At 52.9% G+C, this 135229-nt stretch overlaps 11 protein-coding genes across 28 annotated transcripts in view; 3 read left to right on the top strand and 8 right to left on the bottom strand.

The window, feature by feature from the left end:
* Positions 1-11956: 11956 nt before the first annotated feature.
* On the bottom strand, positions 11957-16443 carry LOC107324620 (antigen-presenting glycoprotein CD1d-like). Of its 3 annotated transcripts, XM_015884796.2 has the most exons (6): positions 15829-16443; positions 15402-15650; positions 14250-14531; positions 13887-14159; positions 13708-13798; positions 13522-13633 (listed from the first exon to the last, which is right to left on the bottom strand). In XM_015884796.2, exons 1-6 carry the CDS (start codon positions 15890-15892, stop codon positions 13522-13524), a joined length of 1071 nt encoding a protein of 356 aa, XP_015740282.1. In that variant the 5' UTR covers positions 15893-16443. The 3 variants fall into 3 exon arrangements, with proteins under 3 accessions (XP_015740280.1, XP_015740283.1, XP_015740282.1); XM_015884794.2 differs by having other exon boundaries at positions 11957-13633; positions 13708-14159; XM_015884797.2 differs by lacking the exon at positions 15829-16443 and having other exon boundaries at positions 11957-13633; positions 13708-14159; positions 15419-15502.
* Positions 16444-22593: 6150 nt separating this feature from the next.
* LOC107324588 lies at positions 22594-31272 on the bottom strand. The gene is made up of 13 exons (XM_032449341.1): positions 31189-31272; positions 30836-30898; positions 30496-30582; positions 30183-30248; positions 28921-30088; positions 27493-27628; positions 26331-26468; positions 25858-25915; positions 24671-24916; positions 24189-24290; positions 23724-23845; positions 23416-23556; positions 22594-22859 (listed from the first exon to the last, which is right to left on the bottom strand). The coding sequence occupies exons 2-13, from the start codon at positions 30837-30839 to the stop codon at positions 22776-22778; spliced, it is 2352 nt and encodes a 783-aa protein (XP_032305232.1). The 5' UTR covers positions 30840-30898; positions 31189-31272; the 3' UTR covers positions 22594-22775.
* A 4051-nt stretch (positions 31273-35323) lies between these two features.
* LOC107324606 (lymphoid-restricted membrane protein-like) lies at positions 35324-41991 on the top strand. Of its 3 annotated transcripts, XR_004309669.1 has the most exons (16): positions 35324-35710; positions 36644-36792; positions 37455-37501; positions 37822-37898; positions 37992-38088; positions 38329-38404; positions 38542-38569; positions 39056-39196; positions 39305-39436; positions 39634-39781; positions 40229-40281; positions 40483-40553; positions 40767-40817; positions 40895-40971; positions 41066-41185; positions 41436-41549. XR_004309669.1 is itself a non-coding variant. In XM_015884780.2 (15 exons), the coding sequence occupies exons 2-15, from the start codon at positions 36677-36679 to the stop codon at positions 41593-41595; spliced, it is 1323 nt and encodes a 440-aa protein (XP_015740266.1). In that variant the 5' UTR covers positions 35324-35710; positions 36644-36676; the 3' UTR covers positions 41596-41991. The 3 variants fall into 3 exon arrangements, 2 of the variants coding, with proteins under 2 accessions (XP_015740266.1, XP_015740267.1); XM_015884780.2 differs by lacking the exon at positions 40483-40553 and having other exon boundaries at positions 41436-41991; XM_015884781.2 differs by lacking the exon at positions 40483-40553 and having other exon boundaries at positions 38031-38088; positions 41436-41991.
* Positions 41992-42463: 472 nt separating this feature from the next.
* MICAL1 (microtubule associated monooxygenase, calponin and LIM domain containing 1) lies at positions 42464-53702 on the top strand. Its single transcript, XM_015884789.2, has 24 exons — positions 42464-43023; positions 45580-45841; positions 46559-46766; positions 46839-46955; positions 47028-47282; positions 47504-47604; positions 47685-47942; positions 48336-48451; positions 48543-48669; positions 49002-49074; positions 49427-49577; positions 49647-49837; positions 49938-50047; positions 50127-50171; positions 50259-50336; positions 50606-50774; positions 50858-50964; positions 51052-51511; positions 51593-51663; positions 51760-51858; positions 51955-52048; positions 52124-52223; positions 52305-52378; positions 52462-53702. The coding sequence occupies exons 2-24, from the start codon at positions 45581-45583 to the stop codon at positions 52590-52592; spliced, it is 3396 nt and encodes a 1131-aa protein (XP_015740275.1). The 5' UTR covers positions 42464-43023; position 45580; the 3' UTR covers positions 52593-53702.
* On the bottom strand, positions 53701-57094 carry SMPD2 (sphingomyelin phosphodiesterase 2). Of its 4 annotated transcripts, XM_015884766.2 has the most exons (12): positions 56829-57094; positions 56323-56400; positions 55839-55935; positions 55677-55753; positions 55520-55613; positions 55345-55434; positions 55004-55086; positions 54766-54898; positions 54579-54683; positions 54354-54510; positions 54067-54107; positions 53701-53848 (listed from the first exon to the last, which is right to left on the bottom strand). In XM_015884766.2, exons 2-12 carry the CDS (start codon positions 56370-56372, stop codon positions 53729-53731), a joined length of 1047 nt encoding a protein of 348 aa, XP_015740252.1. In that variant the 5' UTR covers positions 56373-56400; positions 56829-57094; the 3' UTR covers positions 53701-53728. The 4 variants fall into 4 exon arrangements, with proteins under 4 accessions (XP_015740252.1, XP_015740250.1, XP_015740254.1 ...); XM_015884764.2 differs by having other exon boundaries at positions 53701-54107; positions 56829-57093; XM_015884768.1 differs by having other exon boundaries at positions 53701-54107; positions 56323-56413; positions 56829-56940.
* Positions 57095-57821: 727 nt separating this feature from the next.
* On the bottom strand, positions 57822-78372 carry TEAD3 (TEA domain transcription factor 3). 6 transcript variants are annotated; one of them, XM_015884769.2, is made up of 15 exons: positions 78158-78372; positions 76159-76407; positions 69347-69600; positions 66376-66440; positions 65011-65073; positions 64822-64884; positions 63016-63027; positions 62530-62667; positions 62316-62359; positions 62173-62234; positions 61644-61777; positions 61358-61531; positions 60866-61006; positions 60510-60662; positions 57822-60027 (listed from the first exon to the last, which is right to left on the bottom strand). In XM_015884769.2, the coding sequence occupies exons 2-15, from the start codon at positions 76203-76205 to the stop codon at positions 59914-59916; spliced, it is 1464 nt and encodes a 487-aa protein (XP_015740255.1). In that variant the 5' UTR covers positions 76206-76407; positions 78158-78372; the 3' UTR covers positions 57822-59913. The 6 variants fall into 6 exon arrangements, with proteins under 6 accessions (XP_015740255.1, XP_015740258.1, XP_015740256.1 ...); XM_015884772.2 differs by lacking the exon at positions 65011-65073 and having other exon boundaries at positions 78158-78371; XM_015884770.2 differs by lacking the exon at positions 64822-64884 and having other exon boundaries at positions 78158-78371.
* A 3564-nt stretch (positions 78373-81936) lies between these two features.
* On the bottom strand, positions 81937-87154 carry TULP1 (TUB like protein 1). The gene is made up of 12 exons (XM_015884763.2): positions 86429-87154; positions 86178-86324; positions 85612-85734; positions 85418-85528; positions 85163-85297; positions 84987-85075; positions 84631-84801; positions 84026-84138; positions 83784-83892; positions 83536-83634; positions 83120-83291; positions 81937-82313 (listed from the first exon to the last, which is right to left on the bottom strand). Exons 1-12 carry the CDS (start codon positions 86589-86591, stop codon positions 82180-82182), a joined length of 1566 nt encoding a protein of 521 aa, XP_015740249.1. The 5' UTR covers positions 86592-87154; the 3' UTR covers positions 81937-82179.
* A 2164-nt stretch (positions 87155-89318) lies between these two features.
* On the bottom strand, positions 89319-105784 carry FKBP5 (FKBP prolyl isomerase 5). 3 transcript variants are annotated; one of them, XM_015884777.2, is made up of 12 exons: positions 105679-105695; positions 103950-104018; positions 99955-100083; positions 99147-99291; positions 98888-99030; positions 98185-98299; positions 94528-94684; positions 93866-93956; positions 92884-92967; positions 92136-92321; positions 91424-91663; positions 89319-90195 (listed from the first exon to the last, which is right to left on the bottom strand). In XM_015884777.2, exons 3-12 carry the CDS (start codon positions 100057-100059, stop codon positions 90112-90114), a joined length of 1350 nt encoding a protein of 449 aa, XP_015740263.1. In that variant the 5' UTR covers positions 100060-100083; positions 103950-104018; positions 105679-105695; the 3' UTR covers positions 89319-90111. The 3 variants fall into 3 exon arrangements, with proteins under 3 accessions (XP_015740263.1, XP_015740262.1, XP_015740264.1); XM_015884776.2 differs by lacking the exon at positions 103950-104018 and having other exon boundaries at positions 105679-105784; XM_015884778.2 differs by lacking the exon at positions 105679-105695 and having other exon boundaries at positions 103841-103952.
* Positions 105785-112134: 6350 nt separating this feature from the next.
* Positions 112135-113684, bottom strand: CLPS (colipase). 2 transcript variants are annotated; one of them, XM_032449307.1, is made up of 3 exons: positions 113594-113684; positions 112389-112511; positions 112135-112305 (listed from the first exon to the last, which is right to left on the bottom strand). In XM_032449307.1, exons 1-3 carry the CDS (start codon positions 113660-113662, stop codon positions 112171-112173), a joined length of 327 nt encoding a protein of 108 aa, XP_032305198.1. In that variant the 5' UTR covers positions 113663-113684; the 3' UTR covers positions 112135-112170. The 2 variants fall into 2 exon arrangements, with proteins under 2 accessions (XP_032305198.1, XP_015740273.1); XM_015884787.2 differs by lacking the exon at positions 113594-113684 and adding an exon at positions 112715-112826.
* Positions 113685-113816: 132 nt separating this feature from the next.
* Positions 113817-116889, top strand: LHFPL5 (LHFPL tetraspan subfamily member 5). 3 transcript variants are annotated; one of them, XR_001559519.2, is made up of 4 exons: positions 113817-114456; positions 116009-116245; positions 116404-116514; positions 116652-116889. XR_001559519.2 is itself a non-coding variant. In XM_015884779.2 (3 exons), exons 1-3 carry the CDS (start codon positions 114045-114047, stop codon positions 116430-116432), a joined length of 678 nt encoding a protein of 225 aa, XP_015740265.1. In that variant the 5' UTR covers positions 113817-114044; the 3' UTR covers positions 116433-116889. The 3 variants fall into 3 exon arrangements, 1 of the variants encoding a protein (XP_015740265.1); XR_001559520.2 differs by having other exon boundaries at positions 116404-116496; XM_015884779.2 differs by having other exon boundaries at positions 116404-116889.
* A 468-nt stretch (positions 116890-117357) lies between these two features.
* The window catches only part of SRPK1 (SRSF protein kinase 1), a 21680-nt gene continuing 3808 nt past the window's right edge, over positions 117358-135229 (bottom strand). Inside the window, exons 3-16 of the mRNA XM_015884790.2 lie at positions 129545-129663; positions 128583-128691; positions 128354-128441; positions 128087-128174; positions 126671-126777; positions 125846-126011; positions 124836-124861; positions 124171-124384; positions 123547-123969; positions 122465-122565; positions 121467-121574; positions 120814-120883; positions 120345-120437; positions 117358-119825 (exon numbers count right to left, since the gene is read on the bottom strand). Coding sequence (XP_015740276.1) covers positions 119641-119825; positions 120345-120437; positions 120814-120883; positions 121467-121574; positions 122465-122565; positions 123547-123969; positions 124171-124384; positions 124836-124861; positions 125846-126011; positions 126671-126777; positions 128087-128174; positions 128354-128441; positions 128583-128691; positions 129545-129663 — 1897 coding nt within the window. The 3' untranslated portion in view covers positions 117358-119640. The remainder of the gene's footprint in view (positions 119826-120344; positions 120438-120813; positions 120884-121466; positions 121575-122464; positions 122566-123546; positions 123970-124170; positions 124385-124835; positions 124862-125845; positions 126012-126670; positions 126778-128086; positions 128175-128353; positions 128442-128582; positions 128692-129544; positions 129664-135229) is intronic.

Below are 135229 nucleotides of genomic sequence, written 5' to 3' on the forward strand. Positions count from 1 at the left end.
GCAGTGGTTAAGCCAGACCGGGCTGAACAGGCTGGCCCGGGACGGTATGCGCGGATGCCCCGTCCTTTGGAGGCTGTTCAAGCCAGGTTGTACAGGGCCCTTGGGCAACCTGATTCTAGTAAAGCGTTATATTTGGTGGCCCCTGCTAGGCAGGGGAGGGTTGGAACTACATGATCCTGAGGGCTCCCTTCTAACCCGGTGTCATTTCTGTATTCTGTGACTGTGAAGGTGAACAAAGGGGCTATATCTGTGGTTATTGTTAAAACTGTTATTTAGGGGTGGAGTTAGGGGGTGCTCGCAATTAAGGCGAATGGATATGATTCATAGTTTATAGTTGTTTCTGTGGGCGGAGTTGGAGAGGGGACCTTTCTAGGAATCATGCGGAGGTGCCATGACCCCCGGGCAATCTCAGACATCTGTGTAGCAGGCGGCACTTGCTACCACTTGTCGCGCCACAGGGGGGATTTCGAACTCCGGGTCCCCAGTGTGCAAGGCGGCGTTTCTTTAACCACTGCGCCACCGGGGGCCCCACACCATCATAATTATTGTTAAATAAGTTTTTCTCGAATTAATTGTATAACCACTCCTGGTTGTGCCATCGATGAATATGCATTGTATTTTCCTCTAGAAATAGGGGTCTTTACACCACGGCACGGATTCCGCAAATCCACTGCCTCTCTTCGTCCGCTCGTTAATGGCCAGATTAGCGCGCTATGTCGTCCGTACGGCGCAAGATTCAGTGCTTAAGTGTGCATCCCACGTTAGTGTTGAAATACCGGATCCATGATATAGGTGTGTATGTGGTGTTACTGAGTGATCTCGTAGAGGATAACTGGATCTGTGAATGTTATCCCTCTGTAAATAAGATAACTCGCAACCTTGCTGTCTGTATTTGTTGTTAGATGCTTAACCTGAATCTGCTGTCAGGATGGGAATTTTACAGTTGAGACACAGCCGCCGACTGCGTCGCTCCGTTCTTAAAGCAAGGAACTATGGAATGTGCAGTCTACTTAGATATACTAGGTCCAAATTACTCGGTAGACTTTTGGTGGATCTGGTCTTATTAATCGGTAGAAGACATTTAAGATTGGGGGGGAACACTGAGAAAGAGAGATAGAGATCACACCACTGGATGTATCTTGGCTGAATTTTGGTAAGTCGATTGGGAGCCTGGGGCACGCGCAAATTCTCGTTAAGTTGTAAACAGCGCTGGTTGTTGTGGGCAAGTGGGAAAGCAGTGAAAAAATGTGCCAGTGTTCAGTGAAGCCACTTGAATTACAGATCATGTTGTTTTTTGCGGATGGAGGACACGTGCGAAGGAAGGCTCCTTAACGCTGCATTGTTCTATTACACTCCGTATATCACCCCATGCAGCAGGCCCCTGTTCGTCCCTGGTGCGTATCAGGGCCCGCCGCGAAGCGACCCGATGGTTTCATTAGCTTTAGAAAAGCAGAAAAGCGGGCTGGAGAAAATCCCTTAAAATGAACTTTCTCTCCTAACTTCAGTTTCTAAGGCCAATTCAAGCGGCTGTGACCCTTCCAGAGAGGACAGCGACCGAGCTGCCTGATCCCATGCAGGGTCCTTAGAGAGAGGACGCACTCCATTATACCAAAAGGAATTGCAGCCGATGTAAACGAGACCTGGAGAATTTTCCTTTCCTCTTAGGGAAGTCAGTCTCCTTAGGTCAAAGGGAAATACGGTATGCTAATGCCCTCCGTTTTTACTAGCAGAAAGGTTAGGATTCTCAACTTAAATGAGGATCCTATAAGAGTAGCAGAATAATTAGGTCCATTTCTAGGGCCTAATTTCTATGTTTATCATGGGTGTGTTGTTTACTGGAGAGAAAGAAGTGTGATTAAGTGAGCAGCTGTGCAAGCGTGGGAAAGCAATACAGAGGGAAGTTTGGACCCTGGAGGGAGGCAGGAAAGGAAGGATCCATAGTGGCATAAATGGTACTGATTATTGTTCATTGCCTTTGTGATTGTTGAACGTTTAGGTGCTGGGAAGTTGACTTAGCCTATATGAGGCTGCCTATCAGGGACAAAGGGTGTTCTTAAAGGATGGACACCCTGGCGTTGTTTTGGCTTACTGGACAAACGTGCTGGTTGAGCCAGGGCGGTATATTACATAAGCAAACCAGTGGACATAACTGTAGGCCAATCCCGCGCGACCGGCTCTTTCTATAATTGAGTATTCCTATTATCATGCTGGCCGTGTTTGGGGAAGGTTGGAATATCGGCAGCCCTCGGTCGAGTAAGAGACTCTCTCTCGGTTTCTTGTAGCCGATCAGAATAGTTCTCCTTTCTTTGTGTTCAGCCACCACATCTTATATACCATTCCACTTCGAAAAGAAGAGGAAACCCCAACCCCCACGTCCTACCCTAACAGTTCCTTCTTAAATCAGTTACATTGACCGCTCCGGTCCTTGCCTCCCAAACCAACTATGTGAACAACAGGAAGAAAAGGTTTCTTAAGAGTAACAGATTAACAACGTCATATCAAAAGAAGACTCCTGTCTACCTCATAGATGCAAAACGGACACTGCGTTGCTCTCTGTCTCACACTCTTGGTCTTCCAGGGTTTCGCAGTGATAGGTCAATCAAAAGAATCTTGATCAGCTCTTTCGGGTGCACTCGCCTCACGTTACACAGAGAAAAACACAGAGAAACAGACAAAGATACGCGCTAATTTTAGCTGATTTTTTGTTACAGGCCCCGGGGCCAACCGCAACAACCCCAAACGCAGCCACAAACCCCCGCAGCCCGACCAGACCAACACCCTCAAAAAACTCCCCAACATCCAACCAAATCGCCCCCCAACGAAAACCACCCCAGCCTCGTATATCAGCCTCAAAAACTCCCGAAATCCCTTCAACGAACTCCAAACACCCCAACCCCCCCACAACAAACCCAATCCCACCCCCAGAATCCCAGCCCCAGACATCTGCCCCCCACCCAAACATCCGCATGTATTCAAAATCTCCAATATATATTCTACCCATCATTGGACCCGTTTCCTTCATCAGAGAAAAGCAGGGTCTTGCCACACTTCCTTCTCACTGTAAGCCCTTCCTCCAGCATGAACCTGCCTTTCAGCTTTCTATGAGCTTCCTTCCAACACTCTTTAGTCTGCTGGGTTCCTTGGTTTGGATTTCAGGTATGAATTGATCCAATCGTTTTCTTAAAAGCTGATATTAGCGGCTTCGAACAAGCTTTCTCTATTCCTCCACGCATATACTTCCATCCCTTCCTTACCAACTTTCCCCTTGTTTTTAGCCAAGCCATATTACCACAACTATAAAAATAGTAGCCTATTCTACTTACCTCCAACATAATCATTAATCCACTCATTATTCAATCCAAGACCTTGATTGATAACGCTAACTGAAACATAAGAGTTACATGTAAAGTTGTACATTAATTTTGAGGCAATACATAACACACTCAGGTACAGGCATTTCTTTCTAGCTACCACCACATTAAGTGGGAAATAAAACTTTCAATAAGCCGAAATGCCATTATTACTGACAAAACTATGAGATGGCAAAACCATCCGAAAGGAGAGAGAAGGAAACACGATGTGCTGTGGATTGTGCGATGGAAGCGAACATGATGGGCTGTGGATTGTGTGGAAGGAAACATGCCGATGGCTGTGGATGTGATGGAAGGAACATGATGGCTGTGGATGTGATGGAAGGAACATGATGGCTGTGGATGTGATAGGCAGTGCCAGCAGGGCATCCCCTGCTCCTACTACTATCATCTATGGGTAGTAATTCTTGATGCAGTACAGAGTGAGATGCATCCCTATCTACTAGAAAACAAACACCTTTACCCTGCTGTGTGCACGCTGCATTCAGTCTACTGGGAGCAAAACTCATCCTGGGCTCTTTCAGGTCCTGCTCCAGTGCAACTGCTGCTGTTCTTCCCAGTTTCTTTCTTTCATTACAATCCCTCCTTCTATATACTTTGCAAGCTCCCTCAATTAATTTGTCCGGCTCCCTCACTTCTGTGTGTATTATGGGGAGAAAATAAAGACATTCTTGCTCGGACTGGCAAAAGACCTTCAGAGGTATAAACAAGTTCAGCAGGCAGGAGGGAGAGGATGGAAAGATTGTAACAATTCCTGCCGGACTGACCCTCTTAGCACGATCACGGAACGTCTAGCTTGTGCACCTGGCATGGGTGTGAGCAGATACTATAAAGACCATTGGCAAGACCCGCCAAAACTGAGGCGGCTTGGAGTGAGTGGCAAGAGACCATGGGTTCATGTATGAGCAAGGAGCAAGTGGCGAACACAGAAGAGCAAATGGCAGATAGCCAAATCGTGGAAGAGGAGCAGACGGTGCAGACGACAGATAGTCAAGTCGTGGATGAGGAGCAGACGGTGAATCCTCAACTCGTGGGAGACCCCATAACCTACACGTGGAACCAGCTCTATGACGTCCCAGCCTGGAACAGACGGGGAAGACGACCTGCGCAGAGGAACCCCAACATCAATCGGCATCTCACGCAGGAATGGTTCCATGGCAGGCTGGGAGCAGGGTGCGGTGGGCGGCACATTGCTGAGCAGCTGCTGACGCAGTACTGCACCGTGATGAGGGCTCCCGATGGCTCCTTCCTTGTTAGGGAGAGCGGGACATTCATTGGGGACTATGTCCTGTCCATCTGGAGCAATGGAGAGGTGCAGCACTGTCGCATCCAATGGTGGCAGGATGCCAGCAGCCACAGGTACTTTCTGACTAATAACCAAGTATTTGACAGCCTTTACGACCTCATCTCCTATTACCGGGAGACACCGCTGAGGTACAACAACACGGAGATGAGACTGACAGAGCCTGTGCCTCGTTCCAATGCTTGTAACAAAGACTGGGTGCCGCGGGACGGCACCAGAGGGGCGAGTGCAGCTCCAGCGCCATCTTCTTCAGGGCAGGATGGAAGATCCAGCACTGCCACGCGTGAAAAGAGAGTCACATTTAATAAGGCACTTGACCAAGTTCATATTATTTAAGTTCATCGTTCACAATAAAAGTTTTTGTTCTGCACTAACCACAGAGTCCGTGTCTAATTACTGCAGGTAAACCTTGATTGTATTCGCCTTTCTCAATCTGTATGAGACATAGAAGGGTTTTACTAGTGTTCCAGGTGACACCACCTTATTATCTCTAGGAAAACCTGGAGCTCCTTAGTTGTTTGTGGTTCTGGAGTCTGGCAGTCTGTTTTCTTTCTCGCTGTTCCCAAAGTTTCAGGATCCAGCAGTGATTCCATAATGCAAACAGGTTACTGGTGGCTGTGCCACGTGGGTTTTCTGTGGAGACACTCGATAGCCATTAAGTCTGAGAAATTTTAGTAAACTAATTGTCCATGTTATGCATTATTTCCTTTGTTTTGGTAGCTATCAGGTAATCAATGTCTTCAAATTCGAGGAGTTTCTGTTTTATCTGAATCAGCTGAGCTCTCTGCGTCACTCTGAATGCAATTGGTGCTGCATTCTTATCCCTACCTCGGGTCTCTACTACCCACACCAAATTATCACTTACTTTGTCTGTAATTCAGGTCCCAGCAGGGGTAGTGATTAACACTAAACTAGGGGCACGTGCACTTCTAATGTTTTGCTTTTGTCCCCATTCAGAAGTAACGATTTGTTTACTTTCACAAGCGGCGGAGGGGGGGGGGGGGTGCGATCTCTTGCTGACACTTAACTGCTCTGGTTAGAGCAGATCACATTCAATATTTTAACTAGCTGTTCTTCTGTAGCCTTTTTGCTGTAGTTGTTATTTTTGGTTTTTCACAATTCCACTATTTGTACCCTCAATTACAGCTGCACATAACCTTAATAATTCCACTTCCATAATAGCATTAATGTTTACACATCCCTATGAATAGTGAAAAAGGACCCCATAGTAGATGAAAAGAGAACACTTTGCTACAGAAAGGGAAAGGGGGCCTCACTAAGGCAAAGGGTAGTTACAGATAGATAGTTTATGTTAAGGGGGAGCAGAGAGAGGGGGAATAGCAGACGCTAAGCTTGAGAAAACAAGGGGATGAAGGCCATGAAGATCAGGGTGGAACAGCCCGAGAACAGCGTGGTGATTAGATGTCCACAGAGCAACTGGAACCAGGTTGGGGGGTGCCCCTCCTGAAGGGTCGAAAGTTTACGGTGAGGAAGATGATGAGCCTTCATCCCACGACCACCCCACAACTCACTACACATGCACAAGGGGGGAGGGACTGCATGCTAATGGGGTCTGAGGAATGTAATGAATATGTATCCAAATTCCTTCCAACTATTGATGATGTATTAGTTCAGCCTATATCTGTTGCACGCTTTCTCCTGACGGTGTGCAAGTGAGGTGGAGCTCTCCCCCTTGCACCAGGGTGTGTGCGCATCACTCATTAAACATACCTGCTTTATAGCTACTTCGTGGTTATGGAGTTTGATTCCGTAAGTCAATTTGGCGATCGAGATGGTAGCTCCTCTGTTCGGTTGCAGGACCAGCTCAGAAGGGGGACGCCTTCGGCGCGCCCCGACATTTCTCAGAAGGACTCCCCTCCCTCATCTGATCACTGCAGGAGCAGACAAGAACCATCTATCGGCGGACCAGGTATGTGGAATGGGGGACCCGTAAGTCGTGAGGAGACGTCCTACGCAGGGCACAGAGGAGTCGGCGTGCTCCCCCCCAGGGATGTGAGCTCACGGGTTAGGTTAGGTTGCCGGCTGGGTTAGGACTCCCTAGGGAGTGCCTACAAAGGGGCCAGTAAGTCGTACGCATGGTAAAAGAGCTGTTGCTCACATTCAGGCGATTGCTAACAGGGCAGAGCTTGTCTGCTCTCTCGTAAAGGGTGATTTGGGTAATCCTGGGATAATTGGTATCGTACAGCGCTGTCTATGTAGGTGACCTAAGTCAGCAACTAGCACTGGTGTTCTTAACATCTTCGATTAAGCTTAACAAATGATATATTGTAATTCTGTTTGAATTGTCGTGTGAGTGTGGTGTGAGTGAGACACAGAACAGCTGCAGGGTGAGTGCCGAGTCCCGATCCATGTTTCCTTCCTCCTGTGAGGGAAATGGCCAGACACGGACAAAGTGAAAGTTGTCCCCCTAATACTTGTTTGTCCTCGTTTTAATATGTGTTTATTCTCGTATTATAAATTACTGGTGATTGTAAAGTACATTGTCGTAAAACACATATGGGGTTAGCTGGGAGTAGGTGTTGCTACTTGTAAAATAGTACGGTGGTTTAGATTAAGTTATGATGGGGGGATCACAGGGAAAGGAGGTTCCCAAGCGTACACCCCTGGGGTGTATACTGACACATTGGTGAGATATTGCTGGGAAACCAGGAGGAACCCTGAGCCGGAAAATTCCTGATTAAATATTGTAATCAGTGGTGGTTGATGTATAAGCTAGAGGATAGGGACAATGAACATATAGCGGGATGGCCGTGTGAAATGAGTATCAACCCATTTATGTGATATTGTGTTCTGCCTGCGAAGAGGTGTAAGGGAGGTGGGTCAGTCAGTGCTGATTCTGTGGTGAGATGTTTATAACTGAACGATACAGATTGCTAAGGGAAAGTTATATGGTATTAAGGGTGTTTATGGAAACTGAAGAACTGTGTTGTTTAATCTGTGGGTTTTGAAAGGAATAGGACAAACTGTTTTGATGGTTGTATGGGAAATCACAGCTTGAACCTCTGATTAATCAGCTGAGGCAAGTGTGGGGTCAGCTGCGGGAGCACAGGTGAGAGTAATGGAGCTGTGCTCCCGGGAGGGGTGGAGCTCGACTCCACCTCCTCTGAGACCTCATTTAAGGGCTGACCCTCACTGAGGCAGCATCTCTTGGAGATGTTGTGCTCAGTGGAGACTGCCCCTGCTATCCGGTCCAGGCATCGACATTGGTGAGTTTTCTTTACCAATAACCTTTGACTATTTATCACCATCCTCTGTTAGCACCTTTACAATGGTATAAGAAAGTGTAATTGTTAATGATATATGGAAGTGTACTTGAGGGAATGTGGAAGTGTATCTGAGCATAGAAATAGAGGAATAATAATATAAAAAAAAAACAACAAAAACCCAACACCTGATTGCAAAACAGAGATGTTCAGGGAATTGAGAATAATAACAGCTATTACTGTTGTGGCGCTAGAGTAGGACCATAGGACCCAGGGATCCTCCACGAGGAAGGGGGGGAGGGAGGCTTGAAGAGCCCAGGGAGGGCTCTGCCCCACTGGAATGAAAGTAGTGTGCAAACTGCAGTGGGACACTGGTAGAGAAATCCGACCAAGCTGAGTGAGAAGGAATTGTCTCTGATTGCAGAACTGAACAATGAGAACTTGGGAAGTTAACCCTAGCAGATACACCGATGAAACTGCAGCTAAGGAAGCAGGATAAAGTAGTTCATTTTCTGATGGATATGGGAGCTTCTTACTACCCATAGATGGTTTTGTAACAGTAGTAGAAGCTACTGCCCAAAAAGAAAAGGCTTACTTTTGGAATTAATTAAATATAACTTAAGAAAACAAGTAGGAATACAGGAATTCTTGTACCTGTCAGGTTACTCTGGCAAGAAATTTAATTAAACTGGAGCTAAGGGTCAAACAATATTGGCTGATTAAGAATTGTAAGTCTGACTTTAACACAAACTGGGAAAAACAATGTTATGCCCCCAGGAGTCACAGCAATCTCAAATAAGACACTTAGGGGTGTGGGCATCAGGGCCAAAAATTAAGCCCTAAATACAAGTTAAAAGCAAGAGCTCACCCAGTCAGGGTAAAGTGGTGCCCTTTGAGGATATGTGACTGTAGAAGGATAAAAGAAATAATAATTTTTTTGACTTTGAATTTCTAATTGAATGGGAATCCAAGTACTAAACTCCAGTGTTGCCAGTTTGCTAAATTTTCAGATAACAAGTGCTTTAGTTTGGTAGAAGACATGAGGACAAGTAATGGAATCGTTGAATGGATACACTCAGTGGTGGCAAATCCATGCACTTTATTAACCAAGTTAAGGAATGAATAGGTGGAGTTTACCTTCTGGATTTGAGGGATGTCTCTTCTGCCTGGTTTGGCTAAAGGAAGCCTAAGGTTATTTGCCTTTGAATAGGAAAGCCCTAATAGAGGGAGAAGAAACTCAGTTAACCTGGACAGTGTTACCCAGGGTTGTGAGAACAGCTTAATGATTTTTGAGAACTGGTCAACTTGTGAGCCTGAGACCTGGGATCCTCCATCTCGGGGTGGAACTTTACTGGAGCACGTGGGTGCCACAGCAACAAAAGGACTGTGTACAATAGACTGAGAGTTTGCTGAGTTTCTTGGTTTACAGAAAGCACAAATAACTCAGCAGCAAGTGAACTGTGTTCAGTTTTTGGTCCCTCACTGCAAGAAAGACATTGAGGCCCTGGAACGCGTTCAGAGGAGGGCTACAAAGCTGGTGAAGGGTCTGGAGCACAAGTCTTATGAGGAGAGGCTGAGGGAGCTGGGATTGTTCAGCCTGGAGAAGAGGAGGCTGAGGGGAGACCTTATAGCTCTCTATAACTTCCTGAAGGGAGATTGTAGTGAGCTGGGGGTTGGCCTCTTCTCTCGTGTAATCGATGATAGAACTAGAGGGAATGGTTTTAAGCTGCGTCAGGGGAGATTCAGGCTGAACATTAGGAAATATTACTTCTCAGAAAGGGTAGTCAGGTATTGGAATGCACTGCCCAGGGAGGTGGTGGCGTCACCGACCATGGGAGTGTTCAAGAGATGTCTGGATGTTGTGTTGATGAATATGATTTAGCTGGGAAGTATTGGGAATGGTTGGACTAGATGATCTTCTAGGTCTTTTCCAACCTTGATAATTCTGTGATTCTGTAATGAGTGATGCACATACACCCTGGTGCATGTACTGGTGCAGAGGCCTCTGCTGGTGGGCACAGCTTCTTCTTGCTCACCCAGCACCTGGCTGAGCTCGAGGCGCCAGCAGGGGTCTGCAGGGAGGGACAATATGGGGGTTATGGGGGCCTGGGGGGTGATGATGGGGCTCTGGGGGGAGGGACAACATGGGGGTCAATGGGGGGTTATGGAATGATGGGGGGTGGTACAACATGGGGGCTTATGGGGCGCCATGGGGTTATGGGGCTCTGTGGGGTACTTGTGGGGCTCTGTGTTGAGGCACAACATGGGGGGGCTCTGTGGGGTGATGATGGGAACCTATGGTCTATGGGGCTCCCTGGGGCAATGATGGGGCTCTATGGGTTATGGGGCTCCATGGGGTGCTGATGGGCACCTATGGTCTATGGGGTGATGATGGGGTACTGACGGGGCTCTATGGTCTCTGGGTCTCTATGTGTTGCTGACGGGCTCTATGGTGCCCCATTTCCCCGCACTCACCCAGTGCTGTCCAGCACCATGTGGGGCAGCAGCGGCCGCGTTCCCATGTGGGGCAGCAGTGACGTTACTGATTGGGGCGCCGTAGTTGCGGTGGAAGAGGCTGGAGAGGCGCTTGTGCTGGCCTGCACCCCCCCCTCAGAGCCCCCAAACGCCCTTTAGAGACCCCAGACCACCTTTAGGTCTCCTGCCCGCCTTTAGAGCTTCCAGACCCCTTTTAGACCCCCCGCCCCCCCCACAACCTCCAATTCCCCCCTTCAGACCCCCAACCGACCGCCCCGACAGCACCCGGCCCCGTCTGGACACCGCGGGGGCGGGGAGAGGAGGGGACGGGAGAGCGGAGCGGAGCCGCGGGATTCCTTCGGCCCGGGCGGGGGGCGGCGCTGCGGGTGGGCCGGGGTGGGGGGGGTGTGGGGATACAAACACCCACCCCCACCCCCCCTCCTCCGGCCCGGGGTCTCATTGCTGCCCCACACAGCCCCCCCAGAAGCCCATAGGTGACCGCCGTTACATTCCAAGCCCCCCCCCCCCAGGGTTGCTCGCACCCCCCCCCATCCCTTTGTCACCCCAAGCGCCCCCACGGCGACCCCCCCAATCCCCACAGCATCCCATCCCCCCACATACACCTATAGGACGTTCCCCTCCAACCTCCCCTCTGCACCAGTTCCAAGTACTTCTAACGACTGAAACAGGTCGAAACAGCTGTGAGGATGGCCGAGAAAGGATGGACTCACTACACACTGGTAAAGGAATCCACTAGCCCTAAGGTGTGGGAAGCGGTTGCCACAGAAGAACCTTTAAAGATAAGAATTAAAAGGAAATCATGAAAAGTTTTTTTGTTTGTTTGTTTTATATGCATATATATTTTTTATTATTTTAACTAACCTTTCACTTCTCCTCGAATAGGTAAATGAATTGTATATGTAAGTGGGAGAGTATTATAACCTATATAGAACCAATACTCACAAAAAGTTTTCCATGCTGTAACAAGAAGTTTTTACTGCTGTAACAGAGTGTATCCCATTTGTTATCCTGATAATTATCTGGAAAATGTGAAATTCGACAATAATGCAGGGGAGGGACCAATTGGTAGTTTTGATATGAATAAGGGACTCTCTTGTAGTGTGTGGAATGATGTATGGTGGACAGCTGCCCATCGAGGCTGGACAGATACACCTGGAATATTGTCACGGTTTAAACGAAAAATCCACCTGCGTCCGTGACAGGGGCCGTGGGCCCCACAGGGGCCCTAGGCCAAAAGGAAAAAAAAGTTAATTAGGAAAAGAAAACAGCGGCAACGATCTAAGGAGGCACACTTAATATTAAATATTATATCGAAATACAGGATAACACAATATAATACAATATAATTGAAAACTGAGCTAACGAATCAAGCAAAATGGGAGAGAGAATGAGTCCCGTAACCGAGAGGCCTACTGTGAATCTAGGCGAAACGCTGAAGGCTCCCACACACTCCCCTGAACGCCAGAACTCGAAAGACGTCAGTCTAGTCTGCGACTGAGTTAATATAGAGTCCAGGTCCCGTGACACATCTCTAACCGTGTTGTTCTCTGGGAGATGTAGTCTTCTTCTGGAAGTTGCAGATTCAGTAAAATTATTCATGCTTTATATGATGTTATGATGTGGAATACTGAAAGTAAATTTACAAAATTATTAAACCATGACAAATATCTGATACTTCTTGAGCACATAAGGGAGTTGTCCAGCCAGACTGCAAACCGCTGCAGTGTAACCCAGTAAAAATAACAATGAACAAGACTGATAGCATTGTTAATACCACTTTTGGTCTGGGGGAAGATATGTATGGAAAGGATTCAACAGCGAGACTTCAGGTAGCTGTGTGGGATACACTCTGTGAAAACACCCAGAATGTCCAGAATAGGGAAGAGCTTAAAAAGGGGTTAGAAAATCTTCCTAAAAACCCTGCAATGGTGACAGCTAAGAAGATAAAAGATCTTAGACAAACATTTGAAATCAAAACAGGACATGGGGATGTTAATGCCTGGGTAGAATGGATTAAGTACACTGTCCAGAGTCTCAACTGTAGCAATTGCTGTGCTTGTGCATCGGGACGGCCCATATGCTGGGATGGACCAAGGACCCCAAGGGAATGTGATGCATGATTGCCCTGTACCAAGAGAAAACTGCCTGCGGAAATAGAGACTGCAGATCTCTCCCTCTTGTAATAGTAATAGTCTTGTGCGGGTTGGAAGGGACCTTAGAGATCATCAAGTCCAACCCCCAGGATTCGAGCCTCGGTGTTGCAGAGCGACACTTGCGCCACAGGGGGGATTCGAACCCTGGGTCCCGGTACTGAAAGGCGGCAATTCCTACCACTGCGCCACCGGGCAGTCTCTTGTCTCCTCTAAAGCCTGATAGAGATGTCACGATCCCTCCTGCAGTCTCTACAGCGGTAGGTAACCATACATCTTGCCTCTCATGGCAGGGCGTGAAGGCTGCCAGGCCTATGGGAAACTTTTCGTTATGCAGTGAGGTCTTGAATGTTACAGAGAATTCAGCAGGAAATTATTCAAGACTGGGAATCTCCAGGGCAGAATTCTGGTGGAATTGTGGGGGAAAGATTTTATGGTCCACTTGAGTCCAGATAAGTCCAGAGGCGCTGTCGGGATCCTCTACTTGAAGAGCTGGAATCGTTCAATGGGTTCCTCCCCCGGCTGTAATCGGGGTGCTGCCTCCATCTCCTGGGAGCACCTCGCCCCCACAGCACGGTTATGCCTACAGAGAAAGTGGGATTTCCTCACAAACCGGGTAACCCGTGGGTCAAATTATCCGTTTATTCCGTGCTCCGTTCGCCTCAAACCTGCTTGGTTTGAAACCTACTTCAAACCCCGATCAGCCCCGCACCTCCGTGTAATGTTTGAGCGCCGCCTTCCTTTGGGAGCTCAGTGCAGCTCAGCGCATCCAGCGCCGTCGGTGGGCGTCGCTGGAGGGAGGGTTTGTACAAATATTTGTACAAATATCTCCGGAAGGGGGTTAATAAAGGCGGTGGTTGGGCGATAAAACGCAGAAGGTGCCGACGGGAGGTCGCGGTTCGTTACTCGTGGGCAGGTGGGTTCCTTTATCGGGGCTGGGGGAGCCGCCACGAGCACTGGGGGGTTCTGAGAAGCACTCAGACGTGCCCCCTCCCCTCCCCGGCTGTTCCGCGGCCGCATCCCCCGTATCGCCCCGCCGTGGTCTCCGCCAGTGGGACGCTGCGCCCCTCGTCCATCCGCTGCCGCTTCCTGCAACGAGAGTGGGCGCTGCGGGGAGGGAAGGGGGGCTCCGAGAGGAGCGGCGGGGCAGGACGTGGTCTCACCTGTATCTCCGTACCAACAGTGCGGCCATGGCGGCCGCGGCCAGCAGCAAGACGGCCCCGATCCCCGCACTCAGTCCCCTCTTGGAGCGCTCTGACAACAAACAGCCCGTCAGCTCTCCTGCTCCTCGTGCCGAGGAAACGGGGCTCGGGAGCCGCATCCCCCGAGGGGGACAACCTACCCCAGGGGACGAGGAGGCTGCGGTCACCCAGGCTGCGGTGCTGTACGCGGCAGGCGTAGCTGTGCCCGTCCCGGGGGGACACCAGCAGGGTGCTGCGGAGCTGGTAGGTGAGGTCGGCGTTGGGTAACACTGTGCTGGTGCTCGGGGGCAGCTCCCGGCCGTCCCGCAGCCAGGTGACGGTGATGGGCCGCGGGTAGAAGCTGGTGACACGGCAAACCAGCAGGAGCTGTGCTGGGCCGGCAGTGCGGGCAAAGACCACGGCGATGGGGGGCACTGAGGGATGGATATGAGGGGACTGCAGTGCGGCACCGCTCAGCCCCCCCCACATCGGGAGCTGATGTGGCAATGCCGGGGTCAGCTCACCTTGTCTCTCCAGATCTGCTTTCCCAGCCCGGATGAAAAGCCTCAGAACATCCACACAGGTGTAGTTGAGGAGCACTTGGATCACCTCATTGAGAGTGCTGGCATTGGCCATCAGCTGCTCGGCTGTGGCTGACAACTGGTTATGTTGCATCTGCTCCCAAGTGCCTGTATCCAGGCAGAAGCGGATGAAATTCTGGCCCTCGTAAGCGATGTTGAAGAAGGTCCTGACGGTCCTGTTGGACTGGAGCTCACAGCCCACGGAGGTCTGGAAGACAAAAGGGTCTGGGGGCAAGGGGTAGAGCGGGAGAGTTGATATGCATCACCTTTATGATATATATCATATGAACGGGCACTCAGCTTCGTGGCCGCTTAAGGTCTGACTGAGTGTTGTCCCAATGCAAAAAAAAACAAAACCTCTGGCTCTTGTATCCAGTGTCAAAACAAGGGTCCTGGTGGTCCAAAATGAATGTTTGTGTCCTCCCTCCATGCATGTTGTCCCAGCACTGTCATCCCCTCAGTGCCATGGGGGAAATCTATGAGTCCTCAAGGTGCTGCTGGGCTCTGGAGAATGGATCCAGTGCTGCTCCAATGTCTCACTGCCCCCCATCCCCCCTCCAAGCCCAACCTGTTCCTTCTGGGATGTCCCCTGCCACGGTGGTGACACAGGGACAGCCCATGCAGGGCTGCTGGGGCTGAGCCCTGGCACCCAGTGACACTGAGTCAGCCCCAGGGGAATGAGCACAGAGCATCACTTCCCTTCTCTGGAAGTACTCCACAGAGAAGTGGTGATGCCAAAGTGTCCCTGAAAGCCCAAATCTGGCACCTGTGATCTGATTTCCTGCAAGGCCCATCCAGGAGGTGTCTAGCCCTGGAACTGTCCCTCTGTCCCTCCCATCAGGGTCACTAATATCTGGAAGGACAGTAGAGTGCAGCCAGTGGGCTGGCAAGGGGTGGCCTTAGAATGGCTGCTGAGGGTGCCCAAAGTTGCCTCAGGTGACCATAGGTCCCAAGTCTGCCCAGCAGACACTCACCATTTATCACAACCAACCACAATGTGACCATTTGTTCTTATTACATCAAAGCTTGATCCCCAGAGTCCCCTCATGCCCCAGAGGGGACCTTGGAAATGGGGTGGGGAAGGGACACATGTACAGGGCATCATGGCATACATCTGCACCAGCCTGTTGAAATCCCTCACGTATGACTTGATGGAGCTTTCAATGACGTCCCAGTCTTCTTTTGGCAAGGCTGGGTGCAGCCAGGCTTGGTAGTAGTGGATATTCCCAGTGCTGATGTCCAGAGATCCCAGTTCCATGTCCCCCAAGAGCCCCACTCCTCCCACAAGCATGGAGGTGCTGTTTTGGAAGGTGGCAAAATGGAGAAGCTTGAGCATGTAGGAGCCTGCAGGAGATAGGAAGAGAGCTGGGAGATTTGTCACCCCTGATGGCTCCTTTTGACCCCCCCCCCCACAGCTTGCCACCACCTCAGCTCCATCTCCTGTCCTTGAGCTTGACCCAAAGTCCCCCCATAAGGGTGAGGTGAGAAGAAAGGGTTAGGGTTAGCCATGGTTCCCACTTACCCTCTGGCTCTGCCCAGTTCCCAGGGAAGAAGAAGAGGAGGAGGAGGATGGCATGGGGCTGCATGGCGTCTGTATGGTGCAGCTCCACACGGATGCAGTGGGATGATGGAGGGGTTGCTCACTTCTCAAGGCAGCTCTTGCCTCGCTGGTGGCACCGGTTGGCCCCAGCAGCCAATAGGGTCGGTGCTGAGGTTTTAGGGAGGTCCCTGAGATGCCCTCTGCAAGGAGTTGAGCTGAGGCATCCAGGCTATGGGTCTAGAAGGATTCTTTCTGGCCTCTGGTTGAACTTGGTGGGGTTTCCACATAGGGATGGCACAAGGGGGTGTCACCTCCTCTTATAAGCCTGTCCCAGGAGCCATCCTGCCCGAGGTGACTTTGAGGTCAGCCCCCAAGGAGTCACTTGGCTCCCCCCAAACCCATCCTTGTTTTAACTTTGCCGACCCCGCTGGAGAAGCCTTTTCCGCGGTCTCTACTGCCACCTCATGCCCAAAGACCCCATAGAGCTCCTTAGGGATCCCCAAATGACCCATAAGGACCCCACAGAGCCCCACAGGGACCCCTGGTGAGAACAGAGCCCCTTAGGGACCCATGAAGACCCCTTGTGACCCCAAAGAGCCCCTTAGGGACCCATGAAGACCTCTTGTGACCCCATAGAGCCCCTAAGGAATCCCAAAGTGACCCATAAAGACACTGCAGAGACCCGAATCGCTGCACAGGGAACCCTTGTGACCACATGGATCCCACATAGAGACCCATAGGGACCACGCAGAGCACCTTAGGGACCCCATAGTGCCCCAGAGAGACCTCATATCACCCTGTATCGCCCTGTATCACCCCTTAGGTACCCCAAAGAGCCCCTTATTGACCTCGTATCACCCCATATTGCCTGTTAGGTACCACACAGAGCCCCTTAGGGACTCCACAGAGCCCCATATCACCCCACAGGGACTCCAAAGAGTTCCAAAGGAATCCCAAAGAGCCACAATGGGACTTTGCAGACCCCCATAGGGAGCCAACAATCCCCAAAGAGCCCCTCAGAAACCCCAAAGAGCCCCATAGGGACCTCATATCACCCCATATCATCCCATAGAGCCCCAAGCAGACTCCAAAGAGACCCACAGGGACTCCAGAGAGCCCCTCAGGGACCCCAGTGAGCTCCGTAGAGCACTATATTACCCCATAGAGCCCCATAGAGCCCCGATTGACCCCACAGGGACCCCATATTGCCCCTTAGTAACCCCATAATGACCCATAGGGTTCCCATATCACCCCATAGAGACCCTTAGGGATCCCAAAGAGACCCTTAGAGAACCCATATCAACCCAAAGAGGCCCATAGGGACCCCATATCACCACACAGAGCCACGCTAGGGACCTGATAGAGACCGATAAGGACCCCATAGAGACGCATAGGGATCCCAGAGATCCCCTGTGACCACACAGAACCCCGCCTCCATCGCCCCGGCGCCATCATGGCAGCCCTGCGCTCGCAGCCGCTATTGGCGGAGAACCCGCGCTCGGCCCCGCCTCCTCTGCGCCCTCATTGGTCGGTCCCGAATGGGCCGCGCGCCCCCTGCCGGGCTCTCTCCGTTTCTTTGTCGTCGCTCCGGGTGCCCGAGGCGCCGTTCCGCGCCGTGCGCATGCTCCGCTTCCAGGCCCCGGGGCGGCCGGGCCCGGTTGGGGCCGCAGGACAAGGAGGGCGGGGCCGTGGTGGAGCTCCGCGAGGCCGAGCCGGCGCTGCCCCGTTCCACGCCGGCCTTCCTGGAGAGCTGGAGCTGCCGGCTGCGCTGCTGGCTCTATCCGCGGCTTCTTGGCCACCTGGGCGCGCTGCCGGCTCGTGTTCAGCCGAGATCGACCCGCATCTCCCGGATCTTTTCTTCCACTCAGCCTTCAGCTGCTCTGCCCGAAGCCCGCAGTTGGGGGGGACCTTGCCAGGCCTGAAGCTGGTCATGCGGTTAGGGGGGCCCTGCCAGGCTAAAAGCCAGCTGTCTGCTCTGGGGGGCACTGCCAGCTCCAATGCCTGCAGGCCGGGGAAGCCCTTCCAGGCCAAAAGCCTGCAGGCCGGGGTCCCTGCCAGGCATGGATTTAGGCCCCGGGGCTGGTGATGGCCTCTCAGGCTGTGGCTTGATGCCTTGGGGCTGGTGCCGGCCTGCCTGGCTGTGCTGGGAATGCAACCTTGGTTCTGCATCACAGTTTGAACAGGGCAGTTAGGAGCATGTTTTAGAAATACACAAGGTTCCACCCATGCAGTGGTTATTCCTGTGCCTGTGTTCCAAAGCCCAGGCTCCATGAAGGTCAGCACTGTTTTGGTGTTGACCTTGATTGGAACAGAGTTGGATCGTAGGAGGCAGTGTGATCCCACAGAGATGGCACTGAGCAGGAGGAGGAAGAAACCTGTTTGTGAATGGCCAGGTTGAGCCAAACACAGCATGTCGTGTTGTGTTGCAGAAGCACGGAATGGTTGATGTTGGAATGGAGATCTGGGCCCATCTGGTCCAGGCCCTGCTGCAACAGGGCCAGCAGAATTGGTGCCCAGGAACACATCCGATGGGTTTGGAGATCTCCCAGAGGAAACCCCACAGCCTCTCTGGGTCTCTGTGCCAGTGCTGCAGCACTTACACAGTGCAGGAGTGCTCCTGATGTTTGGTGGCAACCTCTGGTCCTGGCACTTGGCTCCACTGGATGCAGCCTGGCTACATTCTCTCTGTTCCTCCCTGCAGGGATTGATGGCCATGGGTGGAATCCTCTTGAGCTCCCCTTGTCCAGGCTGAGCAGTCACTTCTCTCAGGCTGTTGTCATAGAAGAGGTGTTCCGTCCCTTCACCATCATGGTAGCCCTCCATTGGACTCTTTTTAGTGTGTCCAGCTGTCTCTTGTACTGGGAGCCCAGACCCGGACACTGTTCTCCAGGTGCAGCCTCACCAGTGCCGAGTAGAGCAAAAGGAATGGTGCTGAGTAATGGTCCTTACCTGCTCCAAGAGAAGGAGCTAGGGCTGTGATGGGAGCACACTGCTTTATGGCTGACACGGAGATCTGCTAGGAAGAAGGCCTGGTGGGACTGAACACAGATGCAAGGTGGTCCAGCTTTTGTTTCACTGCAGACTCTGTGGGCAGCTGCATGGAGTTATGTACTCGATATAGTTGTGCCCCTGTGGCTTCTTTCTGATGTGCCTGGGAAGTCCCCTTAGAATAGACTGCTGCCTGAGACAGAAGTCTGATACAACATCACTTGTGTGGGTGGAGTTTTACTATCTCCGTGTTCACGTCTATTATGTGCTTTGTTTTGTTTCAATTCAACTCTCTGTGTGCATGGGCGCAAGTCTGCCTTTGCTAAATCCTTTTCTTGTGGCCTTAGGCAACAATCAAGGGGATCTCGAGCTTCAGCGCTGAGCAAGAAGCACAGCACTCAGGAAGGCCATGAAGGGCTCTGCTAAGTTGATCTCCCTCCACAGGTCAACTTTATTTCTTGTTTTTTTCCCCAGCACTGGGAATGGCTGCTCTGGTGGTTCGTTCCAGGGAAGCGCAGCTGCTTGCATTGCTCTGCTGCACAGCTGCCCTAAAAATAGTTGGGAAGTGGAAAGACAACTGCCTTTCCTATGTCCTGAAATACAGCTCCTCTGGTGGAGTGTGTCCTGGCAGCTTTGTGTGCATGGATGTAGTCCTGGGGCTGTTGAGAACTGGCTGTGCAGGGGACTGGAGGCGGCACAAGACCAGAGGGCACTTCTGATTCTTGTGCAAGCAGCCTGACTGGCTTCCATTTGTTTCTTGCAGGCACGGATGAAGAGATCATCATTGACATCTTGACCAAACTAAATGCTTCCCAACGTCAGCAAGTTCCGATCACCTAAAAGGTCTACAGAGATGTGTGAAGGCGGTTGTGTCACTGGGGTGAAAAGTGAAAAAGGACCCAATCTCCGTGAGAGAAAGGTCGGCGGAGAATTTCCTTGACCAAGGTTGTTTTGTTCTTGTTCAGTTCAGAGCAGTTGTTGATGCAAGGAGGGCTAGAGCCTAAAGAGAAGTGGGGAACAGCTCAGTTCTGTCTGTCCTGGAAGGCTGCACCTTCTGCCACCTCCTTCCTCCTCTCTTGGCTTTCTAGGATTTGATTGGTGACTTGACGTTGCTGAGTGGGAATTTTGAGAGGGTGATGGTGGGGATGATGACTCCCACCGCCATGTCTGATGTGCACAAAGTGAGGAGGGCTGTGAAGGTTTGCAAATCTTCCTTTTGTAATTGCTGAAGTTCTGGCCAAGTGAGCCAAGGCGAGGGGAGAAGGGGTTGAATCTTCTTGTGGGTGCAGCTCTGTGCTCAGCGGTGAGGAGCTCCAGGCTGGCTTTTTCTCACCCGATGTGTCTCATGGCCTGCTCCTCAAACCCATCTTGTGCAGGGAGGGGATTCTGACTCTGGGTGTGCATGAATGCCATGGGCTCTTTTCTCAATCACACAGAATCACAGAATGACCCGGGTTGGAAGGGACCTCAAGAATCATGTAGTTCCAACCCCCCTGCCTAGCAGGGCTACCAAACATACACCTTTACTAGATCAGGCTGCCCAGAGCCCTGTCCAACCTGGTCTTGAACACCTCCAAGGACGGGGCATCATGTCCCAGTAAAGTGGGTTGCTGCTCGTTTCAGAAGGAAGCCCAAAGCACATTTGAGATGCGTCACTGTGTTTGTGAGCTAGTATTCCCTTTGAAGGACTCCAATAGCCATCTCCAGCAGCTGTTTCTGAGTGGGGAATTCTCAAGGGTTGCTTCCAGTAGATGCTGTGCTGAGCTGTGTCTTCTGTCCTTGAACCTTTGCAGGGTAACAGAGATGAGGGAATGTATGTGGATGATGCCCTTGCTCAGCAGGATGCTGTGGTGTGTAGGAACGTGCTTCCTTGCAAGAGCAATGTGTTCTTGTGCATGTGATGTGTGGTGAAGAGAAGCCAACCTGTGAAATGGGAATAAATGGGTTCTGCTCTTGTTTGCGAGTCTCTAATGAGACGTCTCTAGGCAGGCAAGTTACTTGGCAGGGGCAATGACATTTCAGCTGTGAGTTGCCATGCCTGGATGGTGCTTGTTGGAAAATATCCATGATCTGGACACGTACAGGCCAGCAGTTCTCTACCACCAATGAATTAAAGACCTTGTGTATACCCAGGCTTCTCCACGAGCCTTACTTTGCCATCCATAATGTCTATAAGTGCCTGTACGAAGCGGGGGAGAGGAAGTGGGGAATAGATGAGGTACAATTTATGTCCGTCCTCTGTACATGGAACAGGCATCACCTGCTCAGAGGTAGGACCCCTCCACAGCGTCCTGGGTTTTTCTTCCCTTCCTTATTTGTGTGTGATGCTTTTATGGGTCAGCAGGTGTCTTAGCGAGAGCCCCATTGCATCCATTCCCTTCGGTCTGTTTCATTCCCTTCTGAGACTGGAAGGGACTTCAGAAACCTAAGTACAATTTGCTGCTGCTCTAGCGTGGAAAGCAGAGATTGAGGAGTGTGCCCACCATTGGGGCAGGGGGGAGAGGAGCTGAGAAATTCATCTGCCAGCATGAAGTAGAAGGTCTTGAAAATGGTAACAGCTGTGGTAGGCCAATTAGCAGGACTGTTAGCAATGGAAATGAATTATTTTAGTGGGACGGTCCTGATATATCTGGCAGTGCTGCAGGAACGATAGAATGTTCTTGCAGCATGTGAGGAGCTTGTTCTTGCCAAATGGCCCTTTGGATCTCTCTGACTCTCTACCGTGGACTCTTCCTCCTAGTTTTGGATGTGTACAGAGGCATTTCTATCAAGGACATAACAGACAGCATTAAATCTGGGAGGTCTGGAGACCTGGAAGATGCTTTGCTGGTTACGGGTCAGTGCTCTGCTGTTAAACCTTGTCTGCAGAGTAATGAAATGATGAGAGGTGCTGTGTGTCCCCTTGAGTGGCTGTTACAGGTTTCAGGGGGCAGACATGGTTTGTCTTTATGTGCACAAAGCCGGGCTGGGTGGGACTTGGAGCACCCTGGTGTAGAGGGAGGTGTCCCTGCCTACTGCAGGGGGGTTGGAACCGTGTGATCTTCCAGATCTCTTCCAACCCAAACAATTCTCTGCTCCCAGCTTCACACCTACTGCCTGCCCTTGTCTATTCCCTGCTCATGCCCTCCAGGCTTTTCCTCCCCTTGCTGAGCAAGGCCATGCCTGGTAGCTACCTTGGATCCTCCTCCGCCCTTTGCCTTCCTCCACACAGATGCTTGTTTCTGGCCAACACTTCAGCCCGCTGCCTTGCCCATGTACCTGATCTCTTGGGGAGACAGCAAGGTGGCCTGGAGCTGCCCACAGCTCCTCCTGGGCATGGCTTCTCAGCTTTGCTTCAAGCCCAGAACCCAAAGGAGTTCCTCTTACATTCTGGCCCAGATTCTTTTCCTCCCAGTGCAGCTCCTGTGGCAAGCAGGGGCACAGTTCTTCCCACATTCCTCCATTCCTGCAAGTTTGTTTTTTTCCATTCTGTGCCTTGCTTTGCTTTGCTTTGCTGTGCTATGGTTAGCTTTCCTACTTGCTTTCTCTATCTTTGTTGCCATCCTTTGCTTTTTATTCTCTTTTTGCCTCCGTGTTTCATTATTTTCCCTTCAACCTTTGTTCCAGGAATGTCTTTATGGCCAAGCCAGGAGCTGTCACGGGTACAGGAAATGCTGCCGGCCATCCTGTAAGCTGGCAGATGATCACCAGCAGGTCTTTAAGTCGCTCAGCCCCAGGCAACTCACTTACATCTACCTGATGGTAACAAGAAGGCCTACATAAGGTTTTTAATTAATTTATTAATGACTTACTCCTAACACTAACATCTAATAGTATAACGGGCAAAAGCCCAACTGGATGAAGGGAAATGGAATCAGAAGGAAACTGGATGTTGGCTACTCTCCCTTCTCCCTCCCCTCCCATTCCAGGAAAGCAACCACAGCCTTCCAGACTGTGCTGTCTTATTCCACAATGAGGGGGGTTGTGTAGAGGGAATGCCGGATCCCAAAAGTGGAGGCAGGCGCCTGGGGCTTGATCAGCGTCACCTGGAAGGGCAGAAAGGAAAGGCAGATCAGCAAGGGCCCTTCTTTGCTGCCCTTGCTCCCTTCTGTCCTGCACCCCTCCCAGTCCCAGACAGTCCTTGGTGCCACTCTGGGAAGGACTGAGCACCAGTGCAGAGTTGGTGCGGCTCCCTGCTGTAGCAGAGCTGGCTCAGGGAGGTGTGCTGGTCTTACATGTGCTCTTACGGGCCCCTCCTGTCTCAAAGAGGGCTGGCTGTGCACCTGGGAACTCGCAGCTAACTCTCCTATGCTGGGGGTGTGCTGCTTGGAGCCCTTCTGAGCTGCATCCTCCAGAAGAGCTTGTGAAGGACCAGCACATCCCATTGAAGGGAACAGAAGCAGAGGAAGGAAAAGCTGTGTGCTGTGCTGTTCCTCCCTTCCTCTGCTTGGAGGTGGCAAGAGGGCAGGGTGCAGGTCTGTTGTCCTGCACTTGGTCCCTGCAGCCAGAAGCTGTTTGGCTGGATGAATCTTCAGGGGAGGGGGGAGAGGCGTGAAGGCTGTGCTTGTGAAGCAGAGGGGAAGAGCTGAGCAGCTGCCTTACCTGGCCTACGTTGTAGTCTGCCGGCCCGGGCTTCACTGCTTTGCCCTCTCCATGTTTTGGTCGGGCTGCCATGGTGTATGCGGGCGCCCTTTTCTTGTACACATCCACGGCCACTCTGGGGAGCGCCGCAGGACCTGGAGTCTGCAAGAGAGTCATGGCCACACGGGGCTGGGGTCACATTCAAGGCTCTCTCTTTCCCTGGAAGGCTGCATTAAGCAAAGCTGCAGCAGGGCTGGAAGCCCCTGTGGCACAGGGAGAGGAGCCTGGTTTTGGACGCTAACATGGAAGAGAGGAGCAGCAGAGCTCACCTTGGCAAGGTCCTCGTCAAAGCGACCGCGCTGGCTCCTTCCCCTGATGGAGTAGCAGGGGCTGGCCGATGTGTAGGCTGTGTTGGGCCCCATCAGCCTGGGCAGTGTGTAAGTGCCAGGACCTGCAGGAGGAGCAGCAGAGAGTGTGTGCGTGAGGGGATGGAGGAGGAGATGGAAGCAGCAGCGAGGGGCAGCCTGCACAGCCCGCTGGTGGGAGCAGGAGGGACGTGTTGCCCCTCTGCCAGTTCCTCCCTCTCCTCTGACACAGGGCCAGTGCCAGCAGCTCCGAGCCTGAGCAGCTGGAGCCTCTGCGGGCAGAGAGGTGTCGGTCATGCAAGGAAGCTTGTGGCCCAGTGCCACATATGCCGCGCAGGCCATGCAGTAGGCCCTCTGCTGGTGCCGAGCAGCAGCCCGTCCCTGGAGGATGCTCAGGCTGAAGGGTCTGCCTTTGCCAGGGTCACGTACCTGGAGGGCGGTCTGTGCGGAGGGGCTCCCGCCGGAAGGCCATGGACTGCACCGGTGGGCACTTGAAGACGTGCCTGTTGGCTGCTTCGGTGCGGTAGTCACCTGGGGCGGAGGAGAAGAGGAAGAAAGCTGTGAAGGGCTGGTCTCCTTCTGCAGCCAGAAAGAGTCCTCTGAAGAGCTGCACAATTGCTGGGGGACACAGGCAGCACGCGGGGACACTTCTCTGTGCCCCGCCACTATGTCCTGCCTTGCTGTCCCTCCTGTCAGCCCCCTGCTCCTTGTACTATTCAGACATGGGGGCCTTGTGCCCTGAGCCCATGGTCCTGGGCTGCTGTCCTTCTCTGAGGGTGTTTATCACTGATCAGAGCAGCTCATGCTCTCTCAAAAAAGACCTCCAGCTCCATCGAGGTGTGAGCTGACCCTGGGCAAACGCGCTGCGTGCTCATGTTGTCTGGGAGAAGTGCTGCAGCAGTGGTACTCACTCGGTCCGGGGGTGACGGTGGTCTTGGTGGTGGGTCGTCCTTGGAGGTGGGCGCCTGGAACCACGTACTTGCCATTCCTGGTGATGGCCGGCTCCACAAAGTAGCAGGGACCTGGCCCGCAGCTCCCTGCCGCAGGCCGTTTGGTCCCTCTAAAGGTGTAAGCGGGGGCACGGTTTTTGGTGGGGCTGTGGCGTTTCCAGAACCACGCCTTCTCGGCCTTGCACCCCAAGCAGGAAGAAGTCGTAGCTCACGCTGCCGACACCTGCAGATGGACTGAGCTCTTAGTTTGAGCCACGTGCCGCCCGGGGCTCCTGGGGCTTCATCAGCATCACCTGCAAGGGAGAGAATCCCAATGGGGAAATGGACTGAAAGTCCCGTCCAACCCTGGAAAAGTGTGGAAACTGTGCTTTGGAAACCCCATGGCCCCATGCTGGATGTAGGGATGTCCCTGGTGGCTGGCTTCTGTCACAGCGGGCACTTCCCGACAGTGACCCCTCAGATCCAGGGGTAGATCACACAGCAGAGCTTAGCCAGGTCCTGCTGGCTGTTCAGATTGGTACTTTCTCTCTTGTTTTGTTTCTTACTGATGGAGTTGTGTGTGTGAATGGGAAGTGCTGTGCAGTCAGGACCGGTCAGTTATGGAAATGACACATGCCCAGAAATGTTATGAAAACAATTGTCCAGGCAGTGAGAGGTTCTGGTGGGACAGAAGGTGAAGCAGAGATGAGAATTTCCTTTAATGATGTTGGAAAGGAGGAAAAGAGGAAAGAATACAGCAAGAATGGGGGATAGATTTATCTCCTAGAAAATTCAGTAATCTGTGCATAACCTGTCATGTGTGATGTCTGCATATTCCCCTAGAACATGCAACACTTTGTTTCTTCATGTTATTTGAAGCTCTGCTGTGGTTTGATCAAGTTGCTCCTGATGCCAGCCACAGGTGCAACTTAAACCATTCTCAGCAGAATGGTCATAGAGGATGCTCAAAGGGAGAGAGGAAATAAAGAGTGAAACTGAAGCCAGCACTTATTTGCAAAGAGCTCTGCTTGCATTCCCTGTCAGCACACAGAGATGAGCCGTACAGCCCGTGCTCTCAGCACACACACCTCTTCTCTTACCAGATGCTTGCATTCCTGCGCAGTGCTGCTCAAAAGCCCTCCTCCAGCTCTCCCTTCACAACACAATACGCAGCCTCTCCCCAGCCACGAGCTCTAGGCTGTTTGATGCCTGGACCATCATCAGGACCTGCAGAACAAACCTTGGGCTTCAGAGCTTGGAGGAGACAAGCGCTCTGTCTAGGAACATTCACCATCTGAAGCACTTCAATAAATGACCTCTTGAAAGCCCTGGATCTTTGTGACACATCAGGAGATGCTGAACTCAACCCACAGCCCTCTCCACAATGGAAGAGCTCTTCCCAACTGGCTGGAGGGGGAGCAAAGATGCACAGAGGTCTGACAGCTTTGAACCAAAGCAGGGCAGCTGGTGCTGCTGCAGGCAGTGCTTCCTATGCCTGCCCAGCCTAAAGCCAGCACACAATGTTAGCGGCCACCTGCTGCTCAGATACAAGCACAAGTGCTGCTGGAGAATCAGTGCAAAGCACAGCCTGAATCGCTGCTACCTTGCACTGAGGAAAGGCTGAGATGCACCACGGCCTCACCTGCTGCCTTCTTGGAAGGGGAGGTTCAGCAGCAGCTCCACTCGTCAGGAAGTCCTCCAGAAACCTCCTTCTTTCTTCCTGAGCAGGAGACTGGATGCTGAAACCTTCTCCAAAGTCATTATTAAACAGCACCTGGACCTGAAGCCCCAGGAGAAAACACAGTTCAGATCCAAGACCACAAAACAGTCATATTCTAGTCCAATACAATTCAAGTTCTGATTTAAATTTCAGGACTAGCATTTCACCCACCCTGCTATGGAAGGGGAACAGGGAGGGGAAAGGAAAGGGGAAGCAAGGGAGAGCCTTCTAGCCCCACATGCCCCTATAACCCATTCTATAGCCCCATATCACCCTATAGCCCCACACAGATCCCTATAGAACCATATCCCCCATACACCCCCAATACCTCCATATCTCCCCATATCCACCAGTAACCTCCCACAGCCACCCTATATCCCCGCACAGCTCCCTTCACAACCTCTTAGAGCACAACATCCCTCTCTAGGGCCCCCTTGTCCCCTACCACCCTAAAACATCCCACAGCCCACCACAACCCCCTAAAGTTCCATATTCCCCCATAACACTCCTACAACCCCTTACAGCCTCCCCATAGAACTGTACAGCTCCCCCAATGGCCCCCTACAGCCTCATATCCCCCTATAGACACCCACAGCCCCACATCAGCCCTACACTCCTCCACAGCCCCCCACAGTCCCCTATATCATCCCCACAGCCTCCTCTTGTCCCATATACCCTGTATATGGTCCCCCAGTTTCCTATAGCCCCATATCTCCCCGACAGCCACAATAAAGCCCCTATAGCCCCCTATATCCTATATCCCCTATATCCACTCCTGTAGCTCCACATCCTTTTATAGCCCCTACACAGCCTAATATCCCTCTATAGCCCCCCAAATGCTCCCTATAGCCCCACATCTCTCCCGATAGCCCCTCCACACCTCCACATCCCTCTACATTCCCACAACAGCTACCTACATCCCCATATCCCCCCTACAGCCACCGGCAGACCCCACATTCCCCTCACAGCTACTTTTTTTTTTCATATCCCCTCATATTCCCCATGAGCCCAAATTAGCCCCATATTCCCAATATCTGCCCTTATATACCCCCACAGCCCCACATAGCCCCACATTAACTTATACTTCGGACAGTCCCGGCTGCAGCGGCGCTGCCGTGAAGGGCGGCCCGGGCTGCGGCAGCGGCTTCAGCCCAATGACGACTGTCAACGGCCGCTCGCACGTGCGGAGGCTCAGCCAATCGGAGCCGGCGGCGCTGCCGCTGACCAATGAGAGACGGGGGCGGGGCAGAGCGGCGGTGTGGGAGGGGCTCCGGGTGCGTTCTGTCGTTACAGGGGATGGGATGTGGGATTGGGATGGGGGATTGGGATTGACGGGTGGGAGATGGGTTTGGGATGAGGGGTTGGGAGCGAGATTTGGAATAGGGATTGGGATGTGGGATTGAAATGCGGGATTGGGGCGTTGGATGTGGGATGTGAGATTTGGGATTGGGATGTGGGGATATGGATATGTGATGGATATGGGATGGGATATCGGGAACTGGGATATATATGGGGTGGGCTGTGCATATGGGATGGACTTGGGATGCATATGGGATCACGGAATCCTAGAATGGCTCAGGTTGGAAAAGAGCTTCAAGGTCCTGATATCCAACTGCAGCCCAACCGTAGAATCAATGCAGTCTCTGCAGCGCCTTTCTCCCCTCCAGCAGATCAGCACTCCCTCCCAGCTCGGTGCTGTCTGTGAACTTACGGAGGGCGCACTCAATGCCCTGGATGAGATCCCTGATCAAGGTGTTCAATAGGAGCGTCCCCAGTGCTGAGCCCTGGGGGACACCACTCGTGGCTGGCCACCAGCCAGCAAATGCTGCTCTGGGTGTCCAGGCTTGGCTGAGTGAGGACAAAACTGCCTGGCCTCAAACGAGGCAGAGGAGCCACGATGCCATGTGAGGTATCTTTATGGCTGTCTGTACATCGCACAGCAGGCCCGGCTGCCCCTGCTTCTCCCCTCCATGGGAGCTGCCCCTACTGCTGCTCCTGGAGTCTCTTCTGGCTGCAGCGACCCAATGCGATTCCCCTCAGCCGCCCGTGCCCTGCCTAGTGCCCATCCCCACAGCAATTCACGGTACTGGCACGGGCAGCGCAGGTGAGCTGTGCTAAACGCCCTCTGCATCCTGCTGCACAAAGGACTGCAGGGAGAGAGGAGGGTTGGGGCTGGTGGTAGCAGCTGAGGAACACGGCCAGCTCAGAAGTGGGCATGGGGAGCTGGGGGGCTGTGACACGGCACAAATGAATGCAGGCAGAGGGATACGTCAAAGGAAACACAAAGCATTTAATGACAAATCATAGAAAACAATGAGTAACAGAAACAACAATATTCCTAAAATTGCCATCCCACAACAACTGAGTGTCCAGACAGTGTCCCATCCCACTGCAATGATGACTTTGGAGGATGGCTCTGTTCTGCAGGGGAGGGATGGGGCTGCTGCTGGTGCCCCTGGAATGCTGCCGCTGCTGCCTGGTGCTGCAGGGCCGGCGAGGAGCTCAGGGTTACAGGTAGCCGTACATGTCAGCTATGGCCATTTCTATCTCCCGCTGCACCAGGAACTGCACGGGGCCGATCTTCATCTGCTGGGCCGCCCGCTGCCGCTCCTCCTGGGCCAGCCTCTTCATGCGCTCCCGCTCGAGCCGCTGCTCGGCTGTGATGGGCAGCGATTCCTCCAGCACTCTGGGTAGCGCACGGCCACCTGCCCGGGGCCCCACGCAGGGCACAAAGTCCATGGGGCGCTGTGGCCGAGGCTGCTGCTGGTGCAGCTGTGGCAGTGGGTCCCTGCACAGCACGGAGCTCCTCCATGGTGATGGGCGCAGGCAGCTCTGCACTGTCTTCTTGGCAGCGTTCTCCTTCCGCGCCGTGCTGCCTGGAGGTGCCGGCACTGCCTTGGCTGAGCCTCTGCCTTGGGGCTGGAGGGCAGCAGGGCTGGCGCTGGGTGTGGGTTGGGGCTGCACAGAGAGTGGCTGGCGCACCGGCCCCACCGCAGTCACTCTCTGCCCCAGCGGGTGCACGGCCTGGATGGATTCACACAGGTGCACGTGCAGCTCGCTGGCAGTGCCCTTTTGCCCGCTGCTGCTGGCTCCTGTGTTGGCCCCAGGCTGCTTCACTTGATGTGGGCGTTTGCAGCCTTTTCTTTCTTTTCCTTCCTTGCTTGGCAGCAGCTTCCTTTTCTTGGCTGGAGCGCTGCTGGTGGGCTGCTCCTGCTGGGAACTCTCCCCTTTCTGGGCCATGTCAGCAGGCGCAGGGCGCTTGGCCCGCTTGGTGCTGCCCCTCTTTTTCTTATCTGCCACCCGGCAGATAGTAGAGCCCAGTGACGGTGGAAAGGGAGCATGAAGAACCTGGGGCTGCTTTGGCTGCACCTCCTCAATGAGCTGTGCGGGTTGGGCTGAGGGAGGTGTGGTGACAGCCAGCGTGGTTGGCAGCGGACTGAGCCGGGCACTCGCTGGTGGCACGACAGGGCACAGCCGTGTCATCTCACACTGCAGCTCAGACAGGAACCCAGGGGATGGTGGAAGCCCCCAGAAGGGGTCGCTGTGGGTCCCGCTGGCAGCCTGTGCCTCCGTGCTGAGCTCTGTGCTTTCCCAGGGGTTGTCAGGGAGCTCAGCGATGAAGCATCCTGGGGCAGGGCTTCTCGGCTTCTTGTGAGGCACCTCAGCAGCTCTTGACACATCTGAAAATGCAAGAACATCCCCCAAAATGGAGCTGATACGCCTTCCCACTCCCACTGTGTGCACACCTGTGGGCTGTGCAGCCCCCAAACTCACCACTGATCCAAGAGAGCAAACCCTGAATGCCCGTGATGTCCTCCGGCACATCCGAGCTGGTCGCCACTGCTGGGAAAAGCAAGAAAATGCCCAAGGTTCAATGCCAGCTCTCCCATACCATGTTCATCCTGTACCAAGGGATCTCTGGTGGACGTTGTGTTCCCATTACAGATCAGGACGGCAAAGTTAAGTGTCAAGCCCAGGGATTAAGACCCCAGGAACAGACAATGAGAACAGTTCCAGGAAAGAATGGACAGAAAGCCAAAGTAGAAAGACAGTGCACCAAAGCCAGACGTCCACTGTGTGTCTGTACCTCTCTTGGGTGCTGGGCCACACTCTGTGCTCCTCCCCTGGCTTTCGGCAAGGCTGCGCTTTGATAGAATGCTGCTTGCATCAGCTTCTGACACGAAGGAGACAAGAAAGACATGAAGAGCATCTCAATGGAGGAAGATTTGAGCACAGCCAACAACAAGCTTCTGGTCTTCAACAGCAGTTTCTTCAGTTTGCCTTTCTGCTGCCACAACATTGTGCCCTTTCTGCAGTCAGCAGAGATCTGCAGAGTCCTTTCTTCTCTCTTCCATCACACACACTGCCCTTCATGCAGCCCTATTTAGAGGCAGGTACCCACACCACAGCTCACAAGAGCTTCTTACCCATGGAGGCTTTCCGTTTCCCCTCTTGTTCCGCACCGTTCCATGGATTTGCGGTCTCCGTCCCTACAACAACAGATCAGGTGTTGATTTCACAGATACCAGCGAGAAGCTGAAATACTGTCCAGTAAGCCCATGTCTGCCCCTCCACACCTTCCCCCCCCCCCCCAAAAAAAAAAACCCAACAACACAGAAGGATGCTACTTTGACAGCCCAAACACAATCTGTTTGATCACTTCTCGCTGCGCCTTCCTGCAAATCTTAAGGTTTCTTGACATTCCCTGCAGCACTGCCCCCGCCCAGAAGTAACAGTCAAATATCTCCACACTTCATGACAGAGGGCTGAGGACACTCACTTTTGCCTGGCAGTAAGGACAGGCCATCCCCATCGAGTCCCTCTGTGAGCTGAAAGGCGACGCTGGATCCTTGGCAGCCTGCTGGCTGCTGCTCACAAACACAGGGAACCACGCTGTGCTGCTTCTGAAGAGAGAAAGGAAGAAACATGGGAGGGAACGTGCAGCCACGGTTTGCAGAGAGGTTCCAGATGGTGCCAGAGATGGGATATCAGAGTGCTGAGACACTATTTATCACTAAGGGAAACAGCCTGAGCCACATTCCTGCCATTAGCCCAGGCTGTCAGCAGTGAGCACAGAACCCGACCACTTATTGAGGGCACAAAGGACCAGTAGGGCTCCTCCCGCTCCGTCCCTTCCCTTAAAAATGAGACAAAGGAAGAAGAACCAAGCAAAGAAACCCAGCCATACCTTTCCACTCACAGAGCAGAAATAGGAATAGCAGTCATCTCCTGGCTGAGACATGGCTGGTGAAGTCTCAGAGGAAGCTGAAGCTCCCAGGGCTCTCTCCACAGGAACGTGCCCCGCTCTTGGAAAGAGCTGGCTTCACTCTTCCTAAGACTGCCTCGAACCCCAAAATCTCCTTTTGGACAGGAACCTTGCAGAAAGTTGCAACAAGTGAAAAACTGTCAGGAAGAAGCATTTTCCCAGCTTTCTTATGCCAGGCAGTTTAGTCTCTTAGGACACCTCCTGGCAACCACCCAGCACCAAACCCAGCTCACCTGCTGGGCCTGCTCAGCCCAAGCTGTGCCCAGATCACGCACACGCCGCAGCGCTGCTTCAGATGGGCTCTCACAGGGTGATCAGCTCCAAGGAGGGCCCAGAGCTCAGTCTGCGTGCAGACACTCACCAGAGCACCAGCTCTGCTCACCAGCTGTGGTACAAATGCTCCCACCCGGCAACGGTTGTGACCTCAGCGAGTGTCTGCATCACTGCTGTGCTTTCATCATAGGCGAAGGGAATGGACTCCTTCTAGATCCAAATGGTAGGAAACCAATGCCAGGGTCATCCAGTGGGGTGTTTTTAAGTAAAATAACAGAGAAGTGAAGCTGAGTCTAGTGCAGCCCAATAAAAACCAGTAAAGGCCAATATGGCCTCATAGTGGTCAATGGAGTTCCAGAGGAACCTGTAGGAAACAAAACCCAAGGCCAGTGCAGCCATCTCTGGTTGGGGTTTTAAGCCCCAAAATACTGGTTTTCATACACAAAGAAAGACTTTATCCCTACAGAATGATGCTTTGGAGCCTAATAGAATACAGTGATTCAAGAATTCCCAAATTCCTCTACAAAATAAGGACATTCCCACCAGAAATATCAAGTTGTGTCATAATGTAGAAAACTTTCACACTAATATCCTTGCTTATCCCAGAAATAAGTTCTCTCTTGAGTATCACTTCTTATCCTTGCAAAAATACATTTTTCTTAACAAATACAATGCTTTTCAGCCCTAAAAATATCATTTTCTCCCCAAAATACTGGGTTTTGTCCTTTTCATCCACAAAACAAGAAATTTTCATCACAAAATTCTTCTTTTTAGCATAATATGGCACTTTCACCCCAAAATATGCATTTTTGTCTCCAAAATATGACAATTTCTCCTCTTAACATCAATTTATGTCAACATTTAGACATTTTTCCCTCGAATATCACTTTTTATCCCAGAAATAACAAATTTGCTCTGACAAATCTCACTCTTGACCTCACCAAAGACTCCTTTTCACCTCAAAATACCACTTCTCATCCCCAAAAGTAGACAATTTCTACACAAATTTCCTCTTTTCAGCACAATATGATGATTTCTAGCCAAAATAAGATTTTTGTCTCAAAAATGCGATAGTTTCACCATTTAATATCAATTTAGCTCAACATTTAGGCTTGTTCCCCCAGAATACCACTATTTATCCCAGAAATAATATGATCTCACTAAAATATCAAACTTTCGTGTAATCAGTGATAGAACTAGAGGGAACGGTTTCAAGCTGCGCCAGGGGAGATTCAGGCTGAACATTAGGAAATATTACTTCTCAGAAAGGGTAGTTAGGCATTGGAATGCACTGCCCAGGGAGGTGGAGTCACCGACCATGGGAGTGTTCAAGAAACGTCTGGATGTTGTGTTGATGAATATGATTTAGCCAGGAAGTATTGGTAATGGTTGGACTGGATGATCTTCAAGGTCTTTTCCAACCTTGATAATTCTGTGATTTTGTGATTCTGTGAAAAGCAGTGTTTCGGGGAGAAAAATTCTTTTTGGTGGGATCAACTGTGATTTTAAGCAGAATATGTTTTATTTCTGGGATAAAAAGTGATATTCGGGGAAAAAATGTCTAAATTTGGACATAAATTGGTATTAAGGGGAGAAATTGTCATATATTGGAGACAGAAGAGGGTACTTTCTGGAGAAAGCATCATATTACGCAGAAAAGATGAAATTTGTGTAGAAATAGTCTTCATTTGGAGATGAAAAGTAGTGTTCTGGGGAGAGAAAGTCTTTTTCCTGGGATAAAGTGTGATACTTCAGTGAGATCATTTTATTTCTGGGATAAGTAGTGATATTCAAGGGAAAACTGTCTAAATTTTGAGATGAATTGATATCAAAAGCTGAAATTGTTGCATTTTCAAGAGAAAAATACAATTTTCAGGAGAAACTGTAATGTTTTGTTAAAAAGAGAAATTTTTTGTGTATAAAATGTCTTCCTTTGTTGATGAAAAGCAGTGTTTTGGGGAGAAAATATCTTTAGGGTAGGATCAAGTGTGATATTTTACAGAGAACATGTTTTATTTCTGGGATAAATTGTGATATTTGTGTCTAAATTTTGACTTAAATTGATATTTAGGTGTGAAATCGTCATATATAAGTGACAAAGAAGTGTATTTTGGGGAGAAATCATCATATTATGCTAAAAAGATGAAATTTATGTAGTAATTGTCTTCATTTGGGGATGAAAAGCAGTGTTCTGGGGAGAGAAAGTCTTTTTCCTGGGATAAAGTGTGATACTGTAGTGGGATCATTTTATTTCTGGGATAAATAGTGATATTCAGGGGAAAAACATCTAAATTTTGTCTTAAATTGATATTAAGTGTAGAAATTGTCGTTTTTTTAGACAAAAATGTCATTTTGGGCAGAAATCATCATATTGTGCTAAAAAGAGGATTTTTTTTTGTAGAAAATGTCTTTTTTTGGGTATGAAATGCAGTATTTTGAGAAGAAAATGTCTCTTTGGTGAGGTCAAGTGTGATATTTGTCAGAGAAAATTTGTTATTTCTGGGATAAGAATTTATATTTGGGGGAAAAAATTGAAATTTTGACATTAATAGAGGTTAAGGGGAGAAATTGTCGTTTTGGAGACAAAAAAGTGTATTTCATGGTGACGGTGTCATATTGTGCTAAAAAGCAGAATTTTGTGTAGAAAATGTCTTTTTTTGGGAGGAAAAGCAGTATTTTGGGGGAAAAAATGTCTTTTTGGTGCTATCAAGTGTGATATTTAACAGAGAGTGTTATTTTTCTGGGATAAATAGTGATATTTGGGGGAAAATGTCTGAATTTTGACATAAATTGATGTTAAGAGAAGTCATCATATATTGGAGACAAAAAAAGGGTATTTTGGGGAGAAACAGTCATACTACACAAAAAAGATGAAATTTGTGTGGGAAATGTCTTCATTTGCAGATGAATGGCAATGTTTTGGGGAGAAAAAGTCTTTTTCCTGGGATAAAATGTAATATTTTATTGAGAGCTTCAGAGCTACCAATGGCCTCTCCCAACGCTCTTTGTCTGCTCTGTAGCCCTTGGGCTGAATCTTGAGCTCTCAGGAGCTGGTACAGAGCTGGGCCAGCCCTGCTGCAGGTGATGAGATGCTATATGCTGGCTGCCCTCTGAGGGCTTTAAAGAGTGGCAGACCCCAAAGACCTGCAGCGGGGACATGGGATGAGGGAGACAACAGTGCCTACTTGCCTGCAGGCTGGTTCTCTGTAGCACTGAGTAGCAAGTGTGACTCATGTAAGTTCCTTAGGGAAGAAAGCTGCTTCTGGGGATGTGATGGATTTGGTCAAAGACATCGATCAGAGAAGGGGTGTCACGGGTTACTTAGACAAGGGGTCATCGAGGTTAATGGCTGAGATGAAGAAAGGTGGCAGGAGGGATGGGGCTTCCCCATATCACCACATACAAGCCATCCTGGTGTACCCTCATGCCGCATCCCATGTCATGGTGTGTGGATTTTCACCTGGTGCTGAGGCTCAGCTTTTCCCCTCCAGCCCTCATCACTTCCCACACCCTGTACAGGGGCTGCAGGGCCACCTGTGTAGTTCCCAGCCTGGCTCTGCATGGAGAGCTCTGACTGCTTTGTGCATGTCCTTTAAAGGCCTTCTCCCTTCAAGCTGCTCCCTTGGCAGCTCCTTCTGCCACAAATGCAATTGCTGTGCTGCTGGCAGCGTGCACTGCTTGGTGCCCTGGCTCCCATCCCTGGGGTCCCAACTGCGCAGAGGGCTGGGGCTGAGCTGGGGCCTTTTGGGACGGATTCAGGCAGGTAATGACCTGGGGAGCATTTGGTGAAGTCAGTGAGCCAAGGGAGAGGGGCTGGCTGCCTGGGGGTTATTTATGCTCTGCCGTTTCTCCTCTGTGTTTCCAGCTATGGAGCAAAGATATGGTGTGGGTGGTGAAATGGGGTAAAGCAGCAGGCTGCAGGGTCTGCCACAGCTGTCCCAGATCTGATGCTTTGCAGCAGGGACTGCCCCTCTGGATGAGGCTAATGCTCATGGGATGAATTGGGTTTGTTTTCTGGGGGGTTCCCAATGCACAGATATGAAAGTTGTCAGATTTTCCCAGATCAAGACTGATCTCTGGGAGAACGGGGATGGCTGAGCTCAGCTGAGGCTTTGCACAGAGTCAGCCCCTTAAATCTGTGCTGCATTTCATACCCTGACCAAAAAAAAAAAAAAAAAAAAAGGAAATAAATTTCTTTCTGCCCCATAGCTGCATTTCTGCAACCTCAGCTCCTGGGACTGACAGGGACTCTCTGGGCTTACTGCCATCTTTCTTTTGGTTGTTTAAACATCGGAAAATAACCCAGATGAGACACCTGAGCTTGTTTATGGAAGGATCTGGGAATCCCATTGCACAGGAGCCTGCCTAGCAGGATGCTTGGTGTGACCCCAGCCCAGGCTGCTCCCTCTCTGCACCGGGTAGGGAGTGCCCATGGAGGGGTGAGGGTCAACCTGCTGAAGTTGGAAATCATGGGTGGGAAGTGGGAAACGGGGATGGCAGAGGGGGAAGCCCATCCTCAGTGCTGCACGGAGGTGGCTTAATGCAAATCCCTCACTTGCCTCTCCCCATGGCCACCCTGGCAGCATCCTCCTACAAATGCCTCCGAGCTGCAGCTGGGTGAGAAACGATTTTAAAACTACAGTGTTTAGAGGTGTTCTCCCAGCTGCGCACGGCCAATACGCGTCTCTCATGATAGGTGTATGAGTCCTGGAGCCTCTGTGCTGTGCGGATGAAGCCAAGGGTGGACACTGTGCTGGGAGTGGGGAAGGAGGTGCATGGAAGAGCCCAGGGGCGTGCAGCACGGCGACAGCGCAGGGGCTGCCGGAAGACCCCCCCACAGAGCAGGTGTGTGCACCAGTTTGGTAGGGATAGGGATGGCAGTGCTAGATGTAGTGCTCAGCCTTGTTTTGGTGCAGCAATGCTTTCTATCCTGGGTACTGATCCTGGGGAGCAAATTGCAGGAAGGAGGTGGAAACGTGCTGCTGAGCTCTGCCTGGAGCCAGGAACGAGGTTTGGGAGTGCAAACTCTTCCCTAGTTGGGTGAGGGGCTCTGGCACAGCTGCTGTTTGCATAGCAGCCCTCATGTCTCCATGCACTGCAATGCTACAGCATCCCTGTCTCCACAGAGCTGCTAGAACCCTGTGAACACAGGGCAGGATTTTGGGGGGATGTCTGCACGCTAAAGCCTGCTGTCCCCATGGGGTGACACAAGCCAGCTTTGCTGCTGTGCCTGCAAGGAGGCCAGCTGGCGGTGAGGTTCGCTTGGCAGTCAGGGCAAAATAAATGTGCTAAGAAGCACTGCTGCAGGCCAGTGACTCATCTCTGGCTCCTCTGCAATGGATGGGCTGTTAGGCACAGGGAGAGCTGCTGTGCCCATGCCAGGGACAATGGGGATGGAATGGGCTGCGGAGGATGCCCAGAAAGGACCCAGGTCCTGGGCACTGCGGGTGGGATGCTGCCTTTCATGCCAGAGTTGCTTTCGGGTTTACTCCATTTCCTCTCTGTAGGGAGCAGCAGGCAGAGCCAGACAGGCTCCTCACAGCTCCGGATGAAGGTAAAGATATTTGGGGAGGGGGGGAGGAGAGGGAAGGGAGAAGGGGGTGGCTTTGTGCCTCCTCTCTCCCTGAGCAGCATCGCATGCATCCAGGGGGGGTCCCTCTTCCCAGCAGCAACTCCCTGCACCCTCATCTCTGCTCCAGTCCCGCAACCCTTACCTGCTTCCCAACAGCTCCTCCTGGACCCCTCCTTAACCCTGTGAGGGGTACTTTGGGGGATACCTGCCAGCCCATGCTCCCCAGCATCCTGGAGAATCTGGGGGTCTCAAGGCTGTCATAGGAATGCTGCCACACTGCTGCCACCCCTCTCTGTCCCCAGGAAGGATGAGCAGTCCCCAGGAGCACCTGGATAGAGTTTTGGCTGGGAGCAAGGAGAGCATGGAGAGTGTCAGTGAGGTGAGGAGGACAGGAGGGCAACACGTCTGGGACTGCAGAGCCACTCAGTGATGCTTTTTTTTTTATGGGGGGGGGGGGGGGGATGCCTTTCAGCACCAGGAAGGGGTTTGGCCTGAAAGTGCCCCTTCGCAGGAGCCGGACACAGAGGAGATGGCTTTTTGCACTGGAGATGGCGATGGGATTGAGGAAGGTGGGTGAATCACCATGCCAGGTCCCAGGCTGAGTGCCCTTATGGTGGAGTGTGAAGTGACTGGGGACAAGCATGGGAGCCATGTGGCCTGACAGGGTTCAGCTCCCTTGATGGGAACATGGGAACCTTCCCTGCTGGCAGAAGCTCTGGGGTGTTCCCACCCTACTGGCACCTGTATGGGATGATGAGATGGGGGAGGGAGGATCAAGCAAAATACCTCACATATGGTCCTCCCCAAAGGTGAAGAAACCACAGAGGAGCTGCTGCTCAGTTTCCCCAGTGAGGTCTCAGTGCTGGAGAGATTGGGACTGCACAGGTAATGGGGCGAGTGGCTGCATCGCTGCTGGGGGCTGCAGAACAGAGGTCCTGAGGCACCCCAGGAGCAGACCAAGGGCATTTTGGCATGCATTTCACACTGTGCCTCTGGCTCTGACAGCTGTTCTCTTTCTGCAGCACTAATTTGACGGAGCAGGACGTGGAGGTGAGGGCTTTTGGGCAGGCTGGGGAAGGTGAAAGGGTATCAGTGTTCTACTGAATCCCAGCCAGGGGACTGTGCCCTGCTCCCAGGCTCTGCAGTCCATTGGCAGTGGTGCAGTTGGCACGATGAACACCCAGCAAATTGCTCCTCGAGCTACCCTGAGGTAGCGGAAGCCTCCCTCATAAAATTAACTGTCCTGTGAGTGCCAGGGCTTAGACAGGCTCTGCTGCCCTGTGTGCCAACCACAACCTACAACAAGAGCTGGTGTCTGCCATCCGCATCCTAGCACCAGTGGGCCTTGGGATTCCAGTGCATTATTAGCTGCCAGGGGGTGTCCCTGCCTTGTTGCATTTCACAGTCTGTCCCCGGTGCTTATGGAGCACTGCTTGATGGCACATGAAAGGGAGTCTGGCTGTGTCATGGCAGCAGCCATGCGTGGCCCCAGTGGCCTCCCCTTCATGCCGCAGTCCTTTGCACTTCCACCCACAGACAGCCTTTGCCCACCTCGCCCTGGCATTTCGCTGCGACACGTTCACCCTGCAGCAACGGGTGCAGGTAGAGAAGCGAGCACAAGATGCAGCAGAGGAAAACATCCGGGAGGAGCTGGGGCAGTGCCAGACTTTCCTAGAGGTAGGTGGGCACTGGAGGGGGATAACATCTGCTGGGGATCTCCAGCTTTAGAAAGGTTTGGACGACTCCAAGTCCCAGCTCCAGCAGCTCCGTGCTCTCTTCCTGCAGAGGCTGAGCACATCCTGCATGGATGTAAGCTACAAGGAGGTGCTGGAGCAGCTGCAATGCAGCCTGGATGTGCTGGAGGCTGCCATCAAACGTGCCACCAGTGCTGCGGAGAAGCTGGGGGCTGTACACCAGGTGGGTGAGGGACAGAGGTGCTGGTGACACATTGCTGGGGGCTGTGCCTCCTCCCGCCAGCGCTCTTGTGGGCTTTGTTGACACACACTGGAGTACCCTAGGTGTGGGAAGGGGACGAGTTTGCACCCAGAGAGGACTAGCGGGGGGCATCATCAATGGGGATGATGGGAACCAATGGCTGGTCCTCCCGAACACAGGAGGCACGGATGAGCCGAGCGGCAGAGGTGATGGTCCAACATGTGGAGAACCTGAAGCGTCACCACCTGCGTGAGCATGCTGAGCTGGAGGAGATGAAGTGCCTGATCCAGCAGAACTCCCGCAACCAGCAGTTGGCAGAGACCCAGGGTGAGGTGGACTCACCCCTGAGGGGGTCAACATCGCAGGATTCAGTTGCAACCCCCCACCAAAGTCAGCATGACCCCGTGCTGCAGAGCCATCAGCTGGGGACCGGGGGTGGATGGCAGCTGGGGCTGCAGCTGCCAGACCTGATGACAAATGTGAGGGGTCCATGTAACAGCAGCCACAGAGTGGAAGCAGGTGCTGGAGGCTGTCCTGCAGCCCAGTGGGGAATTTGGAGTGGGGGGCACACAAAGGACACCCTGTCCCTGCAAACCCCATGCACAGTGTGTGTGCATAAGCAGTTCCCCCTGGCTCGGCACACCTGTGGCACGTGTCAAGCAGAGAGCATGTGGTTTCGTATACCTCCAGCGTAAGGGACATTCCCAGTTGCCTGCATGTCAGCCCCATTTTTCTTTCCAGAGGCAACATGAGGTTTCTTCCCTTTTCTTCCAGATGGTGCAGAGCAATGGCTGAGGCCTCACCCCTTGATGCGAGGTTTCCAGCAGGTAATGGCAGAGCAGCACATCTCCCAACTCCCAGCACTGCCTACAAACATCCCACTCCCTGCTGTACCCACACACTGCTACCACAGTGCAGCATCCCTCTTCCCAGCCACTGCTGTGGGCAAGGTCTTCTAGAAGCCCTGGGGCAAAATGTAGGGGAGAGCTGCTAGCCTGGAGACCTCAGGCAGTCCCTCTGCATTGCAGGGCTTGACGGGGAGGAGGCTGCTCTCTAGCTTCAGCTCGAATTCGTCTCTGCTTCCCCTACAGCTCATGAGGTAGGGGAGTGCTCAGGAGGGGTTAGATGGCACAGCTTGGTGCAGCAGGGACAGGCACAATGCTCTTGGCTTTGACGCCCCTTTTCCTCATCACATACAGATGGGAGGCTGGCAGCATCCCTTCTCCTCCTTGGTGTCCCTTGCTCACACTGGGGATGGGGAATGTGGGGAGAGATCAGCACTGCACTCACCCATCCCCTCCATTCCCCACAGGGGTCTGTGCGCCGCAGAGTCAGCATCGCTGTCATCCCAAAGCAGCTCTTGGTAAGAACATGCTCAGTGGGGATGGGCAGACTCTGCCACCAGGTCTGGGTGCTCACATTCCTTCCTTTGGTGCCCAGCCAACTTCTGGCGTGGATGGCCGAGCAACTCTGGCTGGTGGGCCTGAGGGCACCCAACACCAGCCCAGCACCCAGAGGTAATGGTGCTGGGTGAGCGGAAGGGTGGGGGGACCACATGGCTCTGTCTGCCACCATCCCATGGGGCACAGTGTCCCATTTCTCCCTCCCCAGGAGCAAACTGGAGCTGCCAAGCCAGGGCAGTATGGTGAGCGAGGGACTGGCGGTGGAAGCTGGTGGCAAGGAGTTGGAATCAAGCACAGGGGGCGAGGAGCTGGGGCAGCTCAGGATGATGTGAGCCCTGCATACCTGGGGCTCTGCAATCCCAATGCTGCCAGCATGTGGGGATGGAGTTGGGGGGTTGGGGGTGGAGGTTTGTGACTGTCCCACTGAACCTTCCCTGCCTCAGTTTCCCCATGCATTGTGAGTTACCTGTGCCCTCCTCACTCCTGTTTCATCCAGGTTTGGGATAAAACTTGTCCCTGCTAGGGACAAGTGTTGTGCCCTTTGGGTGAAGGATGTCCTTTTGTTGCCATGTCCTCAGGTCCAAGGAGTCCCCTGTGGAGCTGTGGCAGCCGTGGCTCTTCATCTCACAGCCCTACTGGGTTGTGTTTTGTGTGCTTCTCCTGAGCATCGTCTTCCTCCTCCTCCTCCACCTCCTGGAGCTGAAGCAGCTGCAGCCCACAGCAACACCCAAAGTTTAGCTTCACCCACTCCCCATCACTGCTCCTGACCCACCCTATAAACCACAGAGGCCGTAGAATAATAAAATTGGAGGAAAAAATGGGGAGTTTTGATGCGGGAGCAAAGGGTGACGACCTGTGCTTGGAGCTTGTAGGCACAAAGCTGTAGCAGCCCGCAGCCCTGCGATGAATTTCCTGGTTCTCATTAGAACCAGTGCCATTGCACTGTGAGGGATACAAGGATGTCCCTTGTGTGTCCCCTTTCCCTTGGGGACAGTGCCCATGACCAACGTAGTTTTGCTTTAGGGCTGTGTCCCAGGAATGCTCTCTTTGGCCCTGCACTGTAGGGAACACCACCACCTTAGCCTGTGTCCTCAACCCTGGCATGGGCATGCAGGGAGAGGAAAGGTCTGTAGCTCTGGTTCCTGTTTTGCTTTAATTAAGATTAATGCTAATTTTCTGCATCTGTCGCCCCCCCCCCCCCGAGGGAAAAACCTACATCTGGAAGGAGCTGATTTCCACTTCGCCCTCTTTGCAGCAGCACAAAGTACTCACAAACAGAGGGAGCTGTCGGAAACAGCTTCATGGCTGGGGGCAATCCCAGTTCTGCACAAATACCTCATTTTCACATCCTTACCTCCAAAACATGGGTGGGCTCTGGGGGTTTTGCATGGGGATGGGGGGCTCCAGCCAGCCCAATCAAGCTGTGGAGTGAGGGTCCTGTTGTGGGACTCTTGGGAAGGACTCAAGGAGGGATGGAGGCTCTGGGACAGCCATCCCCTCTTGCTGCACATGACTCACACAGTCCCTATGTGCTTCCTCACCCCATGTCCCTGAGTCACCACAGCCGCGTGGCAGGTTGTCACCGTGTGTCACCGCTCCACCAGCCCCATACCTAGGGTACAGGGTGAGCAGGCAGCAGCACCCCGAGGAGCTCATTGCTGGGAAATCCTAAAATCCACCCAGCCGGGATCACTCTTTAGGGAGTGGGCAGCTCCATCCCCCCACGGACCTTCAGTTAAGGTGGAAGTGCTGCCCCAAAATTTTCCACGAGTGCGGCACTGCTTGGGGACACTGTTGGCTCATTTAGAGACCGAGGCTGAGCGAATCTCTGCTGCCCGGGGCAGGACCTGTCTGCTGGGCTCTATTTCTGGGGGCGGGGAGGAAGCACAGCACAAGAAGCAAAGCACTTTGTTTCATCACCGCTCTCCAAAACCACGATTGCAGCACAATTTGTGGCAGGGCAAAACGGGGCAGACCCGGAGACAGCCCTGCCCCCTCTGCTGGGATCCCAGCACCGCCTTCCAGCAGGAAAAGAGTCGAGAAGAGAGGAAAGGAACAGAATCAGAAGGAGAGGAGCCGGGAGGAATTGAACCGGGCGGCCGAAGCCCCTTTCAGCCCTCATCCAGCCCCATCCCTGCGCCGTTCCCCAACCGCGCGGACCTGAAGGTGAGCGGGAGGGGATGGGCAGAGCATACCAGGTGGGGGGGGATGTAGGGGTCACCCCCCTGTCCTCCCGCCCCCCCAGCTCCGTGTCCTGCTCCAAGGAGAATGTGGGTGAAAGGGGGACGGCATTGTGCGAGTGCCACCGGAAATATAGCTCCAGTTTTTTGCAGTGCAAGCTGCTGAGCCCCGGGGGTTTCTTTGAGATGCTAAGCTGCATGGGTCTCCCGTTGGTCTTCACTTTGCTAACCCCTACATTCTGCTCCCACCAAGACTAAGGGAAAAGGGAGTAGTTCCCTCATCCTGCACTCTTTTGCCAGTCCCACCAGTGCTCCCAGTACCAGGTGGAACAGAGCAGGAAGAGCTTTGCAAAGGGAGAGGCTTATCCCTATCCTGGCACCTTGCTCGGTGTGGGGGGAAGATGCTCAGTTGGTGTGCAGGAGCCCCCGGGTTTTTTTCCAATTGAACTTGGGGTTTGCAAGTCTGTGGTCCCTCCAGGGCACATCTGCTGCAAAGCAGCACTGCTGGGCATCCTACCCCAGCCAACACCCCCTCAGGCAGTGGGAGCTCAGAGGAGAGGATACTTGGTTATTTTTGCCTGCAGCCATCTCATCCCCAGCCCAAGCAAGAGCAGCTTCTTGGTTGCACTACCAGTGCAAAACAGCATCAGACAAGGGACAGAGCTGTCCCCATTCCATTAGCTGTAGTGACCTCTGTGCAGCCTGAGGGGCTGGAGCTGAGTAGGGGACATGGCTGAGCCCCATGAGCTCAGATGCCCCTGAGTGTTGACTTCATCATAAGTTCTCGGCGATGTGGTCAGGATGTGGTTTATGTATCCCTTGTGCAGAACAAACCCACAACGCACCAGAGAAGTGCTCACTTCCACTGCGAGTGGCTGAGACCCTCCCACGGTCTGCACAAGGTTGCTGCATCCCAAGGGGGTCTGATATCCACTTTCACAGACCCTTGGCAGAGAACACCCTGCTTGGATGGTGATCCCATGCAGACTGGCCCATGGGCTCTCTGGGCTGATCCCAGTCTGTGCTGGGAGCATGCACAGCAAGAGGGAGAGGCCCAGCTGCCAAGCTGTGCTGCTGGAAACCCTCCCAGCCTGTATTTGTTCTGTGTCTTTCCCCACCCTATTTCCATGTGCCGGAGGATGTGAACTTGCCAGCAGTGCTGCAGCCCCTGGGGCTGCTTCCTCTCTGCATCCCCATGGATCAGGACAAGGGGAAACCCCATCAGCACAACTGGGCATCCCCACTCCAGGGTTGCTCTGCATGCATTCCCCTACATGCTTCGTTTCTGCAGCTGCTCCAACCAGAGTTGTCCTGGGCTGAGTCAGGGCTGGCTACAAACCCACATCCTCCCTCCACCTGTAAGAGAAGAAATGCGCAAAGCATTTGTGCTTATGTCTGGGGAGTGCAGAGGCAGGGGCTAAGTGCCTCGCCCCCCTTTCCTAGCAGCAAATCTGCAGGAGCTGAGCAGCCAGAGTGGTTCTGACTACTGTTAAAAGCTGTTGTTGTGGGGGGGTTCAAGCACACCAAAGGGGACACAGAGTACCAGCATAAGCATCGTTTCTGTAAGAAACTCAAAGTAACACAGCTTCTTGCTCTGACTCCTCCCTGCTGAGCCAAAGTACTGCGGTGGAATGTTGCGCTGGCATGGAGCACAGGCCTGGCCCCACACCACTGGCTGTGGGCAGGATGCCTCAGTTTCCCCAAGCTCTTCAAATTCATTGTTTCCCACTGGTAAGGCTGGAGAGCTTTGGGGAGCTGGGGTGCAGCTCAAAGGCAAAGCTCAGTGTTCAAAGAGGGGAGCACAGCAGCTGAGGAGCAGTGCAACAGTACGAGATTTCTTGCATCTCCTGCAAGGGTGGAAGCATCCCCCAGCCCCATGGTTCAGAGGTGGATGGAAAGGGCAAAGCTTGGTGCTATGCGTGGCATGAGACAGCAGCGTGGTGCCTCCAGGTCTGGGGAGAGGTGTGTGGAGATGCGTGAGTGAGCATTGGACAGGTGCTGAGCAAGGGCAGGGTCTGGGGGAGTGCTACACCCCAGCTCTGATGGAAACCTCCCCATGTGCTGCCAGAGCTGTCTGTGTGTCATCTGATTATGTTTTGTTTCCCTTTTACCTTGCTGGGCTGTTGCAGTGCAAATCCTGCTCTCAAACCAGGGCAGCAGGGTCCTGCCCCTTCCTGTCCTGCACTGGTTGCACAGCAGTAGTTTCACCGTTCTTGGGGCACTGTGGTTTGTCCCTGCAGCTGGGGCCCCAAAAACAAGAGGAAGGAAGTGGTAGCTTTGCTCCAAAACAGTGCTCTCACTCGCTGCAGGTACACACAGCACAAAGGAAGCTGCAGCCTTCCCTTTCCCTGACGTCACCCTGCACAGTGACACTGGGTGCAGCCGGAAAGGGCCCTGATTCTAGTATCACCGTCACTGAGATTGCTGCACCCTGTGCCACAAAATACCTCATGCTCAGACCCCAGGTCCTGCAGCATCTCTATGGGGATGGACTGGATGATGGCACTTGGGGGTCCTCCTCTTATCCCTGTTGTCCCTGCAGGATGAGTGCACCCGATGAGGAGCCGACTGACCCAGCCCATGCACTGTTTGAGCGCTTCATACGTGCCAAGCAGTGCCAGGAGGTACTGAGCTGCTTTAAGGAGCTGTGTCATCAGCTGGGGCTGAAGGGCAACGGGCTGCAGCTCTACCACAGCTTCAAGGCTGCCCTCAACTTTTGGAGTGCCAAGGCTCTGTGGAGCAAGCTGGATAAGAAAGCAGGACACAAGGACTATGATCAGGGCACTGCCTGCGCTGGCACCAAGGTACAGATGGCTGTAGGATGTGAGGTTGTGTCCCCAGACTGTGTCCATGGAGTGGGAGCATCCATTGGGATGTCCTTGGTGGAGGATGTGGGATGTGCCCATTGGGATGGCAATGTGGTTTAATGTCTGGAAGTGGTTTGATGTGATATTTAGCTCCCAGTACCCTCCCATGGCATGAAGCCACCTCAGTGCTGCTCGGTTGGCAGTGTCCATTCTATCCCCACTGTGGGAACTGCAAAAGGGTGGAGGGACATAGTGACCCAATGCCATGTGTCCCCCTGGGGCTGGGGACCTCAATTCTGTCCTTCATCTCCCCACTGTCGCCTCTCCCTGCCACTGTCACTTCCTGCCCAGCAGCGGTTCAAAGTTCAGTCTAATTACTGAATCTGCTACCAGCGAAACTTCCCCATCTGCAGCAGAGAGGAAGCGTGCGCACCTTATCTCGCCTGGCGCTTAGCTGCTGCCATTGCCATGATGCCATTCAGCCTGTGGGGAGGTGGAGGTCGCCCCACAGGGCACCCTGTTTGCATCATGGGGAGGGAGGAGGGGAGTGGGAAAGGATGGAGCAAAGGTTTAGGGCAGATCAGGGGTGAGATTAGCCTTGAGCCTGATGTAGCACCATGGGAATGACACATGGCAGGGATGTCACATCATGGGGACATCACATTGTGGGGATGTCGCATTACGCGGACATCATGTCATCTGTCCCCTCTGCAGTGTCTGGTGGTGGGTGCTGGTCCCTGCGGATTGCGCACTGCCATCGAGCTGGCGCTGCTTGGTGCCCGTGTGGTGCTGCTGGAGAAGCGTGACTCCTTCTCCCGTAACAATGTGCTGCACCTCTGGCCCTTCACCATCCATGATCTGCGGGCACTGGGTGCCAAGAAGTTCTACGGGCGCTTCTGCACTGGCACACTGGACCACATCAGTGAGTGATTTGGGTGCACCCCAGAGCTGGGCAGAAAGTGCAGCTCTCCTTGCTCCCCGTGTCCCCTTGCAGGTATCCGGCAGCTGCAGCTCATCCTGTTGAAGGTGGCTCTACTGCTGGGTGTGGAGGTGCATACCAAGGTTCAGTTTAAAGGCCTCCATCCCCCCACAGGCAAAGCAGATGGACAGGGTAAGGCATGGCTGTAGGGTTGGTGACATCTTAGGGGCACAAGCAGACCCCAGTGACTCCCCTGTCCCACAGGCGGCTGGCGGGCTGTGCTGCAGCCCAGCTCCTCTCCCCTCAGCCACTATGAGTTTGATGTCCTCATCTCGGCTGGGGGAGGCAAGTTTGTCCCTGAAGGCTTCAGGCGGAAGGAGATGCGGGGCAAGCTGGCTATTGGCATCACTGCCAATTTCATCAACCGCCACAGTCGGGAGGAGGTGGAGGTGGCCGAGATCAGCGGTGTGGCCCGGATCTACAACCAGAAGTTTTTCCAAAATCTCTACAACAAAACAGGTCAGTGGTCCTGGGTCAGTGGGGGGGGGGCTAAGTTGTGCACCCTATCGTGGGTGCACGTCACCACATGTCTCCCCACAGTGGTGGGGACATGTGGTGGCCCCATAAAGCTCATGGGTTCTGCTCCAGATATACACCCTGTGGTGGGTGCATATCCCCACACAGTGATCCTATTGGTGGGGACCATTGGTAGCTCAGCTCAGCTCCTTCCTTGTCACCAGGGATTGATCTGGAGAACATCGTCTACTACAAGGATGATACACACTACTTTGTCATGACTGCCAAAAAACAGAGCTTGCTGGATAAAGGTGTAATACGGCATGTGAGGCAAGTGGGCTTGTCCCACCACTGGGATGGGGACAAATGCCACCCCCAGCCTGTTTGAACCACCTATCCCTGTAGGACAAAGCGGACATTGAGAGCCTCCTGTCCCCAGACAACGTGAACAGGGATGCACTGCTCAGCTATGCCAAGGAGGCTGCCAACTTCTCCACCAACTACTGCCTGCCTGAGCTGGAGTTTGCCCTCAACCATCGCAACCAGCCAGATGTCGACATGTTTGACTTCACCTGTATGACACGCTCTGAGAATGCAGCACTGGTGCGGGAGCACAACGGAGCATGCCTATTGCTGGGGCTGGTGGGCGATTGCCTGGTGGAGGTGAGCACTGTGCCTCAGTTTCCTGACCCCTGTGCATTTGTTGCTCCAACTGCTCCAGATAGCTGTCCTATCCCCAGGAACACATACCCAAATTGCTGGTAGCAGGATGCTTTGATGGGGGTGGGTTATCCCTTCTCCATACCCACTGAAGGTGGTTGGGATGCAGCCCAGTTCCTCCTGGCATGCAGCAGCCTCTGTGCAGCCATGGAGCTGGAGTGGAGATGTCTGTCTTTCCCTCTGCCCACGCTTCGCCACCTCTGCCTGCTTTCATCTCCATCCAAGCCTGGCTGCTCCCTACCTCCTCCCAGCCATCCCAACTGGCCACACAGATCCATCCCTATCCCCATACCTACCCCTATCCTTTTCTCCAACCCTTTACCTTCCTCTCCACAGCCCTTCTGGCCTCTGGGCACTGGTGTGGCTCGGGGCTTCCTGGCCGCCTTTGATGCAGCGTGGATGGTGCGACGGTGGGCGGCCAGGACCCCTCCTCTGGAGGTGTTGGCAGAGAGGTGAGAGTCCACCCTGGAACAGTCATATGCTCAGTGTGGTGGCAAGGTGTGAGGGTGGATGTGACACCCAGCACCATCCCCTTGTGCCCAGGGAGAGCATCTACCAGCGCCTGTCGCAGACCTCTCCAGACAACACCAACAAGAACATCACACAGTACAGCATCGACCCCACCACACGCTACCCCAACCTCAACCTGCAAGCTATCACACCCAGCCAGGTACTGGCCTAGAGTACAGGTGCAGAGCATCAGCTCTCCACTTCACAGCCCAAGGGTGTAGAGTGCTTGGGTGGTAGAGACAGCAGTCATCCAGCTTGGTGCCCATCAATGAGGTGACACCAGTTGTGTGCCACCAGTTGACATGGTTCTCTGCCTAACTGGCATGGTCCTCTGTTCCCCAGGGGTGTGAAATCACAGCTGTAGGTCCCCGAGGTGTGTGATGCATTCCCTATGGTATCTGGGGAGGGGGTGTCTGGGTGTCTCCTTTGCCAGCTTCAGCTCTGATGGCACTGGTTGGATGCAGTTGGTGACCTGAATGTCCCCCCTGACAGGTCCAAGACTTCTACCTTGTGGGCAATGTGGAGGTGGACCACAAGAAGAAGATAGACAACAGGCTCAGCACTGGTAGGAGCGGCCCCATGGTCCCTGCAGGCCACAGCAGGGCGGCAGCTGTCCTGATTTCCCACCCTAGCCCCTCATTCTGAAACCCCAGCATACAGGCGCTGCAATCCTCCCAGCAATGTCTGCAACCCCATCCCATTCCCTATGACACAGCCCCCATGGGGATCTCCCATCCCACTGCTTTCTTTTGGGGGTGTTTGTTTCCCTCCTCCTGATGCTTCCTCATCCCATTAATTGAGCTCTGGGGGACACTGCATGATGAAGTCCCTACCTAAAGCATGATGCAATGGGAGGCAGATCTCTATGGGGTTGTCCTTGGTTTGGGATGGGGATACGTGTGTTGCTGCCTTCCCAGCTGTCTGTGGAGACACCTACAAGGAGCTGCTGCGCTGGTGCCGGGATAGCACAGATGGGTATCACGGGGTGGAGGTGACTGACTTCACATCCTCCTGGACCAGTGGTTTGGCTCTCTGTGCCCTCATCCATCGATTCCGCCCCCATTTGGTGTAAGTGCCCAGCCCCCAACACCCCCACCCTACAGCACCCACCCTGACAAAATCCCACCCTTTCGGCAGGGATTTTGATGCCATGGACCCACAGGACCCCATACGCACCCACCAGCTGATGCTGGACGTGGCAGAGCAGGAGCTGGGCATCCAGCCTATCCTCTCCAGTGCTGAGATGGCCTCCATGGCCGAGCACAACCGCCTGGGGCTCATTACCTACCTCAGCCAGTTCTATGAAGCATTCAAGCCTCCTCCTCCAGGTGTGAATTGTGGGGTGGGTTATCCCACCCTGAGAACCCCTTGGGCCAGCTGGGTGCTCCCCGTTTACATCTCCAACGTGTTCCTATCCCCCCTGTGCAGCATCAGTGGAGCTCAGCAAGAAGCCGCTGTCCCCCTGTGGCACCAAAGGGGCCATCCTCTTTCTCAGCAAGCTGCAGAAGAGCCGCATCCTGGCTCACAAGTGCACTCAGGTGAGGACCCCCCTCATCACCCCACGCTGCTCCCCACAGCCATACCTCATAACTCTGAGTCCCATATTTTCACTGGCAGCAGAAGGATGCTGAGGACAAGAAGAGCAACAGGCACAGCACAGAGGTGGGTGCCTGCTGAATACCAAAAGGACACTCTTTGAGGTGCAGCCTGGGGGGGGGTGCTGAATCCTACTTGTTGCTGTGCCCTTAGATTGATGCAGTGCCATCTGAAGATACTGTGGATAATGACCACGATGCACAACCTGCTGCCACCATGGACCCTGTGCAGGTTGGTCCTCACCTTGTGCCTGAAGGGAATCCTCTTGCACAAGGGGCCAAGCCAAGGACTGGCACACTGGCTACGTCAGCGGAAGCCTGCAGGCTCCCGGCTCCTCCCACAGCATTTCCTGACCCAACTGGTTTTCCTGAGTCAGGCTGTGCAGTTCCCTCCCTCCCTGTGTCAACACCGAGCTCCTCTACAACAGGAGCCCCCAGCACCACCCAACCTCAAAGGTTGGGTCACCCCACATCACCCCAACCTGTGCTGTCCTCCCACAGACATCGGTTCGCCCAGAGAGCAGCGATGCCTGCTACTTCTGTGGACACCGCGTCTACATCCTGGAACGGGCCAGCGCCGAGGGACTCTTCTTCCACCGCAGCTGCTTCCAGTGCAGGCACTGTGGGGCCACGCTGCGCCTAGGAGACTACGCCTTCAACGAGGAAGACGGTGAGTGTGTTTGGAGGCCGGAACCAGGGGGGTGGGCAACTCTCTTTGCTTGCTCATCGTGTGTGTTTGCACCGTCCTCCCAGGTCACTTCTATTGCTCACTTCACTTCCCCAACACCCTTAGCATGGAGCTGCCCTCAGGTGAGCCCCCAGCGCTGCTCTCAAACAAACCTTCCATGCTGTCTGATGGGGTAAGTGGCCATGAATGGGGTCTAATAGTGGGAGGGAATGCTTAAGTGTGACACTCATCAGTCCTCTGCTACCCCTCCGGGCCTAAGGATGCTGTCACTGACCATGTGCTCTTGGATGCTGGGAGCCCCTGTGCATCCCCTGAGCAGGAGGAGCCTGGACCCCCACCCGCTTCCCCACAGCCACCCAGCGAGCCCAAGGTAGAGGAGGGTGTGGGCATTGGTGAAGTGCAGGATGCTACAGGCGCTGGTGAGGTGGTGGAGCAGGAGCTGCTTGCTTTGGGGCCGGAGGATACACTGGAGGAGGATGAGAAGAGCGAAGGTCCCATCACAGAGCCTCCAAAGGCAGTGAAGGATGCTGAAGAGAGAGGCGGCAGGAGGAAGATCATCCTCTCAGACCTGGAGAAGCTCCATCTTTCCTCACTGAGCCTCATGGGTGACACAGAGGCTGAGCCTCCCCCCAAGCCAGCACGGGTGCGGCTGCAGGCACCACAGGCCATGGTGGCCTGGGAGGAGGAGGAGGAGGAAGAAGAAGTAGCCACGGAGGAAGGTGGGTGGCTGCTGAGCTGGGCTGAGGGTCCCCGTTGGGCCCCATTGTGCCTCAGCTGTTCTGTGCTTTGGGGGGACACAGATCTGGAGGAGAGTGACAGTGAGGAAGAGGAGGAAGAGGAAGGCTTGGACCTGGGCATCACGGGAGGGACGGTACGTTCAGGCAGCAGCAAACCCATTGGTCCCACACTGTCCCAAATCAAGGCATCGGATATGGCTCTGCCTCACCCTCCCCGTGTCCCTGCACAGAACCTGATACTGGGGGTCACAGAGAAGTACCCCACCTGGAAACACACACTGGACCGCCATGCGCGGGAGGCACAGATGAAACGGTTCTGCACAGCCCAGGTAAGGAGCCCTGCTGTAGAGGCCAGGTTCCCATCCCCGTCCTTAACTCATGCACTGGGATGCACTGGCCAACCATTACCCCTCCTCACCCCGCAGGCCATCCAGCGGCGGCTGGAGGAGATTGACGTGACATTCCGAGACCTGGAGCAGCAGGGCATCAAGCTGGAGAAGTACCTTCGGGAGGACAGCGGTGAGGACTTGGTATCTGGGGACCCTCCGTGCCCAAGGAGGGGGTTCATACCACTCACTCTGCACTGCCCTGCAGACAGCCCAGCTGAGCAGAAGACGCAGTGGATGAACCAGTTGCTGTACCTGGTGCAGAAGAAGAACAGCCTCATGTTGGAAGAGTCGGACCTCATGATCACGTAGGGCTGGGGGTTATGCTGCATGGGCACCCCCCCAGGCCCCTGGCCCTATGCTCACTTCCCCCCATTTCTGCCCTGCAGGGTGCAGGAGCTGAAGCTGGAGGAGCAGCAGTGCCAGCTCAACCAGGAGCTGCGTTGGTACATAGAGACAGAAGGTAAGCATCTGTGTGTACTGGGGGTGGGGGCTGTGTTTGGTGGGCAACCCCCAGCCATGTTGCAGCCTCCCCTACTCCCACAGAAGCCCTGAAGACCCCTGAGGACCGTGCAGCTGAGCAGCAGATCCTAGCAGAGCTGCTGAAGGTGGTAGACAAGCGCGACGCACTCATCCACATGCAGGAGGAGAAGCGGCTCAGTGAGCTGCATCCCTGAAGGATCCTCTGAGGGGAGATGGGGGGCTCTAGCAGTGCCCCCCTCCAGGCTGAGCATCACCCCAAGCTGCTTTGCAGGCAGCTGCCATAGTGAAGCTGAGACCCCACTTGCTATGGAGGGGGTGACAGCAAGGAGCACCCCTGTTCTGCAGCACAGAGAAGTGCCCCCCATGCCCAGCTGAATTTTGCCTTGGCCTTGTGCTTGCTTGAAAATGAAATTTGCAGGGCACATGAAATACATGGGTTGCATGGTTCTGCCCAGGATTTGCCAGAGGAGGAAAAAGGCCTGTAGGGGAACTGGAGTCTTTCTCGCTGCAAGATCCCACAGATGTGACCCCTTCAAAGCGGTTGCTGCCACAAGGCAGAACTGGCAGCAATGAAAGCTTTTGGTCCTGCAAAACCCCTCGTGCTCAAGCTGCTCCACTGCCTTCCTCAGGACAGTGCCTCAGTCCCAGTGTGTAACAGCTCTCTGCCCACCATACCCCAAGGGCTTTGCTCCTGGCAATGAGATATGGCCTTGGCCACCATGGGCAGGTGGCAGCTTGGTGCCAGATGTGGTGGGGCAGCAGCAGGAGCAGTGCTTGGAAGCCACTCTGAGACATCCATCCCAACCAAGAGCATCCATCCCAGCTGGGAACACCCACCCTAATCAAGGACAGGACATCCATCCCAGACAGGAGCATCCACTCCAGCCCCTGACATCTGGCTTTATAAATGGAGCCACCAATGGCCAGACCAGACTGAGCCAGAAGCTCTGCATCTCCACTTTTGGATGCCACCTCCACACTGTCCCCATCCACCGCAGGATACAAGGGTCAATGTGCTGTGGGATGAGGATGTTTCTCTCCTAGTGGATTTTGCCCAGAGCTGGCACTATCTGTGACACTGAGGACAAACGGTGCAGGTGGGCATGTCCTCTTTGGCCCTTTGGGGCTTCTGCAATTCCAGTGCCTTTGTGTAGACCTTTAAAAGAGTTCCCAGTTGCTGCACAGCTCTTCTCCACAGTGATATGGAGCTTACAGTATGGGAGTCCTGGGTGTGGGATGTTCTGCACTTCCCACCCTGCTGCAACCCCCTGCCCTGAAATAAAACCTCCTTGACGCAGCACAAAGGGTTACAACACCTCTTTTATTTTATTCAACTAAAAAAGGGGTCAGGATGGGTCTGGGTTAGTGGCGGTGGAGGGGCTGTTCCTGCAGCCCCCTCATAGCCATCTCCATCTGCTCCTTGGTGCCCTGCAGCATCTTCACCTCGATGCTGTGGAAGAGGTGGAGGCCAGCAGAAAGGAGAAGGATGGCAAGGGCAAGGAAGGCCAGCAGGGAGAAAGAGAGAGCAGGGAAGGTCTTCCCAGCTGCCAGCCCTCCCAGCACACCCAGCACTCCTGCTGCCTGCAGCAGCAGCAGCAGCATGGCCAGCACCGCCATCCTGCCTGAGGAATAACGCTGCCGCCGTGCTGCCAGCAGCCCCACACACACCTCTGTCCGTGCCTCACTCAGCACCTCCATCAGCGCCGGCACTGTTGGAACAGGGGCTTGGGGGTGACACCCATCCACACCCATTTGGTCCCCATCCAGCATATTTCCATCAGCTCCCTTCCAAGGGGTGCCCCAAAATATCCTCCCCTTCTCAAACCCAGAGGTCAGCAATATCCCCGTGCAGGACCCCACCAGTGTCCTCAAACCCATGCCAAGGGGATCCCACTAGTGTCCCCAAACCTTACTGATCATGCCAAGAGGACCCCAGTGGTGTCCCCAAACCTTACTGGCTGTGCCAATGGTGACACCCGCTGTCTGTCCCAGCCTCTGGATGCACAGCATTGCCATCACAGCCTCGTGGTCTGAGTAAGGGATGTCCATTCCTGGGACTGTTCCTGTGGTGGTCCTCAGCTCTTCACACCTCACTGTGAAGCTGGAGACAGCCTGGGCAAGGGGCAGTGGGGTCACTGGCTGTCCTCTGCCCCACGTGCAGCACAGAGGAACTCTGTCACCTTGTAGAGGATGTAGTCGATGCGGATGCCCAGCGGGAAGGGCTGCAGCTCCGACTTGACAGTGAAGCAGTTATTTGGAACGAGGGTGCAGCCGTCCTCGCAGCCCTGGGAATAAGAGCCCTGTGCTGTACCCTGGGCAAGGATGGGTACACAGGGCCAGGAGGGTCCTTGCTGAGCTGCCACTCACCTCAAAGTGCTTGGCCTCAGTGAAGGCATCCCGCAGTCCCGTCCAGCCACGCAGAAGCCGGATGCCCACATCTCCAGGGTGCATGTTGAGGTCCCCCCCCAGCAGCACCACATCGGCTGCCTTCGCCGTGTGGCTGCAGGGACAGGACTGACTCAGCCCTCTGTTTCAGCCCTGGGGGATGGGGCATCCCACTGATGCACCCCTCCCATAGTCCTGGCTGCAAACTGTGAGTGCTCACCGGATGAACTGTGCCAGTTCCCAGGCTTGCACTACGCGGTGGGGCAGGTAGGCATCCTTCTCCCGGCTGTACTCAGCATGCAGCTGGAAAACCAGGGGACAAAGCAGCCATGATCCCCTCCCTGCAGCACCTATCCTGCTCCACGGCTCCCTGCAATGCTTTTGTCCCATGGCTCTGTCTTATTTCAATTGACAACCTGGGACCTTCATTCCATTGCACTGCCCAGCTGGGGTCACCGTCCCCCCACCCTATGCAATATTAAATCATCACATTTTAGCAGAGTCCACAGAGAGGGGTCAGCAAAGGAGGGGTGCAGCCACCCATCCCCTTCAGGTGCTCACATGGGTGACATAGATGTTGAAGGTGATCTCAGCAATCCTGACAATGACGAGACCCACAGACTTGCCACAGAACCAGTCCCCATGCTGCAACTGCCAAAGGGGAAGGGAGGAGTCAGGGACTGGCACAGTTCAGTAGCGCCCTGTAGGTGCCACGTGCCCTTCCCACCCCGCTCACCATATAGGGGTAACCATTGAGCGAGTACTGGTAGAGCAGCGTGTCCACGATGGGGAACTTGGAGAAGACGCAGAGGCCGCTGCCGATGACACCGCTGCAGGAGGGCACAGTGAACAACCACCTCCCTCCCTCCAGGGAGTGTCCCAGCCCTTCTCACCTTCGGAAATAATGGGAGAAGGGGCAGCAACCACCCAGCTTTGCCTTCAGGGCACTGTAGTCACTCTCACTCCATATCTGCAGAACAGAGAGATGGGCTGAGACCAGGTGCACCCAGCACATGGGCTGAGACCTGGCACAATCAGCTCATGAGTGAGCTCACCTCCTGCAGCAGGACCAGGTCGAAGCCCTCCCGGCACAGCTGGTCCCCAATGAGGCAGATGCGCTCCTGACGCCTCTTGCTCAGGTAACGGATGGCCCTAAGCCATGGAGAGGGGCTGGGGATAAGGGCTCATGGGGACCCAAAATGGGGGGAGAGGGTATGGGGCAGGATGCAACTCAGGTTGGAGGAGGGGGGGGAGGGATGGTAGGGTAATGGGAACAACAGAGATGTGCAGGGAGCCTCTTTCTCAAAGATGCCTTTCCCCACCTGCAAGGTGAAGCAGCGCATCCCCACTTGGGGAGCACGTGGGGGACTCTTTCCACATGGGAGAATGAGGAGCACAGGGGTAAGTCAAAGCCCAGCTGAATGCCCTGCCCCGTTTGGGCTGTGAAAACAGTGTGATCCCACAACGAAGCAGGCATGAAGGTGGCCCTCCTAGGGCAGATGTCTCCATACCCACAGCCCCGCCGGGCTCAGCACCCACCAGCAGTTGAGGTCAAAGACACGGAGCCGCAGTGCAGGGTCCTTCTCCATTGCCCAGCAGTAGCGCACAGGGAGGGTCCTGCAGCGAGCAGCTTTGGGGTGACAGAGCCACACAGGACGGCACAATGCTCAGCCTGCCCCCAAGTCTCCCTCCCTCTCCCCCTGAACCTCTAATTGCCCCAAAATAGGAAGTCAACCATTCAAACCTACTCCGCGCTGATGGGGACGCTGAAAGGGGTGGGGGCGAGGATGGGGCACCTCCCTATACTGAGCAGTGCTCACTGGATAGACGTGAGCCGCAGAGTTACACAGCACCGCCCCGAGCACGAGAACAGTTACGGAGAGTTCTGGGGAACCTTGACCCGACCCCAACTGCACCGTCCCACCGCGCGTCACACAAAGGAATGTAAAACTTGGAAAGAGGGAAAAAAAAAAAAGGAGCCACGTGCGCGTCCCCCGCCGCCGCGCTGCGCGCCCGACCCGGCCCGCTCCCACTCCAACTCTCACCGAACTCTCAACCCGGGCCGATGCCACTCGGTGGGCGGCGGAATCGGGACGCGGAGCAACAGGTGGGAGCGGAGCAGAGCGCGGAGCCGGAGCGCGGCGCAAAATCGGGAGCTCCCCTGGAGTGTGTGCGCCGGTCCGGCTGCGGTCCGGCTGCGGTCCGGCTGCGGTGCCGCGCCGCTCGAGGTCCGTGGGCGGTGGGGGGCAGCTGGACTACGAGTCCCGGCAGTCAGCAGTGCGGAACGGGAAGAGGAAGGCAGCCGGGAGCGGCCCCGGGAGGGCGGCGCGCAGCGATGGGGGGAGGAGGCACTGCGCGGGCGCATGGGAGTCGCTGAGCAGCGCCGTGCGGCGCCGTCGGGCGCTGCTTCTCCGCGCAGCCCAGACCTCTGGCTGGGACCAGCCTGCGAGCTGAGCTGGGTGAAGCAGAAATAAGTATGTCAGGTGTCTTCATGCCACGCCGGACGGTTTGGCTTCCTCGACTGCAGGAAATACGGCCAGCGTTAGAACACGGCCTCTGGGTCACCTTGCAATAGGAGAGGATCGGGTGTTAAGCAGCCACGGGAGTGAAAGCAAAGCTGTAAGGAGCGATTGTTATTGACAGCATACGCTTAGCCCTCCAGTGCCTGATGCTGGCACAGGGCAGGCTGCAGTCCCCTCAAATATGGGTCAGTGAACCCAGAGATGCTGCAGGGCTTTTCCCTCCAGCCTGGGGGACAGGGCAGGGAGAGAGGTGGGAACAGGGAGAGGCCAGCCCAGCAGGCAGCCATACAACCCTGCAGATCTACCACCAATCCATGCAGCACTACAAACCCACGATCAACCCTGCAAACCCATCCAGTTCAACAAACCTATCACCACTCACTCAACCCTACAAACCACAGCAACCCACTGCAGGATGCATCCCACAGCTGGGTTAATTGCAGAAGTGTTACCCAACTGTAACAGGCCTCACAGACCCCGCTGTCACAGCAAACCCCAAAGGAACCGCAGCAGTGCTTGAGCCAACACATGAACAAATAATTTTAATAGTTTTTCAGCAGACCGTAGTTTTCTCGGAGCTCCACAGTCTCCTCTATTTGAAGTCGGACAGATACAGTAAACACAACAAATACATGATACAACCCATCACAGCTGGATTAAAAAAAAATACACAAAAAATATAATACATAAAAAAAAATTATTATTATTTTTAACATTGTGGACTGACACAGCTCTAAAACTGGTGATTGTAACCCTGGCAAAGCTTTACAAAGTCTTTAAAAAAATAAAACAGTACTTCATGTGAAATTCATAAATACATCGGAGAACAGAGGGGCGACTGGGAGGGCAAGGAGGGATCTCTGGGGCTGTGTCTGAGTCTTAGCTGGGGCAGGAGGGAGGGATGGAGGGATGGATGGAGAGGTAGATGGAGGGATGGATGGAGCACAAAGCAGTCCAGTTAACAAAGAGCTCCATGTGATGGTGGAAGGTTTGAACTTGGATTCCCAGAGTTTAAACCAGTGAGTGATAGGAAAAAAGAAAAAAAAAAAAAAAAAAAAAAAAAAAAAGAAAAAAACCAGCACAACTATGAACAACACGAACAACAAATGGACATGCTACATAGGAGAGCCTGGGGCAGGCGAGCTGAGGCTGTCCCTGTGATTTTCCCCTTTTTCCCTCTGAGCCAGCACTGGGTTCTCTCTGCTGGGATGGAGCCCCAGCACATGGCATCAGCTCATTTCCTGAGCTCCACGCTGTCCCTGCACACCCAGCATCCCATCGCCAACCCCAGTTCCATCATCCCACAACACTGCACTGCACCTCCCGCTGCCTTCACTCCTCCAGGGGGACAAAGTGTTTCTCCTGCCCCCTGCTCCATGCCACCCTGCACAACCCCTCCTGGGGATGCTCCCCCCTTGCAACCTGCAGGACTGGGCGCAGTGCATTGGGTCATGGGCTGTAGCCCCAGATTCCCCCTGAGCAGACCCAGTCTTGCATCCCACATATCCTCCATTCCCTCTTCCCCTCTCTGTTCCCTCCTCTTCCCATTCACAGCTCAGCTCCGTGCTCCTCCTGGCTCGACTGCTTCCCACTGAGAAAAAGCCAACATCAGAACTGTCAAAACAGAAAAACAGACCCAAAAAAAAGATGGAAAATGTACATATGCAAAATAAATCAGGCAAACCCCTTGCACCATGACAAGCACCAGGGGGTGCTTAGGGCTGGAGAAGAGACTGAATGCAATCCCTGGAAGTATGCGCAAACACCACAGCAAGTTGGTGACCACCAACCCCATAATGCTGCCCCATGGTACACTCCAGCCACAGTTGACAGGCACCAGAGATGACAGCAGGGGGTCCTGGGCACTGTGGAGTGGCACAGGATGGACAAAGCTCAATTCTGAGCACAGTACTAAAGAGCTCTTCTTAATTAAAAACAAAACACAACAAAAAAAAAAAACACTGCATTGTTGATGCTCTCCCGCTCCCAATACTGCCAGGACAGGATGAGGAGCACCCATCCTCATCAAGGCACAATGTGACTTTCTCCTGTCCATTTCTCCTGCTTAGGGCCACCACCCCTGCCCTGCTCCTACCCGATTCCACCTCCATTCTGGGGTCACAGGGATGTCTCCATGTCCTCACCACCACTCCCAGTGCTGGCTTACACCGCTGTCTCAGGGATGCCACCATGGACCCAGTGACACCACATGGGGTCCTGGACCAGTAGGCAAAAGCAGCACCACCCACCGCTCCAACATCCTGCATGGTCCTGGTTCATTGGCACCACTGCATTTCCCATCCAGTGCCAGACACAGGCTCCTCTCTCTCCTTCCTCCCTTCCATTCTCATTCTTCTTCTTTTTTTTTTTCCTTCTTTTTTTTTTTTTTTTTTTTTTAATATATATATTTATTTAAAAACTTTTCCTAAAGTAGAAAACATCTGTGATCGCAAGTCAGTCTTTTTTGGCTATTGCTTCTCTTCTTCTTCCTCCTCCTCCTCTCTTCAAGTGACTCCTGGTGGGACTGGGAGTGCACAACAGGTGGCACTTCTGCACAACCCTCCCCACATCCCTGTGTCCCTCAAGCCCCCGCATGTCCCGAGGGCCCCTAGTCCTTCACCAACTTGTAGACATGATGCTGGGCACCGTGCTCACTGGTGGACACCTCAAACACAAAGGCGATGCAGAGCAGGGTTTCCTGGGTATCCCTGTTGGTAACAACCTGTGGGGAAGCAGAGGGGCATCAGAAAGGGGCACAGGAGTTGGATGCTGTTATTGGGGGTGTTGTGTGGGTTCAGGCACGGCAGCTTGATTTGCACTGATTTTGCTATCTGCTCTTCAGCGGGCTGTGCAGAATCAGAAACAGCTGCTTCAATTTGCAGCACCAGAACTTTGCCCCCTCAGTGTTTAGGGAGTGAGTACACAGGCTTGGGCACAGCTACTCCATTCACACCATCAGAAGGTGCTCCCTGCAGCAGGGGTGGGTTGGGGATGGATGCACTGCTGCTTTCAGTGTACCACCCCACGTCTGCTAACCACCACCTGGGAGGCTGCACACACTCAGGCACAGCTGCTTTATTTGTGGCACCTCCAGTTGGTAGCCAAAACTGGCACAGTTTGCAAGGTCCCATGCTGCATTTGCACAGCCAGTATGACGTGCCCCACCATTGGATCCATGCACAAAGCTCTGGGAAGGGCGAGTACCTGCAGGATGGTGAAATTCTCCAGGACGCTGTTCATCATGTACTTCTCCGGGAGATGCTTGAGTTTGTGGATGAAGTTGATCATGTATTCGCACATGGGGGAGCGGTGGATGCGGTAGACAAAGCGGCTGTTCTCCAACCGCGCGTACTCTGTCTGCAATGACAGTCAGGCATCAGCAGGAGGGTGACACAACAATGGGGAATGTGTGTGGCAGCCAGCAGGGATGCCGTGGGATAACCACAGCCTGTGCCCACACGCCCTACGTTCACTGCTGTGGTTTTATCCATCCCGCACTGTCCCAGGACTCAAAGCATGGACACCACTCCCAAATACTGCCAACACCACACAGCACTCACCTCCACCTTCTCCACAACCTGCTTCCCAAAGGAGCACACCTTGGTGGACACTGTGATGGTCATGTTCTCCGCGCTGCTGTACTGACTGCTGACACCATAGAAAGTCCCTGGCCCATCCTGGATTGTGCTGTTCAGATCCGCCTGAAGAGAAAAGAGAGGGATGCTGCCATGAGCCATTGTGTTCTTGGGAACAAGGACACTAAGATGGCTTGTGCAGAAAAGCTGTGGCTGCGCCATCCTTGGAGGTGCCCAAGGCTACACATGAGGCCTTTGGCAGCCTGACCTGCTGTGGGGCACCCAACCCATGGCAGGAGTGGGGCTGGGGGAGCTTAGATCCCTTCCAACCCAGACACTCCATGGTCCTATGATCTTCAAGGTCCCTTCCAATCCAACCAGCCCATGGTTCTAGGATCTTTAAGGACCCTTCCAACACAACCATTCCATAGTTCTATGATCTTTAAGGGCTGGAGGTCGATCTTCTCAGTCTCATACCCAAAACTTGACAAGGAAGAAGGAGTTCTGGGGTCCACGCTCATAGAGCTCCTTGAGGCCACCCTTCTTCTCAGGGAACTTGTCGTAGATCTGGCGGATGTCCACAGCCTCCAGCAGTGGGTCACTGTATGAGGGGTTTGTCTGCCCGATGTGCACAAAGAGGTGCTTGCTATACTGTAAGGGAAAGCGAGGTCAAAACAAGGTGGGGGAGGGTCAGCTGAAAAAGCTGGGTGATTCTGAGGATGGGGGTGGCCAAGGATCTAGGGGATGTGGAAGGTGGTGCTACCGTTTCAGTGTCCCGCGGCACTTCCATGAAGGCAGAGTACTCAAGGAGCCGCAGCTTGGCAGAGGCGATGGTGCGGTCCTGCCAGACCGGCACGGCTGAGGCAGCTGGTGGCAGTGGGGCCAAGGGCTCATAACCTGGGGGAAGACACAAGGCAGTGTCAGCTGATGTGAGCCCTTCTTGTACCATCAGGATGCTTCTCGCTTCACTGTGCCCCTTCTTGTCCCTCCCCAACCTTCCAGGATGGGCATTTTGCTGTGGGGAGGAAAATTCACACCCCATCCCAAAAGAGGACAGCAGAGTCCAGCTCATTGTGGGATCTGGAGTCCCAAGTTTTCATCTCAGGAGGTTGGGATGGGGACTTTGGATGGGTGACATTGCTAGTTGGGCACAAGTATAGGGACAAAATGCTGTGAGCACGGCCCCAGAGTGGGTGGCAACATTGGGTGGCATCATGGAGGGGACAAAAAGCTGTGTCCCCAGCACAGTTGTGAGTTTCCAAGTGATGACCCCCAGGAAGGATGGCACTTACTGGCTAGTGATGGAGGCATGGGTGGCTGGATGGGGTAAGCTGGTTGTGCAAATGGTTTAATGCTGAAAAACAAAAAGGGCCTTGTTAGGTTAACATGGTTGGGTGCCATGGGGGGTTTGCTTGGCATGGGGGCTTGTACTTACTCCTGAGAAGGTCCAGGCTGTCCTGGGATCGGCCCACTCCAAAACTGGAGAAGAGCAGAGAGAACATAGTCAGCACACCTTGACCCCTCCACATCCATTTGCAGCCCCCCAAGTGCCACAATGCATCCAAGAGGCTGTGACTCCCCCTGGGCCATGGATGGGTTCTTCCCCCCTGCCTCAAGCATGGGGACCATGGGCACAGAGCTGTCCTTACCCTGGGGGCAGCAGAGAAGACGGCCTGAGGAAGAGGAGGGGGGGGGCTGAGCTTGTTCTGTAGGACACTGGCTGACACAATCTGAGCAGAGGACATGGACGCCATACTCTGCAGAGCCTTGTCTTTGGAGACTTGGTCCTTGAGGGGGAAAGAGAGGAGATGGGCATTAAGCAGGGCTTCAGGTAGGCTGCCCCCACATCCCCTGAAATTTTGCAAAGCATGGAGGTGATGTGCAACCGAGGGAAAGGAGGGGGGGAAGGCGGCACGGTTAATGCAGCCAATAGCAAAAATACGCAAGGCAATAAACACTATCACCATGCAAACGTGTCCCACCCACCATCCCCCCATCTCTCCACCACGATCATGCTGTACCACCCCTCCAGGTGGGAGCTGCCAGGTCTAGGAGGCATTCCCACTGCCTCCCTGGGAGCAGAGAGGGTTTAGCAAAAGGCAATGGGGAAATCATGGCATCAGAGCTCAACTTACCAAGTTCATGGCCTGTCCACAAAAGAAAGGAAAAGACATGGTTAGAGCCAAGGGGATCTTGGGTGCATCCCCTACACCTCCCGACTTTTCCACCATGGTCTCGTTTTGGGACCAACTCCCCAGCCCTCGTGCCATCCTGGTGGTGGGGACCCCGCCTTCCCTGCTTGGTAAAACCATTCAAACCCTGCTCACCCCAGTGAGAAGGTGAGAATCAGACTCCTTCAATAAATCCATTTTCCCCATTTTTTCTCTCATTTTGAGGGCAGGAGCTGATGGCAGCAGGCACTCCCCATCTGCAGGGGGAAGTGTACAAGCCAGTTCTTCACTCCCCTCCTCACCCCGCTCAGGGCTCTGTGGCCCCATTTATTCCCACCTGGGGCACAACAGATGTGAGATAAATAGGGTTTGAGGGAATGCTGAGCTCTGCATGCAGGAACACACTGGCAGCATGAACCCAAAGAATACAACTACACCTTAAAGAAGGCACCACTTGCTGACGGATGGGAGTTCTGATTCAGCGGGATAAGAGTTTGTCTTAAGGTCCCAGATTTGCCTCCAGGAATGGATGTGAAAGGATGCTCTACATTCACACTGCACTGTTGCAGAGTGTTGCTCTTGGTCAGCCCTGAAGCGTGGCTGAGGCTGCAGCCTGTAGCCCCCCAACTCATCCTTTGAAAATCACTTTTTGCAAATCTTTCTGATGCCATTCATTCTACTCCACCAGCTGTTCCCTCCCCTGGGCTTGGGGTCTTCTGTACAATCCAAATCATTTGGGGTCCCCTCCCAGCAAACAGCTGGGGATGATGGTGAGTGGTCCTCGTGGCACTGGGATCTGCCAAACCTGCTCGGTGCTTTTGGAGGGCACTGTGTGCTGATCCTGGAACGAGGCCCCACTGCCAGCACCAGTGCAGGAACACTCAGACCCAAACGATGGTGATGTTTTGGGAACTGAGTAAACCTCACCCAGAAGTTCTGGAGACAAAATGCTGTGTTCTTGGGGCCAGAAGCTTTCAGGACCCCCAAATAAGCCTGAATCTGGATCAGGGGATTGAACCAGGAGCAGCCAAGGCTGTGCAAATGGGATGCCCTCAAAGGGCAACAAGTGGAGACCACTGGGTAGGGACACCTGGGTGGGTATGATCCAAGGAGGATCTCAGTCCTTTAGGCACGTCAGTGCCTGCTGCGTCCCTCCATTCCTACCCTCCCAACAAATAACACCAGGAACAGTGGAAATGGTTAAAGACAGGTTAGTTGGGCTGCAGTTAGGAGGAAGGAAGGAAAGGAAAGCCAACCAGAGCAGTGGGCGATCCAGTTTTTCCTAGCTCGGCTCCATTGGCCCCTGGAACTATGGGCTGTCCTTGGACCACCACTGCGTCCCCACTGGGAACACTGTCTCCACAACATGGTGTGAGCCATCCTTGGGGACACTGTTTGGAGACATCACTGTTTCAGACAAAAGCAGGGGGGGACAGTCCTTGTGTCCATCCCAACTCTGGGGGAACCCTTTGCGTTTTGCTTTGTTGCCAGTTGCATTGGGATGGGTCTTCTCCCCACTGGGAGATGCCCAAAGGAGCAAAGTGCATCACAAGGGGAGGATGTAAACTCAATTCCAGGTGGTCCAGGTCGAGGGGCGGAAAGAACACCACGGACACATCCACATTTTTGGGAGAGGGACTGCAACCACTCCAATCCATCAGTTCCAGGAGCAAAGGGAGGAGGGAAGCAAAAAAAAGCCATCAAAAGGAGAGGAAGCGGCACACTGGAGAGTGTTAGTGGTCAGCAGGAAGGAGGGAAGCGGGCGCATACCTTCAGCTTGGACTGAATCTCCCGAGATTTCCGTCGGGCAAGAACCTGCAAGTGGCTAGAGACCTGCAGAGAGAGAGCAGGAGAGGGGAACAGCAGAGCCGTCAACCAGAGGAAAAGAGAGGAAGGAGAGGGGCTGCCCATGCTCAGAGAGACACCGCCGAGGACACCTGGGCACGGGCGCCAACGTACCTTGATGCCAACCTGGTACTCCCGCACCTTCTTCCGAGCTAGAACCTGGATGTGGCTGGACACCTAGTGCCCACCACGCCGTTAGAAAGGAAAACACAGAGCGTGAAGACATGTCCCTGCATTGCCCCAGAGGAAAGTGTATGGGAAAAATGGGGTGTGTAGATCCAGGGTGCTCCAAGAGATGTTCGTGGTCCTGCAGCACAGTGGTTACCATGAGCTGGAGGAAGTAAAGTTGTGGGGAAGGGGTGCATGGGGAGAAGGCAGTGGCTCCACGTTTACCATCTGTTGGGGCTTTCTGAAAAGGCAGCCCCACACCCATGAGCGCACGCAGCCCTGTCATGTTTTCAGTAGGGCTGCAATGGGACTGCTGGTCCCAAAGGGGATGCAGTGCTCCTAGGGCTCCTGCTGATACTGCAGGTGGGAAATTCAAGAAGAGGTTTTCTTTTGTGCAGAGTGCTCCAGGCGCAGGATGGGGCTGATCTGCAGGCCCCAACTGAATGTCTCTGCTCCCAGCAGGGCTTACTTTGGGGAGAGTGACTTCAGCACCAGCACTCGACTCTCCCAGACACAAAGGCATGGAGGGAACAACACCACGTACACTGATACCCCCAGAGCACTGCTTTCATCCAAGTGAGATGCTTAGAGCCAGAGATACCCAGCGTGAAGGTGAAACACAAGGCTCAAAACCAGAGATGAAGAACGCAGTGGTTGTGGCTGGACCACAGTCCTCCAACATCAGTCTCAGAGGAGTTTCCCCACAGCACATGGGTACCAGGATCCATCCGATGCAGGGACAGTGGCACGGGGGCACCCCAGTATGAGTCACCTCAACCCCTCTGTCCAACCCCCTCTGTCCTCTCCCCGTCCCCTCGGGGAGGGCCACCAGCTCCACGAGGATGCACAGTGGGCAGGGATGAGCCATGTTTAAGTTCTAAGTGGGCACAGTGCATAGGGGGCTGCAAGCACCGGGCAGAAAAAGAAGAAAGCCCTGTTTCCCTGCCCTGCTACCACCCCCAGTGATGCCACTGCCAGGCTCTGTGGTACTCCAGGGACCACTGCTGCACCGCTGGTTGCAGTGGGCACAGCCAGGACTCATCTCTCAGAATGCCTTCAGTGGACTGTATGCCACATAAGGCACACAAACCTACAAGGAGGTTTTGGGACACAGGGACAATCTCTGGCTCCAGGTGGACAAAAAGGGCAATGCTCGGCGATGCACAAGAGCTGCAGTTCGGGTGCCGTTACAGAGACATGGACCCAGTGAGGAGAAAGTACAGATGCATGGCATAGCCAGACCCCTCCACGCACCCCATCCCCAGTGTCCAGAGTAAATCACCCCCAATAAAAGCAGAGTGCCAGCCTCACCTGCTTCCTCGTCCGTGTCTTCCCTGTCCGCAGCTTGATGTAGCGCGCAATCAGTTCATTACGACCTGTGGGGATGTGCAGTGTCAGCCCCGGCACAGCGGGGAGAAAGGGACAGCATGGGACGAGGGGACGCTGGTCTGTAACAAGGGAGGAGTCTCTGCCAGGAGATGGCGCTGCCAGGACAGCTGTGTGGCCAGTGGGGACATCGGAGTGGCCAACCCGCAGCCAACACGTGGGGACATCCGTTGTGTCCCCCACCCCCAGCAACATGGAGCAGGGACTGGGGGTCGGTATCCACTGGTACCCCCCACTACAGCAGCGTCCCCAACATAGGAGACGACAGATCCCCTGAAATCATCCCAATGGGACACCGCTTTGAGCACAACCCCTTTCCATATGTGGGTCCTGGGTGCCCCCCGAGCAGTGAGCTTCCTCCAACACGTCAAGCTGCCCTTTCCACCAGTATTTCCTAATGTCCTGAGCTTAATTCAAAGCAGAAGTGCTTTTGCACCACATTTTACGGGGCCAGCTGTGGCCAATCTGTGCTCCAACGTCAGAGCAGCTGGGAGCGTTCTTCAACCCAGCCCTGTTCCCCCCCAACGCCTCACCCCCCGCACACGGGGGCGGCAAGGAACGCCAGATTTATTTTAATGGACCAGATGGTGGTGGTTGGAACTTGTTGAAATGCCCTTGGAGAGGGCTTTAAAAATAAATAAATAAATAAAAATAAAATAAAATAAAACAATCCCCACCACCCTTCCCTGGGCAGCTCCAGAGCAACTGGGAGGGGGGGTGGTGAGAGGGGACATACGAGGACTGACAGTGCCAGGTGCTGTGGGGTGGCTGCGGTAGGCAGGGGGTGGTGGCCATGTGGGGTCACCACGGGTCCATTGGAAATGTGGGCATGGAGAAGGGTCCCTGTGTTCTGTCCTGTCCTCTGTACAGCAGCCATGGGTGCTCCAGTGCCACCCCATGGCAGCCCCAAAATGCTAGTGCAGGCATCACTCCTTCTTCTGCCTTTTAATTAATGAGCGACTCCTAATGACCAGTGCTCACTTGCTCTTGATTGCCAAAACACTGTCTTGGAAGGAGCCATGGCACCACACACCCATCCCTGCCTCATCTTGCCCACCACTCAAGGGTGCCCCATGCATGCATCCCTCATCCTGTCCAGCACCCATGGGTGCCCCAGTGATGTGATGCCACAGGGTGCAGCAATGCCTGTGACCAGTTTAGGGGTGTTAAGTTTCGGCACTTTGGCTGTGTGCAGCCCGTTCCCATGTCCCATCCCCATGTTCAGTACTGTGGAAGCAAATAGGAGAAATGAAACCTGGCTGCAGTGATGCACCCAACATGGTGCCCAGCACTGGATGTCTCTCCACGCCTCAGCCTCATCCCACATCCTGGCAGCACCACCTGCACCCATCCGGGTGCCCATGGCTGCGTCCTTGTGATTCACTTGGGGCCATGCCATTCCCCTGGTGAGGGCACATCCTCCTCCAAATTACCACATTCCCCAAATTCCTCTCCCCTGACACCACCACATCAACCAGTTGGACAGCTCTGTTAAAAATAACCCAGTAGGACACGCCGGCGGCCAAAGAGCGACACAAGTGTGCCCAACCCACCCCATGGCTCCTACCTGCTCCTGGGGCATGCGCAAATCCCACAGTCTATGTCCATGGGACGCTGACACCGACCCTGAGTCAGCACAGCACTAAGCAAAGCCACTCATTCTCCCATTTGGGTGCTCCAAGGGGGGTCCCCAAATCAGTGCCACCTGGATTGATGTATAGCCTCAGTGTGACCCAATTGCTCTCCCTACGGGTATGTTTCAGACCCTGCCTTCCCCCTTTGTGATGCCCAAAGCCACTCATCCTTTGGGTGCTCCAAGGGGGTCCCAAATTATTGCTGCCATGTGGGGATGCATGGTGCCAGCATAACCCCACTGCTCTCCAATGGGTTTGTTCTGAACCCCCACTTTCCAAAGGCACCTCTGAGAGCATAGTCCTCTGAAATGCCACCCCCAGCCCCTATATGCAGAGCCCTCTGGGTGTACGATGGGAGGTGGGGGCCGCTGCCTCTTTAAACAGCTGCCAGATGGCTCTGAAAGGCTGGAAAAACCGGTCTGCGCCCGGGTGTGCTGCGCAGGGCCCGGCTCCCAGCGGCACTTCAGCTATTCCAGGAGAAATCCAAAAAATGCGCCGGCTCAGGAAGCCCTGTGCTGCCTTTCAGCCACCAGCCCTGACCAGGGTGCCCCAGGGTAGCAATGGAGAGGGGACAGGGACCACGTATGTCAGGTAGCCAGTGTCCTCTGTGCCATGGGTGGATGACCCATTGGATGGTGACAGTGTTGTCACCAGTGGGTCTGGAGGTCACCACGTCACATAAGAAAGAGATCTGAAGACACCTGTCTGAGAGGTGACATCATGGGAGGGAGAGAGGAGTGGACAGCCCCACTGTGGCACAGATGGGGATGGACACCTTTGTCCTCTCCTTGGTGGCACTGCGCACCCCTGCCTTCATCACCAATCCTCATCCTTCCTGCTGCAAAGGAAACAAGGCTGAGTCCATGCAAAACGCATTTCACAAATGGGGCAATGTCACCTGATGCAGGGCAGGTGGCTCGAGGTGGGCCAGGGGCCACAGCCACCATCCTCTTGGAGTGCTCTCTGGTTTAGGACACTACAGGGAGTGGTGTGAGACAGAGCCATGCCCACTCCCTGCCCCACGGCTCCACCAAACCTGTTGGTCCAGCACATCCAGTGCAGGAGGGAGGAGATAGCTGTGACAACACGATGGGGACACGGGTCACTGCCCTCTGGTACCCAAAGCCACACAGCTTGGGAAAGTGCTTCTGAAGTTGGGGTGCTCTGGGTCAAACCCCGGATGAGTTCAGGGCTCGGAACCAGCCCCATCCCAGTGCACAATGACACACACAGTGCCCAACCCATCCTATGAGTGCACTCACCATACATCTTGCCTTCATCTGAGAGGATGATCTTCCGCCGGCCGCAAGGGGGGTAGATTGCCAGAGCCTCCTGGAAGCTCTGCTCGATGTCCGGGCTCCACACTCCCTCGGCGTCATTGTCCAGGCTCTTGTCCATCCCGTCCTGGCCATCTTCCCGCCCCTCCCCGGGGCTGCTGCTGGCGTTCCAGCTGTTGGACGCTATGGTGCTGGCTGCTCTGGGCTCTGAGCCCGAGCCCCCACGGACACGCGGCAACCTGTGAGAACAAAGAGAAAACCCTGAGACTTGGCCACAGCTGTCATGGCCATGTTGGAGTTGCAGGTGACAGCACAGTCCCAGTACATCCCCAATGCTGGCCCTGCACGAGGAGAGCACTCTGGTGCCACTGGTGATGCACGCAGCTCTGTCTTGGGACATGGCCACGTATGCCATTGACACCCCAAATCCTGATGAGCAAAGCCACGACATGCCCACCCCAAACACCACCTGAGTACACCCCATGTGCTGCACTACACACAAAGCACTTGGGCACATGGTACCCATACAGGACGTTTAGGCACACCTTGACACCTGGGGACCTGTGAGCCCCAACCCTGCACCCCCCAGTCCAGCAGAACAAAGCCACCAGGTGCCCACCCCAAACATCACTTGGGAACAGCCCATGTGCTGCACTACACACAAAGCACACAGACACACAGTGCACGCGCAGAGCGCACATGATTGTCCAAAGGGCACACGGTGGCACTTGGTGACCTGAACTCCCAAAAGCCCCCGGTGAAGGTGGGGAGGGGATCTGACGAACCCGGTGCCCCAAGGATGCTCCCTTGCCCTCCTACACAGTTGTGCAGAGCGGCACCGGATTCTGCTTAGAGGTGTCTCTCCGTGCAGCACTGCGCTTCCCGTTTGGGGTGGGAGCGTGCAAAGGTCTCAGCGCACAGACATCTCCTTTTAAAGGAACTGCAGCAACTCGCTGGCTCGGGCGCACGCCCAGACTGCTTTGTGTTGTGTTGTGCTTTGTTGTGTGTGCTTGTTTTTTGGTTTTTTTTAATGTATTTAATAAAAAAAGAAAATTTTTCTCCCCCCCCTCCCTCTTTGCCACCACCCTATCTGTGATGTCAGTCCTTCTGCTTCTCCCCTTGCCTGCTCCCCCCTGTTCCAACGCCCCCCCCCCACTCTCCCCAGCGCTCCCCCTCTTGCCGAGCACTGTGGCCAAATAAGGAGAACTGGATTGCAGGATGGAGCCGGCAGCCAGGGGAGGGATGGCGGCAGCAGGCTGCACCGCTCTGCACCCCACGCTGAGCACAGCCCTGGGGGGCTGCATGGGCTGGGGGGAGGGGCTTTGCAGTGTGAGCAATGGGGATGGGAGAGAGACGGATGATGTAGGGGTGCTGGCACATAGGGCTGAGCCCCCCAGTGCCCACCCCATGCAGCTCCATGGGATTTTGTCCACATGCAAAGCCCACAGTGGGTGCTGGGATGAGAGATGGACCGCTGGAATGCAGGGGGCCTGCTGATGGATTGGCACACAGGACTGGGCCCCCCCATGCAGCCTAATGGAAGCTTGTTCCCATGTAAACCCCATAACGGTGCTGAGAAGACACCTCTCAGTCCCCACAGCACCCAGACCCCACAGCCCTGAAAGCGCCTGGAGACTCCCTGAGTAATGTTAGATCCCCCTCCTCTGCAGTGGGATCCCCCTCATGGGGTTGGGGTGCCAGGAGGGTACAGCCCTGAGAATTGGGTTGCAGGGGTTTTACAGGGTGCCACAGCCCCCCCACCATGCAACACGCCATAGGGCTAGTGGTACCACTGCCCACAAGGTGACAAGTGGCACAGGTCACCGTCCCCTTCCCCAAGGGCTCCCAGCTCCCTGCAGTCCCCCCCAGCTCCCTTCAACATCACTGCCTCCCTCCCCAGCAGGGAAATCCCAGCGCAGCCCTTTCGGGGAAGCAGGGGAAAAACAGAGGGAGGAGGAGGAGGGTGAAGCGGGGTCCTGGCCAAGGTGCGAGGAAACAGCTCCTCCTCCACTGAACCTGCTTTTGGCCAGGCCAAGGGATTTTATTTCCTGGAGGGAGGGTGCAGGCAGGCAGCAAGTCACAGCTTTGACGTAAGGGGCCGAGCACAGCGCTCCACCCAACCTTACAAAACAGCAACCCAAGGAGCAATTAGGAAACCAGCACGGCTGGACCTGGGTACCAGCCTGCCGGACCTGATCAAGGCTGGGAGGGACTGGAGCTGCAGGAATAATAACATCTCATTGTGTCCCTCCTCCTAGCTTCTGCCTGGGACAGAGACTGAGTCTCCATCCCACAGGGACTCTCTCAGCAGAGGCATTCACAGCCACACGGCAAAGGGATGCTCACTGCACCGTGGAAACCACGGGGTACCCAGGAGCATACAGGATGGGTGCTCACAGAGGGCACGGAGGGGACCACCAGGGCATGGCCAAGGTGAAGCCAGGAGATGGAGACAGACATAGCATTCCCATGGGCTGTGTGCTCACCCCAAGCTCGGACCCAGTGCAGCTCAAGGGCTCACCAACACGAGGATCCTCACTCCTAAAACACTTTGAGAAATCCCTGTCAAACCCTGTGGCATCAAAAGCTTTGCCCAAGGGGTTGCAAAGAGGGGATGCATGTACTGGGAGATGGGAATATTTAAGACACAGTGGCAGTGCCCAAGTACCCAGGTCAGGAGCAGAGTGCTGGCAGGGCACAGCAGGGACAGGTGCAGCAGAACCTGATGGGGTAAGGATTGTGGGGTTGAGGATGTAGGGTAGTGGCATGAGGGCAACTGTGGGGCTGGGAGCATGGGGATGAAACGGGGAGCACAGAATGGCACCTCATCTCCAGCGGAGCCACAGAGCTTGGAGGCAAGGTACACACTCTTCTCCCCAGCATGCTCAGCCCCAAAAGCACTCCCCCACACCGTATATCACTCCAGCTCCATGTCCTGACTGTGTGGGGCAGAAAGTCAGGATTTGCCCAAAGTAAGAGAGGATGGATGGAGGTAGAAGCCACCCTATGATGGCTATCATCACGACACAGGGACCAGTGCCCTCATCTTGCTCCTCACTTGCCACCGCCATCCCTGCCTGGTGGCATCAAAGTCACCCTGCTGTGGGTGACAGCTTCCCCAACTCTATGGGGAGCAGCACCAGGACTCCACATTGGGGGCACACATGGTTGAGCACAAGCAGATGCAGCACAGAGGGCTACAGCCACCACCTCACTCTCTCCCTGTGCAGGGGCCTGGGGCAAGCCAGCCCTCCCTGCCTGGACCCCATAGCAAAAGGATAAAAGTTCAGCAGCAAGTTGGGGCAGGCATCGGAGCTGGGCGCAGCCTCACCTGCACAGCAACTGCTGCGGTGCCGACACTTGGTGGGGAGGGGTGGGGGGAAACATGGGGTCATCACCATTGGTGGCACAGAGGGAACTGCTCCATCGGGCAGTGCTGCTCAGACACTGGGGCAGGATGGGTGTGATTTGCCTCGAGGAGGACACCCAGGGTGCCAAGAGGGGCTGCCCCCTTTGGCCTTGTAGGACCCCAAGCCTTCAAACCCCAAAGCACATATTCATGGTGCCCCAGTGCATTAGGTGCAATGCAAGAGCCCACTCAGACACCAGAAGACACAGTCTGTGGGCACCGTCCATGTGCTCCTCGGTTTTGGGAAGAGCACAGGGTCACCCACCCCATGAAAACGTCCCATGGGGCTGGGAGTGGGCCAGGGGAGCACCACCTGCAGCTAGAATGTGACCAATGCTCTGACAACCCAGGGTCTCCTAGGAGGACCTCAGCAATGCGAAGATGTTCCCCTGTTCACCAGTAACCCACACTGCACACCAAACCATGATGCTCACTGGGCGGTGACTCTTTGTGGGCACCGGGGCTGGAGGTGGCACAGCTTTGCTCACTGCACTCTCCTCCTCCCAGCAGCTCCAGGGCTGTGGAGCGGGATTCCCCTGCTCCCTTCCACCCAGGGCTGTGCTGTGGGGCCACCAACAACCCCATGGGACATCAAGGCCCTGGGGCGCCCCTGCATGGGCTGGGGGCATGGAAGCAGCCAAGCCCCCGGTACTCCCCACGGAGCAGCCTGACTAATTTCCTTTCCTCTATTGCTTCCTGTCCCTTCCGGCTTGGCAGACAGCTCAGGAAGCAATCAGAGCAGGGAAACTGCAGGAGGCCACGTGGCAGCATCCCACCAGGGTCTGTGGTGCCACCAGGGCCATCCAGTCATGAGATGCTCATCTACAGGGTGCCCAACCAGAAGGTGCCCATCTATGGGGTACCCACTGTGACCCTACCCTGCAGACCTCAGCACAGTTCCCCAAAAAACTGACATCACTGCACTGGTCAAGGATGCTCCATTCCAAATCACAAGGGCAAACAATGGGAAAATCTCATTGATGTGTAGCTGGAAAATTAGCGCACAGTCAAGGGATAGGATCTGGGTGAAGCTCATGGTGCATCAGGTAAGATGCTCCTTGCCAGCATGCAGAAGAGTCCTCCATCTCCTCCTCTTCCTCCATCCCCAACCACACTGTTTTTTGGCTGCTGGAAGACCTACGCTGGTTTCACTCAAGGCTATGGGGCCAGGACATGGGGACAGATGGACACTGTACCCCATCCTCTGTCCCTCCTTGCCCCAATTACCCTGCCCAGCCAGGGCGTTGCACTTGTCAGCTCATAAATAGAAAGCTTTGACGGCATTAATTACTCTCTGTGTTATGAAATGAGCTCAATGGAAACAACAGGGTTGGGGTTGAAGACGGGCCACCACCATGGCCACTCTGTGACATCCACAGCACTGGGTGACCCAGAACACAGAAGGGACAACATGTGCAGGAATTTGCTTTGCTCCCACCCCAAAATGTGCCCATCCTGGGATGCATGAGGACATTTACCTCAGGGTGGCCACTGCATCCAGGACCCCAAGACCCATTGCTGCCACGGGCAAGGGAGAGCTGTGGGTACCAGGGCTCTCTGCATACACATGAGGCATGTCCCCATGCTGGGTGGGAGAGGTCCCAGAGACCCATTCAGGACACACTCCTTCCATGGAAGAGGTTTGAGTACTGCTGACCACACTGCAGGGAAAACATCTTCTTAGGGATGGAGACTGCTGGGTAAGGAGGAGGAGGAGGAGGAAGGGCAGGAGGAGAAGGAGCAGGAAGGCTGCAATGCATTTCACTCTTGCCCCCTTCCCAGTCACCTCCACCCCCAAGAAACCAGCTCTACCCTGGAGCAGCTGCACTGCTGCCTGCACTAACATGGTGGGGGTGAGCACAGCACTGCACAGAGCAGGAAACCAATGGGGTGTGCAGCAAAGGGGGCAACAGCCAACCCCCCAGATTCATAGGAAAAGGCTTGCAGGGTCAAAGGAAGGCTTGCAGAATGCAGTCTTTTCTGCCTGATTTCCCAAGGTAGGGACAGTTGGGTCACTGCTATGAGGTCCCCAATGTCACCAACCCACTTGGGATAGCCTACAAGCCAAGGCCATGCAGAAACAGTGCAGCACTGATTTGTTGTATCAAACAGTGATGAGTGCTGTACCAATTTATTCCCAGAAAGGGATAGATAGGCTCAGCATCACCTCACTGCATGCTGCTACCTCAAACAAGCACAGTGGATGACCATAGCACCCTGGTGTGTGTCCATGGCAGAGCATCACTCTCTGCCTCGGCACTGCCCAACTCATCCATCGTCCCCATTGGGAGTGATGGGGGAAACCCACTCCCATCAGGCAGAGAGGTACAGGGTCCTGCCCAGTGCCTTTGTCTTGAGAGGGACAAAGCCAGTATCAACATCAGCATCATCCTCTAACCCAATGTTCGTGTTGGTTGCACACACAGCAGGAGATGGCAGCTGGGGAAGGGCAGCGGGGAGATGGCACAGGCCCGCAGCCCATCCTCCATGCACAGCGCAGCTGTAAACTTTGAACATCTTCCGGAGAGAAGTTAGTGGCTATTGTGAACAGCTGGATTTAATTTGATGAGGAGCGAGGAGGAGACAGTCATGGGGAAATAATATGGCTTGGCGCTCCTGGGCGAGGAGCCCAGAGCCCCAGCAGCACTCCACTTCCCAACCAAGGTGGGGAAACCGAGGCATAGAGGTGCTGGGACACAAGTGAGATCACCATCCCTGGAGGTGTTCAGAACCACAGAGATGTGGCAGAGAGGGACATGGTCAGTGGGAAGGGTAGGATGGGTTGAGGTTGGACAGGATGACCGTAAAGCCACTGCGCCCATTTCCCAAATGGGTAAAACCACCGCCCCAGCAACCTGTCCCAACCCGCACCGTATCGTCGTGTGCCTGCTGCAGACTGGCACGGGGCACAGCCCCGACGGCTCACCCCATCATTACCTCCCTCCCTCCATCCAAAAAAACATTTCATAACACGACACGTGACGGTGGCAATAATGAACGCCCACACACCTCAGGTGCTGTCCCCAACCACAACACAGGTGGTTGGGCTTGGCCACCCCGGCACGCTCCCAGTGCCTGACCTGGGCACCAACCCCCACAAAAGGATATTTCCCAGCAGCACCCGAAGTTGGGCCAACGCATAGAAACCATGAGAGTCCCTTCCAGCCTTGGACCGCCTCGGTGGTTTAAGTACAAGAGGAGCTCCTTGGGATCACAATACTACAGATAGAGTCTGTCCCACCTCTGTGAGCACAAACTCACAAGCCTTGGGAATGGTTTCACAGACCATTTTCTGCTATCCCTATTCCCACGGATGGAAGAAAAGGCAGAAAGCCCATTTCCCTGCAGAAAGCCCAACGTTGTCCATTTTTCCCCATCCCCATCTCACCTTTGTTGCACTTGGTACACTGGATGGGAATGGCACAGCACCATCATGTTTCACATATTAATTATAGCCAGCAACCACAGCAACTCTCATGTCTCCATAGCACACCAAGATGCTCCCAGCCCCGCTCTCACAGCAAACAAGGGGTTAAATGGCGATTAAAGACGGTGCTGTTTCCGGTATCATGATAAATAGTGACCGTATGTCATGGGAAACGCCAGCGAGTTCTTCTGCTGTGGACTGTGGATGGATCTGGAGGACGGAAGGGATTTTGCAAGGCATGAGGGGGAAATGGCATAAGAAGGCTGGTCCCTGTGCAGAACCTCTTTTGTCCCCTGTAGCACCACAGTAAACCATTCCCGTGCTCTGCGCTGTCAGCCCAGCCGGGCTGAGCGTCCCCACAGTGCCGTTATGCAATGTGGCCGCTCCCAAAGGGTTATTTTTGTTAGAAAAGCTGCTGCTGTGCCAGCCCTGGGGGCAAGCCCGGCCCCAAGCTGTGCCTGAGGTTCTGCAGGGATGGGAAGGGCCCCTCGTTCTCCCATCCCTACTCAGAGTCCTGTTCCCACTGAGGAGGGCAGATCCCTGCATAGACTCAAGCATGCCCAAACCCAAAACTCTGTACCCCAATGGGACACTTCTGCCCCCTACATCAGGGAACAGCTGCCACCTGCCCACCAACCAGGCCATCCTTGTTGACCTCAGCAAGAACCTTCACGCCCCATTAGCGGAGCCGCTCGGGGGAAAAGCCACCCCAAAATCCAACAGCTGGGATGAGCTTTGGGGCCAATAGAGCTCCAGATGTGACGGCACAAAGTGGGGCTCACCCACCCCCCGCAACCCCCAACAAACACACTGTGCCCCCAGGCAGCGCAAAGCCCTGACTCACAGTGCGCACGTCGGAAAACGATAGGAGGGGGCAGAGGACGCTGGAGCCCAAAATACCCCAGTGCGCCTGACACGGAGATTAGCGCTTTGCTGCGACGCTGTCGCCTGGCCCAGCTCACTGTGGCCCCCAAAAAAAGCCCAGACCCTCCACCCCAGTGTAGACTGGCAACACACACTGTGCGTGCGTCACCATTCCCAGCAGTTTTCTCCCTAAAAACGACTTCTTGCTGGGTGCTTTTGGGCTGGGTGTTATTTTTCTTCCGAAGGAGAGAAGTGAAAAAAACAACAACAACAACAAAAAAAACTAAACAAGACAAAACCAAATGAGAGTGCAAAAATAAAATAATAACAATAATAATAATAATAAAAATGACACACTGCCGAAAATTATACACCTAATTGCTGACTCGTTAGCAATGTGCCCCTATGACGAGGCACAAAGTGTTTAGCATACACTCAGCGCATGGTCATGTGTGTGACACACATGTAACGTGACATGTCCCCGTGCCCCACAACCCCACAGCCTTTGGGGTGGGCACGGTGGGGTGGGCATCGTGCCAGGGCTGTTTATGTAACGCCCGCTTCAACGTATGGGCCCTACTGTACACAAGGCCCCTTTGTAACCCCATATGTAACCCGGGGATGTGCAGCGTGAAGGGGAAAAAAACATGGATTCACCCCGACGCAAACCCTTTGGGATGAGAAATGATGAGTGGGGTTGGGGAGGGATGGGCCGTCCCGCAGAGCTGAAAATGGGAAATGGCTGGAGCGAGGGGGGAAGGCAAGTGGGGAGGGGAGTGGGGGGAGCAGCGTGATGGGGGGGTCCCGGCGCTGAGTGGGGTGGGCGCACTGCAGAGCCGTCCGGGGAGAGCACGGAGAGGCCCTGGAGGAGCGCACGGAGCTCCCCACGCCGAGCCCCCCGCCCCGGCTGCTAGTGGGTCGGGGGGCAGCGAGGCCCCTCTGTTCACCACCCCTCCCCCCCCCGTTCCCCACCGCCATCCTATGGGGCCGAGGCCGCCCCTCCCGGGCTCGGTGCAGGCGGAGGAGGGCTGCGGGCCGAGAGGAAGGAGCACAGGAGGAGGAGGAGGAGGAAGGATCTCTTCCCGACGGCGCTTACCTGTTCCGTGCTCCGGAGGGCTGGGCCGGCCACGCGAGCCGGGAGCGGACCGGGACCGAACCGGGACCGGGGCCGGTGCCGGGGATGGGCCGGGGGAGGGCGTCAGGAATGCGAGAGCGCTGCGAGCTCCGGAGTCCGCGCAGGGAATCAGGCTCAGGGACGGGAAAGTTTATGCAAGGGAGGAGCAGAAAGTTGGGAGTCAATCAGGAGGCGGAGGGGCAGGGCCGACCCTCCTCCCCCGGCCTTCCTCCCTCCCTCCTCTCCCGGTGCTCTTCCCTCCCTCCTCCCGGGTACTCCCGCCCAGTCGGGTCCCGATCTCCGGTCCCGTCGCGGTCTGGGGACACGGAGGGGTTCGCCCCCCCCCCCGAGCACAGCACTACGGGAAAAGAAGGGGCAGCGCAGCTTCGGCTCCGGGAGGGACTTCTCGGAGCCTTCATCCTCCTCCTCCCGCAGTTCGGAGTGCTCCTTCCCTGTGCCAGCCTTCACTGGCACTGTGCATATCCTCATCTTCCTGTGCCAGCTTCCTGCACACCCCCGTTCCTTCCATCACATCTTCATCCCATAAACACCTTCACCCCCAGTATACATCTTCACCCCCTGCACACACCTTCACCCCTTTCCCTACACTTCTATCACTTTCCACATACCCCTATGCCACACACCTTCATTGTCCTCCTCCCCCTCATCATCCTCACACCCTCATCTTTCTCCAAACACCTTCATCCCCACCTTCATCTCATTCTCACACCTTCATCCTCCTCCAGACACCTTCATCTTATTCCTTGCTCTCATATCCTTATCCCCATCCTAGACCCTCATCTCTCTCCAAATGCCTTCATCCCCATTCTCATAATCGTTATCCTCACATCCTCATCTTCCCCCAAACACTTTCATTCACTTCCAAACACCTTCATCCTTTTCCTCATCTCCCTCCTCCCCCTCCCCTCCTACATCCTCACCCCCTCATCTCCCTCCAAACACCTTCATCCCTTCCAAAATACTTCCATCCTTATCCTCATACCCCACTGGACCCTCATTCCTGTCCAAACACCTCCACCCCCCTCCTCACCCCCACCTTCACACCTTCATCCCTTGCTGCACTCCCCCACACACCCACAATCCCCCACTTCCCTGACACCCATCCTTCCCCATAGCACTGGGATGTGGATTTCAGCCCAAGCGGCTGTGATTCCCAGCGGACCCTCAGGGAACCTGGCCAGCAGCAGGGCCGAGGGGTGGTAACACACTGATTGCATGCAAGTCCCTGGCCATGGCCCAGCCCCAGTGTTGGGATCTGTGGTCCCAATGGCAGAAAGCCCCGTGCTGCTGAGCACGAATTCAGCACACAGCCAGGACGTGGGCAGGTTGGGCTCCACATGGCACAGTGCATGCAGACATAGATTGGGGAGTGGGATCCTCCCAGTGCTTCACTCGGGATAAGGATGCTCCCTGCATCCCATCCCCTTCTGAAACATCTTTTTCTAATTTTCACGCAGAACTCAGTTGTATTGAAGCAATTCGGGACAAGACAGCCAATGGCACAGCTCTCCACACGCCCATCCAGCACATTCAGCAATCTGGGTGATTAATATGGCCATATCGCATTCTTCCACTCTTGGCCTGGTCTGACTGCAAGAATCTGGACCAAGAACTGCAACAAAATGGCTGCAATTCTCCAAGGGCTGTTAGGAGCACTCGTTACTCATCCCTTACTTGGGCAAAAATGACATTGACTGCTCCTGGAGATGACAGACTTAATTGAGTTCAATAGGAGTTTAGTCTGAGTAAGGCATGAGCAAACAGGCATGCGTTAGCCCATGAAGAAAAGCCTGATCTGCAAATGTTTAGGAACACATGGTGTTCTGTGCAGGGGAGCAGCAGAGGGGTTACTGCTGTGCTGAGCTGGATGCGCGCACCGAATGGCTGCAACGTGGTCTCATCCTCTTCCAGTTCTGCCCTCGGTGCCTTGCTGCAGTGCTGCTGATTGAGGCTGTTTCCTAAATTTGGTTTCTGCTATTCTTTGTCCATTGGTGGGAACAGCAACTTCCTTTCCCAAATTATAATATAAAAGAGCTGTGAGCAGCAATGCCATAAATAATATTTTCTTATGTCCGGAACATCCAAGTCCAGGCAACACACCAAGAACAGCTACAACACTGTAAAGCTCTGACACTTCTCCAGAATGGATTCACTAATTAAAAAAACGATTCCTTTCTTAAAGCAGTTGAAAAGTACCAGCTTTCCCAGTGCTGCCTGTTGGTTATCATGCCAAGAGCAGCATGTCCTGCACACCCATACCACTGGGATGTGACCCAGAGCAGCACCATTCTGCTTACCGGAGAGGGATGGGGTGGGGTACTCAGCTTCAAGGGAGGATATGTAGCATCAAGGTGGGATGCATTCTTTTCTCTTCTCCTTACATCTTTGCAAAAAACACAACGCATTTCCCTGGAGGATCCTGGGATGAGCTTATGTGCTCCATGGGGCTGAACCCATCCCTGCTCCACCAGCCCAACCCCAACCTGTAAACTCAACCATAAGAAGCCTCAAAGCCTTTGCCTTAGGGTAAATCTCATCCTCTGGATTGAGAAAAGCATTTCTGTGACAAGGCACACTTTGGCCTCAGAAGTTGATAAGCTCCCTCCTCTTCTTCTCTACTTTTATTTTTTTTCTCTCTACTTTCAGCAAGCATTCCTTCCACACCCACACACACATCCTCATCCTCACCCATTGGTCTGCCCGAGCATCTGTCACACTTTCCATCGGCCAAAGTAGATACACATTGCAATTGCCTCAATTCTTCATCTCTGCTGGTGTTAACAGCCAGCGCAAACAAAGGGCCCGAACATCCAGCACCCTATTAAATTGCTTTCATTTGCTTCTTATGCTGCAGTTGGTTTGGGTTAGGAAGATTTGTGTAAGTGATTTGGGGGAGGCGGCTGATGCTGTAATTGCTGTGGGCTGTGAGCACAGCGCTTGCACTTTAGGCTCACTGCTGATGGCAATGGGTTTGGCATGGGATGGCATTGCATCTCCAACACAACGGAGATGGGTTTGGGATGGGATGGCAATGCGTGTCCAGCACAGCACTGCTTTTTGCTTTTTTGGCTGCACCCCAGGCTGGGAATTTGGGGGAACTGCAAAGTAATATTTGAAAATCTATTTGGGGTTGCTGGAGGGAGGAACTCCCAGCTAACAGTGATGCTCTGAGTGGGTGCACTCCGGGGAGCCCAGTACCAAAGCCCACTTTCTCTCTGTGCTTTGGCTTCCTGGCTCCCACCAATGCACAGGAAACTGGGACAAGTGCAGATGGAGACAGCCCTTGACCATCAGCTGCTCCTTTCCCAGTCTCAAACAAATGTGTGGCTGGCAGCTGGATTTGAGCAGCTCACTCTGGCTTTCCCACTCATTTTCTGGCCATACCTAGCCAGCTGCTGGCCCTAAACCACAGAAATTGTTTCTCCTTCCAGCTCTCCCACGTGAGTAAGGGATGGGGCCATCCATGCACCCATGTAGGGCTCCATCTGCCCCCGATGCAGTGATGACTCATGAAGCCCAAAGCCATGCAGCTTTTGGGAAAAGGAGGAGCATCACTAGGCTGGCATTTTGGGACAACCCAATGCATCTTGGTGTTTTCCACCACTGGGCTGGTTTGAGGGCTCCCTGGTCTCCAAGAACAGCACTGTGCCTGCTCACAGTTCTTGAATGAAATCAGGTATTGGGTGCTGCTGGCGTCTGGGGGTGACCTTGGGCATGGGTATGAAGAACTGCAGACCAAAGAAGATCGCACACCCTCTTCTTATTTAAAGACTGTGCTACAAAATACAAAACGGAAGCTAAAAAAGAGATACACTCCAGGTTTAACTCTGCCTTCTGCCTGAGACCAGTGACCAGTGCCCAGGGAAGGCGCCCACAGCCAGGCAAGCAGCGCCCAACAGAACAGTGCCTGACAGAGCGGTGCCCAATGGGACAGTGTCAGACACAGGAACCAGGAGAGAGGATGGGGACAAGGTGGCACGGAGCTACTCGCAGGCCAGCTTCCCATCGAAGCTGGAGAGAGCGATGGCAAAGGCCTGCACAGCACACATCGGGTAGTTGTAGTCCATGGTGAAGGCATCGTCTGCCACACGTCCAAACTGCATCACAATGTAATCAGCTGCAGGACAGAATGGAGAGCATGTTGGTGTGGGTCGGACGGCTCCCACACCCACACCCACACCCCCCTTCCAAGTGGCATTGCATAGAAGCCACCCGTGCCCAGCTCATACACCAGCTGCTGCTGCCCTGTAACGCAGCTCAATTAACCAAAATCCAGCATTCTCCCACCGTGTCTCAGAGGAGACGTTGCACTCTGGGTTCCCCCAGGACCTTGTCCCTGGGAACCGGAGCCCACTGCCCCCCATGGGACACTCGCTGTTACCAGAGCATGGGTGGCAGGAAATCTGTAAAAATAACCAGGGGCCCCCGACAGGTTTTTTTCTGTCCTGTAACTCAACACCCGCGGGTGCCGATGGCTTCTGACTGCGCGGGACAGGTGACGAGGAGCCGAGCACTGCCCCATGCCGGGATGCTTGCCATGGGGCTGTGCCTGCTTTGCCGTGGGGCAGGCTGTGCCGCTGGCAAACGGGGTACAAACGCACCCCTGAGCCACATCCAGAGCCTGTGTCCATCACCCCAAAAGGGTCACCCTAAGGGACCATTCCCAAGGCACGACGCACACCAAAGATGAGCGTATGGGGAGCGCACATGGGGTGTGTGCTGGCGGCAATGCTGCAGCGCTGTGGGGCTCAGCACCCTGCAGGATCGAGTCATGCCCTATTTTGCATGACCATGCGTGACCCACGTGCTCCCTCTGCCGGAGCAGAACGCAGGAAAGCCGCAGAGCAGCTGGGCAAGAAATGAAGAGCAAAATGGGTGCTGGGAGTCAGCCAAGCCCCCCTCGCACACTATCCCTCCGCTTACGGTCGCTGCTGTGCACAATCTGGAAGTTCTTGACGGAGGCGTGGGTGACACGGCCGTGGAAGTTGAGAACGTAGGACTGGGTCTCATCATTCCACACCGGCGCCTTGTTGTGCAGCTCGATAATGTTGTCCATGTTCTTGTTCTGCCACCTCATGAGCAGCCCATCGTTGTCCTGGGGAGAGCAAAAGGGATGAGACTTGGTGCACAGCGAGATGCTGTCCCTGGGTGCTCTGGAACACACAACTCTGAAGCAGGACATGGCTGGGAAGAGACCAACACCACACCTCCACCTCCCACACAAGTGCCTTGAGACTGAGGGATGCCCCAACCAGGTGAACCTCAAGTGAACCCCACCAAACCCAGCCCAGAGGGCTTGTGGGCTCCATCCTCATTTGATCCTTGGCCGTCTGACTCACATTTCGGGGCCGGATGGGCACCCGCTCGTTGTCTGAATTCATCCCAGGGATGATGACTGTCATCTTCCGGGGCCCTTTGAACCCTAGCACATTGGTCTCCTGCAAGAGATGCCCCATTTCATAAAACAAGCAACTGTTGTGGGCTGCAGCCTCGTTATATCGCTCCATGGCTCTTCAGCCCCCAGTGATGCCCCAACAAAGGGGTGCAGGTTGAGGTTCCCTCAGTGCCTGCTGGGGGGAACTCTTACGTAAACCACAGCCGACAGCTCCTGCCGCACATTGGACCAATCAGCGCTGGCCCGATCGGGGTTAGCGCCATTGTCGAACACGGTGAACTTGGTCCCCATCAGGTTGGACCTGCAGCATCAGGACATGATTTGGTGCCACCAGCAGCACCATCACGCATCAAATTCCACCATCCAGAGCCTCCCCTTCTGCACTGATCCCACTCCCATCCCACATCTGATGTGCAAAAGTTGGTGGCACTCACCTCAGCTTCCCGATGAAGTTCTCCCCACCCCTCGACAAGTCCGTGGGGTCGATGGAGATGAGGTAGTTGGAGGTTTTACTCTTTTTACGCTTTCTCCCAGCAAGCAGGAAGACCTAGGTTCATGACAGGGTCAGAAGGGTGCTGCCACCTCGTCATACCCTCCACACATTGCATTGTGCAATGGGGACGTGGCCATGATGTTATGCAAGTTATAAAGTAATCAAGCCATTAAGGTTGGAAACGACCTCTAAGATCATCCAGATCAACCCATCCCCACTATGGACACGAAGCCACATCCCTAAACAGAATCACAGAATAATAAAGGCTGGAAGAGACCACTGAGACCAGCAAATACAACCACTGACCTATCTCTAGCACCACTGTGGCACAGCTGAGCCACAAAACACTGCCAGTGTCCCCATACATGGCATGAGCATTGCCTCTCTGGCATCATACCATGCACCAACACTGGCATTTCTAAAGAGAAATGGGACAGAAGTAACCTCTGTAGGGCCATAGTGGGGTGCACATGGGCATCTCCTAAGACCTGCATAGGTGCACTTCTTGGGTGTTTCCATGGATCTTCAGCCCCCTGCCCTGCTTACCTTCTTGTCATTATCCAGGTGCAGGTAGTAGGTGGGGTACAGGCCCCGGTCCATACCCCTCTTGTCCCGTGTCACCCGGCACTTGATGGTCACCCCCTGTGGCGCTGGGGACAGCACAAACTTCTCCAGGTTGTCCACCTCAATGACAGGTGATGGTGGCCTCTCTTCCTTCTGCAGGGCCACACCACAGCTTTTTGGAGGATCCCAAGCCCTGTGCCATTTACTCTCATCTCCCAGCTCCTTACACCCCACGTGCCCCCAGGATTTGGGTCTGGGGACAGTATGGCCATGCAGACCTACCCCAGGGGATGCTCCTGACCCACCCTATGGGTGTCTCTAGTATTTTCACCCATTACCTTTTTAGATTTCTTCCCTTTGCCTTTCTTGTTGGAGTTCTTCTGCTGTGTCTCCAAGGTCTCCTCTTCACTTTCTGCTGCTTTAGGAGCTGTAGACAGGAGGGAATGCCAACACATTAGTAATAATGCCCAATAGCCAGGTCCCCAGTGCCCCTGGAGTCCCCCAGCCCTCTCACCTTTCTTCCTGGTTTTCCTCTCCCTGGGAGGGTCCCCACCAGTCTGGAAGAGGGATGCTGGATTCTTCTTCTTACCCGATCGGATGGGTTTGGTACTGGCATCAGAGTCATCCTCCTCATCGCTGCCAGTGGCAGCTGGGGGGCACAGGAACATGGGAACATTGGGACACAGGGATATGGGAAAACAGTGCATGGGGACACCATCACACACAGTGGGTGCTGCTGATGAGGATGCCAGTGCCCCTCACCTCATACCTTTCTTTTTGCTCTTCTTCTCCTTCTCCCCATTCACATGGAACACAGATGTCGGCTCCTTCTTGGTGCTTTTGGAGGATTTGGCTTTGCTGTCAGCATCGGTTTTGTCACCTGGAGGGCCAGACCAGGGACAGGCAGTGAGAATAGTCACATGATGACAGTGGACTGAGACAGTGCCACCCCTGTGTATTCACCCTTTCCTTTCAGCTTCTTCTCCCCTGAGGGTGGCTCTCTGGTCAGTTTCTTCTTCAGCTTCTTGGGAGGATCTTTACTCTCCATCTCATCTTCCTCCTCCTCCTCCTCATCCTCAGATGCATCTGCCCAGTGGGACACAGCAGAGTGATGGTGGTGGCACACAAGGGACAGAGGGACCCACATGGATCTGGGGGTTCCCCATCTTTGATGCACCAGGCCAATTTGGGGACAAAGACACCATAGGGGTGTGCAGGGTTCCTGTAGATATTGGTAGCATGGACATAGGGATGTGGTGAGTGGGGATGTGGGGCTGGAGTATGTCCATCCTTCTTGGATATGTTTGGCTGGTTTGGGGGCAAAAAGCACCCTGAGGGGATGCAGAGTTGCTGTGGATACAAGTGGGGTAGACAGTGGGGACAAAACGCTTGGCAACGTGATGCATGGGGATACGGTTCGTGGGAGCACATGGTGCATGGGGACACATGGTACGTGAGGAAATGTGGCTGTACCAGGATGTAAACTGGTGCCCATGGAGGGATGGCTGCTGCCCACCATGTCCCCTCACCTTGCTGCTTCTTTGGGCCTTCAGCTACATGGGATCGAGGTGCCGAGCTCTCCTTCTTCTTCCGAGGCTCCCGGGAGGGTTTGGAGCTGGGCTCTTTACCACCTTCCTCCTCTCCTTTCTCCTTCTTCTTCCCCACTTTCTTCACCCCTGCAGATTTCAAGATCCTTTGTGACAAGGATCACCATAGGTGCAGGGGGAATAAGATAAGGGGGCGAACAGGAGCTGACAGAGGGCCCCCCCAGGCTGCTCACCCTGCACTGGGCCATGGGGCTCCTCAGTACCCCTGGGTTCACTCGGCTTCTTCACCCGCAGCCGTCGTGGTTTGTCTTCAGGCTCTGCTGCTGGCTCCTGCCGCTTCTTCTTCAGCTTCTGCCCCACAGATGATGCTGCAGAGACCGTGCCATGGTTCAGCATCTGCTCTTACAGTAGCTGGAGCACACTGGTGCATTTTGGAAAGGGATGCTGTAAGAGCACGGCAGCTCTTGCGTCATTTTTGCAAAAGCTCTTGCAAGGGACGTGCTGCACTGTTACGTGTGAGCAACTTACCGTGGGGTCAGCCACAGGGGGATGGCAGGAGGGAAACAGAATGGGCTGTTAGCAGAGAGGTTGGAGGGCACCAGTACTGCACTGTGCCAGTCTAGGGGATGGGAGACATGATGCTGTACTGCCATACAAGAGCCACAAGGGATACGCAGGGGATGTGGGGATGCAAAGCTCCCCGGCTCCTCTCACCCACATGTGTTTCCTATGGAAACCCAATTGTGGGGTGGAGATTGAAGGCCATGTGCCGAGACAGGCCGGAGACTGCAGAGCTGCAGGGATCGAGGTCAGCAGAAGCAGGGCAGGAGGAAGTGGGGGATTAGAGGCAGCACACCTAATCCTCTTTACCCTGAGCTATAAATAATGCTGATTTACCAAATGCAGAGCATGTGGTTCAGCACCAGGCAGGGAACATCAGAGGAGAGGGCACCTGGTCGGGGTCCCCCAGGAGTGACGCAGCACTGATCGCATCACCATTGATCACATCAGGGTGCAAAGCATTGCCCCTTTTCCAGGGATTTGCTCGGGGGAAGGAGGGGGGGGGGGGGGGTTCTTCCCAGGCAGAGCCCCCAGCACCTCAGCACCACAGAAGGATGGATCTGTCCCGCAGCACTAACCCACTGCCATCTCCCAGTGCATATCCCTCAGGGTCTTGTGGTGGGGCTGCAAATCCCAAATTATTTCACACCATCAGCTGGCTACAAAAAAGCTCCTTCTCTCCTTTAATCCCTTAAGCAGCACAGAGTCAGGATGGCTCTTCGCTTCATTATTTAACAAAGTCTGCTAATCACAGCAGAGTACTCAGATTGCTGCAGAGACCCCTCAGTCAGGGGCTGTCCCAGAGGGCTGCCTCAAAATGCAGCCTCCCCTGGAAGGGGTCACAGCCTGGAAAGTGACTCTGCTGACAGCTGAAAGGCTTAATTAAAGCACTAATTAGGAGCTGAGGACCCATCTGATGAGATGGAGATGGGCTTGGGAAGGATGCACAAGTCAGAAGCAGAGCGGGGTGCCACAAATGCCTGCACTCACCCAGGGCTGAGTACCAAACCCACTCCACTCCCACCACAGTGTGGGCCAGGGGCTGCCCCCATCCTCAGCCCACTGGAGGATTTCTCCTCACCTGCTTTGGCCGCTGCTGCTGAGGGCTGCTCGGCTCCTCGCTGGGGCTGTGGGGCAGAGGAAGCAGATGAGTGAGGGCTGGCCCCATCAGAATGGCTTGAAAAGGTTTGTTTCTTTGTGACCATGAGCCAGAAGGGACAGCAGTTTCCCAAAGCAGCTTCCCTATATCCCAACAGGGCCAAGCACAGACTGGGCTCTGCTTTGGTCAGGGCTGATAGCAGTGAGGTTAACCAGGGGGAATGTGCCCTAATGAATGCTTTTCCCATTGCAAGCCACCAAGAACCATGGCACTGACCATTCAAACAAACGAACAAAAAACACCAAGACAAACAAAACAAAACAAAAACAGAATAATGCTAAGACAAACCATTAAACTGCATTGAAAAGGGAGAAAAAAGGACCTCACCTGTCAGCAGCCCACACCTCACGCAGGATCTCTGTCTGCAGTGGCATTGCTGCAGCCCTATAGGATCAGAGCTGGTTCCATGGGTGCAGGCTCAGCCCCGGAGCCAGCAGCGCAGGAGGAGCGCGCAGAGGAGACGATTAAGTTTTTATTTCTCTTGAAACTCAGTAATAGGATTTCAGGGCTGGCCGGCCCTGCAGGGAGAGTGACAGCTGTTCCAGTAATCCCAGTAAAAGGGAACCTGGGGGATTTGTTTGTGGATTCCTCCTTTTTCCCCACCCAATGTTGGGGATAAAAACACAGGATTTGGGTTGGTTTGCACAGGAAACCCAAGGATCCCTGCTGGACTTATTGCTTACCCAACTCAACATCACTGCAGCACCAAACCTATTCCTTACCCAACCCAACCCCACTGTAGCATCAAACCCATTCCTTACTCAACACACCACTGCAGCACCAACCCATTGAAGCCTTGCTCCCTGTAGCACCCAGTGCCACTAGGTGGCATTTGGACACTGCACACTCCATGCAGAGCAGAGCGCCCTTAGCCATGGTGTGCTCAGCACTGCCACCCTCTCACCGTGTTGCCAGGGTTGCATGTTTTTTTGGAGCAAGCCAGAGTCGTCTCCTAAGGAAAACATGACTTTAGCTGACCCAAAGTGACTTTTTTTTTGCCACGTTTGCATAAACAAAACTTTTTTTTTTGCAGAGCCATTACTTCCATTCAGCTTTTCACCCCAGCACCAGACCTGGGGCAAGCAACGACCCCGAAGCACCAGCTCAAATCTCCCCAGCACGGATGCTGAACAAATAAGGGCACCAGGATAAAGCCCCCAGGCTGGGAAGGCTGCACTGCTGAGACCCGAAAGTGGCACCTCAAAGCAGGATCCCAAAGCAGCATGTCAAAGACAGACCCAAAGGACGACCCCAAGCAGCAACCAAAGGGGCACCTCAAAGTAGGACCCCAAAGCAAGACCTCAAAGCAGCATACAAAGGTGCACTCCAAAACAACAGCCCAAAGAAAGACCCCAAAGCAGGACGAGGTCTAGAGTACCGCGGTGACTCCATAACACTCCAACTGCTGCATCCCCACTGGGATGGAGTGGAGAAGCACTTTTTTATTGTTTTAAGCACTTTTTCTTTTTCAGTTCTTTATTTCACAGCTTCCAAAGGGGTGTTACAAAGACCAGACAGTAAAAATAGAAAACTGAAAGCTGTTCTCTGCAGGCTGTACCCGCATCCCTCCCACGGGGCCGGAGGACCGTACTGTGCAGCACTGCCTCCACGAGGACTCCTCTTTGCTCCCCTATCACTGCTCCTTCTCCTTTCTTTTTTTTCTTAATTTTTTTTTTCCCCAATGGGCCACGACCATGCAATAAAACCTCTGTTGAAAAATTGAGGCCACAGCTCTGCTGTGGTCAAAGGGAACAGGGAATACAACCAGTGAGCACAGCAGTATCTAGACACCCTGCAACAGCCCCCCTCCCCAGCCCCACGGTGAGGAGGAGAAGGAGGAGGAAGGCAGCACAGGAGGAAGGCTTGGTTGTATCCTGCTGCAGTGCTCCCACATCCCAGCTCCTCCCCGAGGACATAGAGCAAGGTGAGCCTCCTGAAGCTGGGAGTTCCAGCTTTGATTTCTTTGTTCCCCACCCCTGCGAAGGTGGTTGTTCCACTGGTGGTGGTCCCACGCCATCCAACTGCTCGCAGCCAGCAGCAGCACCGGACTGGTCTGATCTCTGCGAGGCACTTTTGCTTCCACAATCACACAAACTGGAACAAACTTTACAAGGAAACACCAGCAGGTCCTGAGTCCTGGCAAAGTTCTTGGCACAGGCTGAGGGCAGGAGGCTCGTCCTTCTGCCACCCCCTCCATCATACGTGCCCCTCTGCCTCTTTGCCTTCATCACATGCTGCTGTTGCTGCCTCTTTTTCTACCCTGGTCTTGTTGGCTGCTTCCTGAAAGAGAGCATATGGAGCACAGAGTGAGAAACAGGAACGCTGGGCTATGGAGCTGCAGCCCACGTGCTGGGCAACACCTGTGGTTCATACATGGAGATACAGGTGCAGCCCATACACACAGAACAGATGCAGCCCATACACAACCTAGAGTTGTATGCCATACATACTTAGAGCTACAGCCCATACACAAGTATAGCTGCAGCCCATACGGACCTATAGCTGCACTCCATATACAAACACAGCAGCAACTCATATACAACCATTAGCTGTAGCCCATAGGTAGACCTATAGCTGCAGCTCATGCAGACCTATTACCACACCCTACACAGACCTAAATAGGTACACTGGTTCAGAAGATATTATACCAGAATGACCCACACAGACTATTAAGTTGTCCTCTCCTGTTACAGTACACAGTACGACATTGGTTTTTGTTTCAAGAAATTTTGGATAAGAGCCTATTATGAGAAAGCGATCTTTCATGGGTTACATAATTCAGGAAATACACACTATCATGTCTCAAACTCCCCCAGCCCTGCCAGCGAGTGGCTGACATTTCGCTTTACCCAATTCATCAACTGCCGCGGGACGGGACAGAACCTGGAGCACAAACACCAAATCTGTCATCAGCTGTTGTGAGTCCACATCCTAAACACTGTGATCGACAACCAAGCACCTGACAGCAGCTTCTGCATGCGACAGACCAAGAACCAAGGGGCTCCATCCCATGCTGCTCTGTCAGCCCACACACAGCCTAAAGCTGCAGTCTATCCATCCCTACAGCTGCCGCCCATAAATGAACTACAGCAACAGCCCATGTAGACCTATAGCTGCAGCCCATATAAGACCCTCATGGCCTAAAGTTGTGCCAGGCGAGATTCAGGTTGGATGTTAGGAAACACCTCTCCAACAAAGTGGTCAGGTGCTGAAAACAGCTGCCCAGTGAGGTGGTGGAGTCACTGACCCTGGAAGTGTTCAAGAAACATTTAGATGTTGTACTGAGGGACATGGTTTAGTGGGAAATATTGGTGGAAGGAAGATGGTTGGACTGGATGATCTTGTAGGTCTTATCCAACCTTGGCGATAGTAAAATTCTATGAACCTATGCATGACCTATAGCTGCCACCCACACCTCCATCCTTGTCCCAGCCTCCACTTGCTGTTTTTCAGCCCCATCACCCTGCTGAGCATCCCAAACCTGACCCCCCAGGCATGCACAACAAACCTTTGCATCCCTCTCAGCAAACTTGGCAAACATGTTGGCGTAGATCCTCCTGTCCCGTTCATTGTGCTCCTTTGTCTTCTTCTGGCAAATGGAGATCTGCGACCTGGCTGCTTTGTTCTGTGGATTCACTTCCAGCACCTTTTGAAAGTCACATTTTGCCAGCTCAAACTCGTTCATCAGCAGCCGGGCTTCGCCCCGCCGGTACAAGCCCTTCTCGTTGTCCTGGTCCAGCCCCAGTGCCTGCAAGCACAGAGTTCTCCATAGCTCAGCAACCCTCAGAAGCTTATTTGCTATGGATACAGTGGGCTTTTGTCCCAGCTTCATGTTATTTCCTTACAGTGAAAGCCTCCTGAGAGCCCCAGATTCATCTCATTCATAACATCAGTTTGGGTTAAGGCAGCAAGCCTCACGCAACAAAGAACCAGAGGCAAGGTTCTTAAACTTCGGTGGACGCCTCACTCTGAAGACACCCAAAGTCAGGCTGGACAGGGCTCTGAGCACCTGATGGAGCTGTGGGTGTCACTGTGCACTGCAGGGAGTAGGACCAGATGGCCTTCAAAGGTCCCTTTCCACCCAAACAATTCTAGATTTGAGCCTTTTATAAAATAAGTGTCCTTAATGCGACCAACACAGTGCCCTTAGGAAACCGCTGCTTGTGCAAAGACAAACTGAACAGGGAAGGAAGACTGAAACAAAAGTCATGCTTCCATACCTTATCACAGCACTCAACAGCTTTGGTGTACTCGCGCAGCTTCAAGTAGCACATGGCCAGGTTGAGGAAGGCAGCCAGCAGGAAGGAATCGGAGGCTTTCGATTCCTTCTCCGACAAGCCATACTCCATCTCCAGCCAGGACACGATCTTCCCATACTGAATCACCGCCTGCAGGTATTTGCCTTCCTGAGAAGGAGCAAAGACAGGACACAGGGAAGGGCTTAAAACTAAAGGAGGGGAGGTTTACACTCAGTGTTAGGGCAGAGTTCTTTATCCAGGGGGCAGAGAGGCTCTGGCACATCTGCCCAGATCTGTGGGTACCCCATCCCTGGTGGTGCCTCATGCCATGGATGGAGCCATGGGCAGTCTGAGCTGGCAGGGTGGAAGGGCTTGGGGGGCTGTGAGGGCCCTTCTGACTGAACCATTTTAAAGTTTTATGATCTTTAAGGTATCTTCCAACCCAATTATTCCATGGTTCTATGATTATACTTCAGACTCAGAAAGACAGTGGATCTGCTGAGGACAGTGAGCAGCTGGGCTGGCAGAAGTGGATGAGGCTGCATGGCCCCAGTAAAGCTGCACTTCCTATGGAGTATATTTGTTACATAGGGAGAGGAACTGGCAAAGGACTGGCACTTTTTGGGAAGGGAAATTTCTGACATTTTGACCCCTTGAAGACCCAGTGAGGTGAACTTGCTCCAAGTGCCCAGCAGCGCAGCTACCTGCTCCTGCCTCAGGTGTCACAAACCTTGAAGTACATTGTCCCCTTCTCCTTGACGATGGCAGCCTGCTCCAGCTTCTCTTTGGTGTCCATCTCCCAAGACTCTTTGGCCTGCAAAGAAATACTCAGAGCCACCATCCCATGGCGTAGCAACGGTTGCACAGTGGGAGCAGTGCTGACTCAACACATCCTGCAACTCCAAACACCAGTCCCACCTTCATGCACACACACTTAGGAAGTGGTAAGAAGAGCAAAATTAATGGGATGCCGCAATCCAGGCAGCCCCAGGAGGCTTTGGAGGATTTCTCTTTAATAGTGGGGCTCAGCAGGGTGGTCTTATGCAGGACAGAGGGCTGAATTTGAGGGACTGGAGAAAATAGGGAATAGGAAACATTCATGGAGCAATGCAAAGCGCACGCCTGTGGTACAGAGAAACCACTGCAGGGATGAAACGTACTCTGAGCCCAGCAATACAGCACGGCTTGTCCACTGCCATACACCCACTGCAACCCCACAGAATGAAAAATTCCAGCATAAAACAAACCCCCAAAAGGTTTTTTCTTTAACTGAAAAAACAAAATTACAAAGATGGGAAGATCTCTCCTAAGTATAGGGCAGGCAGAGGTTTTTGGCACCATCCCTGCTCCAGCCAAGGTTAGGGACCCAGCAGCACCTGTGCTGTCCCCACTCTCTGTTCTCATCCCCAGCCCCTCCAGCACTAACCCCAACCCTCCCTCATCAGGACACAAAACTTAATTATTATTTTTTTCTGTGCAGTCCAAGGAGATAGAAAACAAAACAAAACAAAAAGTACAAAAGGAACAAGGTTAGGAACAAATAAAAAAAACAGCCTTGGAGCTGGGCCAGAAAAATGAAACAAACCAACACACAAGAACAAATTAAGAACACGGCGATACTTGCTGACGTCTCCACTTCAGCAGGGCCCGCAGAGCAGCAACACCAGGGACAAAGGGTGATTGTGGGGGGGTCCTGCCCTTCCTGCCCTCACCTTCTCAAAGCTTTTCAGTGTGACTTCGTACACCAGCTCAGCGTTTGCCTGAATGCCATACTTGGGTTTCCCTGCCTCGCCGAAGCCGTATCTGCAGGGAGGAAGAGAGCAGCTCAGGTGGGGGTCAGAGGCACCCACAGCCTCCTCCAAACCCCATCCTTCCTCTGCTAACTCTACCATTCTCCTCCTAAATAACCCCCTTCATCAACCAGCATCTTTAAAAAGCAGGAAAAGCTAAATCCCCTATATATCTTCATTTTAGCAAGCACTCACCCAAGTTGCTCACTGTTCTCACAACTGGCTCCATGCTAATACTGCTGGGTTGGAGCACTGTTATTCTCCAGAAGCAAAGACATGTCGCAGCATACAATGCAGTACAACACGTGCATCTCCAGATGCACACAGGTGCACCAGACCTGGCTTTACACTGCTTTCAACATGTGCCAGGACAAGGAATGGTGATTTCCTGAGCCCCGACAGCTGGATAAAGATCCTTTCAAGTCCCTGCCTCCCACTCACTCCTCTGGCAGTCCCTGCTGGTGACACTAACATATCCAACAGAAGTTCTGTTGGCACATCTGCATTTTCACAAATGCTCTAATGGCCTCCAATGTTGGAAGTTTCAACCCTGCTCCAAGCAGTATGAGCACAGGATCCCTTACCGTGGCCCCAGGTAGAGGATGCAGTGCTCTCCCCTCTGCATCTTCTCCAGTGCTTTGTCAATGCCAATAGGGATGTCGTGGTCCTCCCCTTCGCCCACCACAAACTTCACATCCTTGCAGTCAAAGCGGGTTCCACCACAGAACCCCTCCAGGTGAACTGTGGGACAGAGTGAAGACCACGGGCAGTCAGCACCGTGTGGCTCCCATAAATCATTTTCCAAAGGATTCTGCACATAGGTGACACTTAAGGAAGTGGAAGCAGAGCTGGGGCAATTCCATTCAGCGACCACATCCACCACAAGACCCCCAAATCCCCCCCACGTCCCCCCAGCTGAGCCAGAGCCCTGGAAGCACCAGAGGAGACAGTGAGCAGAGAGGGGTGGGAGGGCTTGGACAGCATTGCTAAAAAGCAGTGCAGCCGTATCTCATCCCAGCAAGGACCAGACAACAGATAAACATTATGACTAATATGTTCCCCTTGTGCTGCACTGCACAAGTCAGCCTTACTGGAACTGGATACTGCCCCTGGCACACTGCCATGCAGAGTTCACCGTGGTGATTACAGATCTCCTATACAGCACTATACACTCGCCTTACACCTCAAAAACAAGGCCATGTTCTCCTGCCTCTGCTAAACTGAAAGTACAAGACAAAGGTTCAGTCTTTCCATCTTCAAGCAATATGCTGTTCCAGCCCATGGAGCTGGCAGGGGCTCGGCAGGGTGGACAGCAGACATGGCAAATTTGCCACCTGGTGCTTCTAGGATGATTTCCACCCTGAGTTCTTTCCTTATTTATTCAGTCCTGAGGATGGTGTGCATTCAGGGGACAGTGGGTGTTCCCTGCACTCAAAGCAAGCCAAGTAAAAGTGATCCCACAAGATGCTCCTACCTACTGCAGGAAAACTCCCCCAGAGCCTTCAAATGGTAGGAAAAAAAAATCATGGTTAGGCATTAATGCTGCCAAAAGTGTTTAAGGATGCTGCAGCAGAACCCAACAGCATGGATGGATGGATATGAGTTTCTTGAGTGCATGCTGCTGAGAAGCCAGAAGGGTTTTTATTGCCAATATAAATGCTGCTAAAGCAGGGAGAGACGAGAGAAAAAAATTAACCCCTTTTCTAAGCAGGGATGGTTTGGCCACTCATTGATGCGCTGCCAAGGACAGTACTCTGCTTTGTGCAGCTGGTCTGCATGATGGAAAACCCACCTGCTGTTCCAGGGCTAAACCCTGCTGAGCACCTTGGGAAAACGGAACATTCAGCCTAAAGCACAAGCAGCCCACCAACCTCATGGCTCCTTGCTGTCTCTGTGCTTTCTGCGCCCACCATCCCTGGCCCTGCGGATCCCTGGGTCACCTGTCAGCAGCAGGACAAGCTGATCCCACAAGCCCTCCTCAACAACAGGATGCCCAGAAGAACACGAGCTCCCAGCCCTCGCTTCAAGAGAAGCAGAAGAGTTTTCCTTCCATTCTAATTGCACACTAGAGATGGGGAAATCTCTGCTCCGGTTTCCAGGAGCATTTCAGCGCTATCTGAAGCAGGTCAGCTGGCTGCGGTTGCTCTTGGATTACAGAAAGCAAAGCCCCTGCCGGGCTCTGCACATCCCTTCGGCTGCAGTGGCTGACTTATTGTTCTCCCGGTGCCTGCAGCGATTTTGTTTTTGAAGAGCTCAGAACACAGTGTACCGAGTGCGGCTGGCACATGAACTTGATGTGCTGACAGCAATTTGTACTCAGATTAAAATGGAGAGGAGGGGGAGGGGGTGGGGAAAGGTTGTAACAAAAGCTGGAATGTGGGATTTTGACTGCAGCCCGTGTTTTAGGAACCGGAACTGCAAATTACGGCCTGTAAAACTCAAAGCTATAGAACTGCTTATGAAACTCCAGACTGGAGGTGCTCACCCTGGCTAGTGCACATGTTTCCCCAGCAGGCTTCTAACAGAGGTTTTGGGCACCTGGGAGCTATCCCTGATGCAGGGTTTGTTGGGGAGTGGAGTGAAAGACACAGAGGTGCCTGTGCACCCCCATAAACTAAGGCCGCTCCATGGGGTCCCATCTCTGCTGCTGGGCTCCCCTGCAAACAAGCCCCAAGCAAAGCACTCCAAGGTAAACAGCAGTGCATTTGGAAAATAAAAAGCCTCTCTGCACCCAAAACCTGCAAGGCTGCCAGGCTGGCTCACTGCTGCTTTGCATCTTTTCTCATTGGGATGTATTTATGGTCTCTGGCCCCAGGCTGCAGGTTGGTGCGAAGAACCTGCAGCCACCTTGGCGCAGTGCTCCTGCTCTGAGCAGCGCTGTTATGCAGCGCTGCCTCCAAGGGCATTCATCTCTATTACCCTGACTGTTTGTCTGCTCCTGTTCTCCGTGTTTGCTTGGAACCGAGCATCTACTTGAAACAGGAACAAGTCAGCTTCAAGGTGCAGAGCACCCAGAAACACAGCTCCACAGAGAGCTCCGGTTGCTGTGTCCTTTCAGAGCAGCAGATGCTCACAGTATTTTCCCCAGCCTATCTCCATCCTGCTCTGAGCAACCACGCTGTCACTGCATCTGAGCAAAGGGGAAAGCATGGCTCTGCCCTGCTCCCCAGGCACATGGGCTCACCCCTCAACCCCATTTTGAATGAAATAAAAAACAGCGTTAAAGAGGCAGGAGGGAATGGGATTGGTTGTCATTCTGTTCAGCTTGTTTCTCAGGTTAACCTCAGAGACAGGGAAGGCAGCCTGAAATCCTACCCCCAGCAGTGTCTAGCCATGTGACAGGCAGATAGATCAGCAGGAGACAACATCTCCTTAAAAAAGTCTGTGAGAGGAACAGACAGTGAGTTTTATGAGTTCAGATCTAATTTCACCTTCGCTAATGGAAGTTAATTGGACTCTCTTGAACGAACAGGAGCTCTGGAATGGGGATAAGAAACTAGATGCCTTATGCAGATGGCATGTTAGCTCTACTTCTATGGCTGAGTTGTTCTCAGGAGGAGAAAAAAAAGCTTGGCTGTCCCCGCCTTGGTAAGACATTTGCTCCATAAACATGACCAGAATCACTCTGTCCCACTCACAGACAGGGAGCGAGGAGCTGGATAGGATGAGCTGCCATGCACTTAAGATCACACTGACTCCACAGACCCCTTTTGAGTTAATTCATCCCCCAACAGCTGCAACCAGAAGTTTGAAGCTTTCCTCCGGTCATGTGGGAAGGAAAAGGGCCCGTGCTGCAGCAGATGCAATGGAAACCACCAAAACAGCAATAAGCACCACAACAAGGAGACCAGAGGGGCTGCTGCCTCCTCGTCTGGACAAAAAGATGCGTCCCAAGCACCCAGCAAGCTGCACACCAAGTGAAAACCTCAGCAAATCCAGCGCTACAGGCTGAAATCCAAATCACAGCAAATCCAACTTTCAGCATCCACCACACCAGTCCTGGATATAACAACATCCTGGAGCCACTCAGAGACAAGGGAGGGGCAAACAGAGAGGAAAGGGCTGACCCCAAGACCCCACAGGGACTGCAGAAACGGAGTGCAGGCTGTCCTTGAGCAGTCGCTCCATCCCCAGCTGGCTGCTCCTACAGCTCAAGGTTTTCCAGTAAAACCCTCCGAGCCAGCAGTTCTGGAACAGCCATCACACACTGTGCCAAGGGCAGCTCCCAACCCAGTACTCACTTTCCACTGTAGCACCTTCGTTGGGGTTGGAATAGCCTTCTCCTTTCCTCTTGATTCTCCGGATGATCCCTCCATCTTCAAACAGGTCCTCGCCTTTGAAATCAAGCAGCTCAATCTAATGGATTAAAGGGAAGGTTGGCAGAACTGTGGGTGGAGAGGAAGGAGAAGAGAAAAACAACAGAAAATCCACAAAGCAACAGTTCATCCCCAAGCCAGAGAGCCAAGCAAACTAATTCTGTGCTCAGCTGACAAGCAGAAGTCGCCCATAAAAGCCAGCTCCAAGCCACAGCATAATACACCCAATTTATTAGAAATTGGGCCACATCCAGTACCTGAAGTGCAGCACAAAGTAAGAGTAAAACCAAGTTTATTAATCCTGCAGGGCAGAGCGCAACTGTGGCTGAGAGGCGCACGGGGAGCACAGGAGCAGATTTTTAACCCCTGGAAGTGTTCCTGAGCTGCTTCCCCACTCGCGTGCCTTCGCACAGCCAGGCTCTCCCCACAGGGCTGCTCCCCACCGCAGACTCTCGGCTCAGACACACATTGCTGAAAAAACACTGGCATTGGTTCCTGGAGCAGAGGGACACGTTTCAGGAATGTAAGCTGAATATTTTTTTGTTTGGTTGGTTTGTTTCTTTTTTCCTCTTTCTCAGAGCTGACTGGCAAGGCGGAAAGCACTGAGATCTCCCATCCCTGTACTTACCTCAAAGAAGAGGGTGGCATTGGAGGGGATTTTAGGGGCACTGCCAGCAGCCCCGTAGGCATACTCTGGTTTGCACAGCAAGTAGCAGACCTCACCCTTCTTCATGGTAGCAACCCCAACATCCCACGCCTTAATCACTTGGCCTGAGAGAGAGGCAGGCATCAAGAAAAAACTCAAAACAGAAAAACTGCATAAGAGGGGGACCCCAAAAAGCTGTTCATTAGTGCCATGAGGACACGGGAGTCCCCTGTCCCCTTACCCTTGCCCAGGCTGAAGACAAAGGGCTCATTGCGGTCACGGCTGGAGTCAAACTTCTTGCCATTGGCCAGCTTGCCCTTGTAGTGCACATAAACCTTGTCTCCAATCATAGGGGACTCATCCTCATTCCCAGGTCTCTTGATGATCTACAGAGAGAAGCCACCCACAGGAGAGAGGCCGTGGAGATCTTAGGATGTACATATATCCATAATAAAAACAACAGGCGTGTGTATGCATATAAAGCCCCTCCTGCAATGTTGTCCTAACACAGGGGAAGACTGTAGGCAAGCCATCTGATTCCCATTCCTAAAACCCAGCCCCACACCAGCACAGTTCCCCCTGCATGGGGCTTTACTCGTGGGGGGATGTTGTTTCACTCCTCACTTCTTGTCAATGCCTTTTCTTTTTTCTTTTATATTGCTACAGCCTGGAACATGCAGCTCCCAACAGGGGAGGATGCTATTATTTGAGGGAAGGTCCCATTCAGCCGGAGAAGAGCAAGTGCTGGTAAGCAGAACTATCCAGAAATGGCCCCGAATGAGAATCAGAAGCTGCAAAGCAGATTGCATGACCTAAGTAACGCGCTCTTTCTAACGTCTGTGAGTCACACACAAAAATGCTTTGCGGATTTGAGGCTAATAATCTGATTAGGAACACAATAGCAGTGAAATTCATTCAGCAGGCTGAACCCGTGTGCAGAGTGTTCGCTCCATCCTTCAGTGATCCAAAGTGCCCCAAGGGTCACATCAGGAACACAGGAACACAACAGGGCCGCAGGGCAAAGGGCCACAACCACAGTTTCCACTCACCTTCAGCACGCCGCCATCACGGGTAGGTGTGATGTCCTCCCCACGCTCCGCCAGCACGGCTGCCTGCACCTCACCTTCAGGCTTGGTGGCCTCATCAGTTGTCATCGTCCCTGGGCAGGAGCAGCACAGCTAGAGAGAGGACAGAGGGGCACGAGGAAGGGGAAAGGGTTAAGAACTACAGAGCCCCAGTGCTGCTAGCCGTGCAGGAAGTTTAGAGAACATCTCAAGCATGCAGAGCGGAAAATCCCTTCCCAGGGGCCACCCAAGCTCAGCGCTGCTGAACCACAAGCACACGCAGCTCCGGCAGCAGGCACCGAGCTGCCCAGGCAGCCGGATCCACACTGCAGCACCACGATGGAGACAGTCATGCCCTGCTAGCTCTCACCCCTGGGTCCTCCCACATTGCTACAGAGAGTTCCCCAGAAAGGGTTTTACCAATAAACACGCTGACAGGTCAATGCGTGCCAGCGAAGGGGCTCCCAGTGCACAGCACAATGCGGGAGCTCAGCGTTGTTGGCTGCACCCAACTCTCTGGGGCCTTCTGTGGGGACACTCCACCAGCAGGACTGCAGCCCAAGGAGCACAAAAAGCCACCAGAGAGACTGCAGGCACCTTCATCACCAGACACCGCGGGCAGTGGTGAAGCTGAGAGGCTGAGATGCTCAGAGCTCTCAGAGCTCTTCCTTCCCTGTGGCATAGCTGGACAAACACTGTCTAGTGAGAACATAACTGCTTCGGGTTGAGGAAAAAAAACATTTCCTGATGATTTCCTTCAGATGGGATGACTTGTCTTGGTAGCCACACTACTGTGCAGCGCGTAATCAAGGAACCATATGACATAGAAATAGAAAGCAATGGGTTCTGAAACATAAAACAGACCTATAAAAGTCAGTGTAATTGCGAAACTTTCCCACAGCCTTTGGTGTGGAAGCTGACGCCAACCAGCAGGAAAAATCATCCATCTAAGGCTTCATAAACAGCAAAGAAATGATGTTTTCAGCTCCCGAGGCAGATCAGTCACACCACGGGAACAACTGTGCCTGGTGTGCCTGGGCTGAGCAGGACAAACCCAACTCCAGCCTCCCCAGCACAGGAAACCAGCCAGACACAAAAGGGTTCCATGTGGAAGGAGTGAACAGAGAGAGAAGGGAACTGCCACTGCAGTGCCCTGTTATAACAGTCATTGGAGCAATGTCTGATGAGCTGCTGCATTTGCTCCACTTCCCCTGCTCTGCAGAGATTTTGGAAGGTGAAAGCACTAATTGCACTGGTGTAAGCAGGGCAGTTGGGAAGCTCAGGGGTATTTCTACATCACTTTCAGCTGAATGGCCCATCCTGCAGCTGCCTGTCGGCTTCCCACCTCCTCCTCTAAGGTGTCCTGCATCCAGCCCACATGCTCCTGGCTGCAGCCACCAGCACACTGTACAGCAGAAATACAGCAAGTCCCCACGGAGCTCAGGTCATCCCCATCCACGTGCACAAAGAACAGCGAGTCTTCCAACTCCTGCTGGGGTAGAACCTCCCTGGGTGCATCGAGCATCACCACGGGGGCACAGAGGACGGCTCAGGAGATGCCAACTCTGTATCATCAGTCACCAAATCCCACCAAGCGACATCTAAAAATACACCACATGCATCCTCCTCGTTATTTTTCTACGTAAGCAATTAGTTCAGCTATCCAGGGCAGCTGGCCAAGGCACAGGGAGGAATGGGGGGGTGATGCCCTGCGTCAGCAGCAGTGGGAGGGATGGATGCAGCCCACAGGACCACTGTGTATTGGGATGGAGCCCAGGAACCTTTGTCTACCAAAACAGGGAGAGAAGGTGGTTCTGCTTCTGCTCATCTCCAGCCTTCTGGAGGCACAAGCCCAGCAAGGGAAGGCTGGCAGGGATCCAGAGCAATTAACAGGAAGCAATCCATTGGAGGAAGGCTGCTGCTCCCTGAGCTCTGCTCTGCGCCAGGGCTGCTGCTGTCTGAGGCCAGAACGACCGACAGCTCCAGCATCACCTTCATCCTCCAAAGCTGTGCCCAGCAGCAGCAACTCCCCGCTGGGAACCACATACCAGAGGCTGCAGGGCCAGGAGGGATCCGTGTGCATGTGGGCACAATGGGAAAGCAGTTACAGAGCTTCTGACTGCACCACGTGTCCACAATGGGGCAGCTTCACACCATTCCAATGTACATCTCTAATTTAAGAGCTATAATAAACATGTTTTAAAACCAAGACAAACCCAAAGACTTCAGCACCCAGACACATACCCTCCAAGAGCCCAGGATCACAATGGGTGGTGGAACCAGCACCAAAACCCAGCCCATAAAAATCAGCTGTTCATTCCCAACAGTGAAAGGGGAGACCAAAGTCTGAGCTGGGGCTGAGGACAGGACCCCGTTCTGCCGCCATCCTAGGCTGCATTTCCTAGAAATCACAATACTGGGAACTTTCCAGCTGCAAGTGGAAACTTTGCAGCGTGCCTCTCCTGGAGATTGGCAGGAGCTGGGGGGGAAAAGGAAAGGTCCCAGCCTGGCATGCAGACAATACCAAGTGGGAGCCCACTGTCCCCAGATGCCGCCCTGTATGGTGACGAGGGACAAATTGTGTCTTCTCCCTACACTGCAGTTTCATTTCTCTCTGACAGAGCAAATGGAGTTCTCTAATAAATACTGTGCGAAGTGTTGCAACGCAGGAGGGAGGAAAGAACACCCCCAAACAGCGCCCAGTGACACATCAGGTGCTGCTCCAGGGCAGCTTTCACCAAAGCAAATGCCAACTCCTGCGCTTGCAAGGAATACCCAGCGCTACATGCAGCCACCACAGCTTTGCAGGTCACTGAAGCTCAGCTTTGTGCCCTGGGGGCTGCAAAGCCAGGACAAAGCACGGTGGCAACAAGGCACAGGGGGACCATACATCCTTCTGTGCAACTGTATGTATCATAGATGACAGAATGTGTGTAAAACCTACAGAAGGTGACGCAAAAATGGATAAGAAATGGTATGTACATCAGTGGGTATCTGTAAATCTCCGCTTTGTGGGCAGCAGAGCTGCCACGAGCTCATCGCTGCTCACACAACAGAGGGGAACGTGGTCTCATTTCCTTCCAGGCTGAAAAAAACAACACATTTGCTCCTGTTTGCACACCAAAACACAGCCTGCAGGCCACGGAACAAACTTAACTGGGCTCTGCTGCTGCATCCCTGCTGCACCACATCCCCATGCATGAGGAGCACATGTCACTATAGCATGGGGTAAGCAAGGGATTTCCCGTACGCCAGGTCTCTTCCAAGTTAGAGTTTTCTTCTGGATAAATTCAGGAAAGAACATTAGATTTTGATAAAGACATCTCAGTGCTTGTAACAGAGGGCTTTCTGCAGTGCACCGGTTCCTTTCAGCCAGGTGAGCCTCAACTGCAGCAGCTCTCCAGTAATAGGGGGCTCTATTTCATCACTTACATCCTCAGCAGCATTTTGAGAGCACAGAGTGAAATCCCAGAACATCAATCCATGCACACCTGTATGGGGCACAGACCTCCACCTCTGCCTGCACAAAGCAGTGCTCAGGTGAAGGTGCAGTCAGATGCAAGGAAGCTTCTGCAAGAGCAGGTTCTGAGGACCTCTGCTGAGCTACACACGCATGCAAATGTGCACAACTACACGTGCATGCACAATGTGCACAGCCACTTATGCATACAAATGCATACCCCACGTGTGCACAACCACGTGTGCAACCACACACCAGTATGCACAAACCAGTGATGCACACACCAACAGTGCACACTGCGCTGACAGCCAGAAACACTGTTATTGGCAACCAAGACAACACTGCCAAGGGCTAGTTTGATTTAATTAAGCAACTAACGTAAATTTTAAAAACTCCTTGAAGTGGGAATACCTTTAATTAGGGCAATTCTCCACAAGCAGCACTACTGTTTGCGAGCAGCTCCTTCACAGAGCTCCGGAGATTCCCCACTTTGCAGAACACACCACTAGCAGCACCTTACCCCCAATTTCTGCAGCTCCTAAGCAGGTCTGCTCCTATCTGGGCAGTGTTTCCCGGTGTTCTCCCTGTGCTGGGGGTTAAAGATTGACACAAGGCGCTATGCAGGTGCCCAGGGATGCTTTTGGAATGCATCTCCCCACCTCCTTGCAGCACACAGACTCCCGTGGTAACTAGCATAGAAAGTGACTAGCCGAGAAGCAGTGGCACAGCTCAGAGCTCAGCAAAGCCTTTATCAGCACCGAACAATGGGGTGGAAGCATTGGCCAAACTTGAGACCGCCTCTCCCTGGGCTCATCTAGCAGCTAATTATCCTTGAGGAACTAACAAAGGTGGGCAGGCCCGGGTGTCCAGGTGGAGCACCTCCAAGCTTCCTAGTGAGCCTTCTCCTTTGCTTGGCTGCAATTAAAACCCACCTAATTGCACAGGGGCGTTCTCAGCAGGGTGGTTTGGGGTCTGCTGTCTAGAAATCTCGGGTGCTGCTCTCCCCCTGCTCACAGGGAACTGACCCCAGTCCCTCCTCGTCCCAAGGGGAGGGGACCTCACGGGAACATGCAGCCCGTGTCCTGCGGGTTCCCCAGCACCGGGTCCCATGTGTGGCCACCTCCAGGGCCCTGTTATGGCTGCCCCATGGCCACCTCTGGAGCCAAACCACAGCCATCACAGAGGCTTCTTCCAGCACCACCTCCAGGCTCACCCCATGGCTGCATCCAGAGCCACTCCCTACTATCTCACCATCGGGTGCACTTTTCCCTCCCAGGGTTCCAGCAGCTATCACTATCTCCAGCACCTCCACAGAAACCTACATTCCTCCTCCTGCCCCATATTTCCTCCTCCCACCCCATATCTTCTACTCCCACTCTATTTTCTCCCTGCTTTCTCCCACATCCTGGCCCACCAAGGCAGTGTAATGTCACACGATGGGGTCCAGGACTCACACGGCATCCCCTGCCACAGCACCACGGGGACACTGACTTGGCTCAACCCTGGGTTACCCCTTACAGTTTGTAACTCCCATAGGTCAGAACAGCCAGGGGACAGCTGGGGTGACAGCAGCACATCCTGCCAGGTGTGGGTTGGGTGAAAAAACAAACACAAAATCCAGATGATTTGGGAGACCCACACCACTACAGGCAGAGGAAACAGTGGGATCTGAACCAGACGCCCCATTTACTTTGTCCACGCTGCTGCACCTGCCCTGAATAAAACTGCACGTTGCTGCCTGCACTCGGGGGTATTTTTGGTCAATGCCATTAGGAAACTCATTAAATCCTCACCGCGCAGCAGCCTCATTTTCTGACTGAGAATAAATCCCCTCTTTGGACACTGCAGTACCGACGGGCCTCGGTCCTCATCCCAACTGTAATCCTGGTCCCAATCTTAATACCGATCCTAATCCCAATCCTGATTCCAGCCCCAATCGCAATCCTAATCCCGGTCCCAGTCGCCAGACGAACCCCAATCCCGATCCTAATCTCAAACTCGATCTCAGTCCGACTCCGGTTCTGCCGCGAGGGATGCGCTGCTCCGTGGGCACGAGCGGAGCGCACCCAAAGGCGCAGCGCTACGGACCTCAGTCCCTCCCTCGCCCCCTCCGTGGGCGTAACGCTCCGTTCCCCCCTCTCCACACTCCACAACCGACACGGCTCGGCCCCACGCGTGATGCTGCTCCCATCACCCCCATCCCGGCCCCACGCGTGATGCTGCTCCCATCACCCCCATCCCAGCCCCACCTGCTGCCGCCCGCGCTCCGCCACCGCTCGGCTCCGAAGTGGCATCGCGCGCCCGCGCCGGCCGGGTTTCCCCGTCGCTTCGCCCCGCCCCTCTCCCCATCTCCCATTGGTAGCTTCGTCCGCCCGTCTGCTCCACACCGCCCGCAACGCTTTCTCATTGGCCGGAGTGGAGGCGGTATGCAAATCAGAGCTTTTCCCCGCCCCGCGGTGTGACCCGCTGATCCCGGCTCCTGCTCCGAGACGTTTCCAATCACTGCGTTTCTCTCCACCAGGTAGTGAGTGTGAGTGTGAGTGTGAGTGTGAGTGTGAGTGTGAGTGTGAGTGTGAGTGTGAGTGTGAGTGTGTGGGGCATCACTGACACAGCTGCACCTCGTGCAGGATCCCGCGCTGAAGCCAACATCCTACAAAGCTGCAGCTGTGGGGGCTGCGTTGGGCTGCGCGTGACTGCGGCGCTCCATTTGTTCACGTGCAGAGAAAACTAAACGTGTACGAGACTTTGCATTGGAGCAGGGCACCGGGGTGTCTGTACCAGAGCCCTTCCAGCGGCTGTAGCAGCAGCGCGGCGTGGGGGGGCTCAGTCCTCCCCCAGCCCAACTTTGCAATTGGTGTTTGTAAGGAAATTCGATGTTAGAAGAGCACGAGCTGACGTCAACTTCCCCATGCCAGGAAATGCACGGTGCAGCCCTGTCCTCGCCTCACCCGCCCGCAGTGCCTGGGTGTTGTAGCACAGCGTTACGCAAGATCCCGCTGCGCTGGGCTGGGAGCGGAGCTGCAGCCCCCAGCAGTGACATGGGGCGCAGGGAGGTGATGGCAGGATTGGGGCCCACAGGAGACAGCCGTGGGCATAGGAAGAGTGGGGACGTGCTGCAGCGTGGCACTGCAACAGGGGGAAGTCTTGCATGGTTTGGGTGCAAAGCCCTGGTGCTGGGTGTGTTGCTCCCTCCCACTCCCCCCCAGTGCCTGCCCCATCCCAGGAGGAAATCTGCTCCTCTGGAGCAAAATTCCAGGAATAATCTCTGAAGGCTCCGCACAGCTGCCAGGGCACTGCTTGTCCCTCGTCAGTCATCCTTCTGGCATATGGCTGTCCCTGGTGGGGACAGGGATCAGGGTGAAGCCTTGAGCTTGGGCACCCCAAGTGATAGCTGGGCATGCTGACACCTGGGTACCCTTGGGGTGACAACCTGGGGATGTGCTCCCACACCATGTACAGTGTGAGGGCAAAGCCTTCTGCCCAAAGGTAGGAAAAAGGAAAAAGGGGAAGGGGAAGGAAAAAGGAGAGGAGAGGGAGAGGGAGAGGGAGAGGAGCTCATCCCCTGCTCCCTCCCTCCTGCAAACCGCAACACCTCTGAGCCCAGCACACCGTTGCTCCCTGAGTCCTTCCTGCAGCAATGGAGACACCAAACTGAGCCCCTTGCCCCTTTTAGGTATGCAAAGCAGTTTGTTGGGTGGTGCCCCCCTTGCACCCCTCCCCTTCTTCCCTGTGAGCTCCCCACTTTGTGTCCCAGCCCAGGCTGGGGGCTGAGCTGTGCCATGGTGTGAGCTCAGCCCTGTGCTGCAGCAGCCGGGTGTTTATGGAGGCGAAGGGCTGGGGTTGCACAACCGCAGTGTGAGTACGCCGTGTCCCCGCTGATGGCCGAGGTGCAGCTGCAATGGGGCCACAGGGGCAGGGGGGGCCCAGAAGGGTGGGGCCTGGCTCCGGGGTGCATGGCTGCGTGCTGCATGTGATCCCACAATTCTTCCCAGCAGAGAAGTGATGGTGGGATGTTGCATGCAGCCGTCTACATGCTTTGCTTTCAAGTGTGGGAAGAGTGCTGGGGACAGCCAACCCCAGCAACCACACATGGGGACCCAGTGCCCCATTGCTGCCCCATCACAGCCCTGACCCTGCCACCGTGCACCCAGCGTGCACTTCAAAGTGTGCTGGGATCCACTGCTGTCCCCTCACAACAGCTCCCTGTGTCCCACTGGGGTGGCATTGGACACCCGTGGGGAACGCGCAGCAATGCAACAGGGATATGCAATGCAGTGGGGGTGTGCAATGCAGTGGGGTATGCAATGCAGTGGGAGTGAGCAATGCAATGGAGGAGTGTGTTGCAATGGGGGCATGCAGTACAGTGGATTGCTCCTCATGGACCCGAAGGGTGAATGATACCCCTGGATTATCTCCTCCCTGAGGGAAAGGTTTAAAAAAAACCACCAAGAATATGTATTCATATTTACATAATATGCATAATTATACATTTATATATATATACTTTTTAAATATATATATTAAAAGTGGTGATGCTGCTCTGTAAATGAATGGCAGGAGGGCAGAGTCCAAGGCTCCCACCCGGCACTGGGGGGGGCCCAGTGTAGCCCCAGAGCAGATAACGCTGTGAGTGCCGGGCGCAGGATGCAGAGGGCTGAGTGGGAGTATAAATAACAGCCGCTGCGCGTTCTGGCTGGGGGCCACTTCTAACACAAAGTACATTCCGGTCTGGACGTAACGAACTGTACCAGCCTCTGCCGGGGCGGGCACAGGGGTGGCGGTGCTCCATGCCAGCCACCCCCCACCCCCGACTCGGCCGTGTGCTGTGGGCACTGATGGGGCGGGGATGGGAAGGGCGGGGCGGGAGCAGGACCCCTGGGGTGTGCAGTGCAATGGAGGTGTGCAATGTGCTGCGGGGGTGCGGTGCAGTGCTGCGGGGGGTGCAATGAATGGCGGTGCAGTGCTGTGGGAAGGAGGGCTGGGGGCTGCGCTGAGGCGTGATGTCACGGGGGCGATCGGGGGATTGTGTTGCTGAGGGTGAACTGAGGAGGATTCTGGGGGTGTGTGGTTGGGGGTGATGGTGCAGGTCAAGCTGGGGGCCATATTGGGATGTGATGCAGGGGTTGCCGGCACGGGGGCGACGCTGTGCTGATGCTGGGGGCTGTGATGTGGGGGAGGAGACGTGGACGACGCTGGAGTGCAATGGGGTGGAGCTGGACATTTTGAGGGCAGCGGGAGCCGAGCGGTTTCCACCCCGAAGGTGCAACCCCTGCACCGGGATGGGGGTTTCCTGCCCACCCCCCCCCTCCCCCCTCTGATCTCCCTTTGACCCAGCGCTGCCCGCAATCCCGCGCGGCGGTTTCCCTCACCCCTCTCTGTCCCCCCTCCCCCCTCCGCTACTGCTGAGTCAGGGCTGTTCCCTCCGCCCGGTACATCGCGTCCCCACGCCGGGACTTGGCACCCCGCCCGCCCACACCCGCGGTGCTGCTGCGAGGTCACGAGAGGCCCCGGGCAGCCCCCCCTCCGGGCAGCCCCCCCTCGGGGCAGCCCCCCGCCGGAACCCCTCACGAACCCCCCCGGGAGGCGCTGGGTTACAGTTGGGAACGGCGTTTTTTTAGGAAGAATGCGATGCAGCGCGGTGTGCGCGGGGTGACGTGGCCCTGCTGGGTGTCCTCGTCAGCGCGCTGCACATACGCGCTGCATTGCACTTCACTGCATACACTCTGCATTGCTGTTCATCCTCGCGGGGTGCATCCCCTTTGCATTGCACTCCCTCCTGCATTGAACACCCTCATTGCACTGCACACCCCCAGAGCGCTGCACACCCTCATTGCATCGCACACTCACAGAGCATTGCACACCTTTGCACTGCACACCCCCATTGCATCACCTATGTCAGCAACCCTCAGTATCACACCCTGGCTCAGCTCCCAGCATCACCCCCAGACCCCCCAGTCACAGCTCAGCACCACTTTGGGGAATTCTACCCTACACTGATCCTGGGGAATCCCACTGCAGAGAATCCCCCTCAGCCCAGACCCTTCCCTGTGCTAACGCAATCCCAACCCCCTCCTTCAACATATCCCTCTAATTAATTCCTCCAGTAGCACAAAGCATTCAGTCAGCAGACTGGGGGAATTTGCTGCTTTGGTCCTTCTGGAAATCATCAGTGGCTGCTGCTGGGCTCCTGGGGGGTCTCGGGGCCAACAGCATGGTTTGAGGGGTCCCCAACCACAGCACCCCTATCTGCATCTCCAGGTGACATCCCCCTGTGTTATTAACAGGGCAGTGAAGCATGGGTTGGGGTGTGGTGGGCATAGGACAGGATGGGATGGGAGTGGGATAGGAGATATTTGGGATGGGGGTCTGATGAATGAGAATGCTGTTGGTGTGGAGTGCAGCAGGATGGGGAACACCAGCACCCACACTCTGCTGCTGCCCTGGGGGGGCTGCCCAGGGGCTGCCCCCAGTGTGTCCTTCATTGTGTCCTCCTCCCCCTCCAGCTATGAGGAAAACACCAGAGAAGGAAAACAGGCGGTGACATCGCCCGCTCTGTCCCATGCGAAGGCCAAACGGGAGAGGCTGGGAAAAATCTGCTACAATTGCTTTTGGCACGAGGAACAAAACCAGAGCACTTTTCAAGAACTTTGCTTTTCTGTTGTTCTTTTTTACCTTTTCTTTTCCTTTCTTTTCTTTTCTTTTATTTTTTTTTTCTTTTTTTGGCTTTCTTTTATTTCTTTTTTTTTCTTGAGGTCTTTATCCCTGCAGGGAAAGCTGGAAGAACCATCTCCACACCAACACGGCCCCGAGCTGTGCAGCCCCCACAGAGCTTCAGGCAACCCCCAAAAGGTGTCAGTGCCTGGGGTGGGGGGCCTCATGAGGGCTGCCCTTACAATCAGCCCCATACCCCTCCCCCCCCCCCCGAGCTTTGGGTGCACACAGAAGGACATGGGGTAACCCCAAGGATTCGAGTTTCCCTGCTGTACAGATGAGCCTTCCCCTCCCCCCCCCCCCCCCCCCCCCCCCCCCCCCCCCCCCCCCCCCCCTCCATTCCAAAACTACCCCAGCAGTGGATGTGCACCCAGGGGGGTCACTGAGCCCCCACCCCAGCTGCAATTGGGACATACCACAATGCAACTACCAAAACCAACACATGTATTTCTGCAGCCTTAACCTCACCTCAGGGTGCACTCATGGAGCCCTCCATGGCACCATCAACTCCTATTGGCACCAAAACCAGCTCCAGTGTGCTGTGGCCACTCCCCCCCCCCCCCCCCCCCCTCCAAGTATTCATTGTGCAGCACAGGAAGTAGTGGGGGGCACCCATTGGATGGGTGCTAAAAGCTGCCATTGTGAGAGGGTTACAGTTGGGATTGGGGTAGGGGTTAGGAGGGCTCAGTGCTATCAGGAAGCATTTGCCTACTCCCCAACCCCTTCCCCCAAGAGCAGTTCTTGCTGGGGGTGTTTGGTGGATGAGCACTGGGGGGGTGGCGCCTGGAGGTACCCCTGCACTGCAGTCCCAGCCATTACATGGGATGGAGAGATATAAGGAGCTCCCTGCTGAAATACCACATGAATAACAATAACTGTCACCATAGAAATAATGAGAGAAGAGGTGATGCTTGAAAAAATGGTGGTCCTAATGTTAACAAAAGGCAGTTTCGCTATTATTATTTTGCAAGAAAAGGGGTTAAATAAGAGCGGAGAGAAAGAGAGGTGAAGGCCATGGGGCCAGCAGGAAAGGGGGGGGACAGGGGGAGGAGAGAGGGAGGTTGAGGTTGTACAGAGCAGAACATCCTGTACCCTCATGTTAAAAACAGCACGAGCGGTGGGGGGGGCGATTGGGGGGGGGGGAGGGGACACGACATACACATGCAGCGATGGAGATGCGGGGACGTAACCATATCCCCCTCCCGCCCCTCATGTGGCTTAGGGGAAAACCAGGGGTAGTTCTCAGCTCCAAACAGGATCTGGTGGCCATGGCCATCTACAAAACCATCTCAGCTGGACTGAATAGCCCTCCCAGCACCACTGGTGCCCATGACTCAGGAGGTCCTGGCTGCCAGGACCCACCCCATCCCCATCCCACCTCTAATTATCAGCCCATCCCATCCCATCCCTCCCACCACCAGCCCTGTCTCTGCTGCCCTGTGGACCTACAGCTGCTGCTGTCCTGCATGGACGACCCCAGTAAGGACCCCTGAGCAAGCTGCAGTCCTTGCTGTCAGCCTGGTGCTGTATGAGCTGCTGCTATTGCTAGAGGTGCTACACAAGGGCTGTGTACAGCCACGGGACACTGCAGTGCATGGCAGCACCAACACCTTCTCAATGCACGAGGCTGGCCAAGCTGCTGCTGGCCACATTCTTACAGCCCAAAAAGGAAGTGCAGCTGCAGGCATGCAGGGCCATCCTCAGCCACCACCACCACCATCACTCTGAATGACCGCAGCTTCACCACCACCTTTGAGTTCCCTGCATGCCCCACTGGTGAGACAAGAGCATTTCTTACCAGCGGTGGTGCCAACAGCCAATAAATCCCCACTGCTGCATCCAACCGTTCCCCCGCATCCTCATCTTGATGTGACCCCATTGCTTATTGCCCACCTGTGTCCCAAACCGATAACCCAAACACACCACACACAGAGCACACTAAGCCCTCTCCCTGTGCTGCCCCTTCTGCCCAAAGTAACGGCACGACACAGGGCTCGGTGGGGGATGCTCTTTACTGGGACACACGTCTGTCACCGCGATGCAGAGTCGCGTTTGTCATAGCAGATCCCATAGTCAGTGTTGGTGATGGAGCCCACGATGCTCCAGTCAGCGTCGCAGGACAGGCCACTCTCACAGGGACACTTGTAGTAAACTCCATAGAGGCTCTGTGGGGACAGAGGCTCGGTGAGGCAGCGCCCCTTGGGGCCACTGCTGGGCTGTGAACAGGCGGAGGACGCACAGCACCCACCTTCCGAGAGCAGCCCTGGGTCTCGGCCGCCTTCTGGCTGCACCGTGCCAGGCTCAGCCCAGTGTCCCGCTGGCAGCAGCCGCTCTTGCACTGCGCGCTCTGCACGCACAGCTCTCCAATGTCCTGCAGCAGCAACAGCATCAGCTCACACCCAGAACCCCGCATACACCCGACTGATCCCACACAGTTGCATTCTCTCCTGCTGCCCCACAAACCCGGTGAAGCCCCTCTCCCTCTATCTCTCCATCTGCAAATGAGTTTTTCTCTCTGTCTCGGGGCACCCCGAAACATATGTCGCATGGTGGGGACGTGTGTTCCCCCATTACCAGGTTGAAGATGAGACCCCGCTCATTGGGAGCGCCCAGGGCCAGGGTGACAAGCAGCGCGACGAGCAGCAGGCGGAGAGGCAGCATCATGGTGGGTGCAGGTGGGGTTGGGTGCAGGTGGGTTTGGCTGCTTTATAGCCAGCACCTGCCATGCTCCCTCCTATCGCACCTGGCCTCGTGGCACCGCAGCGTAGCTTCAAGGGCGGCTGTGTGGCACCGTGCTGTCCCCAGGTGTTGCTGTGCCATGTGGCCGCTCCTTCAGCCAAAGCAAATGTCAGATAACGGCACTGCTACCCACGAGGGGATCCACTGCACCCGGAGCATTGGAACTGAGCCTGCAGAGCTGTGGGGACAGCCCTGGGAACGGTGCAGCTTTCAGCACTCAGCAATGATTAATGCCTGCACGGCAGCGGCCTTCTTCAGCAGCCTTTGGTGGCCTTTTTTAATGGCCTTCGGTGGCCATGCAGTGACGCTCAGGCTGGCCATGGCAGTGGCCTCCCCAAATGGCACAAGGACAAAGCCATGTGGTGTCTCTGCATCCTGTCCCCTCCCTGTCTGCACCTCATGCCCCCCACCTGCGGGGCACCAAGGTGACAGTGTAGGAGTAGAGGATTTGGGTTGCACGGTGTGACCCGGGGGGGCCCTGTGGAGAACAGCACACATCCTGTGGTGCACCCCGATGCACGCAGCAAGGATGTGGGGTGCAAATAGGGGCGAGTGGCACCTCCTGGGCATGCAGTGGGGGCACAGAGCACATCCTGGGGACATATATCCCATGGGGGCAGGAGGTGTCCTGGGGACAGTTCCCAGGGGCATGGGCTGCATCCCGGTTGGACCTCTGGGCACAGAGTGCATCTGCAGTGGGAGCACGAGGCTCACCCCAGAGAGGCTTTCATCACTGCGGGGCTCATTCTGGGGCCGCTGGGCACGTCCTGGAGGTGGGCACATCTCAGGGGGAGTCTCAGGCCGGGGGGGTGATCATTCCGAAGGGGATGTAATTCCGCGGGGGAAGGTCTCGTGCTGGGGCACTGAGCTCATCCCGAGGGGGGGGCGGGATCGCAGCTCGGGGGATATCTCACACCGGCTGCCTCATCCCGGGAGGGGTTGTGTTCTCACCGCAGCGGCTCATCCTGGGCCCGGACCCGCGGGCGCAGAGCGCATCCCGGTGGCACCTCCCCGTGGCGCATCCGTCCATCCATCCCCGCGGTACATCCATCCCCGGGGCGGTCCCGGCCCCGCGGCGCTCCCCGCCCCGTACCGCCGCTCTCCGCTCCCCTCTGGCGCTGCGGGTCCCCGGCAGGCGGCGAGTCCCCCCGTTGTCCCCCCCGCCATGCCCAAGCTGCTGCCGGCTCAGGAGGCGGCGCGAATCTACCACACCAACTACGTGCGGAACTCACGGGCCATCGGCGTGCTGTGGGCCATCTTCACCATCTGCTTCGCCATCGTCAACGTGGTGGTCTTCATCCAGCCCTACTGGGTGGGAGACAGCGTCAACACGCCCAAACCCGGTTACTTCGGGCTGTTCTCCTACTGCATCGGCAACGCGCTCACCGGAGAGCTCATCTGTAAGGGAAGCCCCCTGGATTTCGGTACCATCCCCTCCAGCGCCTTCAAAACAGCAATGTTCTTTGTGGGCATCTCCACCTTCCTCATCATCGGCTCAATCCTCTGCTTCAGCCTCTTCTTCTTCTGCAATGCTGCCACTGTCTACAAAGTGTGTGCCTGGATGCAGCTAGCGGCAGGTGAGCTGCGGGGAAAGGCGCTGTGCTATGGGGTGGTGGGCAGAGGGTGGGTGTGGGGTGAGCTCAAGGAACACTGGGACACCACTGTCAGCTGTAGGGTTTGTGTTCTTTCCCCACACCCCCTCCCAGCTCGCCAACACCCGATCTGCTGGTAACCCAATCCAACCCAACCTGAGCAGCTCCTGCATCATTCATGATGTCCCCGCACTCTCCAGGTGACTCTGGGGACAGGCGGCTGCGTGGGTTTGCTCCAGTTCCTAGCTCGAGCTCAAATGAAGATTTAGATAAGAGGCTTTGGGGCAGCTCAGCCCTTCAGGGAGTTGGGCATGGAAGGGCTTTGCTGATGGATTCAGGGCTTTTATGGACATTTTTGTGACCACCGTTCATGAAGCTAAAGTAGGGAAGGTCACAACAAGGGTTGGGCTGTGCTGAACCAAGTGTTTTTGTCCCCTCCAAACCCGTTCCCCAGGCTCTGTCTGCTTTTCCTTTTGCTCTTCTGTGTGGCCAAGGCCTCCTAGTGCCTGACACTGCAGAGCCAGGGAACAGCAGCAGTTCCATCTCTGTGCCTGTTCCATGCTGGGGCCAACCTCCAACAGGGCAGCAGTTCCTTTCCAGCTGCCCTCACCTCCTTGTGCCCCTCCTTTCTGTTGGCTACAGCAAAGCTTCATTAAATGCACATGTGAGTATGTGAGTTATAAGAGATGCTCTGTGCTGTCCCAAGGAGCTCCCCTCGCCTGGGCACAAACCCTCAGCACAGTGCAGAGCGGCTCCCTTCGCTCCATGCACCACAGGTACCTACTCAAGCAACAGCAATGACTCTGAACACAAGGATGCAGAGGCAAAAATGCAACTGGAGGGGCCGGGAGGTGCATTGCCTGGCAGGAAGTGCCCCCAGACAGACAGTGCTGTGTTCCCATGGCACGGCCACGCACATGCAGCAGCACAGCTCCCAGCCCCACTGGAACCACAGCAGCTGAGCAAGCGGCATCAATCTGCTGCCAGCAGTGAGCCAAAAGCCAGCTGTGCACGGAGCAGCAGCAAGGTTGCACAAACACTCCATGTTCCAGCTTTGCTCAAAGGCTGCATCTCCTCAAAGAGAGAACTCTGTTGCGTGCAGTGGTAGGAGAGGAGCAAAGTTGCCCAGGCAATAGTGTGATGGGAGCTGGGGCAGTGGCCTGGGTGGCAGATGGGAAGGCAGTGCTGCACCTTACCTGTGCTGCTCTTTCCACGTGCTGCCTTGTCGTCACACTGTGCTGTCCCTGTGCTGGTCTGTCCATGTGTTCCATCATGCTTATGCTGCATCATCCCAATACTGTTCTCTGTGCTGTTTTATCATCAATTACATTGTCCCCTGCTGCTCTTTCCATGTGCTGTGTCACATCCATTCTGCTTTGTCCCTGTGCTGGATTGTCCCCATACTGCTCTGTCCCTGCTTGCACCTTCCAGCTGTGCCATCACAAAGGGCGCAGAGCCCTCCATGCCACATTGAAACCCCTTTAGCCAGCACCAGCGGTCGATGTGCTCACACTGCCATTCTCCCTTTGCCTCGCAGCCACTGGGCTGATGATTGGGTGCCTCATCTACCCTGACGGCTGGGACTCGAGCGAGGTGAAGCGCATGTGTGGGGACAAGACAGACAAATACACGTTGGGCGCCTGCACAGTGCGCTGGGCCTACATCCTGTGCATCATCGGCATCCTTGACGCCCTCATCCTCTCCTTCTTGGCCTTTGTGTTGGGGAACCGTCAGGACAACCTCCTGCCATCAGACTTTAAAGCGGAAAGCAAAGGTGAGAGCAGCAGGCTGGGTGTGGGAGTGATGGGGGGGACTTAGCACGAGCAATGGGGCCGGGGTGGGGGGGAAAACAAAGCTGGAAAACACACCTGTACCTTCATAACAACCAGTATTAGAACCACGAGCCACTAACACAATGATTTTGTTTTCCAGAGGAGGGCAATGACGGTGCTGATCACTGAGTGCTGCAGTGATCCTGACGTTTCTTGCACGTGCAACACCACCAGCATAGCTGCAGGATTCCTGGTGCTGTATTCACATGGGGTTTGTTTGGGGCCGAATGGGAAACGGGCTTTGCTTTGCCTCCATCTGGGATAACGTAAATCCTTACCAGGCAACAGGAGGCATCAAATGTGATGCTGTGCACCCCTCGGCAACAGCGGCCGCCCTCCTCTTTCCAGGGCTGCCCTGACCTCCTCGCATCGCTTCAGAAGATGCGGCCTTTTCCTTTCGAGTGACTCCTCCTACCTGTATCACCGCCTCTGGACTTTCTATGGCTCTCAGCTCCCACGGGACGTAGCTGTTGTCGGCCATGACTTGAGTCCGCTGGGCAGGTCTGGGGGCTGCGATTCGCCGCCTCTCGGGGTTTGTACATCTTTTGAGGAAACGACTTCTGAATTAAAAGCCGGCGTTTTGGATTGTGTGCTGTCTCCTTCAGGCAGGGGAATCCTCCACCACGACCCAGGCAACGAGAGAACAAAGCTGCCCCTCGACGAGCGGCAGCCGTCGGGCAGCGCTGCAGTACCGCCGTCGTACGGCAGGTGGCGCCACGCACCGGCGCTCCGCAGCGCGCTGCGAAAGGCAGCAGAGATGGCAGAGGGAGGGAAGGGGGACGCGTTGGAATAGCAGCCTGTCCCCATAAAGGGGACATAAAGGGGGCTTCTCCCCCTTTTAAAAATGGGTCACAATACGGACAAAATGTTTTACCAACGCCCAACACCCAGTGAGGCTCAGACTACAGAGCTGCGATTGCACAGCTGTATGGGCTGATGGGCCTGGAGCTGAGAAATAAGACCTGCAGAGGGAACATAGGGAGACTACGGCTGGGTAATTAAATAGTCTGTTTATTGTATGGCTTTCACAAGGAAAGAAGACAAAGCACCCAAGTAGAAAGAATAAAAATGTATTTTCCTTCAGGTTTTAGACTGACACAGCAAGTACAAATCCTTTGTGAGCACTTTACAGCAATTTGGGGACTTAACAAACCCAAAGTGAGTGAGCACATGGAACAAGGCTGAGCCTCAAGAGCTGCTGCAGCCTCTAACTCACACGCTGGCTCCATCCTCAGCAACCGGGGTAAAAAAGCATCCTCCTGCAGCTGGGGGAACTGCAGCAGGAAGGGAAGGGGCTCTGAATGTGCAAAGCTCTTCCCAGGAGAAGTTCCTGCACCAGCCAGGCTGAAGTACAACAGGATGGGAGGAGCTGTCAAGACAACAGAAATCATTTGCCCTGCCAATGTATCTTCACAGTCTGTGGGTGGTGGGGGTTGTGGAATCCAGTCTTGACTGCAGTCCTTCTGTAACAGACATGGAAGTGATACGCAGCTGGAAAAGCTCCGAACAGAAGGGAAAGAGAGGTCAAATCAGCAGTTTAAACCCATTTGGTGTGTTACCTTCATTAATTGTAGATTATATGCATAGACAATCCGACCTACCCCTAAAAGAACATGCAGCATGATCTGTGTTCATTAGCCCAGTCAGGCACCAGACTGGAGCAACATTTTTAAGTGGATTAAATGACACAGAGCTTTATGAATGAACAACTCTCATGTTCAGCCAGGATTTTCAACACGCACACAAAGTGACTAACAGCCATCTTGGCAGCTCTGGCAACACAACAGTCTCAGATCTCATCTGTGTGGCCTCCAGTGAGTTCCTAGAGGAACTTAAGTGCTCTGAGAGCAACCACGAACCCACTGCCCCATTTGGTCCAGGGAGAAGATGTGCCTCTGAAGCCTCACCACTGCCAGTTCTCGCTTTAGTCGGATGCACTGAGTCTGCAATAGGACGGGTAAGCCTCCAGGAAGTCGTCATAAAACTATTATACGCCACAGTGATTTAATTAAAATTAATTCATTTACTTATTACATCCAACCCCCTCTGAGAAGTTAATACACAAATCTCACAGAGCATTTTGATTTGGGGTAACTCTACAAGCAGCTAAACCAGTATCTACAGAGGAAAGTCCATCAGCTCTCTTCCACCTCTCCTTGTGCTAATGGCCCAGAAAATAAAAGGCAATCCCAATCTGGGAAGTTATTCCTGAATGCCATCACCTGAAACAAATCTAAAACAATCTTAACAGCAGGCTTTTAAGTGTTGAGTTCTGAAGTCGATGGCGATAGCGTGGCTGTGATACAGATGCCACACACTCTTTCTGGGGGAAAATATGTGAATGGTCAAAAGGGCCAGAAGAGAACTGCATTAGTGAAAGCCACTGCCTCACTGGTGCAGCAGTTACCTCAAAAGCAAGGCCAAAAAGTGCCAGGGAGGGATTAAAAAAAGGTACAGCTCACTAAAGCACGAGAAGTCACCTGCATCAGCTCCCTGCAGCCAAAGGGTGCTCCCATCTGCAGGCTGAAGGTTGTGCGTTGATTGAGTCAGTTCCAGCTTTTGCTTGTTTTTTTTTTTTGCTTGTCACCTTTTAGGCACAGGCTGAGGTGTCAGAGAACAAGTAGAAACCATCACTGAATTCAGAAAGTATTCTGACTATGAGGACAGAAGGAGGGAAAAGGAAAGGAAGAGGACACTTGAGAGGAAGAAACAAATGATACTAAAAATCTAGACTTAAATAGCTCAAGAGATTTAAGCAGCTAGAACTAAAGAATTACATGACTGAAAAGCACTGAATACAACAGACACCTAGAAAACAATGGAGGATTTTGAGGTCTTTGCTCTACAACGAACTAACACCACCATGGTGCCATCTGTTACTTCTCACCCTGTTGCTACCTACTGGACCAACAGTGGGAAATTGACTCCTGAGTCAGTGAGCTGAGTTCAGATCGTCACATCCTCCTTACGACGCAAGGAGAGGTGAGATTTAGTTAAGGGAGCATATCTGAGCACACATCCATAACACAGTGCATACCAGTAAGAAGACTCAGGGAAAACTTGATGTTTTAGTCAATTAAGTCTTTGGCGAAGCCCAATCAAGGCAAAACAAAGATGACGCCCACTGGATGAGAAGAACCCCCACTGAGTCACAACAGCAAACTCAGCAGAACAGGTTAGATTTATCTAAAATCTTGGAAGCCTTGAAGGAAGAACTTCACGCTCAAACTGAACAAGGGAAAAAAAAAAAAAAAAACAGATCTGGGAAGGGGCAGCTGGGGGTGTGTATTCTATATTGTAAACCAGAGTGCAGTGCAGTGGCACTGGGTTGAAGCCCCTAAGAGAGAAGCCAGGGGTGCCTGAGACACTCTGCTGCTGTAGCTCGCTTCTCTGGGATCAGCTCCAACATCGGTAGTAAGAAGTCTGTAAATGCAGCTGCATCATCCTGGGACCATTCATATTTTTCCACCAAGACTTCAAAAAGGCCCCAGGGCTTCAGTTTAGTGATGTGCTTCAGATCACCTGAAAACCAAGACAGGTATGTTAACTTCAAGGCATGGTTGTAGAACAGCCAAACAACAGAACTAACAGCAAGCACAGACTGAATCCAAAGAGCTCTCCTTAATAGTTAAATGTGGGGAAGATAAAATTTGGGGCATGCTGCAGGAAAATTGATGCTAGAACCTCTTGCCTCCTCCAGGCTGAAGAAATTATGGTTGGACCAGATGACCTTGGAAGTCTTTTCCAGTCTCAGTGATTCTATGATAAACACATACAGCACTGTTTTCCAATCTGCTGTGTTTGATCTACAAGCAAGATGCCAAATAACCAGACACCGAATATTTTTAGCAGTCAGACGAGGATATTTCAGATTTAGCTGCAGTTTTGTCTTACTGTTTTCCTCCTCTCATAAAACAGACCTTAGAAGAGCTGTCTTTGCTGGCACGTGTTGTTAAGCGCTACTTCCAGCAAGGTACTTTTGTTTATTCAGATGTGGGGCAAAGGGGAAAAAAGAATAACATTTGCTTCATTTCCTTTTACCTTTTTTGGTGAAAAACTCCTTGGAATACTTCCCTGCCAAAATGAGCTTGCGAGGTATTTTCCCCAGAAGTTCTATGATCAAAGCAATGTGATCTGCATTTTGTTCAAGAGAAACGACAGAATAACATATCCACAAAAGACATCTATCTGTATGGCGCAGTTTCTCTCCCTGGAATGTTATGGACAAAAACACAACCCCCCTCAAAAACTACTTTGGCATCCACCCAAAATCAGATCACAACAGCAAAGACAGAGACTTGGAGTATGGGGATGAAGAGATGCAGGAATGATGAGTTAGAGAAGAAAGATAAAACCTAAGAGTTAAAGGAATGGAAGATATCAGGAACAAGAATGCCAGCTTCTACTGCAAATGGTCAAGCACAGCAGTCCCTTAACATCAGTCTAAACGATTTCATATTGTGCATAAAAGAAAGCTTTCATTCTGAAGGATTTGTATTTCATGCCCTACCTTCATCTCGTGAGTAGTCTTCTCCAGAATGAGGCTCAAATAGGTAGTCTCCTGTTGCTAGTTCAAAGGCCTAAAACAGCAATAAGCAAAATTAAAACACTTCAGTGCATTTCACACATTGTTAGAAGTACCACAGATTGATTCCACCCAATGCTGCTCACCACAGCAAAGGCAGACAACAGAATAATCTGCACAACTCCAGCATGCTGTGACCATCTCAAGATGCACAGTCATTCTATAGTTTTAATGACAGCACTAAAAAAACACCACAGGCATAGCTATAGTAAATTTCGGAGCAGGTTTTCTTACCATTTCAAACATGCAGACAATGCATGGGATTCGAATACTAAGACATCTATGAAACATTGCTGGATGCACCAAGAAGGCCCTTTATACAAAGATTCTTGTCTTCAGAACTGCTTCGCCATCTTGCTCATCAATAGAGCATGACAGTGAAGTGCAGTTCTATTTCAGTTCTGCCAGCATCGTACAACAAAACCCTGACTTTCAAAGGTTGCTGGGTTTGTCTGGGTTGTTTTTGGGCTTTTTGCCAGACCTGGCTAGAGATCCAGCAGACTGCAGAGTGCACAGAGCACACAAGTTTACCAGAACACTCCACAGCAGCAGCCCACAGTCCCTGGATCAGCACTCACCATACACGCCGTGCTCCAGATGTCAGCAGGGCTGCTGTACCCCGACCCTATCAACACCTCCAAGGAACGGTACTGTCTTGTCTGGATGTCCTCAGTGAAGTGCTTGTGCTAAACAGACGAAACATTTTACTGAATGGGCGGAGATTGTTTAAAGGCGAAAAACCTGGAAGGCCAGAGCAGATCGAAGCTCTTTCCCATTAGATTTCACCTGAGCTGTAGATCCTTGTTATGTTTTTCCTTATATTCCTAACCAGCACTGTTTAACTGCTCTACAGGAGACATTACTTCAATAAAAGCAGTCCAGCAACTCAAAGAAGCCACAGAAGTAGAATAGGGAGAACCGTTCCAGAGCCTACTATCTACCCTATCAGATCCTATCAGCCACCGCACAGCAGATGAGCAACACAGAAAGCCCTGCCAGATGCTGCAAGCCTGACACAGAACCGAGTCTGAAACAATTTATTTTCCTTTAAGATCTCAAGTATTTTGCCCCATTAAAAGCTACGTAAAACAGACATTTATTCCATTTGACATGTCAAACATTTAAAAGCTGCATAGAACAACCATCAAAGAATAAAACTATTTATGAGTCTCTTTCATGTGCTCATGAATTCAGAGCAATGGTTTGACAAGCTAATAAAGCACACACTTAGACTCAGTGCAGTTCTTTTCAACTTTCTCCAGAGGAGCTGCAGATTCCCTCAGAAGTTTCACATATGCAGATTTCTACACACTGTATGTGACACTGCTCAAAGGCCTAATGAGAAGTAACCTAATGACCAAAGAGGCACCCAAAACATAGGCTCAAATCTTGCCTTAACGGACCATTTCTTTCTTCGGATCACTGGTCCCAGCTACATTTTTTTTTCCAAGCAGTTTAAAACTACAACTCCTTTCCCAAGCAGGTATAAAAAGGATTCTGTTTTCTATATTTAGTCTTGGCACAGCACAAACAAATCAGCACATTTAAAGAGTTGATGTGAGTTTTTAAAACTTACCACCCAGCAGGCATTTCCTAGGTCAGCTATCTTCACCTTAAGCTTATCTGCATTCTTGGGCTCAAGAGGATTAAGAAGGAAATTCCCAGCAGTTGATTTTCCTAGAGGCATCATGTACAACAGCTGATTAAAGCTCCATGGACATAATCACCATCTGTCAGCCAAATCCCATAAGCCCTCTCCCCCACCCACAAGAGATTTTTGCTTACAGATCTGAACTTTTTCCCTCCCTGAAGCCAAGGTACAAAAATCAACTTCAGTCTGCACTATGAACAAGAAGAGCCACCATTATTAAGGAGAAAGACAAGCATATGCAGGGAGGACTGTTTTTCAGTACAGACTTAAAGTTTGCCTGTATCAATACATGCTTTTTAAATAAGGGCACTGCCAGAAATAAAACAAGTCTTTTAAGAGGTCTTCCTAAACCCTTGAAGGAAAAGAATCCACATGCAACAGCATCTTCTTGACAGTCAGCAGTCACTGTAGTAACACCAACAGCTGCAGGAGCTGAAGTATATACTGGGGGAAAAACCTCACAGAACCTGATGGAGAGCAACAATATTGGCTCACTAAATGACATCCAGCTGCAGATCTCAAATGCAACATGGGGAGAGTTGAATGAAGTAAAGCTAGTAATCTAGCAGGGCCATCCAACTAAATGCAGCCAGAATGTCAGTATCTTAAGTTTCACATGATTCTAAAGCAGTGCTCTGCCAAGAAAGTGCTACTGAGAAATTTTAAGTGTGAGCTACTGACAAGTAAATTTAAGTTCCTAACTATACTGAAAAAAATCACAAAAGGAATACTTTGTCAAGGAAAGAACGTTCCTACAGTGAAAAACAAACGTACTTGTGGATTCAGTAGCCAGAACTAAGCTACAGCCACATCTGGAAGGTACAAATGACAGAAAGTTTCAGAGTAAGACTGTTGGGTTAATTACTCCTGGCAGAAAAAAGTTCGAGTAGGTCATTCTGATTTCAGCCTACAAAATAGTGGTTTCTATCACTATTCTGATCAAGAGCTGTATCAGGTATCCCAGATCAAGGAGAAAGGAGACCTTTCTCGCACGGCTCCTCTTGTACCTTTGTTGTCTGCTGGGCTGTTATTCTCATTCTCATCCTCTGATGGCATCTCTGTCCGGATGCGTTCTTGCAAATGGCTGATCTCCTGCTCATTGAATGATTGCTCTTCACTAGAAGTAGGCTGACACAGCATGGAATCTTCTGAAACTAAGGGCACGAAAGAGTCCGACCCCACTGCCTGAGGCCTGTTCTCTACGTCACCGTTACGTTGGCTGTAATTACAGCTATGGAAGTTCTCCTGTGTGTGAGGGTGGTCACCGCAGTTATTGGCATTGTGAAGGTCATCCTCAAGTCGCACAGACCCTTGACTGACAGAGTCTGGGAAGTCCGACATTCGTATCACACCGTTGCAATTTATTTCTGTCACACACTTTTCTATGCTGCTTTCCATTAGAACAGACTGTTCATGTACAATGACTTCAGCTGGAAGAATGGGAAAGGAGAAGAGAGCAGAATATTTCTATACAAAGTAAGAGCAGAAGCAGCTCAAGGAGGCCTCAGAAACACAGAGTTCTCAAAATATACCTGAACACAATCATTAATTAACTCAATTTATAACACCACACGTTCACACGAGCGTGAGTGAAAGAATACTGATACCCCAGCAATATTTTTGGTCCATACCTTTCTTTTTGTCCACATCTTCACTGGGTGGGCTAACTTTTATGAGCATTTTCAGAGGGCTCTGAGCTTCTTCCTCCTCCTCAGGATGTGTCTGCCCAGGGCTTGCTTCCTTCTCCATTTCCTCTATCTCTTGCATTCGCTTCTCTAATAACTCTGCCTGACGTTTCTGCTTCTTTTTCAACTTCTTTTTCTTATTCTTTGACATTTTGTCAGCCTACAAAGCAGCAGTTATATGTGACTTAGTATTTCTTACTTCAATCTAACACAAGTTTTAATTTATTCAGCATCAGAGGAAGCAGTCCAGGATGAAAACTCCAGGGACAGCTCTCCCAGAAGCAAAGCAGATTCTGTGGTCTTAGAGCAGTTGTCTTTTGTTCTTATCAGCACATTTCTGTCCTGGCCCTGCAAACAAGGGACCCCAGACTCTACAGACAGCAGTCACCTTCACAACAGACCCTGAACCATCAATGAGATAATCGATGGTGATATATTTGAGACAAAACCACTGACATCTCTAAGACAGTATTGAATCCGATGCTTACATCTGTGACAAACAAATTACACTTTTCCTTCTGATCTGATAACAAGTTTGCCCTCCTTTACTGCCAGCTGGATTATGAAACAATGCAGTAGATGGATACTTACATACGAGCCATTACACTTACTGGTTTTGGCTGTGGTGCAGTACTCACTGAAATGGAAAGCAAGATTAGTAAATTAGTATATTTCTACTCAAAAACTGCACCTGGATTCTTATCTTAAGATAAGCTTTTTCCTATGAAAAAGCATAACCTGTAACATCATTTTCTCTATGCAAGTAAAGCAAAAATAAAAAAGATGAGAAAATTATTAAATGAACAAATGCATAATTAAAATCCCAGATCGCAGACTTGCTTGACTGATATCAAAGACTTACTCTTCCTGTCATGCAGCTTCATTTACTGCATACATTATGGATCTTACCAAAAGGAAAATGCAAACCAAAGTATTACAATACCAAGGCTCCCTAGCCTAACCTAGCTAAGCTATGCTGCAATGGGCTCAGAGAAATGTTGATGTTTTAAAATTAGGGCTGATAGAGCTTCTTTATACTGCAGCTCTTGGGAACTACGCACTGGTACAGATGGATTCTCAGTAGATCAACAAGTGAAAATCTGCCCTCCGCTCTTTAGGAATGTAGGAAATCACACCCTTCACTTACTATTAAAAGCTCTCTGACTTCTGTGAACTGACAGCTTGAGAAGGTAAACTGTTTTGTTGAGACCTTCCAAAACAGACTTTACCAGCACGATGCAATAAAGGAAATACTTTGGAAGAAAATGTGAGAAGTGCCTCACCATATTTTTACTCTAGTAGTTTTGACAGTATTGACATGCAGCACTTTCTATACCAGACTGACTGTCCTACCACTTTATCTGCACTTAGATAAAAATAAAATCTGCTTTAAAAGCAGCTGTCAGCATGAATGTATCCTCCCTCCATTTTTCTTATGCAAATGACTGCCTTCCTGGGCTCCTCCAAGTTAAACTGACTAACTTCACAATTTGCATTTGCCTTTTCAATGGTTATTTGCGTTACCGTTGCACTGTGCTCAGTGCAGAAGTTTTCCCTAGTGAAATCAGTTGTGTCTTGGGGAGAGATGGGGAAATAGTGCCAACTTTTATGAACAAAGCACCTGCAGAGCCAGACGGTGGGGGGGCCCCAGATCTCTGCCATTCTGTTGCTTCTGCAGCCAGTCTGCGGATATACTGGTCATTAACACACAAAAGAATATTTTCAGGCTTAATATCCGTATGGATGATTCTACACTTCGTGTGTAGATAATCCAGACCTTGAAGAACCTGCAGACAGGAGAGAAGGAAACGATACCATTCGAAAAAGCAAATAATTATAAAACAAAGCTGAGTGAATTTTTAAATCCAGAATTCACAGCTGCCTACAATGGTCTGACCCTACTGAGCCTAAAGGACAGACAACTTCCAGAATACTCCATATTAGTGCTAATGTGACCAATGGTAATTTTAAGAGATACAGATTTGCATACAGATTTTAACTATGAATTCAGAAATTCCTTTTTATTGTCATAATTTAACTTAGTACAGCTGAAAACCCAAATTTTAATGCCCTACAAAAACTCCGCCACTCCATTTCAAAAGTAGGAATAGGTAACCATGCAGGAGGAAGAACAAGTTTCACTTGCTATTCCACCATTAAGCAGCGGACTGTGACAACCTAAGAACTACTTGCATTTGTGGGAAACAGCCAGGGTAAGAAGAGGTTAAAAGCAAAACTGGCATTTCATTGGGAGACAAAATATCTGTAGCAGAAGACTTTTGTAATAGGGAAAGTGAATATTAATCCAAAAATGACTTTGTTGCACAAGAGACATACTACTGATTTCCCACTTTTATTTTCTTGTACTTGAAAAAGAGTTTCCCACCCCCTATCAAAGACTTCTCACTGGGTCACAGGGAACAGTGCAGCCAGAACTGGAACATACCTGTTTAATGATCTTTTTGACACAAGGGAGTGGGAGCCCCTGATAATTGGACTTGATGATCCACTTCAAGAGATGATGCCCTAAAACTTCAAACACCATACAGATATCTAGAACAGAGTCAAGAAAAAAGATGGACCTCCTGACCCAAGGAGCCCTACATTCTTGGTACCAAGAACTGAAATACACCTTCTACCAATACGCTGTTTCTACACTGAAAAACCCTCATCCTTCTGACACAGCTAAGAGCAGCTGGCTTCTGTAACAGCACCACCCTATTATAGACATCTGTGCTGTCATCTAAAATGTAAAATACCAATGCAGAGAGCTGGTTAGAATAATGGTCTAAAGCAGTAGTAGCAATCTCCTGTTTTGGGTAGAAGCCAGCTACACAAGCAACTGTACATTACTATTTCCTGCTAGTACTGAAACAGCTTCAAGCTAACAATGTCAGCTTTGGAACAGTTCATTCTCTTGCCCCAGGCAAAACCCAACACCAGATCTCTCTGTACCAGCAATGCCTGAAAATATAATCACATCTCTGTTTCCTAAGTCACTCCCAAACAATGGAGTTACCTTAAGTTATCAACACCAACAGCAAAAGAAACTTTTCACAAGCCTGGGTTTCAATAATATTTACATAATTGGCCTTTTTTCTTTCTAAGATCTCAGAAGTTATGGTCACACTACTCCTTTACACTGGCAGGAAGCACGTGTGTTTCATAAGAGTGGAAGAAATACAAGTGCTAGGGGGAAGAATGTTTGGGGAAATGCATTATGTGGGTACTCAGTGTTTTCTAAAAGCTTTAGAAAGTTTATAACCTACAGCCTGATTCTTTTCATCAGCACAGGAACTCTCACTGATGTCAAGTTCAAGACGCTGCAAGCAGAAACATGCAAAAGGAAATCCAGCTTTCAAATCGCAAGGATGCATTAGTACCACTTACCACTAATAGCTGCCTATTAGAAGACAGGCCAAAGTAAGATATTTCCCAACCAGAAAATCACTTTATCAGATTACAGACCACATACGTGCTTGTTATTAATTATTCACTTTGACATTCTGCAATGCTTTGCTTAAATAAGAAGTTATCACTAGGCTGTCTGCAAAACTGAAGAGTTAGGATAGCTGGGCACGGTATTTTGACCAGTAAGCCACTCAGATCCATTTCACAAATGAGACATAGCCACCCCAGCTTTTATTTTAAAGGCATGTCTAAGCAGCGTTGTCTCCACAACTCAGGCTGAATGATTTTAGATTTGAGCTTTGCAGGCAACAGAGGCCCACAGAGAGCAATGATTTCACAGCAGGTTTCCTCAGGCAGTGAAATGGAAGCCTAGGCCAGCCCCTGGCACAACAGCTACACAGGGAACTCACACCTCTATGCAAATCTTTGACTTTCTTCTACGAAAGGATACGAGAACCATTTACTCCTGAAATCTTGAAGTCATCTAATAACTGAACAACTCTCTCTTTATTTGGATCATTTGGATCACTGTTGCGAACCTGCAGAGAAAAAAAGAGGGTCATCTTTGTATGCCTTAAGGCGATAACCTTGCAAGAATATGCCTCACAGAGCACATCTACTACACCAGGAAGTGCTGCAAGATAATCCAGAAAGATAAGCACGTGACTAACCTGACCTCCCAGAAGTGAATTAAGTTCAGCCCCACTCTCACACTCACCGATTTTAACAACTTGATTTCATCCAGTGCTGTTTCTGTGTAGTGCTCTGCACTCTTGACCACTTTCATTGCCACAAATCTCTTCCCTCTATGCACACACAGTAAGTAAATGGGAGACTGTTAGTGCTCCTAGGAAGTTATTCTCCAGAATTATCCTAAGTAGCTCTTGTATGCAAGAAAAGTATATCAGCCAATAAAGGCTGAAGAACTCCTGTGAAGGAACACTTACTGGATGTCCCACGCCAGCCAGACAGTGGAGAAGTGGCCCCATCCAAGCTTCCGAATCACATGGTAGCGCCCATTAAAGAGATCTCCAATTTTCACAAGGTGATAACCCCCTGGGAGAACAGTGGGAAGTTGGTATGACATGGGATCACACAAGTGCTGAAGGACAGGTATGTGGAACAAGCATCAAACTCGAGGTATACGTACTTCATGTGTTTAAAAATCTATAATCATATACAGAAATACAAATGTTTATATAATTGGGTTGTGTGTGAATGTAAGTGTGAATGTAAGAGGCAGAGCAGTGCTGAGCCCTAGAGTTGGACTGAAAAATATCTTAACATAATCAAACTAGGAGGACCAGACATAGAAATGTTTGGGCTACAAAGGACTGCTAAAGGCCATCTGATCCCACTCCCCACATCGAAGAGGGAGGCCCACAGCTCCATCAGCTGCTCAGAGCCCCTCCAGCCCTGACCCTGGGAATCTCCAGCAACAGGGCAAAACCACTGCTCTGGGCAGAGCAACCTGACCAACCTCTCATTTTTAGTGCAGCTCATCATGGCAGCAGCACAAAACACTTTCCTCAAAGAACGATTCTGAGTTTCACGAGGCTACCAACCTTCGAAAAATGCAGTTTATGAAAGTTCAAATTTAGCTCAAAATATCATTTTTTTCTAATGAAAAAGAACTGGATGTCTACTTCTACTGATTTGGAAAAGCCCTCTGACACAGATGAGAAGCCGACATACATTAAGAACCCAACCAAACCTTGACAACAAAAGCAATCTTGAAGAACAGTTTCTGTTTCAGGTTAGTTTGAGAAACATGATTCTATTCATCCAATTTCAAAAACTGCTTAATATAATCAAAGAGATGGTCTAATTTTAACTGTCCGCAACAGATGGGAAAACAAAGGAAATTCTTACATTAGAAATGCCACACCTTAAACAGGCAAGTTCATACCTTTACAGTAATCATTTGGGTCCTCTTGTTCGTCATCATCTGAGCCCAGAATTTCTTCTTCTTGCTCTGGAAGATCATTTTCAGAGTGAGCAGCAGGGCCACGGTGCTGAGGGTCGGCTCTGAAAGAGGACACGGCCTGTGTGTCACATGTTACACATAACTCGGTACCTCGCTTCTTATGTAAGAGGTGGTAAATAATGAAGAAGTCGTACTCCTTGGCCTCCAGAAAAAAAAACAGTTTTCATTTTTACATGCTTTTACTGCTGAAGGAGAAACAGTTTTTCATATGCTAGCAAGAAAGAATGACACCTTAAGGCTCCAGATTCACTTTTACAGTATAAGAAAAAAAAGGTCAGACAGACAAAAGCTCAGCACTTAGCAATCCTGCTGCCTCTACATAGCCCCAGCCTCCATCAGTGTGAATCAGCAGAAGTTTCCTGTACTGAGGCTATTTTTCCAGCAAAGTAGCAGGTATACACAACCCTATTTCAAATCCAACTCATTCTGTTCAAGGGAGGATTAAATTCTGAGACAGCTGCAGTTTACCCCAGCAGGTACTGGGGATGCACGTGGGCTTTGGGATGCAGGTTCTGCAGCTCCTGAGTTGGAGTCAGGTCATATCGGTTGTATCAACTAATGACAGAAATGAACACAACTTTTTAGCAGCTACACGTTCAGCATTTGCCTACTAAAAGCACCCTGCTGTGATTTCATACATCAAGTACCATCTGTTTCTATACATTAAAACAGCAGTTATCTTCAATACCTACAGAGCAGAAAGAAGGAAAAAAAGCCCCACGCTTTCCAATAGAACCATGAGTGAACATGTAACCATTTCTAGTAGGAACTGAAGTTTATTAAATCACAGAGGAGCCACAAGGCGGTCCCAGATAAAACCACACTGCCCCACAATGCACTGAGTACCCAAGACCTGCTAAGTGCGAGATTCAGGAAAGAAAGCAGGCAGTGGGTCAGAATTGGAGGTGCTGGACTGGACATCAAGAGATCACTGAGTCCAACCTGCCTGACGATACAGGCACCCTATGAGAGGTTCTGAGCCTTACACCAGGACTGCTGGCCGGACAGACCGACCACCATCCCACTGCTCTCAGGCTGAGTCATTTATCAGCTGCCCCATAGCTTGATCCAGCCACAGGATGTTTCATACCTGGATTGCTTTAGCAGTAAGCCATAGAGCTACAAGACAAAAAGAAAAGAAAAAAACATCTTGGAGGACAAAAATCTTCTTGAAAAGTGCTGCATTTCTCCAGGAACAAAAGAGCTGCAAACAGCCGCTGGCTGCCCCAGAATCACAGCAGGTAGCAAAGGCATGAAGGGGAGACTGGATGCCAACATGCACAGAATCCTACAAACAGGGAAAAGAGAACCAGAACAAGGAACTGGCCAGGAAGGGGGACTGAAGCCCAGCAGCCACACCCACAGCGTAAGTAATGCAGAGTAATTCTGCTGTTTGAGGACTTTCACTTTATGGCTGCAAGGTCTTGCAAACAGGAATGGGTTCAAAAGATTCAGAATCACTGATGCAGACGTAACACTGTGCTGCTCTGCAGTCCCAAAGCTTTTCAATGACAGGGATTTCATGCACCAGAGCAGAAGTTACTGGAAGCACTGCACCCATTTGCTCAGCTTTCTGCACTCATCCTGGAGGGACTGAGAATGGTAGACCACAGCTCAGCCTGTCCTGGGGATCCAGAACAAATTCCTATGAAGCATTTTTCTCATATATTACAACCCTTTACACCATAACGTGGTACAGAGCCCTGCTCACATGCATATCGACAGTGCTACCTCCTTTAAGGAATCCCCTCCAAAACATACCTCATTCCTTGCCTTGCGGCAAACATCCATCAGACATCACTACATCTTACCACCACCCGCCCCTCGCATGACCACATCAACTGCAGATATGGATTAAAGGAGCCTTCCTCAGTGTAGATATATATTAATGCCAAAGAAAAAAAAATCCACAAAATCACAGCCCTCACCTGCATGCACAGGTAGGGCTTTGCTAGACACAAAAGGCTGCTAAGGACAGCAGGAAAATCCATACCCTGGATTTAAAGATGACAGCTGAAACTGCTGTCAGCAGTATTACAAGATACAGATAAATACCTTAAAACCCTTTAGGGACAGAAAGATGGTTAATAGCATACCCTCCAAGAAAAAGAAAACCAAACATTTTAAGGCACTTTTTCTCCCTGAAAACACCTCCATCACCTTTTACTTTCATTCCCCCAGTGTATTAATTAATCACCAGAATTAACTATACAACTACAAAGTGGTATTTTGATGAAGATAGGAATGCTAAGGCAGAATGATAGCTTCTATGGAACTCAACCCATCTCCAGAGACCATCCCCTCCCCCCCCAAAAAGTCCTCATCCTCCCAGAAAAGCCCAAAGAACTGCAGTTCCTGAGACAGAAATAAATGAGGGTAACCCACCTGCAGGAAGCACGGCCTCCCATTGACACAGATATCCCTGAAGACAGCCCAGCAGTTTTCAAAAAAGCCATTAAAAATGGGATGGCACTGCTGAGGAAGGGGAGGACATGGATGGCCGAGGGGTTCCTCCCGAGCGCCGCCGAGCTTTGTGCAGGAGGGAGGAGAGGGATCAGCCTCCACCACCTAGCTGCAGATGCACAGCACTGCATTGCAGGTGAATGGCCTTGCAGCGAGACCAGGGGCTGCTCCCAGCTGATCTGCAAATTCAATCATGTCGGGGGTTGGCTGAGCTCAGAGAGACTCATCTCCTCCTCTTGATGTTTACCTGTCTCCATCTTCCCTCAAATGAAATTAGGAATTTAGGCAGATGCTTCATCTTCCTGCACCAGCCGGTTTTATTTGCCTATTTAATACCCCTGGATTCAAAGCAGGGACAGACAGCGAGGTGGGGTGGCTGCCGACAGCACAACCCTTTTGATACAGCATAGCAAGGGCGTTCAAAGTGAAAAAGGCATTTTCTGAAGTAATTCCAAATCTCGCTCCGCAGAGCTACAAGAAAAACATACCCTTTACTCTCGAAAGGTACAAAGAAGTGGGAGAGGAGACAAATCTTCACCAGATCTTCAAAAAACAAACAAAAAAAGCGCAGAAAATTGAGCATTCTTCATAGGAACCGCTTCACAGTTTTCCAACAACATAAGGGTATTAACAGACATTTCCTGTGCCTGATTATCCTGCTTGTTTGTGTGATACGGGAGAGTTCAGCAGTGTGACATTAGCAGCAAGGATGCAGAGCTCTGCTACAAGATGGTTCTTATGAGCGGCATTCTGAAGCCAGCTCTGTGCTTCTAAACCAAGACTCAGAAGAGCTCCATTCAGCCAGCAGCACACCGGGCAAGTTTGCACTCTACAAGCTCACACAACGACACAACGCACTGCAGGGACAGCAGTACTAATTTGGAAGAACTCAGAGTTTGGTCACTTGTTTCTCACAAAGTTTTCAAAGAGCTGAGAAAACACACCTTGCTTTCACTAGTCGGCCTCCCACAGAGCCTGGGCTACACTTAAAATATGAGGTCAAAAACCACAAAGCAGCCCTGATCGCATAATGTGTGCTCTTACAGATCTGCTCTGAGGCAGAGCCAACAACAACAGGGAGACAAGCAGGGGACCGCAACCATGGGGAGCAGTACAGACCACTCAGGGGAAAACCAGGGTCTGTGGTGCTGCTGCACCGCTGCTCCCTGCAGAGCACTGGGGAGGACTCCCTACCCTCCAGATCTCCGTATACAGTTCTACTTTCGCAACTCAGAACTCCTTTGTTTTCTCCACCTCAGTAACAAGATGCCCTTAGAAAGCATTTTCGTGGTTTTACTCAAGACCATTAAGAAACAGGGACTTCTTGAAAACAAGCATTCTTCCTTGTCCTCAAACCACTGTGTGATAATAAAAAACAATAAAATACTTTCCTTATTTGTCCTCTTCATCTCAGTTGGTCATTCCTTCCATATCTGGAGAACCAATGCCCATCTGCAGGAATCTGAGGATGACTGCTGTATAGGAAATCACAGCCTGAACCTCTGATTAATCAGCTGAGGCAAGTGTGGGGTCAGCTGCGGGAGCACAGGTGAGAGTAATGGAGCTGTGCTCCCGGGAGGGCTGGAGCTCGACTCCACCTCCTCTGAGACCTCATTTAAGGGCTGACCCTCACTGAGGCAGCATCTCTTGGAGATCGCTCCCCAGTGAAGACTGCCCCTGCTATCCGGTCCAGGCATTGACATTGGTGAGTTTTCTTTACTAATAACCTTTGACTATTTATCACCATCTTGGTCAACATCTTTATATTAGCCACCTTTACACACCACCTTTACAACTGCTTTCCCCTATGATTTTCAGGCTGCCACCAGCATCACCTTTACAAACTTTATCTCCCAAACAAGGACTGATAAACGACACACATGAGACTTGCATCCTTAACTGCAATTCAGTTTGGAGAATTTAAGACTGAAGAGTAATCTGACTCATCCTGCAGGACACACAGGCACGAGCCCTGCAGCAATCTGGGCCTCCTGCTGAAACACACTTCCCACCTTAACCATCATTGCAGGGATTTCCATGGCTCCAAACCACAGCAAGACTCTGCTTCGAGCACTGTAAGGGTGCCTCATTTTCATCTGGAGGGGAGGGAACGAAAAAGTCTGAAACTCCATAGCAGGATAAGAAGTCCAGATTTTAAAACTTCCCCCATTTCCACATCTGCACCAACAACGTCTCTCGAAGGGAAGTGATGCCAGACTGCATCTCATTCAGTGGAGTGCCTGCAATTTCAGGACCATCTTAAGGCATATCTCATCAGCTAAACAGCTGCTTCTGATGCCAGCCTCCCATGTGCTTACATGCGGGAGATCTGCAAGCAAACCTTGAAATTATAAGAAGTACTTTCTTGCTTGTATGCATTCAACCCCCTCTACCCTTTTAAAAATATATATATTTGAGGGAATTTTTGGGAGCCGTATGTTGTGGGGGAGTTCTGAGCCTAGAATCCACATTACAATTCTGTGCAATTCCTTCACGCTCCCATCCCTATTTTTCTGAATGAAGAACTGGTGCTTGCCACCAGGAGGGCAGATCTGCCATACTCACTGCTGCAGGTCGAGGTGTGCAGGGAAACTACTGCTGATAGCTTACAGGAGCAGAGACAGAACATTCCATTCTGAAAGAACCAAGCACGGAGGCAACAACATATACTTGTTTAGTAGATGGTGGGAGTTCAGTTTGAAGATAAGTAATAAAGCGTTTCACATGAGAATGGCATTAATGTACAAATAACAGAGACAATTAAGTTTCTCACTCCCCGTACCCACTTCTCCAAGCATGCACTTAACAAGCTGTTTGCTATTCCAGCAACACAAACCGAGCAACTTCCATGGAAACCAGCAGAGCTCACATCCTGCCATGCAGAAGCCTGGTCATGACTGCTGTATTTGAATGAAAAATCTTGTGGGCGAGACATTGAGTTCTGACTGTTTTAGGTGTACATCCAAAATGCTTACAAGAAAGGCAGCTCTGGTATTAATGATGAAAGACAAGTGGGAAGAACATAACATGAGATTCTGATCCCAGGAAAAGCCTTCCAGAAGCAACTGAAGGACCCCAGAGGGCTGCAAGGCCTCTAGGGCTCTCCAAAGGCAGCAAAGAAGTGACACAAGAAAGACATGCAGT

This window comes from Coturnix japonica, chromosome 26 (assembly GCF_001577835.2).
Source record: "Coturnix japonica isolate 7356 chromosome 26, Coturnix japonica 2.1, whole genome shotgun sequence".
Taxonomy (NCBI): domain Eukaryota; kingdom Metazoa; phylum Chordata; class Aves; order Galliformes; family Phasianidae; genus Coturnix; species Coturnix japonica.

Excerpts from the sequence above, each read along its gene's own strand:
- LOC107324620 (XM_015884794.2), bottom strand. The coding sequence starts at position 15,892 with ATGCAGCCCCATGCCATCCTCCTCCTCCTCTTCTTCTTCCCTGGGAAC. Across the intron at positions 14,160-14,249 it reads AGCAGATCTGGAGAGACAAG|TGCCCCCCATCGCCGTGGTC; the intron begins GTGAGCTGACCC and ends TCCATCCCTCAG. Across the intron at positions 13,634-13,707 it reads CTGTTGGTACGGAGATACAG|GAAGCGGCAGCGGATGGACG; the intron begins GTGAGACCACGT and ends CTCTCGTTGCAG.
- LOC107324588 (XM_032449341.1), bottom strand. Across the intron at positions 30,089-30,182 it reads TTTGCTCTCTTGGATCAGTG|ATGTGTCAAGAGCTGCTGAG; the intron begins GTGAGTTTGGGG and ends TTGCATTTTCAG. Across the intron at positions 27,629-28,920 it reads GCTGACATGTACGGCTACCT|CGGCAGCGCCGCCGGCTCCG; the intron begins GTAACCCTGAGC and ends CTCATTGGTCAG.
- LOC107324606 (XM_015884780.2), top strand. The coding sequence starts at position 36,677 with ATGAAGCCAAGGGTGGACACTGTGCTGGGAGTGGGGAAGGAGGTGCAT. Across the intron at positions 39,437-39,633 it reads AGCTGGGGGCTGTACACCAG|GAGGCACGGATGAGCCGAGC; the intron begins GTGGGTGAGGGA and ends TCCCGAACACAG. Across the intron at positions 40,972-41,065 it reads CACCAGCCCAGCACCCAGAG|GAGCAAACTGGAGCTGCCAA; the intron begins GTAATGGTGCTG and ends CTCCCTCCCCAG.
- MICAL1 (XM_015884789.2), top strand. The coding sequence starts at position 45,581 with ATGAGTGCACCCGATGAGGAGCCGACTGACCCAGCCCATGCACTGTTT. Across the intron at positions 45,842-46,558 it reads CTGCCTGCGCTGGCACCAAG|TGTCTGGTGGTGGGTGCTGG; the intron begins GTACAGATGGCT and ends TCCCCTCTGCAG. Across the intron at positions 46,767-46,838 it reads TGGCACACTGGACCACATCA|GTATCCGGCAGCTGCAGCTC; the intron begins GTGAGTGATTTG and ends GTCCCCTTGCAG.
- SMPD2 (XM_015884767.2), bottom strand. The coding sequence starts at position 56,260 with ATGCCTGCTTCGTTGTGGGATCACACTGTTTTCACAGCCCAAACGGGG. Across the intron at positions 55,614-55,676 it reads TTCTCCCATTATTTCCGAAG|CGGTGTCATCGGCAGCGGCC; the intron begins GTGAGAAGGGCT and ends GCCCTCCTGCAG. Across the intron at positions 54,108-54,353 it reads TGTCACCATTGGCACAGCCA|TGCCGGCGCTGATGGAGGTG; the intron begins GTAAGGTTTGGG and ends CTGTTCCAACAG.
- TEAD3 (XM_015884769.2), bottom strand. The coding sequence starts at position 76,205 with ATGATGGTGCTGTGCCATTCCCATCCAGTGTACCAAGTGCAACAAAG. Across the intron at positions 66,441-69,346 it reads AGATGAAGGCAAGATGTATG|GTCGTAATGAACTGATTGCG; the intron begins GTGAGTGCACTC and ends ACATCCCCACAG. Across the intron at positions 61,532-61,643 it reads TGCCGCGGGACACTGAAACG|TATAGCAAGCACCTCTTTGT; the intron begins GTAGCACCACCT and ends TTTCCCTTACAG.
- TULP1 (XM_015884763.2), bottom strand. The coding sequence starts at position 86,591 with ATGCTGAACCATGGCACGGTCTCTGCAGCATCATCTGTGGGGCAGAAG. Across the intron at positions 84,802-84,986 it reads AAGGGAAGAAATCTAAAAAG|AAGGAAGAGAGGCCACCATC; the intron begins GTAATGGGTGAA and ends GTGGCCCTGCAG. Across the intron at positions 84,139-84,630 it reads ACCTGGATAATGACAAGAAG|GTCTTCCTGCTTGCTGGGAG; the intron begins GTAAGCAGGGCA and ends TCATGAACCTAG.
- FKBP5 (XM_015884776.2), bottom strand. The coding sequence starts at position 105,723 with ATGCCACTTCGGAGCCGAGCGGTGGCGGAGCGCGGGCGGCAGCAG. Across the intron at positions 99,292-99,954 it reads GTGATGGCGGCGTGCTGAAG|ATCATCAAGAGACCTGGGAA; the intron begins GTGAGTGGAAAC and ends TTCTCTCTGTAG. Across the intron at positions 91,664-92,135 it reads CTGTTGAGTGCTGTGATAAG|GCACTGGGGCTGGACCAGGA; the intron begins GTATGGAAGCAT and ends CTGTGCTTGCAG.
- CLPS (XM_015884787.2), bottom strand. The coding sequence starts at position 112,804 with ATGATGCTGCCTCTCCGCCTGCTGCTCGTCGCGCTGCTTGTCACCCTG. Across the intron at positions 112,512-112,714 it reads GGGGTCTCATCTTCAACCTG|GACATTGGAGAGCTGTGCGT; the intron begins GTAATGGGGGAA and ends TTGCTGCTGCAG. Across the intron at positions 112,306-112,388 it reads CCCAGGGCTGCTCTCGGAAG|AGCCTCTATGGAGTTTACTA; the intron begins GTGGGTGCTGTG and ends CTGTCCCCACAG.
- LHFPL5 (XM_015884779.2), top strand. The coding sequence starts at position 114,045 with ATGCCCAAGCTGCTGCCGGCTCAGGAGGCGGCGCGAATCTACCACACC. Across the intron at positions 114,457-116,008 it reads CTGGATGCAGCTAGCGGCAG|CCACTGGGCTGATGATTGGG; the intron begins GTGAGCTGCGGG and ends TTTGCCTCGCAG. Across the intron at positions 116,246-116,403 it reads CTTTAAAGCGGAAAGCAAAG|AGGAGGGCAATGACGGTGCT; the intron begins GTGAGAGCAGCA and ends TTTGTTTTCCAG.